This window comes from Chenopodium quinoa, unplaced genomic scaffold, assembly GCF_001683475.1.
Source record: "Chenopodium quinoa cultivar QQ74 unplaced genomic scaffold, ASM168347v1, whole genome shotgun sequence".
Classification (NCBI taxonomy): Eukaryota; Viridiplantae; Streptophyta; class Magnoliopsida; order Caryophyllales; family Amaranthaceae; genus Chenopodium; species Chenopodium quinoa.
Genome location: NW_018744311.1, coordinates 1,216,849 through 1,330,607, shown reverse-complemented (window position 1 = coordinate 1,330,607; position 113,759 = coordinate 1,216,849). Strand labels below are relative to the sequence as shown.

Here is a 113,759-nt window from a genome sequence, read left to right as displayed (position 1 = left end):
CCAAAGGTTGCAAGCTTCGCTTCATGTAATTTATCTATGTTAGCAAAGATGGGGTGATGGAAGTCAGACTGCCAATAGAGAGAATGATGCAGAGCGATGTACATCCATTGCAATGCTTCAGTTATAAACTCATCTCTGCCGGGAGGCTAATTTCTAGAAAATACAGACTGCGAACAACAAACCAAAAAAATTAAGAAATAGCACGGATAAAGTGCAACAAGAAGAACAGGCAAAGCATTCATTCGCGAAGCTATGGACACAGGCCTCAAAAATTACACATAAATAATGCCAGTGATATCAGGTATTAGTAATCTTTGATTGTCAGGAGGGTGTAGAAAGGGTCGTATGACCACCTGACCAGGGGTTGAAGCTTGAGGAAGCACCCCAGCGGTATCTAAATCAAGTACTCAACTTGTTAACTACCCAAATACCCAAGTACTCGGAATTTAAGACACTTAAAACCTCGCCAGTCACTTGATCTACGAATCCAACTATCCATTTTGTACGACATAATGAAACTAACTGAATGTTACAGAGAAGTTTGTGCCATATCACATATGAGGTCACATGTAGATGTCCAATATTACACAGTCACACCCTAAATCTCTCAACGTTAATGAGTGGAAATGAACATACTTTGTGAAACACATACACATGCTTGGTAGGGAGATGTATTGCGGTATTACTTGGGCATTCACCAGTCATGTAAAATGAAGCAATAGAAATTTTTTATCAGCAGTTTGTTATTCTATATCTAAAATCTATCACCTTAGGTTGAATCAATCTAAACTCACAGATCTTAATAAATCCAAGTCTGTCCTCCCCCTAGTTGTCCTCCCTCTTGGTTCTGGGACAGACAGATGGAATCACACAAGAAAAAGGAGCACATATAGGATACAAAGCCTAGACCATTTCTTCTTCTAATTATCAATTGAAATATTTCATATAAACTCACTCACATAAGTCACTTGATATTACTTACCTTGCTGACATAAAAGCCATGCCAAAGAAAACAGCCTTCACAGCTTGTTTCTGGCCAGCATAATCAAATGCTAGAGGCAACATCTCATGTAAGGTGAGGAAAGCCATCACTCCACCAACTGCCAAAAACCAAACATTCATTAGAGAAATGTTGGATAAGCCCAAGCATTTTCAACAACTTTGATGCAAGTACATACCTGATCCCAGAAGGCCATCAAGGATCTCAGGATTTAAACTGGTTGGGAATAGGTATGCTGCATCAAACAAAATCTGAACTATATTATTCAAGTAAGATAAATGAAATAACACAACAGAAAGTAATACCCAGATCGGGATTTGCCTTGAATTTTGTTTAATTCGTTCCATATGACCATACCTACAAGTATAACACCCAAGGGCTCCGCCAAACCAGAGAGTGATGCTATCTTAAATGCTTGCCACTTGCTGCAATGCATCAACAAAGTAAATGAGATAAATAGTATCTTATGACAGCAGAAACATAGTTGTGGCACAGGAACAAGCAATCACTGAGAATGGCATAATCTCCACCAAGCAACAACTCAAAATCTCTAATAAGTTGAATGTTAAGAATGAGCTAGTTATAAATTGAAAAAGGGTACTTTCTTGATTTGTGCAGGATGGCACGTTGGTTCACCTGGTTGACCAAATTACCTTGCACATCTAAATACCTAACGATCAAGCCCAGGCCATTTGACCCCTTTAACTTATAGGCTATAGGGAATCGCATCTTATACATGTGGTTTACCTTACTTGTCTCTGTGTGTGTAGCGAGAGAAAGAGAGTGGAGGGAGGTGCCATCTTTAACAAAAATGTGCTCTTGTTCCAATCAAGTGATGCACACTAATAAAGCCAAAAAGACTTCTATAGGCCACATTCACAACAGCGATATCACCTAAACAACTATCTGGTAAGTGGGAAGCTATTTTAATAATTTCCTACCTTTGCGTTGCAAAGTAAACTGGAAGAGCAACAGCGACACCCTGTTCAAGAAAATAGGACAACTTTAGTTTATGCATGTATCAGATACCCTTACTGTTGCATATGCACAATCAAAATACTCCGTATGTATTAGAAAGGTACTCTCATCATTTGAGAGGATGGGCAACTATACCTCAGGAATGTTGTGCAGAGCAATAGCCAAAGCTAAATTAAGACCCACCCGAAGACCCTGGAAATGAAAAAAAAAAAAAAAAAAGAAAAGATTTAGAAGAATAATTGAAGCATGAAGGTAGGTGTCTCTTCATGCCTGCAGCTCTGCAGCATTCACAAATTTTAGAGCAAAAGGAGCAAGCAGAAAACAGAATAACAAAGGTCATTATAATTAATTTCTGTAAGTGGCAATGATTTAGAGGACCATGCTGTAAAATGAATCTTAATTTTAACAGTTCATCAAGAAAAGAAGCAACCAAATTTGACAAAACGCACTCCTCCTTCCCTGCCTACCACCACACCAATTTTCTAAGAGACAAAAGCCCGCCGGGGGGGGGGGGACGCAAATAGATATACAAGCAGCAATATGGAAGACAGTAAATAGACGCTCTTCCATTCCTATCAACTATGAAAGTCACATTTTCCTATCCTACAGACTGAGACGCAAATAGATTACATATAGCATAACATGAATATAATTGTTAGTTTGTTATGTTATGAAGGTCATAATTCAAAGGTCTTTTACAGATGGAAAAGAAAAGCAACATAATCTTGTCAACCAAAATGAGGTTGAACTACATGTCTAAAATTGAAAGCGGAAGTAAAATCCTAACAAGTCTCAAAAAGATGGAAGCTTCAACTAGCAGTCCCCTCCTTAGAAAAACAAAGTCGAGAAACACAAAAATGGAGTTCAATGATAAATTAAGAGATAAATTAAAATATCTTTCCATGCTAGAAGACTGGGTCAAGTCTCACTTGCACGACAGAACCTTGTTTTGCCAGGATACTCCAGTTGATATTTTTCTACCAATTTCACATTTTTACCTCAAGGGAGACCAGTTTTTTGGATAATACGCTGTGGAAAGGGAGGGAAGGAATAAGATGAGTCCCTTTTTCTTATACAAATGATACAATTCTTCCATAGATGGAAATGAAAGCAAGATCTTCACTTCCCCTCCTCTTCTTTCCCTTTACCTTCCCTTACTTTCCCTTCTCTCCAAAATCAATATCGACAGCAACATATTACTAGGGTCTCGATTGGTTTCAATAATATGAGAAATATTAGGTGTTTAGACTGATTTCAAATTTCAAATAGGTATTAGTACATATTAAGGCCATTTATGTTTGCAACAAAATTAGTCTCTCCATCTGTGAAAATTGATCCCCCCCCCCCCCTTCTTGAGATTCTTGACTCACCAATGGCAAGATTTTAGATGTTTTTGTTTTCCAGGGTGAGGATTTGGAAGATATTAATAGATATTCGTATGATCTAGCTGATTATGTAGATTTTTTCTTATTGACAATTATAGCAATGGTTAGTAAGATTTCCTCCTTGTATAAAGACAACTCATTAATCATAAATTGGTTATTAAAAATTGTTTTCATAGAAAAATTTAAATGTACATTTCCTTTAACAGAAAAACTGAAAAAAAAAATATGATGAAATCAAGTGCTCGCTTATAGGCAAAGCTTATAAGCTGTAAAAGTTAGTCCTAGGATTGGAAAAAGATATAAATATATATGCATGAATCTAATTGTACCTTCATGGATCCAAGAAAAACTGCCATTCCCTCAGGGAAATTGTGCAAGCTGATACCTGAGAAATGAAGATTTGACTTCTCATAAGTTCAAAATTAGAATCAATGTAGGCATATTTCAAGGCCACACATATTACAGGAAAAAAAAAAAAAAAAAAAAAAAAAAAACAACAACAAAAAATAAAAAAAATCAAGGTGCCATCCATCAATTAGAATCTAGATTGAACTTCATACAAAAATGATGCAATGGAGAAGGAAATAGCATCATAGGTATTCATAGCTAGGGGAGCCCTTCCTGGTCCTTACCAAAAGGAAATAGCATCATAGCTAGCATTATGATTAGCTTCTGTAATTATATCTATTATCTAACCTTTCACATTATCTACTCTAGAAAACACAATGAAAAAAGAAATGCAACAAGTCTGTTTAGAGTATACTAATAATCAACAATCTAGAGTTAACTAGCAACTGATCACTAAGAACAGCTGAATTTGACATGCTCCATGAGCACTAGAACAACTAAAAGCCTACAAGTGAGCATACCTATGGCTGTTATTATGCCACTGTACATGACTTGTTGCCGATGCTTCTTCATTAAGTCCTTCCCTTTTTCTTCTCCGTTTGCCCGCTAACCTCCAGAAGAATATCAACAAACCTTTAGGAGGTTGGTCCAGCTTGAAAGTCTCAATGCTTATTACAAAAACAGAAGAAACATTACAGTTTAAAACCAAACTAACCTTTTTGCTTTTAACACTTGGAGTAGGAGTGAGTGTTGGTTCTGGGATGAAGTTAGCAATAATTGCAAAGAAAATGACACCTGCAAAGAACTACAGACAACTGCACAAAGTGACTACTCTCAAACAGTGAATGGGCATATCATCTCTCCAATCTTCCTCAACAAAAGCAAATGAAGGAAGGTAAGTACTTACCCATAAATTCCCTTTCAAGAAGCCAATAGAGTTTATGGCATTGTGAGCCAGATCTAGAAATGATATGCTAAGCATAAGGCCTGCAGCGAAGCCCTACATAATTTAACAAAAACTTTAGGAATTCTTATACTGTTTAACAAAGAAGCAAATTGAACAATATTCTCCTTGACATGCATAATTCCATTACACACATAAGTCTGAGAAGCATGTTCTTCACATATTATTGTACCAAAAGGTTAGGGCCAAGAGCTGCAAAGACTAAAAGTAGCGAAAATTCAATAACCTAGATCTTTAAAGTATGTTGCATTTCAAATAACAAAGTTATGCACCTGCAACAGCCCAAGCATCTTCAAGTTTGGTGCGTCACTTAGGACTACAAAAAGTGCACCTGTTTGACACCCCATATAGCAAAGTAAGCTTTCTCTCGTAAACTACAGTATTCTAGAATCAGGATCATTATCCATCATAAAGATATTGCATGACAAGGTAGAAAATATATAAATCATGATCCCCAGTTCAAAAAAGCGGAGGTGTGATGTAAACAAAGTAGATTTAGTAGATAAAAAGGGGTCGAGGAGGTTTTAAAGCCAGGACCAAATAAAATTAGAATCAAGCTGTAATGCTGCACCACTCATTGCAGCCCTATGGAACCACAAAGTAAACAGTACTTGGAACAGTTTGAATTTCGACAAAATCCAAAACAGCTGAAAGATTGGCATAAATACATTACAGGGGCCAAAATATCTACCCGAAATTAGTATAAAACCATATGCATAAAGCTAACTTTCTCGCATACATAAGGTACTCTGGTTAGCCATGTTTCATGATGAAACACCTCTCCTTTGAGCTCCACAACCCATCTAGTCACAATTTTCAAATTCATCTCCACATTTTAATAGCAGTAGTTTATGTTAAGCTTGCCAATTGTAAGTGCTACACTATAATGATCATATTATCGAAATCATCTCTGTCACGAAATCACTAGGACTAACCATTAACAGCATATATAATCCCTGTATTAACGCCATGACCATTACCATAACAACTTGCTAAGGAATATCATCAATCCTATTATTCCTATACTTCCCGTCTCCTCCCTCCACCCAACAGCCCGCCCCGCCCCCATTCCTTCAGCCCCCCACCCCCCAAATAAAATCCCTTCTTCAACATTAAGCAGCAATCAACAATACTCGTTACACTAACCAATTAATCTTACAAAAATCAATCTTAAAACTAGGGTAACAAGAATAGTCCTAAATTTTTTAACTCCCACGAACCAAAAAGCCTTCATCATTACACTATACTGCCCAAAAATCAGCTACATTATTCATATACCGTAACAAATCAACATTATAATAGCATGAATTTAAGAATAAGAAGTTACAAAAGATAAGAAATTGAGACATAATAACATTATAAAATTAAGTCAAAATTGAAAATTCATACCCAAGGATGTGCTCAACCCCCCAACAAGTGAGAGCGCAAGAGCAACCAAGACTTGAGAATCCATAGCTCAATCAGAAGCAATAGCAACAGCAATGGCAGCAATCCTTAAATCCAACGGTCAAAATCCACAATCCAAAAACACCCAGATACTAAATTCTTGGTTTTTCTGAATCAATTTCAAAAACCCTTGAAAATTACACAGATTTAAGAGAAATTAAGAAGTGGGGTTTCAGCTTTAAGGAGAAATTGGATGTTAAGCTTAAACCCAGAACCCCTTCTCGGTAATATAAGAGAGAAATGAAAAAGGGAAGTATATAAGGGGTGGAATAGTGAATCAGGTAAAGGCAAACCAATTTTTGAGGGAGAATCAGGAGAGATTATGTGGAAGAAAGGAAAGAGATGGTTTGATCAGGTGGTCCAACTCCAACATATTTAAATGAAGTTGTATGAATGAGAAAAGAATTTTCTTGTTAATAAGCTAAGACTTATATTTTTACTTTTTTTTTTTTTATTATTTTTTTTAAGGAGCCATGAGCACATAGTTAAAAAAAAAAAGGAAAAAAAAAAAGGGTGTACATGAGATTTTTGTAAAACTTTTTGTTACAATAATTAGCTTATGTTCAAGCGATGACTTGCACATCTGGGATTCTGGGCTGCTTAAATTTGCGAAAGGTGCCGGTTCAATAGGGTCATTCATCTTACCTTTAAAATGAAAATAAAAAATAGGTTATATTCAATCTAATATATATATATATAAAGGGGAGTTTTTTCCCAAGTTTTTAGAGAGCCACGTAGGATCTAATTTTCTCAGCGCGTCATGTAGGATTATAAATCTTAGTAGTAGCCAATTAAATAAGAGATTATTAATTTCTTTTAGAATTAAATAATTTAAATGCCATGAAAGCAAAATTGGCGAATGAAATTTTTAAGTTTAAATTAATTAAATATTATATATTATCTTTTAATATTAGGAATTTTATCTAAATATATAATAAATTTTAGGCTCATAAATACAAAAAAAAACATCATTTAAAAACAATCAAAGAAACCGTGCATCGCACGGGCTTCATCTAGTTTATCTAATTGTCAAGTATCATACTTTATCTGAATTTTACTAAACTTATTAAACCTAGTCACAACTTATTCAACTCTAAGTCCTTATCAAAACTTATTTATCCTAAACTTATTTTTTCTAAAATAATTGAAAACAAGGTGAACAAAATGAAACTACTTGTTTGATAATTATTTTATAATACTCAAGATGTGTCGCTAGTTTAATATTAGTCGTGCAATAACATATGACTAAAATTTTTATGTAATTGGGCATTCTTCATGCATGGTTTTGATAAGGATTTAGAATATGCAATTGGTCATGTCACATGTCATACAATTAACAATTAAGTACGGAGTAGTAGTTAAGAGTATTTCCATCATCATCTACGAAACCCTGGTGTTTTAGTGCTTGATGCCTTAATCACACCTAACTTACTTTCTCAGCATTACATTACTAGTTTACTACTACTATACAATTCAACAAGCAACCATATGTTTTGCAAAGGTTGTCCCACGACTCCCGCCCCCCACTCTAATATTGGGCCGGAGACCTGGCATGTAGCCCATCAATGTTCCAAGAGTCCAAGACTCCCAACTTTCAAACTCTGGCCGATGGATACACTCCGGTTCAATGTAGTCATGGGACAAGACATGTACTTGTATTTAATAAGGGTCCGTTCTCTTCAGTTCATTTTCAGTTCAGTTCAGCTCCAATAAGTTCAGTTCAATTTATTTCAGCCCAATTCAATCAATCAGAACAGACCCTAAGTCTTTTAGGATTCCTTGAGAAGCATGAAAAGTGTCTTGATACTTAACCTTGTAGGGTCCAAAAATGCTCTTTACAGACAAAATTGAAAGCTATAATGTACAGAATCAGACTAATTTTAGCGATTAATAGGATTTGATGTTGAAAAATTGAGTAACGATGGGAGATGCATTTTAGGGTCATATAGATTGTTTGGAACCCTACACACCCACTTATGTATCACGTAAAGGCTCGGGGTGACTTTAAGTTAACAACGGGATGAAATTCCACGGGTTCACTAAACCTTAGGGCAATGAAGTGAAAATTTTGCTTAAAGTAAGAATCAATTTTTCAGACTAATTAAAATGAAAGTAGCATAGACAATTATTTAAGTTAAAAGAGTTTTTTTTTTTTGGTGTTTAGAGAGCCACAAGGGCAGGGTGAGAATCGATCCTAGGATCTCCTAGAAATCGGGAGGGAAGCTCTAACCACTTGAGCTATCTCTCACTCTCATTTAAGTTAAAAGAGTTACATATACTCTTCTTCTTTATTAATTTCCTATTTATAGGAAGATTTTTCAAAATATTATGTACTCTAAAATAAGGTGAAAATACCAAAAAGAAAGAAAAAAAAGTACTAGTAATTACTTACATGTAGACAAAATTAAATTGTTATCCATTTATATACACTACTACTACTGGTACAGAAGTACCTCTGCTATTTAAGGATGGTCGTAGAAGTAGTTGCTAACAAAAATAATCCTAAAATTAAATCATCCAAATATATGTTGAAGAAATTGAATTGTAAATTAAAAGAAATCAGAAAGTTGGTAAACTTATGCTCGTGCATCAAATGTTGATAATGAATGCACCAGCCAGGCTCCATCACTACCTAACTGTGATACACTTATACACAATTAGCCGTACTTCTATTTTAGGACACCCTTTTACATGATATTATTGTACCCTGGCCTCAAAAATAAATTTTCACTTTCATTTTTAAATTTTCACCCTTTTCCTTGAAAAAATCACTAAAAAAAAATAATTACTATGGACTAGTTAATAGGATTGCATGGTAAATAATATAATGAAATAACTTTTGATATATATCATGCACAAGATATAACTGGTTGTACATAGAAAAATAGGTATAGTTTCTATAGTCATATACTAATTGCTTTCGAGAGGTAAAATTTGTTAAGAGTGAAGAATACATGGTAAAATTTTCATCTTTAGCTACCAATAATATAGTGGTTTAATTTATTTTTTATTTTATTTTTTTTATTATTATTTTTTTTTACAATAGAACGTTTCATCAATCCTATACTAGTAACCTAGAATAATTGAGACTTTACTGAAATAATAATTTTCACTCTAGTAGTTGTACACCGTTCTGAGCTCTCATAACTAAGGTGATCATAGATTAAAATTTCTAAATCTAACTTATTAAGTGAAAAGAACGATTAGTGACAACTTTTTCCAGACATTACGAGTATCATTAGTTACGACCCCCGGGAATTTATATCAACCAAAAAGTCCAATATACATCAAGGTGTGTTCTGTTGAAGGATGATGACACACCAACCACTTGGGGTATAATGATTTATCCCTCCATGTATCTGGGTATGCAAGCAAAGTTTCTCCTCTTTACCTTATTTTAACCTTTTATCACACACCTTTAACATTGTATGCCACACATACACTTCCTTTTTGCTCAAACACACTACTACTACTTTGCTTTTGCTTCAAATCAATCCTCTCTTAATTCCCTTTTCTCTTACAATAATTAATCACTAATTAATTACATTTTTATGCATTTCTTCACATGATTAATGTAATGTAAGTATAATTTCCCCTTCTTTTATTCTCTTAATTTATGAAATTAAATATCTTTTCTTGTTTACTATGTACAACTATTTTATCCAATATTTTTATTCATAATATTTATGTAATATACACTTGCTCATGTTGTTCTCATGAACCAACCTCATAATAAATCCCCTGCTCCACCCCACATATTCATTGTGATTATTTTTATATTTATTTTTGAATAAAAAAAAATTATATTTATATATTATGATTGCAGCAGCCTTATAATATAAGGTATATTTATTTGATGTTACTTTTATTTTTCTGACAAATTGAAGAGTTGTGATCTGAACAATGGAGAATGTGAGTGATGATGTTGAAAGAGTAGTTGTATCAAAGATGGAACAGTATGAAATAATTGAGCAGATTGGTAGAGGAGCTTTTGGTACAGCATATCTTGTTCTTAATAAATTTGATCCTAAGAAAAAGTAAGATTTATTTTATTTCTCTGCATTTTTATATAAGTTTGTCTGAATTATTATGTTACATATGAAAAAACAGAATTTTGATGATTATATATGTATGTTCTTGGATTATTTTCCTAGATATGTGTTGAAAAAGATTAAATTAGCCAAGCAGACTGAGAGATTCAAGCGAACTGCACACCAAGAGGTTCGAATTTTAATCAAATCATGTGTTGTTTGTTACAAAGATGTTGTAATGTATGTTGTTCATGTTGAAATGTTCTGTTTATGTGTTTTTGTAGATGAGTATTATAGCAAAGTTGAACAACCCTTATGTTGTGGAATATAAGGATGCATGGGTTGAAAAGGTATAATGTTTTAACAATTTGGCTTATTTTTGCCTAAAATCTTATGATCAATGTGAATTAATCTTTAAGCATTGTGATGATATAAGCCATTGTAAGATGAATTTTGTGAACTGCATACAGGAGTCTTATGTGTGCATTGTGACAAGCTACTGTGAAGGAGGAGACATGTAAGTTTTTCGGATATTATTGTGTGTGTAACGTATGGAGTATAACATAGAGTGTTTGGTTCGAGCAACAATTTTTATGACTTAAGGAATCGAAAAATAATGTTCAGACTGATCTGATATTTCAGGACTGAGACGATTAAGAAGTCAAGAGGAACATATTTTCCTGAGGAGGTAATTAAAAAAAGAAGTTAACAAGTCTAAGGTGATGAGGAGGAAAAACACAACAGCCTAACCAAAGATTTATTATGCTGTAATTTATGAACAGAAACTCTGCAAATGGCTGGCTCAGCTCTTAATAGCCTTGGATTACCTTCATTCTAACCGAGTGTTACATAGGGATATAAAGGTTGGTTCTATTCGCGCTTGAAGTTCTTGATTGCATTAGAGGACAAAGAGTTTTTTCGATATTTACATGAACCTAACACCCCCATTAGCTAACTAAATTCTGTTACATTTTGCTTTCAGTGTTCCAACATTTTTCTTACCAAGGATCAAGATATCAGGCTAGGTAAGATATGCTAAAACTCTTAAGAAAGTGGAAGTTACTGCTATAGAGCTATTTCAGTGTCTTGACACTTTTTCCGAATATGGTGTGAAACTATTACAGGTGACTTTGGCCTTGCAAAACTGCTAAGCAAAGATGATCTTGCATTTTCGGTATCAGTTTGCGTTGCTTGAGATATGTTTGTTCCACGGAATTGTATTTTAGCAGCAAATTCTAAAAGATTACTTGCAAAACATGCAGATTGTAGGCAGTCCAAACTACATGTGTCCTGAACTTCTTGCTGAATTGCCTTATGGCTACAAGTCTGATATATGGTCCTTAGGTGGGAATAATGAAATACGCAAAACCATAAAATACGTCGTATAATATACGATCTCTATGTTTCTGATTGGTGAATGAATGAGTAAAGTTTATATATCTGCTATATTTTGCAGGTTGCTGCATGTTTGAAATAGCTGCACATCAACCTGCTTTTCGAGCACCAGTAATTTGCTATAAATCTTAATCTGCTTACTATGTATTTTTCACTATGTGCTCTAACTAAGTACAGTTGAACTAAAAAACAGGATATTGCAGGGCTAGTGAACAAAATTAACCGGTCCACTATCTCCCCACTGCCAACTATCTATTCTCCCACACTGTAAGTGTCCTATCATTTAACATGATCTTAATCAAAATGAGCCAAAAAAAAGTCCATGTTTTGCTGCATATTTACTGATGAATGCAGGTTGGACTGATTGCCAATATGCAGGAAACGTTTGATCAAGACCATGCTGAGGAAGAACCCGGAACATAGACCAACAGTAAGGATCCTTATGGACACCTATGTTACTCGGACTCTTCAACTCACCCCCAAGTACTCATGTCAGAGCCTCAACACCCTGACATGGGTATACATTTCATTTTGGACTGAAAATTTGGTATTTTTCATAAAACAGCCAAGTCTGACACTGACCCTTGGCACACAAACACGAGTCTAACATGAGTATCCAGTCCGAGTAACATAGCTTATGATCATACTTGTGATACTAAAATTACATTATCTTATACTTATTGTAAATTTTTCTTGGCTGCTAACAGAATTTCAATTGATGTAAACAGGCTGCAGAGTTGTTAAGGAATCCTCATTTACAACCATACCTCGCTCAATGCCACACATCTCCTATCTACCTGCCAGTGAAATCTGAAGTTCCTGCTAACCAAACTAAACCAAATGTACCTCGCTTCACCAACAAGCCCAGCACTCCCAATGTCAGAAAGATTGTTAAGGCAAAACCACCAATAGATCTTCCTAGAGTTGCTCGAGTAACACCTAGGAAATCATTACTCAAGGCAGCATCCTCTTTAGATTCACTTGAAACTAAGGTTGAGACCAAAAGGGTTGATCCAACAAGTTGTTCAGAACGAATATCCAAAGCCGAGGAAGGGCTTAAAGTCATTTCAAACTACATAGAACAACTCAAGGATGCTGAACTAACAAAAAGTTTCTTCAACATGTTGAGTTCATACCACAAGTTTGATCATCATAGTGAGACAGAAAAACTTGCTGTTGAGTACCTAACTCAGATATTGGAAAAAATCAAGGGAATTCCTGGCAAAACTGTGGACAAAGAATCGATATCAAGAGCTAGTAGTGGTCTAACTACTTTGCCAGAGGAAGAAGGGAAGGTTGAGCTATGTGCACACGTCGAGCATAGAGCAGAAGCACTAGAATCACTCCTAGAGTTATGTGCTCGTTTACTTAAGCAGGATAGATTGGATGAACTTGCAGGGATACTAAAGCCATTTGGTGAAGAACCGGTTTCGTCTAGAGAAACTGCCATTTGGCTCACCAAAGGTTTGATGAATGCTGGAAAACAAGAAATGGGATCTTAGCTATATATCTAGAAATTTTGTTTGTTTTGTTCTTTGTATAATTGACAATCTTGACTGATACATGTGTTTTCTTCCATTTTTCTTTTGATTTTGCAAATTAACCAAATGATGAACTTTTGTTTTGTGTATTTGCATCATTGAATTTCAGGTATATATTATGTACATGAAATATGATTTGTTCATAAAATTTCCTTTAGTCGAAGTGAAATGAAATTAATCGAAGTTGTTGCTCCCATGTAGAAATGGGACAACTAAATTATAAACACCGCACTAAAATTCAAAAATTGAAAATTTTGAAGAGATGAAATTTTAAATGAAAAGTTAATATACCCTTCTCTTAAGATCGTATCCTAAGTTAACGTACATAATAAAAATCTTATGGAAAGGTTTAATGATTAAGAACTTAGGTATCACATCAACTTTTATGAGAAAATTCTTATCATCAATTATCTATCTTTTCTTGCTGGACAATGCTAGAACAAAGCAACAATACACCACAAATGGTCCAATAATAAAGATACCTAGAAAAATATTAACCAATCTTTAGCCCATCACACATAATCTGCTCCATATATTCCATCAAACAACACATTGATTCCCTAATCCCTACACTTTAATGTGCTATTTTAAAAAAATATTTTAGTAGTGCTATATATTTGGTGGATTCGGAATATTAATCAACTAAGTAAGGTAAACTCGCGATTTGAAAAACCAAGTTACCTCATTATCCTTACTTGATTAATTACCCTTGACTTGGTCTTAGATTCATTGAATATGGACAAAAATAACATTTCCTTGAACTAACATACACTCCGTGTTATTTGACCTTTTTGTGTTTTTCCCCCCTTTAAGGACTCTTGTACGGTTATATGTACAACACATACACACGGTTGATGACACTCTTCGTCGTATTGAGTAAGACTTTTTATAATAAGAGTACACACGTATAATCACCACATGGTACCGCAATCATTCAACTAGAATTAACATTGCTCATATGATACATTGATATGAGAATTGAGAAGCTAAGTAGAATAAAATTGTTATGCTACTTTTCAATTCCATATATTTCTTCGTAGTATAAATGACACAATTGGTTAGAGGAGTAGCATGCCTAGAAAGAGAGAAATGATTTTGCGCTGAAAAATAAATAAAGTCAAATGACAATAATTGCATGACATATAAATTATATACATACTCTCATATTGCCTTTATTGGGGGCTTATATTTTATACTTATCTTTCCAAATCTACCATTCTATTATTTATTTTTTTATTAGCTTTAGCGTTGAAATTATAAATATTTGAATTATATTTGTTAGGAATATTTAACTATTAGAATAAACTAATTTCTTATATTCGTACATTATTTTCAAAGGTAAGGGAAAAAACATAATACGAAGTATGCACTTACGTCTACCAACCAAAGTGCAACCAACAAGCTAGATTACAAGAACATTGAAATATAAGATTAAAAATTAAAAATACTAATAATAATAAATTAATATTGTTATACTGTTATATTTATACAATATGGAATGAGTCACCAACTGTTGATTCCTGGAATACAGGTACAAATTACATCACCTTTCACCCCAAGAAAAAGCGAGAGAATATCTTCATGGAATATAAACTTAGTACGATTTTTTTTAGTCTTTGTGATTCCTATCTTATCGTGCTTGTGAAAATTACTACTAGTACTTATTTATTTATTTTAAAAAAAGAAAAAAAAATAAGTTCAAGAGAATGGTAAATTAGACCATTGTATGTAACTCACTAACTTGTCGATTTATAAAGGTTGTGCAAATATTAATGTAAGAAAGTATAATCATACTATGTAGTAAATTAGTGTAAGACAATTGAAATCTGAATATGATTATTAATAATCTAATGGGTTAATGAACTATCAACCTAAATTAATAAAGAATTATTTTATAATCTCAAATCTCAATGCACTTAAAATTGTACAAAATATTATAAGCTATTTGTATGTATGGTATCATAAACTTCTACTACGACCTCCATCTCACAATACAAAGTAATTCAATCCATGTTTCACTTCCTCCATTTTCAATCATTTTATATTTTTATATCAAGGAAAAAAAAAACCTATGAAATACTTTCTACTCCATACTTGAACAAGCACTTTCTAGATGCTAGAAAGTCAAAGTCTCATTCCCTTTGGTTTCTAGAAAGTCAAAGTCTCATTCCCTTTGGTTTTTGTAAGAAGAACTAAAGAATTTACAAGTACTAAACTAGTATTGTCAACTTAGTTACACAGGTCAACGCTTAATGATATATTGAGAAGTACTCCGTAAGAAATTAAAATCCCCAACTCCCAACATATAGGTAGATGGTGAGGTTCGAACTTGTGACCTCGACTCTTCGGTTAACTTGTAACCAAAACAACGAAAGGAAGGCGTGTAAATCAGTTTCCCTAAGGGAGCGTTAACAGAAGAGTCCACGACAACCAAAGGGCAAAAATGGGAAAGAAAAAAAAGAAGGATACTTTAGCAGTCAGTAATTAGGCGTTCGTTGGCGGAGAGAGAACGTCTCTTTATTAGGAAGACACAAGAGAGGGGAGGAGAGAGAAACTCTTTAGAGAGAGAAAAATAGAGAGAGAAGGAGTTCTTCTCTCTTTAATACCCATTTTAAGTCCCCCATTTTCTTCTTCTTTTTTCTCTCTCTTCCGCTTCTTCGCGATCTCTTTGCCTTTCTCCAGGTTTGTTTTTCTTTTGGGGTTAATTACCTTTAATTCTCATTTTTATTTCAATAGTTTTATGCTTTTATTTTGATTTTTTTGAAAATGATTTTTTGAATTTGTGTTTACCTTTTTGTTTGTTTGTTTGATCGTTTGATGGGTATGTTTTAAATGATTTACTGGGTGTTGGATTTTGGAGAATTAAAGGGTCATTTGTTAGGAATTTGATTGAATTTTGTTGGTTAGGGTTTTGAATTTTTTATTTTGTTGATTCATTTCTCCCAAATCAGGGGTTTTACGTGACTAATTTGAGATGGGTTTGATAGATTTAGCTTTAGAAATTTGAATATTGTATGATTTGTTGAATTTATTGGGTGAAAGATTGAAACTTTATTCGTTGAATATTGGTATTAATTTTTAATAATAAGACATGCGTCAATTTTACATTTTTCATTTTGCTTTATAATTAGGTACAAAGTTTGATTGATTAAGCATCTGTAATTTGATACCTTTTGGTTGGTTATGTTTCGTTTTCATTTGGTGTGACCTCTGTTTGATTAGCTAGTTGTTGCTCATGCTTTTGGGAAATTATATCTTGTTGAATTTCATTTTTTATTTATGATTTAGGTAGAAATTGCATTTTGAATTTATGTGTATGAGTTAATTATACGTGATGTGGTGTGTGATTGTTTTGTGAAATTGCGAAATATTTAGGGGAGATCTCTTGTACCTGTAGGGGTTCAGCTTAGCGAAGAATTATATAATAATTCTTGCTTTTTATGCTTGTGTTTTAGCATTGTGAATGGTGTAATGGTTCATATTCTATAAACGACGGTCTGTCTTTCTCTTGCGGTCTGGACTGGACGATTGGAGATGGTAGGGTTGTCTTTGTGGTATTCCCCTGTAGTTGGATGAGGGTTTATTTGTTTGCTTAGCATTTAACATGCATTTTCTGTGTGCTGAAGTTTAACTTGTTATGTTGTTCAGTGGCATCATTCTTATCGAAATTGAAATGGTGGTTGAGATTTGAGAAAGCATATAAAACTTAAGTCTAATATACAACCTTACATTAGTTTGTCAGCATGTGTGCTATGGATGGTTTGTGCTTTTGTGGTCATGTATTGAGTGTTTGGCAAGTGTGCGATAAATGGTCATTTTTGTTGGTTTCTGGTTTGTGTAGATACATGCCAGAGATGCCGGCTTGTGCAACCGGTAATACATCTTGGGGCTCCTAGAAATTCTAGTTTTATAATCTGTCTGCAGCTATCCGCTGCTGCTTGTGCAAAAAAAAGTCATGCATTCGTAAATTGTTTATTAGAGTTATGCAACTCTTAATAGGTTTATTTTTCTTTTTGCCTGTTTGTTTTGCTTCAGAACTTCGGAAATGGACCATGATGAGACTGGATGCCAAGCTCCTCCAGAAGGACCAATCTTGTGCATTAATAATTGTGGATTCTTTGGGAGTGTGGCAACGATGAACATGTGCTCCAAGTGCTACAAAGATGCCGTTCTCAAGCAGGAGCAAGCTAAACTTGCTGCATCATCTATTGAAAATATAGTGAATGGATCATCGAGTAGCAACGGCAAGGAGCCTGTTGTTGTTGGCACGACGGTGGATCTGCAAGTCAAACCTATTGAACTAAAAGTCGTACCTGCACCAGAGTCAAGTGTATCAACAGAATTGGTGGAGGAAAGTGGTGATGCTAAGCCAAAACAAGGGCCTAGCCGTTGTACCACTTGCAAGAAAAGGGTAGGCTTGACAGGATTCAATTGCCGGTGCGGTAATCTTTTCTGTGCCACACATCGCTATTCAGACAAACACGAGTGCCCCTTTGATTACCGCACTGCTGCTCGTGATGCCATAGCTAAAGCCAACCCTGTTATTAAGGCTGAAAAACTCGATAAAATCTAAGGCTGGAGGTGTGAAGTTCGATCATTCAAAAATACAATGCATCCTTTTCTCCAACGAGACTTCTCTTTGAGTTGGCTGCATATTATCAAGAAGGTGTCCTCTACAATGGATATGTTGGCTTGGAGAAACGGCGAGTTAGGACAGCTTTGCAGCTTCAAGTTATTCTCTATTTGTGATTGCCTTAAATGTGTTGTTGGCTCCGATTATCTCTTCTACCTGTGCTGGTTTGATGGACAATCTCTTAAATTAGCTTTGTAATGTGTCCCTTCTGGCCGAAAAAATGGCATTATGAGTAGTTTATGTGAAAATGATTTGTGATATTCAGAAATGTCTTCTTCATTCTGTAACTAACAGTTGTTTTTACTTAAACCTATTTGTTACGCCGTGCACAGGCAATCATATCCTCGCCCCGTGGCCTAAGTAGATCAAAAATTCATATATCATATCCTCGTCCTATGGCCTAAGTAGATCAAAAATTCATTTAAACTATAACTTATTACAAGAAGTTACCCAAAAATTTTGGGACTATACTAGAATGTTTGAAGAATGGGATAAATCTAAGAACATAGATGGAATTTAACACGTTAACTGAAATAATTATTTATTGAATTATTAGTAGTGGTTTAACAAGAATGAATTCAATATTAGAATAATTTTGTTAAAAAAAAATAAATTTGATTATCAGTTTTGCATACCTCAAAGTATTTTAAAGGACAGTGGGTATTGACTATTGCAACCAGAACAATGCACTAAAAATATGGTGGATTGATGTCTAGATGAGCCAAAACATAATCCAATACTCCGTAGGCTTTTAGCCTTATTATACAATGAGTTCATCAAAAGTATTCTCGTTGCAACATTATTAAAGTTTAATTTATTTTTTATTGGATCAGCGTTGGTAAGATTGTGTGTAGCCATGTTAGATATTTCCGATCATAGCAAAGGAGTGGTGGACTGGTGGTAGCAAGTTCGAATGTAACTACCCAAAGTCGAACCATGTTCAATATTTACGATCATAGCAAAGGTGTAGTGGTAACAAGTTTGAATGTATCAACTCAAAGTCGGACGTGTTACTCGTATAACTCGAGTAGATCACAAGGTGGCTAGTTGGTTGCTCTATTTCTATTATCATTTTAACTCACAAGCCCATAGCCCTTAAACAAGTATTTTGAAACACTGATGACCTTTTACATGTAAGATTGTAAAGGACTTATCATATTCACTTGGTATGCAATTAATAGTCTCCTAAAAAGATGTAGCTCTCTGGAAAAAGAGGTAAGAGTAAAGTCTTTTGTACAACTTGGGGCAAGTAATTGAAGCATGTATTTAGAGTATAACATGATACAACTACATTCAAATCCAACACGGATAAACCAGAAACAAACGTAAATATAAACACGAATATGATATAACTTGAACTTTCTATCATACTCCGTATTGTGTAATCTTTTTGAGCCAACCAAACACGAACATGTACAACGAACCCAAATTCAACACTAAATAACTTGTGTTGAGTACAATTTGAAATATCTTGTGTTGAGGACGATTTGAAAGGTTTTGAGCACAATCTGAAATCAGCACGAATAACAAACTTGAAAGCAACCAGTTACCAGAAAGGCAAACCCTACTTGTGGGTTTGTGTGTGTTCAGGAGTTGCCTCTTCATACATCCTACTGGATTATGGGGAAGACAGGTTGTTGCTCACATAATTGTCAGGATGTTGTTGGATTTTTTTTTCTCTTTTATTTTGGATTAATAGTCGGAATATAAGCTTTAATTTTGCTCTCTATAGAACTTTACTGTTGAAAGGTTGACAGCTGCAATTGATATTACAGTCTGCTTCAACATTCCATGTGCAATTCATCAAGTGAATGAATATGGGAAGGCATGATTTCGGCCATACCATGTTGCATGGGCAAGAAGTGTTCTTATTACTCATACAGTCCATTTATTGCCTGGCGAAACTAGCAAGGATAGTCATACGAGTAAACATATAGTCAGTTTAATTACGCAGATAATCATGCAGGACGTATAATATTTGGAATTGTATAAGTTGACAAAGCACAGAGTAAGGGAAGTTGCTTACTGAATCTGGCCTAGGGAAGTCCCGCGTTATGTAGCCAGCCAAACACCTTCCTTAGCTTTCCACAAGAGTTGGAAATTTAAAGTGTACAGAGTAATTTGTAATTCTTAAGTGCAACCAAAAGGCAACTATAGTAATTTCCGACTGTAGAATGGTTGCAGACAGTTTGCTAATTCAATCCTTTTATGTTTTGACATCCAAAGTTATATGTGTAGCAAATTTCACAGCTATTATTCTTATGTCTCTAAGCTTCCAATCCACTATCATATATTTTCTTATTGCAAGGGATACTGAGGCAAGTCCCGAATAGAAAACAGAAATTCTTCGATAAGTCTAGGTAAGAAATTCCTACTTCAAAGATAAACCTCTGGAAGGGGTGCACAAAATATACCATGCAACTAGAATCACAAAATATCGTGCTGCTTGCCAGATGCCACATTACACTTGCAAGCAGCAAGAACAAGCATTCCTAGCACTTAGATGAAGGGTGGCTTACCATAGTCCCTTAATTTCAATCTAGAGGAAACTAACTCTACTCTGAACTACAGTTTGGCTAAGGTCAACATAACATCCGATTTGTTAACTACCTTCATCATTCTCAGCTAGGCGAGTCTATAAACAGTCATTTCAAGTGTCTTAAAAAGAACTATAGAAGTCTCCATTAAACACTCACTGTAATGAGTTCAGTAACACCATTTCCAACTCAATAGTTTTCTCAATTTTCCATCTTTAAAATTTATTTCCTCCATCACCTAATATTGTCCACTGGATAGTTTGAGGATAATTCCTGATGATCTCACTCTCTCCTTCGGTTATTTTATACTCACTCATTTCCACAAGACTTGCATTTTTAGTCTTCTGCATCTCTAGAAAGCAACAAGAGGATATACTGAAAGTAACTTAATAGTCCCAGGAGCACCATGGGCAAACCATCAAAGAAGAAACCAGTCTCCCGGCCAATATATTCAACTCTTAACAGCTTCAATAAATTGCCTGCCAGAAAATTTGCATAATGCAAACTCTTTCCTATAATCTATCACAAAAATTATTCACCTCTTATCAACTACCGAGTATTTGAGCTTAAACATTCTCATTGGTATCATTCAGGGAAATTTACCAAAATTTCTTTTTTTTTTTTCCTATATTTTTCTAATGGGGAAGAGCCACCAAATTTTCACAATATGCTGACTTACGAAAACAAATCCTAATAAAAGAAGGGTTTTAGTCATATAGGCCTAATCCTGTGAAAGTTCACAAATTGTCCATGGTACTAAGAAACAGTAACACCATTTAATATGCATAAGCACAAAGCATTCAAAATAATGTATGCAAGTTAGCCAAAATCTCCAATGATAACAAATAAGGTTCGCCATTTCTGATTCACTAGATCAATTTAACCAACTGCTCACCTTGTATAAGGAAAAGGAATTAACCAGTAAAAATTGTCCCTTATGAGTTATAAACACAGACGGTACCATTGTTTCAATCATATGCTCATAATATAGTCAAATCACTCAAATGCTTACATCATATGTATAACATGAAACCTTCCATTCAATCAATCAACAAGACCCCACATAATTGTGTACTTAAACAAAAGCATGTCTAACATCCATATTTCAAAAAGTATTAACTTGTAAAACAGTTTCGTATCAAAAAATAACAGGAATGCTGACTCATATAATCATGTTAGATTAACTGGGAAAGTATATTGGTTCCAAAATTGAGGCAAGTCCAACAAGACTTCTAGTTTCTAAGCTCTCAAGTTTTTAAGCTCATGCTTATACATTATTCGAATATTCTATCTCTATTTCCTCTTAAAAGGGTCTATAATTCAGAACCTTGTTCTAGCAAATATATAATCAAAAGAGATCAACAGCAGAATCAAATGGACATTCCACTAGATTCAGCTTCAAGATACTTACACATTCTCTCCATAACCTCTCTGCCCTTGACACTGTTCTGCAAGAACTTATCAACACATCGCTGCTCCACCTTCTCTGCCATTGAAGCAAGGGCTGATAATGGCTTTATCCTGATGCTAGTCTCTTGTCTGCAGAGAGTCCATGCAGAGGGATTGTCAGGGTGAGGATCATACCGTATTTTCTCCTCAACCTCAACAAACTTCTGCATACTAACATTCCGAGTAATAAGTTGCATTGAACGTGATTGAGCATCAACAACCGTAGATTCAACACAATGGCAGATATCCTGGCCAACCATCTTGCGAATAAACCATGGTCCAGGAGCATGGATTGTGATTGCTCTAGTGGTGTAAAGCTTCCCAGTATCAGGTTCAAGCTTCCTATTCAAAGTGTCAACTTCAAGGATGTGAGAGAGAGTGCGTTTGTTCTCTGGATCAGAAAATTTGCGCCAAGATGCAGATGTCACTCTTTCCCATGGATGCTGGTAGACATGCTCTTGTTTGTAAGCCTTCACCATCACTCCACTGTGGACAGATTAAACTTAAATAAGAAACAATTCGATACATATTTTTCTGCATTTCACTTATACACATTACACATTCCAAGTGGTTGCAACTAATAAATTATCCATCATAATATAAAAGAAGCACGCAGTACAAGGCTACAATCAGATTGAGAAAGCAGCAAAACTTTGTTACTCCCTAATTTCTTACAATTTGTGGTCGAAACTCACACATGCGGACCAGGAGGAATTCAGCACACGAACAAAACAAAAGAGATTCTAAATCCTACAGCTACAAAAGGAAATGGATGAACAATTATGCCTAACTTGAACTCTAAACTTAAAAAAGAATATCAGGGTTTATCAAATCAAACAAAACAACTCACGGTGACAATATATCAATATGTCGATAATCTTAAGAAAGACTATGGACTCAACCACCCATCCAAAGCCAATTTTCCAAAATCCAAAGATAAAACGCTCAAAAACATATACTTTATTTTTATGTACTACCTCAAAAAATAAGCTAACTTATAGCATTAGATGATTAAATCCACTTATGGGATTAAGGCTTTAATTGATTGATTGATATAGCATTAGATCAAGACACATAACACCAAACATTGATAAAGTTTCCACCTAAATGAGATTTAAGGGATTGAAAGACACTAACATGCTGTTTGCAACTGACATAGATTTTAAACCGATGAGGCAAGCCAACAATCTCAGGAATGCTTTCATCATCTCTCCTCCAACCTTGTCCATTAAGTCAATTATGGGTGTAAGAATAACCAAGTGGCTTGAACCCTAACTTTTTCCGGGTTAAATTCATAAGCTCAAAGGAGGCTTGACTTGAATGCAATGCATAATACATATGCTCAAGGCCGGTTTAAACTCTTACATACAAGCTCAAGATCAGCTAAAGGCCATTTAATTTCTTGTTCTTTCATATCAACTCTAGTCTAAATAGCTTCTGAAATCTCTCGGATGAAGCTAGCCAAAACCCAACAACTACAATCATCAAGATACACAAACCCGAAAAAAAATCGCGCTTATATATTGACTTTCTTCAAAAATCAAGCATGAGTAACACAAAATTGACTAAATTTAAATTGCTAAATTTAATCTAACTATAGTCTTTATAAGATCCTACGAAAAAAACCCTAAATTGGAAAGCTCCGCCGCATCAACCACCAAATCAATGACTAACAATGGCGAAATTTTACCACGATTCCTCACAAATCCAGCTCCCAAATCAACCCAAAAAGCAAGAAATCAACGAATTATGAAATTAAATGATCAATTAATTCAAATAATAGTCAAAATTAACAAATTTAGTCAAAAATTGAAGATTGGCATTGATAAGAAACATACGAGATATTAAATTAAAAGCATTGTTTGCATAAAATAGAAAAAGAACTACCTTGTTAGATTTGGGAAGATTGAAAATGAGAGATCAAAGTAGAGATGAGTTAGTAGTGGATTTCTGCAGAGCTGAATTTCTTTGTGCGTCGCAAACCCAAACTAAAAGAAACCGTTTTTTTTTTTGTTTCTTGAGGAGTAATACTTTTTTTTCATTTGTTTTTTTTATTTATTATTATTATTATTTTATTTTTTATTTTTTTTTTGGTATGGCAGTCAATATCTTGGAAAGACTAGATGGGAAGCCTCGGGAGTTTGGGGTTCAATCTTCGCTAGGTGAGTTTTAACGATGAGATCTCTTATTCTTTCTTTTCAATCTAAATTAGTGAGTAGTCTGGACGTTGTCCTATGTTGTTACTGTGACAGTGTTGTAGACGTGCAATCGATAAATTTTATTAAAGACTTTTTAAAACTGAAATTGTCTTTGTACGTCTTTGAGTAATTTTTTTCTAATTAAACCTTGTAGGCTTGTAGCCTTGTAGTATGTATTTATATAAGTTTTTTTTTTTTTTTTTGACATAGCTAATGATTGGCTAAGCTAGTTAAGTAGTCACCTTTGTTATAAAAGATTGAGGGTAATGGTTTAGATTGTTTGAGTGATGATGTGGCACCATAAAATGTTGGAAAGGTGATGTGGCGCAATTAAAAAAGCAACTACGTGGCACATTACAGTATTAACGAGAACTAGCCTTCTAGCCCGTGCAATGCACGGGTTGTTTATAAAAAGTTGTGTTGAAAGGTAATGATGGAAATACCAATAAATTATTATGGGGTGTAATGTGTAATCTAAAATCAAAATATAATTAAAGAAATTAGATTTTTAGGGCTCTAATTCAAAATGAGCCTTTAAAAAAAGAAGGTGAAGGGACTAAAATTAAAGAGAAAAGGAAAATGTTGAATTGAATAGGGGAGATGAATATGAAGCGTGTATGAGAGAGAAGAAAATATAATTTTAATGAAATAATTAAGATAGTGTAAAAAATATTTTTAAAAAATATAAGAAGACTTGTGGCACATCTAGTGTAAAAGAAGCTAGAAAAGTGTAATAGAATGGAGACATGTGTATTTTCCGGTTAGAATTTTTAAATACTAAGTATAGATATAGATAAGTAAAGGGAGAAGTTGAAATTGGGCACAATTTTGTAATTTTTTTTTATAGGAAAGTCAAGAGACTCAAGTTATTATTTTCTTCCTACTTGCATTTTACTTTTAAAATTGAGTCTAGAAGTAAACTATAATTTCTCAAAACTTTAAGCGACAACTCTATTTACATAGATGCCAATAATTCTTCCTAGCTCTTTAAATCTCAAGCCTATCTCGCTCTTGAGCAGTTGTGAACCTTAAATCGTTTGTCGTATGAAGTGCAACAAAATCAACCCTAATGCGACAAATTAAGACCAACTTGAATTTATTGCAATAAATCTTGAATGATGAATTGATCAAATACCTAAACTTGTAATTTTTAATTAAATTTTCATCTAAATTATTATGTTCACCCGTACTTGTAGTTGTGATTCAAAGAATATGATCAAATGGTGCAAGATATGGATTTGATGAAATAATGGGCATCAAACTTATGGCTTGTCCTGATTTATTGAACTGAACTAAACTCAACTAAATTGTTTACGAGAGAACAAATTTGGGAATTAAACTGAACTGAATTGATTGAAGTTGAACTGAATTGGAAATTAAGCTGAAGAGAACATGACCTTAGTGAACACCACGTTTTTCTTATTGATATTTGATATGGAATTATCATTGTGGCAATGAGAATTATTTTTGTTGTATTTTTATGTTAAGAGTACTTTTTTTTTAGAGGACGGGGATTGACTATGTGTTTATAATATGTACTTCCTATTTAACTACTTTGACCTTGCTGAGTTAATATTATGTAAGTAGAACTGTGAAATTATTTGTGTTGCTTGAAATATGTGTATTTAATAGTGTATTAATATTTTTGTCGATCTGATCCCACCCTCATCACCGATCGAATGTGACTCTATCCTAATTGAGTACAAATGAGATAATGAAGGGAGTAGTTTAGTTGGTGAAAATTTTATATCATAGCCAAATTACATATTTCATATTCTTTCAGAATAATTAACACACTCTTCAACACATCATTTTGAATTTTTTGCCCTACTAAAATGGAAACAACATTTACCTAGTCGATTATTACAAAACGGAGAAAGTACATATTCATCTATCAAGCGGAATTTATTGGCGGGAAACGCAAACGTTGGAAAAAAATGACCAACAATAAGCAAAGCCATGACAAGGTGACTTGAAGAGAGAGAAAGATGGCAGATCAATGGAGCTTTCGTCGTTTGACGAATTCTTCGTGCTTCTTCAATCTCAGGTAAGCTAGATTTCGTCTGATTTTAGTGTTTTTAATGTTTGCTAAGCTTTTGTTTGATTAATTTTCCAAATTCCATTTTTAGGGTTTTCCGTCATTCGATGAATTTGAATGCAATCGGTAGCTTCAAATCTTTAATTCTAGAAATTAGAGTTCGAATTGACTTTAAATTAGGGTTTTCCTTTTGGTAATGAACAATTTTGCTCATTTCTTTGACTTGCTATATATTGTGCATTGAATTTTGCTTTTAACTTATGTATAGCTAAAGTATTTTGTCCTAATACAAGCAATTGGGCATAATTTATCAGAATTGGTGAATTGAAAAGATGATTCGCGATAATTAGGGCTATACTTGATAAAAGTGATTTCTATGGTAGAGTGTATTAATAATTGTAAGTTTACAGGTGTTAGATTGTAATTAAGTTTTTAGGTTGGAAGAAATTCACAAATGCATCCACAATTTAGAATTAATCTCACCGACGAATGTTTTTGGGATGTCTGAATGTATGTATGTATGTATGTATGTATGTATGTATGTATGTATGTATGTATGTATGTATGTATGTATGTATGTATGTATGTATGTATGTATGTATGTATGTATGTAATGATTATTAAAAAGTTTGTTCCGGAAGTTTGGTTGCAAAAGGTGAAGTAGTTTTCAATCTAGTGAAGTTGCTGAGCTGATGAACTTGTTAAATGAAATACGGAGTACATTGTGATTTTCCAGTATACAAGAGATTTTGTGTTGCTTAAGAGTTTCGTAGTCCTCCATTTTATGCAAACTTTGTTTTCCTTCCTCTCTTTTTCAGAACGAAATCGTGTTTTTTTCCTCTTTTAGTGATCAATGAATTAGGAATAGTATTATTGTTAATGTTCAACAGTACTAACTACTCAGTTATATGAACTATGACTTCAAGCTGCCTCATAAACATGAAGGTACAATCATTTTACATCTATCATGACTTGTTGGGGTTTTAATGAGAGTATTGATTTCTGGTTTACGATGTTTGGATTCCAGTGCTATAAACATTTTGCACCAGCAAGACACTCTATCACCTAATGTCTGTATTCTGGTGTCAGGGTAACTGTAATATTGCTCTATAAAGCTGCTTGTCAAGATTTGTAATTTTGTAAATATAGATATAGATGCATCTTCATTCTTGAAAAGGGAATGTCCCTATATGATTTCTGATTCATATTGGTCTCATGATTGATGGATCTTTTCCCTTATTTGAGTTTATGGAATGCAGCTTCCAATGTCATTTGTTACTAGCTTTCATAATTTTATGCCGCACTTAAGGACTTAGAAGTGTCATCTGAAATTCATGCTGTTTCTACAGGCTACAATCAGTGGTATACTGTGCTATATATATTCTATTATTGGCCAATTTTATGCCACACTTAAGGTCTTAGAAGCGTTGTCTGAAAGTCATGTTGTTTCTATAGGCTACAATCACTGGTATACTGTGCTATATATATTCTATTATTGGCCACACATTAATATAGTTATTTAAGTGAACCTAAATTTTAATTCACTGATTGTACATAGCTATTTTCAGTTGTAAGTAAACCGTGTTGTAAAAATAACAAATATGTATCTTCACTAAGTTAATTAATCCGTTCTGAAGTTTATAGTCTCCCTGTCCCTGAGCTCTACTTGACTAAGTAATGAACTACGTATGCATTTTTAGGAGGGTGTGCTAGTACAATCATGGAGACCTTATTAACAGTGTTTGGTGAAGCTGATTATTGTCAAATGGTGCTTTTTGATCCCCAGTTGCTATGGGGAACAATGGACGGAATACAATCGATTTTTCCATTTAAGTGGTATTTATGGATGTTGTGACAACATGCTACATATATTAATCTGTCAACTACATGTTCGGTGAAACTGATTATTGTCAATTTATGGTTATTGCAACAACATGCTACATATATTAATCCATCAGTCAGTTGATTAATTCATGAATCCATTTCTGCATTGTATTATTGTATGTTGCTGGTGGACAAAATTGAAGATGCCAAGTCAAATATAATAAGCCCTTCCTCTTTTGCACGATGTTATCATTGTAGAGATTCAATAAGCATGTTGCAGTGGAAAGAGATATTTTGCTGTTGCATGTCTTGAGACTCTTGACATTCAATGACAGTAAAATCCTTCTTTCCCTGAAGTTTCTTCCTGTTGAGTGGTCAATGTAGAATGTTTAGGGCAATGCACTCAATGAGCCCCTACTTTTTCATGCATTGTATATTAAGAAACATCATGAACTTCAACGATGGATCTCCCAAGTTTACAAATTGCTTATCCGTCTTTCTCTTCTTATTTTTATTTACTTATTTGATATTAGGCTTGCAGGGGAAGGAGAGTTAAAAGCATTACTAACTCCATTATTGCAGTTGACTTGATGACTAATAATCTGTTTTGAGTAGCTCTTAAAGAGCATTAACCGATTAATTATTAGATGCACTTAAAGAAATCCACCCTAGGTAAAGTTATGGAGCTTCCTCGCTTGAGAAGATATATACAAGTTTTAGGGTTGGCTAAGATGATTCTTAATTCTATTTGCTCCACTTTTGTGCAATACCTCACCTACCTGAACTGTGTACATTCCATATTTGTCAGTATGGTTTTATATTTTTTTGACTGTTATCTGTGACCACTGCCTAATTTATCTAGTCTGCCCTAGAAGTTTTCCTTTTGCTTTCCATCTCTTATCTGCAGGGATGTAGCAGGATGATTGTGTCACACTGTCAGGGACTTCTGTGTACATGAAGGAATATAAAGCTGATAATCTACTGAACTGTTATGGTAAGCTGTCTGACTTGTACCTAATAAAATCCTGAAGTTACTTTTGGTGCTTTGCAGTTTGCATTGTTAAAATCTTAGAGCAGAAATAATTTCTACTATTTTTGGTTTCTCCACTGAAGATTCATTAGTCAGATGTTGGTATACTTTTATTTGTACTATTGTTTACTTGCTTGCTTGCCATGCTTGGTTCTTGAGGTGTTCCTAATTTTTCGTCTATATCTTGCTGGGACATTGTGCTATGGGGTTCAGATCTATAGGTTAGATATTTTAAGTTTAGCGGTGCTGGTGGTAAATGGTAATAAAAAGCAGATAATTTGATCTACTAGTGATGATATAACGAACTTTCTGTTCCTGAATAAAATAAATGATCAATAAATTATCAACTTAAAAAGTTGGATGCCGTGCCTTGCAGGATATCAGATAAACCAATTTTATGTCAGTATATTTTAACTTAACCTTGCCTATGCTATTAAGAGTAAGTTAACATTCCATATTTCAGACTAATTGAAGTTATCTGCTGAGAATTGCCACAAACTGTATTTACTTCACGTATGTACAGACTTTCTGCTGATTTTGCATAGGTGGTAGAGCCGAGTGACTTTTACTATTGTTGAATGATCATAAATTTAATTGGATATTGTTTTTTTAGTTGCTTTGGTCTCTGTGTATGCGTATGCGTGGAATATCCAGTATCACTCAATTATGATGTAATGTATAGTTAAATCTGATGAGATGTTTAGAAGTATATGCTCAATTATTGATTGTGACTTGTGAGAGTTAACTGTTTTTTAAAACATCTATAACAAAAAAAACTCCCTCAGTTGGGAAATATTGAAATGCAAGTAAACATAAGCATAAATGTCTATGCATCAACAGATGCATGAAGTCAAATTTGAGGAAGTTCTTTTCTCCTTAACCAAGGTGTATCTATGATATTTTATATGCATTAAGATTATAATTAAATGTGTGGTCTGTGATATATAATTTTGTACATTGCTTGGAACAAGACAATGCCATGCACATGCCCTGCAGATATTCCACTTGTTTAGTAATAAATACTACTAAAGTCTCATTTTCCCATATGTTCTATCGATATTGAGAAGCTCCTACCATTTTCATGGGATTGTCGATGAGGGAAACATTTGTTTAAGCATCATCAACCTGATTGTGGATTAGTAATTACGACTGATGCCCACATTCAAATCTAAACTACCACCATTGCTGTCATTTGCTTGTATGTGTTAATTAAATGACCTATCGTTTTCTCTAAGTTGCTGTGTCTTGAAATCTGTGGATATCTGTACTTCAACCAATGACGTGGCTGCTCTACTAAGCACGAGCAGCTCACGTGCTAGTCGACATTATGCTTGAAAGTAGAGAACCACAATTCTTGACCAGTAATCAAGACGCCAAAATGGTTGCTTCACCTTATGCTAATAGTATTTGATATAGCTTCATGCACATGGCCATTGTTGCTGAATACAGATCTTTTTTAACCCGGAATTTTGCAGAAATCTATAGGTTAGTCATAGAGAACTGCTTTAATTTCTCCCAGTTTGATCAAATAATGATTGCAACACTTACTCCCAGTTGAATTAATCTCCTGATTGTCCTTATGTATTCATTCTAGTTGTGCACTGAATTTATAACCTTCCTGTTTCTCGTATCTTGTAGAGAGTTCTTTACATCTTGTATACTGTATTAAATATGATTATACCTCTTATCTTCAGTTTTTATTTTCATATACAGCTACGTTTATCTTTTCTAATCCTTTTTGTTTCGAACTTTTCCAGCTTGAATTCGACATTTAATTTGATTCTGATTTTTTTTTTATTGATGTATTCGACCTGTTCTTTTGGTGGTGGCTTCCAACAAACCTGGCTAACGTATACGGAGTACTTACAAGGCAATACATGGTGCTATACATGTATGTCTCTTGAAACTAAGCAACAACTAGAAGTTATGTTATGTTATGTTATATTTTAGGAGAGAACCAAGAATGTGGTGTCTTTTGCATAGTGATTAATGTACGGGAAATATTGTAACATATAATTACAGGATTTCGAAATTATCAAGTTTTAATCAGTACCTTGTAGCATGAATAAAGTATGAGCCTCGTTATCTTAGATACACTGTTGCAGAATTGCACTGAGTTTAATTACTGAGTTAACCTATCATACTTGGAAAGATAAAAGAGTGCCCTTATTATGCATATCTCATGTCCCTGATTTTTATGTTGCTTGTATTATCAAGGTTCTCTGCAAAATGGCAATTCCTTCGTTTTTTTTCAAGTTGTACCATATTGACTTCTGATAGACATTACATACACTTTGACCATCAAACAGAGAAGAGAAAGTACTTGTTTTTTCATCTAAGAAAGTGATTAAAGTATTGTGAAGTGTGAATACACCAAAAATCAGGGTTAGCAAATTATAAAGAACATGAACACTTTCAAATTTTCAATTAAGTGAAGTTGCTCTTTGCAAATTCTACCACATATTTAAGGTGGATGCACTCGGCTAACATTATACACATACGATATAAATGCTGGTAAATAAAGCGTTAACAATCTAGACGTATGATATATATGTTGGTATACATAGTAAAGTGTTAACATTGTAGATGCATATACACATGATATGTAAAGCACATGTAGGACACACACCACCAATTATTGATACATACACAAAACAATGTGCATCTGATATAGTATGTGGAGTAACATACATACATACATATATGCAATTAAGAAACTCATCTTGAGATAAACTTAGGGGAAACAAACCTAGTTAGCTTAGCTTAACCCTAACCTTAAAAATAGGGGCATAGGTAATTAGGCATAGGTATGACAGCAGTTGATCTTGTGAGAGGTTAAACAACAGTACAACTACAAGATCCACTTCTTTCAAGTCTTAACCAGACAAACTTTCTTCTTAAACTTGCACACCTTTTTGCCTCTTTTTATTTAAAAACTAAATTTGTTTTAAAAAATTGTTAACTTTTAATTAATTAAATTAGTTTGATGGGTGGATGATATTTCGAGGCGACACGAGCAATTCCTCGGCGTTTCCTCCCACCAATTAATTTTTGTTTACTTAATTCCCATGATGCCCTCCCTCATTTGTTGAGCACATTTTCAAACTTTGTCCAATCTATTGCACCAAGTTCCAATATTTTTTCAGGCTAATATTAACATTATTGTGTTTATTATAATTAGAATATCATAATATTTCACATTAAAAAACAAAAAGATTTAGGAGTATTATTATTGATGTATGATGTATTGCGTTTATTAGTATTTCAAGTTTGTAGAGTTTGTGCCAAAGCTTAAGTTTGTTTTTGAGCACCCCAAATTACAATTTGTGAAATTTAGATTGTAGTTTTTCATTCCAAGTGACTTATAAAATCGAGAATTAAACCTTTCGTCAATCATGATGACATCTCAAAATCTTCAAAGAAAAACTAAATACTTAAAAGATGCTTCATGTTAGTAGGATTATGTTAGTCATATCTAGCTAAATATTTGCTAACCTCAAATAGTCGAACAATGACATCTCAATTTAAATTTTGTCAAGATGAGATTTTGAGATAAAATTGTAATTTGATACTAAAAGGAAGCACGTATAAGTTTGTACACTAATAATAGTTAAATACTATTGGTTAATATGTATGTTTTATAGGCTTGAAGTGTAGTTAGAACTTACTTTATTTCGTATAATGTTATATAAAATCGTTAGTTCAAAACCACCATATTACTATAATATGTGTAAATGATTATCAATACAAACATACATTCGTCACATTTGAAATTTGCAGCATCACTTGACTATCAAATGATCAACACCTTATATTATGTACATAACATTAGTGTAAGTGTGAAACAAGTCTGTCTCGCATGAATTACTTTATCATTTTAGTAATTACAATCTCAAATAATGTGGTGATCTCAACAAACTCATGTAAATCAAATTTTTCCTTAGAGATAAGGAACTTGGTACACAATTATAAAAGATATGGTTGTCTTTACTAACTAACTAGATTTGATCATACTAAAAGTAGTGATGCCATTGGAGGTGATTTGCATGAAACTTACAACAGCAATTGGCTCCTAAAGTGGCAGTCAAAGTTTAGTTTCTTGCATTTTTTTGACATTAATGAAAGCAGACACCTCCTCATTGGCTTGATTTGGTTGCTGACCACTAGAACTCTTTCCAGCTTACTAACTGACACGTGTCATTCATTTTCACAACTATTGCAACTTTTTTTTTTTAGAAAAAAGTAAAATTAAAAACATTGATTTTTTTTTTTTTTTGAGAATAAATCGTCAAAAGACTCAGTAAAGTGTATTTAATTTAAGTAGACTGCAATTTTATCTCTTCACACAATTTCCCAAAACCAGAGAAATAGAGTGAGAAATAAAGGAGAATTTGAATAAGTTAAATCAGAATTTCATCACTATTATTTGTATCTAATTTTGAATTTTTAATATATAAATAAATCTAACAATATGAGAGGATTTTATTCAAAATTTTACTCCATAATAAAGAGAGAAAGAAGAGAGAAAAAAAAAATGTTTCCTCCACAATAATAAATTTCTAAATTTGGTCTTGCTAGATTGATCTTGGTGATAATTACTGTGCAATTCAGAGCAGAGAAGCTGCCACCAGGTCATTGTTTTCTTCTTGTAATTTACGTGCGTTCGTTTTTTTGTTATAATTAAATATAATATTACGTATGCGTTAGAATTAAAATTGATTGTTGAAAGAAAGGGATACTAACCTCGTTATATATACAAGTATAATTTTATATCATGTTAGTATGAGGATATGATAGTCTTATTTATAAATTTAGTATTCCGTAATTCTTTTGCTTTAAGGGATGATATTGTAGGCCGGTATAATTATAATATTTGTGCTCAATTATAGCTAACTACATGGAAAACCCTATGTTACATACACCAATATGTAACGCGCAGTGCATTTTTCGTAATTTAATTAGTAGTTCATATTGTGAATGATAGATGTCTCTCAATTTTTGATGATATCCAATTGAATTTATGCTATAATAAAATGCCCTTAGTAAAAAGATAAGACAAAGAGTAATTTAATTATAGCACAAGCATCACATTTAAATATTTAATGATGCAACTTTACTAAACAAGAGTAGAATAACAGCAAAATCATATAATTAGGCATGGAATAGTAAAATAAGGCATTCAATTCTTAGAATTATGTCAGGATTCTGACACGCATTTTGTAGAATCATTTTTATAATTTTGACCCTTAAATTATGGGTTCTTTTATAATTTTGCGGCAGTTTATTTATAAAAAGATTATTGACAGTGTTCATATATACAAGTATATGTGTATAGATTAGAGGTTAATTATTTGTATATACAAGTATATGTATATAAATTAGAGATTAATTATTTAATTTTGCATGCATATCATGTTATGTAATGTTCTGATTAAAAGGGTGATTTAAGAATAATATGAACAAATCTAGCTAGTTCAGTATATATAAAGCTTCCCACGCCAATAGCTAGGGGTTCTGCTACTTGGGGAAATGTTATCAATTTGATCAGTGGAATGAAAAAGATGCATTATTATAAAATTTACGACTCTTATACAATAAAAATATAAAATGGAAATAATTAGTTTCCAACTTTTAAGCCGAAACATTTAAAAGAAAATACATACGTAATATATTTTAATAATCTATATAATATACTTTGCACCAATTATATCACATCTATATGAATCCATTTTATGATATGTATCACGTTCTTTGTAAAAATATACACTCGTACTGTAATAAATATAAAACCATGAGTCGAATCATGCAACTAGATAATAATATTAACAATGAAATACTTTTCCTACTTATAGGTAATTTAAGTTGTTGTTAATGTTATATGTACATGTAGTTACATTTTAGTACATTTTATGATATAGGGTAGTTTTTTAAACAATTGTATCACATATTTATTCTATAATATGAAAGCTATGCAAAACATAAAATTGATAGTATCTACATTAGGGTAGTGAGACAAGCAATAACATAAGATAAATAGTTATGTTATTTTGTCTCTAATTAGGCGTGGTAGGATTTGATGGAGAAGCTTGTAGTTTGTAGGAGACATGCATGCATTGGATTCTTATTAATAATAATAATTAATTAACTATAAATAAATCACTTAAAAATTAATTAATTAAGTACTTGTAAATTAAGTAGATTAAATTAATGAGGGCTTCACCTTTGACGATCGCGGATTTCAATTAGGCAGTCAACAGATTTCCTACTTGGGAAAATCAAAATGAAATCCTTTGAACTTTCTTAAATTCTCTCTTTTTGAATCTAATTTAATTTAATAAAAATCTTACGAGTAACATTTTTTTAGTTTTAATTTGTTACTTTTTCCTAAGAAGGGAACAGTTCATGGTTGTGTTGTTTTGAATAAGAGTAAAAATTACTCCTTTATTTGCAGTTCTTTGAATATTTAATATGTCGGAGTTTATTTAATTTTTAATTTGGTTTTAAAATAATTGACGTCCGTACGCACACATCTTCAACCCATGCAAAGCACTCGGGGATCTACAATTTTGGCCTTTGGTGTGGGTGCCTATTCAAGAGATCTCCTTATGCCCTATTTACTCTTAATTAGACTAGTTACTGCGTTTTTATTTCGTTCTTAAATAAAACTCTCATTTTTACCACCTAGGCATCATGGTATTGTCCATTAATAATACAAATAATTGTATTAGGTTTTCTATTTCGGTCATCATGCCATAGTAATTATTACAAATACGGAGTATTTCGTATTTTTAATACTTACACATATATTCGTTTAAAATATCAATACTAAGTTATTCTAAATGCAATAATAACCAATAAATTTTTTTAAACTTGGACTTAATTTGACTATAATTGAAAGTAGACTTAAATTTGAGCATAATTGAAAATTGTTATATGGTTAATACTCTATAAATAGAATTATATTAATTTATGAAAAGTAAAAAAACATTTTTCCTCTACTAAATAAGAAATATTCAACAGATGATTAAACATTATTAGAAAGAGATATCTCTTCATTTGTTCCTAATTACTCTCTCCATCATCATTTATACTTGTATCTTTTAAATTTTACTCGTAACTTTTTTGTGATACAATAACCATTCAATTAAGAGTATGTGTTGACGAATAAGCTTAGTCACTAAAGGATAAAAATATAGACAGATATTTTGGGAGAGAAAGTCGGTTACTTTGCGTAGACAATAGTTGAGATAGGGCTAAGAATTAAGAGAGAGAGTGAGGATTTGCTGAGAGTGGGGAATGCTGGGGTTTGGGGTGTCATTTATTGCACTCTACGAGGTCGAGAGTTCCAACACTTGATCAACTTGCTTCGACATTTTTTGCAAAATTTATAGCTTTAATTAGAAAATTTAATTAAACTATCATCAACAATTAGTATTATTCTTAATTCATTCCCACCTCTTGCTTTAATTACTTCTGTATTATTCTTATTATAGTAACTTAATTTGTCTCTAGTTACTCTCTCATAGCTTCTTAAAATATACTCATAATAAGAAAAAAAAAATTACAAGAAAATAATATACGAGTATTATTAAACTATATATAGCACTTTAATTTATTAACTACTTAATTATATGTGGATGATCAACTAGTTTACTTGGTAAAAGATTTGAGAAATGATGTTTTAGTAATTAAAGTTAAATTTCATGTACATCATTTAATTTGCACTTCTTATAACTCTGTTTTTTTTTTTTTTTTTTTTTTTTAAAATCACTAATTAAGAGTATATCGTATATGTGACATGAAAAACACGTATATTTGCTATTTAATAATGTAGGGATTTACGTAGATCAATAAATTGCAATATTAATTCAAAAAAATGGAGTAAAATTTATTATGATATCAAAGTGACTAGTATAAGTTTAAGGATAATTTGAACGTCTCACATAATAATAAGATAGTGAGAAATGGTATAGTCCCTTATGACATGCTCGAGTTTAGATAAAAGGGATTGGAATTTTGCAGTTGGACTTGCAGGTTTGTCATAACACAAAATAAGTCTGAGGTGGAACTACCAATTTATCAGCAGCAAGACACGAATGTATCTTCATATTTAATTAATCAGTTTATTTTTTTTAATGTTGGATTAATTATATATAAATACATTAGTATATATTAAGATCATCAAAACCCTTCTCCCTCTTCTTAATAGTTAGATCAGAGCTTTGGAATGTGGAGTATCCAAAACTACTACTTAGACCACCAAAAAAAGTCTTTTTTTTTTTTTTAAAGACTTCAACAACAACTTCAAGCTACAAATATATTGGTATTGCCAAAAATAATATCCACTTTAATTTTGTTCTTGAAATTAATCAAACACTTAGCTTTAATTTCTCAAGCATATTTAGTACCATGCATTTCTTTCACTTTTCTTCTCTTTTTCCTCTCTTTCCTCCCTCTCTCTCTCTCTCTCTCTCCTTAAATCTAGAGAGAGAAAGTGAGTAGTTAAGTAGAGAGGTAGTACTATATATGGTGTAAAACTGTAAACCCTAATCCTTTTTTCTTCTTCTTTTTTTTTTTTTAGGATTTTTTTGGTAATTAATCTTTAAACTTCATCATATACTCTATTATAAATATGCTAGTTTTTGTTATATTAAATTACTTTCATCTTATATTTTTATTTGTTGATTTGTGATGCAGGAAGGTTTAATTTGGTGATGCTTATTAAGCTCAAGTTATTATCATCAAGAAAGTGGTGAATTACAAAGTGATTAAGCTTAATTATTAGTGTAATAGTGGAAGATTATAAGTTTATAACTATTTTATGAGCTCAATGAATTCAAACAATTGGCTATCTTTTCCTCTTTCTCCTACTCATCCTTCACATCTTCAATCCACCAATTCACAACCTCATCAACAATTCTCCTTAGGCCTTGTCTCCGACATTGACAACCCCTTCGGCCAAGCTCAAGGTAAACCTTATATTATTTTACGGATTAATTAAGTATATATATAATGAGTGCGTAATTATTAATATCTTTATCTATATCTATAAAAAAAAATTTCTGATCCTAAATAATTAATTGTTGTCAATTTTATTTTTTTCAATGTCGAATTTTAAATATATACATGTAGCTAGTACATAACTAAATATACAAGGTTCAAATATAATCCAATACCATCAATAAGCTCATTTACTATCACTAAAAGTGTATAATTTGTTGTACAAAATGCTAAAAATGACAATTTTTTGCATTTTCTTTATCTTTTTACTAGACTAGTACTTAAATGACTCTTAACTTTTTTTTTTTTTCTTTTTTTTGTTCATAGAATGGAACTTGCTCAACTCACAAGGCGGTAACGAGGTCCCTAAGATAGCAGATTTCCTAGGAGTAGGAAAATCGGAGAGTCACCATGATTCGCCGGATCTTTCAGCGTTTAGTGACATGGGCCAAGGCAGTGAATCAGATTATCTATTTTCCGGCAATAACGGGTTACTCGCGGTGCAAAACACCGTGGCAGCAGCTAGTAACACTAGCGAATATGATCAATACCAAGATAACTCGAATAACTGCTTGCAATCATTAACGTTATCTATGGGAAGTAGTGGGCAGCAACAGCAACAACAGCAGCTACAACAACCTTCTAGCACTAATAATTGCGAAACGAGTGGTGACAATGTTAGCACCGCAGCCACTGGGGCTGCCTCGACTGCTGCCACTGTCACCACCGCGATTACTCCTGTGGTTGAGGCTACTCCTAGGAGGACACTTGATACTTTTGGTCAAAGAACTTCTATTTATAGAGGTGTTACTAGGTAATTATTATTCTTTTAGCCTATCGGTTAAATATATATAGACCATTAGCAATTATGTACCTTTCAACATCAACAAAATTACAATTATAAAGTAGAGGTATAGACGGTCCATTTTCTTATAAAATCTATGTGAGGTTGTTAGGATAATTTTTTTTTTCTTTCTATAAATTAACTGTTGTCCCTCATATTAATCGAATAATTGGATGGTCTAGTAATTGAAGAGGAATATTGCGCGCTCACAAAAATATGTCAATATGGATTCGTTTTATTTTATGTTTATGTTACACTCGTGTTATTTATGGTACGTAGAGTTAATTAGAAAAATGGTAGCACAGGCATAGGTGGACGGGAAGATATGAAGCTCATCTTTGGGATAATAGTTGTAGAAGGGAAGGACAATCAAGGAAGGGTCGTCAAGGTAATTTTCTTTATCTTTCCTTTTATTATTTTCAACGTTACAATTTTTTCTTTTAATCTGAGGAGTTTTTCCGAAATCTAACAATAATATATATGTATGCTAATGCTAAGGATTATGCATTTTGATCGATCTAATCCCAAATTTATACTTTATTATAGACTAATTATCGAATGTTACTAACTTATTTTTGTTTTCCTGGTTGATAACCATGCATGTTGGACTGTAATTGGTGGTATCAATTTTGACGTACGTACACTTTCCTGCAGTGTATCTTGGTGAGTAGAAATAAGTTACTCTTAAATCAAATAAATTAAATGCCTTATATATTACTCTTTTCTTCACTTCAAAGAACAAAAATCGGATGTACAACAACGTATAACAACGTGTGATATGTAACAGGAGGGTACGATAAGGAAGAGAAGGCCGCAAGGTCTTATGATCTAGCTGCAATCAAGTATTGGGGAACTTCTACCACCACAAATTTTCCAGTTGAGTTTCTTTCAATAATTACTTGCTCGTTATTATTTGCTATCTTATATATTTTTCGATGTATAACTAGTAAAAACTAGAGTTAAAACATATTCCTGGGCCTTAACCATACATATTTAACTATGAGAAGGACAGTTGCACGTAACATAATTAATCCTTATTCACTTATATGGAATGCTTATGCATTTTTTTACTTCTTGTTGGTCAACGACAATGATTGACTGTAGATAAGCAACTATGAGAAAGAAGTAGAGGACATGAAACACATGACTAGACAGGAATTCGTAGCAGCTATTAGAAGGTATGTGAATTTAGATTATAATTCCATGTTAAGTATGTATGGCAATGTTGATTATTTGCAATAATTACTTCAACCTTTTCTCATTAATTATCTGCTTATTTATATAATTATCTTGATGGTATTATAGGAAGAGTAGTGGATTCTCTAGAGGTGCATCAATTTATCGTGGTGTAACGAGGCACCATCAACATGGGAGATGGCAAGCAAGAATCGGAAGAGTAGCGGGGAACAAAGATCTCTATTTGGGAACTTTTAGTAAGTATTCCGTAATTTCGTAAATATTTATTGTCATGTACGAATGTGTTAGACTTTACCAACTAAGCTAACTGATAACCTCTATTCAGGCACAGAAGAGGAGGCCGCGGAAGCTTATGACATTGCGGCCATCAAGTTTAGAGGCCTCAATGCTGTGACAAACTTCGACATGAGCCGGTATGATGTGAAGGCCATCCTAGAGAGCAACACTCTACCCATAGGAGGAGGAGCCGCCAAGCGCCTTAAGGAAGCTCAAGCCATAGAATCTTCTAGAAAGAGGGAGGAAATGCTTGCCCTAAGCAATAGTACTTACCCATATGGAGCTAGTAGCTCAACCTCGAGTCGGTACGGGGCCCACCAACAAGCCACTCATGCTTACCCTTTACTACCTTACCACCAACAAGACACCCAACCACAACCCTTGCTAACCCTACAAAACAACCATGGTCAAGAAAGTAACAACATTTCCCTTTCACATTACTCTCAAGAAGCTCAATTCTTACAATTGTACCAACAATCAAGTTACTCAAACCCTAGTAGCATGTACAATAATTATCTCCAAACTAACCCTAGTTTGCTACATGGGTTTATGAACATGAGCTCAAACTCTGGTGTAATTGATACTAACAACAATGGTAGTTCAAGTGGGAGCTATAGTGGTGGCGCCTACCTTGGAGGCGGGGCCGGGATCAATGGCATGGGGTCCGCCTCCTCGACGAGCAACCCTGTGGGACCCGGTGATACTCATGAGCCTCTTGCATTGGTGAAGGTGGACTATGACATGCCTTCTGATGGTGGTGGTGGAGGAAGCTATGCAGGGTGGTCGACGGAGACGGTCCAAGGATCGAATAATGGAGTCTTTGCAATGTGGAATGAGTGATGACCAAATAACTCAGGGGTGATTTTGCATTGTTAGTTGACAAATTTTTGCATGGAGGAGGGGGAATATGAAGGGATTTAGACTTACATTTTTAGTTGCTTTATTTTTATTTTTCTTGTGTTTTAAACTTGGAATCAAGCCTTATAAAAAAAAAAAAAAAAAGAAAAGAAAAACAAAAGCTAAATGTTAAGCGGATGGATAGGTTCATTTTCAATGGGAAAGCTAAATGAGAGATTATGGTTCACTTATATATTCATTTTGCAACTTTTACTTCATTTTAATGTTTGATAAATGTCCATTTTCTAATAATTTTAGCACCCTGTATATTAATTTCTTCAATTCCAAGATATTTCAAGTGAAATTTTGTAGATGGCCAAAATGGTGTACAAGTATAAGCAATTTAAAAGTAAAAACCATGTTATAAGAAATGATAATAGAAAATTTTGACTTTTATCACCTCCAAAAACAATATATGAGTATTTGTTTTTACCCCCTACATAAAAATAGTCTAATATCTAGCATGTAGAGTGTATATTGTCTACCTAGAACTAATGTTGTTGGAAATAATATTAGAAAACTTTAACTTAGGAGGTGTCGGACCCGGTGTCGGAATTTCACGGAATATTACAAGGTGCATCCCGGGGTCTGATAATATAGTTTCGAGCCAAATATGACCATTATCAGGCTACGTACAGGCCACATGAAAACTTATAGCCAATGCAAGAGGCGTGTACGAAAACGAGTAGATTAACCGTTTTAAGGCATATTGGATGGTTCCACTCACCCAATTGGACTCCTGGAGGGTATTAGGGACCATGGTAAACATCTCGGCAACTTTTATTTCCAGACGAAAAAAGGTTAAAAAAATTTCAAAATTGAAGGCTATTATCCACGCTTTTTGAGGAATTTTTGATGTTATAGGGTCCGGTGGCGAAAAGTCTTGAGACCCTAAGGGATACATTTTAGGGTCATATAATGACTTTTGGAAACATATATGACCACTATATGTTGTCAAAGATGCCCGTGGTAGGCAACATTTCACGAAATCGGTGCAAGTTTCGAACGGGTAAATTGCCGTTTTAAGACATAATGGATGGTTCCACCCACCCAATTGAACTCCCGTAGGGTATTAGGGACCATGGTTAATATCTCGACAATTTTTATTTCCGGGTGAAAAAAGGTCAAATAATTCCAAAATTGAAGGCTATTATCCACGTTTTTTGAGAAATTTTGACGTTATGAGGCCCGGCGACGAAAATTTTGAGACCCTAGGGGACACATTTAGGGTCATATAATGACGTTTGGAACCATATATAACCATTATATGTTGTCAAAGATGTCCGTGGTAGGCTTCAGTTAACGAAATGAGTGCAAGTTTCGAACGGGTAAATTGGTCGTTTTAAGACATATTGGATGGTTCCACCCACCCAATTGCACTCTTCGAAGATATTAGGGACCATGGTAAAAATCTCGACAATTTTTATTTCCAGACGAAAAAAGGTCAAAAAATCCAAAATTAAAAGCTATTATCCACGTTTTTTGAGAAATTTTTGAGGTTACAGGGCCCGGTGGCGAAAAGTCTTGAGACCCTAACTCCCTAAGGGATACATCTTAGGGTCATATAATGACGTTTGGAACGGTATATGACCATTATATGTTGTAAAAGATGTCCGTGGTAAGCTTCGCTTCACGAAATCGGTTCAAGTTTCAAACGGGTAAATTGACCGTTTTAAGACATATTGGATGGTTCTACCCACCCAATTAGACTCCCGCAGGGTACTAGGGACCATGGTAAACATCTCGGAATTTTTATTTCCGGGCGAAAAATAGTTAAAAAATTTCAAAATTGAAAGCTATTATCCACACCTTTTGAGAAATTTTTGATGTTACGGGCCCGGTGGTGAAAATTCTTGAGACCATAGAGGATACATCTTAGGATAATATAATGACGTTTGGAACCATATATTACCATTATAGGTTGTCAAAAATGTCCGTGGTAGACTTCAATTCACGAAATCGGTGCAAGTTTCGAACGGGTAAATTGACCGTTTTAAGACATGTTGTATGGTTACACCCACCCAATTGGACTCCCGAAGGATATAAGGGACCATGGTTAATATTTCGGCAATTCTTATTTTCGGGCGAAAAAAGGGAAAAAAATTTCAAAATTGATCCACGTTTTTTGAGCAATTTTTTAGGTTACAGGGCCTGGTGACGAAAATTCTTGAGACCTTTAGGGGATACATCTTAGAGTCATATAATGGAGTTTGGAACCATGTATGACAATTATATGCTGTCAAAGATGTCCGTGGTAGGCTTCAGTTTACGAAATCGGTGCAATTTTCAAACGGGTAAATTGACCGTATTAAGACATATTAGATGGTTTCACCCACCCAATTAGATCCAGGATGATATTAGGGACCATGATAAACATCTCGACAATTTTTATTTTCGGGCGAAAAAAGGTCAAAAAATTCCAAAATTGAAGGCTATTATTATCCATGCTTTTTGAGGAATTTTTGAGGTTCTAGGGCCTGGTGGCGAAAAGTCTTGAGAACCTAAGAGATACATCTTAGAGCCATATAATGACGTTTGGAACCATGTATGACCACTATATGTTATCAAAAATGTCCGTGGTAGGCTTAAGTTCACGAAATCAGTGCAAGTTTCGAACGGGTAAATTAACCGTTTTAAGACATGTTGGGAGGTTCCACCCACCCAATTGGACTCCCAGATGGAATTAGGGACCATGATAAACATATAGGCAATTTTTATTTCCGGGCGAATAAAAGGTCAAAAAATTCCAAAATTGAAGCCTATTATCCACGTATTTTGAGCAATTTTAGAGGTTACAGGGAGCGGTGGCGAAAGTTTTTAAGACCTTAGGGGATACATCTTATGGTCATATAATGACGTTTGGAACCATATATGACCATTATATGTTGTCAAAGATGTCCGTGGTAGGCTTCATTTCACGAAATCGGTGCAATTTTCGAACGGGTAAATTGACCGTTTTAAGACATATTGGATGGTTCCACCCACCCAATTGGACTCCCGGAGGGTATTAGGGACCATGGTAAATACCTCAGAAATTTTTATTTCCGGGGCAAAAAAGGTCAAAAAATTCCAAAATTGAAGGCTATTATTCACGTTTTTTGAGGAATTTTTGAGGTTATAGGGCTGGTGGCGAAAAGTCTTGAGACCCTAAGAGATACATCTTAGGGTCATATAATGACATTTGAAACCATATATGACCATTATATGTTGTCAAAGATGTCCGTGGAGGCTTCAGTTCACGAAATCGGTGCAAGTTTTGAACGGGTATTGACCGTTTTAAGATATATTGGATGGTTCCACCCACCCAATTGGATTCACGGAGGGTATTAGGGACCATGGTAAACAACTCAACAATTTTTATTTCCGGACGAAAAAAAGGTCAAAAAATTCCAAAATTGAAGGCTATTGTCCATGCTTTTTGAGCAATTTTTGAGATTACAGGTCCTGGTGGCGAAAAAACGTGAGACCCTAGGGGATACATTTTATGGCCATATAATGATGTTTGGAACCATATATTACCATTACAAGTTATCAAAGATGTCCTTGGTAGGCTTTAGTTCACGAAATCGGTGCAAGTTTCGAACGGAATATTGACCGTTTTAAGACATATTGGATGGTTCTACCCACCCAATGGACTCCCGGAGGGTATTAGGGACCATGGTAAATATCTCGAAAATTTTTATTTCCGAGCAAAAAAAGGTCAAATAATTCCAAAATTGAAGGCTATTATCCACGCTTTTTGAGGAATTTTTGATGTTACGGGTGGCGAAAAGTCTTGAGACCCTAGGGGATACATTTTAGGGTCATATAATGACATTTGGAATCATATATGACCATTATATGCTGTCAAAGATGTATGTGGTAGGCTTCAGTTCACGAAATCGGTGCAAGTTTCGATCGAATGGGTAAATTGATCGTTTTAAGATATATTGGATGGTTCCACCTACCCAATTGGACTCTCGCAGGATATTTGGGACCATGGTAAACATCTCGGCAGTTTTTATTTCCGGGCGATAAAGGTCAAAAAATTTTAAAATTGAAAGCTATTATCCACGCTTTTTGAGAAATTTTTGAGGTTATAGGGCTCGGAGGTGAAAAGTCTTAAGAACCTAGGGGATACATTTTAGGGTCATATAATGATGTTTGGAACCATATTTGACCATTATATGTTGTCAAAGATGTCTGTGGTAGGCTTCAGTCACGAAATCGGTGCAAGTTTCGAACGGGTAATTTGACTGTTTTAAGACATATTGGATGGTTCCACCCATCCAATTGGACTCCCAGAGGGTATTAGGGATCATGGTTAACATCTCAACAATTTTTATTTCTGGGCGAAAAAAGGTAAAAAAATTCCAAAATTGAAGGCTATTATCTACGCTTTTTTAGGAATTTTTGAGGTTACAGGGCCCGGTGGCGAAAAGTCTTGACACTTATACTTCGTATGGTTCACTTATATATTCATTTTGCAACTTCAACTTCATTTTAAAGTTTGATAAATGTCCATTTTCTAATAATTTTAGCTCCCTATATATATTTATATTTATATATATATATATATATATATATATATATATATATATATATATATACTTCCTCCGTTTCTTTTTACTTGCAACACAGCCTTGTGGCACGTGTTTTGAGGTCGGGTTTATGTAATGTAAACGGATAAATTATTCATTATAATTTTTACAAATGATACTTAACCCTATTCTAATCTTCGTGTAAAAATTATATTGATAAAATCGCTCGTTTATCCTCACTAATCATCTCCTAAAACTGCGTGCCTAAAAGGTGTGTTGCAAGTAAAAGAAAATGGAGGAAGTATATATTAATTTCTTCAATTCAAAGATATTTAAAGTGAAATTTTGTAGATGTCTAAAATGGTGTACAAGTATATGCAGTTAAAAGTAAAAACTATGTTGTTGGTAATAATATTATGCAAGGAAAGAGTCCTAAAGGCTAACAAATTAAGACCCTCGACCTTCCAATTCCTTAATATTATTCTAGACCTTCCTAAAATACTATTGCCTCCATCCCTAAATGTAGTTCTCGTTTAACTTTTCACGGTCTACAAGACGTGTCGTAAAACGTCTATATCTCTATTTTCATACGCGTAAATATTATAAAACTTGATATTAATAAAATATACTCCCACTGTCTCTAAATGTTTGTCACGTTTGCTATTTTGGATGCCCCTAAATCTTTATCACATTTCAGATTTTCATAATTATTAAGATACATAAAAAGACTTTTATACTCTTATTTATTTTTATTCTCCTTATTAAGTCCTCTTTCTATGTTACCATGACATCTACTATAAAAATGGTACCAACTTTTGACAAATTTAATTCTTTACGCTCTTGAAACTGTCAATTTCTTTTTCCCATGTGTTTTAATTACTTTTTAAATCGAGAATTTCTCTTCCATGCACTTTTATTACTTTATTTATTGGTTGGAAATTCCAGTTTCTCATATACTTTCATTACTCCACATTCTCCACCTTAATTCCCATGAATTTTCAAAAAAAAGTGACAAACGTTTGAAGACAGAGGGAGTACAATATGATGAATCCAACTAAATCCATATGAAAATTATGAACATATAATCACTTATAGAGTATAAATTAATTAATGGTAATTTACCGTTTAAAGTTGGACCCAAATAAGTCAAATGAGAAGTATACTTGGTATTTAGGGAAGGAGGGAGTCTCTCTAAATATTATCTCAAGTGCAAGAGTGGTGTCATTATGTTTGGTTGCGGTGGTGGAACTGTGGAAGATGCCTAAAACTCCAACAGGTATCGTCAACATGTATAGCCAATTAGGATGTGAGTCGTAATTGACATGTATTACACAAAAGCACACCCCAACAAGTAACAAAGTTGGTTGAATGTAGACACAAAAGTTGGGGATTTTTGTTACTTGTCTTCTGCATGCCATAACCAGGGTCTTTTAGTCCTCTAGCTAGAATAGGTATAATCAAAGGAAAGGAAGCATCTTTCATTAAGCATCCTAACAAGCTCAACCAATGCCCTTCCTGCATTCTAGTAGACATACACAAGATAAGTAATTAATGTACATAGTTCTCAAATTGAATTATTTAACTGAGAATAGCATTAAACATTAACAAACCTGTTGCCTTTCATTAGACGGTGATGCAAGTCAAGATATCAAGGTATCCATCAATAAAGGCATAATTTACTTGAGCGTCCTAGGGGTATTTGCTACTATACATGCAAAGTAGCCTATAAAAATAAGAAATCAAACAATTTGTCAAAAGTTCATAAGTGTTTTGAAATTCTAAATAGATATGTACCTGATGCACTGATACAACCGATAAAGGGAATGGGAAAAAAGGTTAATAAAGGCAACTAAAGGGGGTCCGTCCTAAATTCCTAATTATCAACGACCAAAATTTGTAATTCTAATTCCCTTTGATGAATATTCCTAACAACAGCCCCAAACATCCCCTTTGATGGATACGTATATTAATGTAAAAAATTGATTATTAAAACCTTTAATTATCAAGAAAGTAATATTTGTATTCCGTAACAACATTTAATGGCTTATTCACTTCACCTTATTTTTTGCTGAATGGAAATTATTTTTGCTAAACTTAGTTTATTTTTGCTGAATTGAAATTATTTTTTTACTGATTCTCAATTATATTTCTTCTTTAAGGTTACTAATTTTTGCTAAACTTAAATTATTTTTACTAAACTGAAATTAATTTTATTATCTAAACTCATTTTTGCTCAACTGAAATTATTTTTACTAAAGTGAAATTATTTTCACTAAATATTTTTTTTATGGCGAACTGAACAAGGCCTAAATATAAACTGAACCAGAACCTGTTGCAGCAGGTTCTCCATTTTACTATCCGGAATCAAAATCTCGTGTATAGGTTTCAGTTCCAAGTTCCGATACCTATTCAGGGTACCATAACTTTTTGCTCAATTCTAGGTAATAGTAGTAGTGGTAGTAGTAATAATAATTAATAAATACTTAGTATGCATTTTGTAATTTATACTTTGTTCATTTTGTAATAATCTAATTAATCACAACACTAGGCATTGCATAAAATCTTTGGAAAAAAAATTATAGATTGAAAGCTAAATGAGCATTTTTTTTATATATATAATATAAAGTATACGAGTAATATGTGAGAGAGCGAATTTCTTTTTTTTTTACAAAAAAAGTATAAGACAGTACAAAGTTCAAGCTATTAAATAAAAAATTAATTCAAAAGTCAAAATGATAACGTGTTAATTCTACTGGTCTAGGTACTCAAACACAAACTCGAGCATCATAAGCAATTAAGCACCCAAAGCCCAAGAGTACTACTCGTATAATATAAGATATACGAGTAGTATGTAAGATAGCGAAATAATAATACGAGTAATAAAAAATTAGTCTAAGACAGATAAAGTGCAAGATATTTGAAATCAACCCAATTAAACACGAGTAAAATAAAAATCATAATTCAAAATTCGAAATAATAACGTGTCAAGTCGACTAATTAAGATAGCCAAACATGAACCTGAGCACCATAATCAATTAAGCACCCAAAGGCCCTAACGAGTAGAACACTCTGGAATAATATAAGAACCCCGTGGCTAATTGGCAATTGCCAATCCCAATTTTCAAATACGCGCGCTAAGCCTTTCTCTTACCTTTTTTCAAAATAATTACAACAGACTTCGTTACAGTTTGTTACGGGTAGCTACTTCAACTTCTCTCTCCCTTTAACATCTCTCTATACTATTCACTCACTTCTCTTTCTAAAACCAACTTCTCCTCTGAAATCAGCAACTCAGATACACTCAACCTCTTTCTAAATTCAGCTGATCAACAATGGAGGAATTCACCGAAACAGAGGAGAATGTCGCAATTTCCCAAGATCCAGAGAAGAATTCCTCTCAAGAATTAGCTGAAACAGAGGAGATGAAAACAATTGCTGACGAAAAAGCAGATGATCAGAAAACAGAGGTAAACTCTGAAAAAGCAGAGGAGAAGACACTTTCTCCCGAAGATGCTGCTAAAATGGCGAAGAAGAGGAAGATGATCGCTAAAGAAAAAGCTCCAATGAAGGAAAGAAGACCTGATAAAGCCGCTAAAACGGAATAAACAGAGAAAACCGCTGAAATGGAGGTAATATGTGAAGAAGCAGAGGATATGATGATTTCTCCAGAAGAAGCCGCTAAAATTGCGAGGAGGAAGATGATCGCTAAGGGAAAAGATCCAATGGCGGAGGAAGAACAACGTACTATTCCAGGTTAATGTTGAATGTTGTGATGATGATTTCGACGATTTTGAAGATTTATACGAAGAAATCCTTGCTGAACCAAATTCGGAATCTAATAGTGACGAATTCACTACTGCTAGTAAGTTTGATGATTAATTTTATCAAGTTTAATCTAATTGAATAAAGCTAGGGTTAGTAATTGAGGAAAATAACCTTGTTATGATCAATGTATGATTTGATTGAAACCTAGAGTTGGTTTGAAATTGTTTGATTCAAATATTATTATTGATGAAATTGATATATATAATCGCAGTGTTAGTTTGATATAAGCATGCAATAAATGTTTGTTGATATAGTATTACATCGCATGTTACAAGAATTAAATGTTCGTCTTGGCAATTTAAAAATAATGACACGAAATTTTTCTCAACGAAAAGTATTCTGAGTACGAGGAAAAGACCGATTTTGAAACGGTGTGTGACAAAATGTTTGCCGAATACAGTACATTTGATGCTATACAAACCGGAACTCGTAAGTTTCCAGATTCTTTTTGAAAACATTACATAGTGATATTTGCATGAACAGGCCTTATTATAATTCTAACATTATTTAATTTGTACCAGCATATTTTGGTACGGCAAACCTAAATGAGAGCGGGGATTGTGCCGTGGACTTGTTTGGGAAATTTGGCGGCCATTGCATTCTAATGGCATATGAAAACGCCATTGAAACCGGCAAGTCGAAAAACCTTGATAAAGAATAAAGAGATCCTTTCATGGTTCATTGTGAATTCTAACTATTTTGTCCGCCCATTTTTATAAAAATGGTGATTTGACATTTGTGGTTGACATCTTAAGGAACCACGTGGTTAAATCGGAAGATCGATATGATAGTATTTTGGGTTTTAGTAAGAGGCATAAACTTGGAAAGGCTGATCAGGCAACCCTGCAACGGGCAATGATTCACGTGACTTGCGTTTTTATCAAGTAAGATGTACTGGCAGAAAGGGTTGCAAGGATTATAGTGACAGCGTTTGTGTTGGAAATAGAAGTGGAAGTAGTACGTGATGGTTGCAAGGATGAGAGTATTATGCATGGAGTGAATTACATTACATTGCATGGCTACTCCTACTCTTATTTATAGAAGGTGTAAGTTGGTTCTTTCCCCCCACATACTACTATACCTTTACTCTAGATCTTTCTAGGTTACTTAACATTATCTAGGACTTCCCTCTAGACTAGTTTTTTCTAGATATTTTCTTAAGCCTATTCTAGAATATTGTAAAATAGCTTTAACTAGAAATTATAAGATTTTTCTAGATTAGTTATTAGCTTATTTTTAACAGTTTGTTGGTAATCTTTGGGGTGAAGAGGTGATAGAAACATTACACCTTTGCTGCTACCTTGGAGTGGTTGGGATGATAACCACACTTCAGACTTAATAACCACACTTCAGACTAGAGGTGGTTATTGAGTAGGGTAGCCCAATGATAATAGGGTCAGGGTCAAGCTTATAGGGCTTTTAATGGACAGGACCCTTATTGGGCAGGGTCAATATAGGGTCAACATGTTTTTCCAATTTAATTGATAAAGAAAATACATAATGTAAAAATAATTATATAGATAAATTTGTATTCATATGTATATAATAATGGCTTTGTCCAAAATTTATTTTAATTGATATTTTGAAGGCCCGCATATTATCGACCCGCTAATGATCCGCGACCCACATTGACCCACCCTATAAAATGTGACCATCTTTGACCCGACCCGCAACCGACCCTGACCCGACCAATAACCAGGTCTACTTCAGACTTATGCTTATCTTTATTTGTGTTTTCTGTTACTACTAGTTGTATGCAGACTGACTAATGTAGTTAAGGTTCACCATATATACACAGCTTAATTGGACAAATATCGAGGTGATTTCATTTATAGAAAACAATATAATTGTCCAATCTCAAAAGAAAACAATCCTACTTACTATAGAATCACCACATCAATACCTTGTCGAATTTGCTTTGCAAGTATCTCTGCTTGTCTTCTCCAAAAGCTGATACATTCAAGTGCATAATTTGTAAAGTCCACAAGCATGTGTGTATTTCCGCCCATTTGGGGTTGATGAGGATCAAAAACTAACTTGTTAAGCATGGGAGCATGCTCGGCCAAAAAAAGTGCTAGATTCATCTCTGGATCACTTCCTGAAAATCGACCAAACTCTACAACCGAAAGGTGCTTATGCGCACGTATTGTTTCAATTTCAACATCGTTTTGTATCGACATCGCCGGTGATCTTGATGGTTTACTAATGGTATAAAGCTGCAAACCAACATCAAATGATAAATAGATCAACCATGATATCTTGAGCATTTATTAAATTTCTAGGGTTAAACCAAAACTTTTACCTTCAACTTGAAGGTGTGCAACACAGGGCATGCCTTAATGAAAGGGATCAGAGTAAGAAGGTTGTCTTTTCCGTCTTTCGAAAACGTAAAATATATCTCCAATTGCTTAACATTAGGAAAACTCGGAAAATTAGTTGGAAGAGATGTTTCCTACGTACAACATCAGAACAACCCAAATCCAATTAAAGGTTAAAATAATTAAGAGACATTAATTAATACATAAGTAATGGATATCGACACATAATTATAATTAAAATAGTTAAGCGACCAACTAACCTCTAAAGACCAAGAAAGAGAGAGTTGCTCAAGTTGAGTAGAAAATTTTGAAAAGACATTCAATTTGCGATTGTGATACCAATATCGATCCTCAAAGGTTACATTTACAAGTGCCGAAACACTATGATATTGTACCTCTTGTTTGATACCCAAGAATTTAAAGCAAGTAAGATTTGGAGCTGAAATCTGGATTGATTTAATATTGTTGCACCCAGATAACTCAAAATGCTTCAACTTATAGGAGGAAACAACAACTTGTGTTTTAGGAAAAATCCCCACCGATCCACACAAATAAAACTCACAATTCTTGACGGTTAGACGATCAAGATTGAGACAATTCGACAAAACATATTCAACCACATCTCCCTCAACTACCAATGCTTCCAAGTGGATAGTTTTCAACGCATTATTATTGGAGAGAAAATCCTGCCGGATTACGTAACTATTCTTGAGCATAATAGGGTGACCATTTTGAGTTGACAAGTTCAACTCCAAGTTGCTTACATTTTTGCTTAATGCCATAGCTATCCACTTATCAATATTAGTGGTATACGATCCATAAAGAGGAAAATGAATTCTAAAAGTAGTCAGATACGAGGCACGATTTCCAGTCATAACCTGATTAACCCATTTACAATATCTATTAAGTTGATAATTATACGATGGTCTGCAAACCGTTTTAGGGCGGTGAATCAAGTGAAAATCAGGGTGTTCGAAATCAAGATCAAGTAAGTAAGTCCAAACATATCTCCACCTTTTGGAAACAAGGCTAGTTCTTCCTGCTGATTTCATGTCCACAAAAGATAACAAGTGCAACAATACATCATCAGGCAAATCACCAATTCTATCCACATTACTATTATCATTGATTAATAAGAAGTTAACCTCGTTATCGTTATTTCTCCTTCTCTTTGGAATGAGGTTGTTGTATAAGTCTTTTGAGGTAATAACCTTATCAAGACAGTCCTTCAAATTCCTCGAAATACGGTCTGATCTTCCTTCATAATAAGCATTAGGAGAAGTATTGCAATTTATAGCTCCGGCAATGATCGCACGGGCTGAGGTCAAGTCATCCATTCACCGATATAGTCGAATACAACTGTCTCCTTAATGAAAAACATTAAAACTGTCAAGCTTAAAGATTGTAAACACAAATTAAATCTGCAGAATATATAGATTCAAAATAAATGCAACAAAGTGTTAACTAAACCCTAGATCATACATATTCAATAACAAAGTGTTAACTAAACCCTAGATCATACACAAATTTTAAATGCGACATAATATATAGATTCAATATAAAGGTAGTGTGAACTAAACCCTAGATCATACATATTCAATAATTTTATTAAAGAAATAAGAAGAAGCGTACCTCAAAGAAGGGTGTAGCGCCAAATAAATCTGAAATTGCAAGGCAAAAGCTTGAACCTTATATTCTTACTAGTTTTGTACCCGGCGATGCCTGGGTTGTTTATTGAATTTTAAGAATTAAGATAAATTTATAGTTCGAGTTAACTTATGACCACACCTAACAAGTCTATATAGTAATAAAATTTTATTAGATTGTGAAGTATATATGTTATTTTAACTGATTAGTACATATTATAAATGAATGATTTACGCTTTGAACTACTTCATTCGTTCCAAAAAATATTTTGATACAAAAAATTAAATTTATATGATAATTTTTGAGAATTATAATCTAATAATTTTTTTGAATAAAATTATAATTCAATTTGTACATCTGAAATATTGGTATTTTATCGAAAATAAAACTCTAAATCAACAATTTTATCCTAAATTTCTATCTTATAAAGTCTCGTCAAGTGTCGCTGCCTCGTGACCTGGTTAAAAGTTTAGCTTTATATATTAGTTATATGATTGAGCATCCAAAATATAATTCTCTAATAAACTTAGGAAATAGTTGTATCTAAGGAAACAATTCTGAAGGCTAAAAAAAATTATCCAACACCTTTCTAAATACTATCTGTATGTATTATCCCGTATCTTTTACGAGTAAATATTATTATCTCCACTAATAAGGAGTAATAACTTTAGTGTTGTTCCCGTAAAAAAAAAAATATATATATATATATAAAAAATAAAAATAAAAAACTTTAGTGGAAAAGTTATTGAACAAACGGCAAGAATGACAATAAGCCAACATCACAAAAGAATACAGGCCCATTGAAGGTATACTGAGCCGGGCCTAAATTGGGTCTCTTTGTATAATATCGAACTATATAATCAGGCCTTTTATGGGTGTGTTCGACAAAATATAGCTATGAAAGTAAATGTCAGTTATGAATGTGCTTTTAGCTATGAAGATAGAAAATTTAAATATAAGTGTTTGGTAAATTAGCGGTTGACTAGCTGTTACATATACAAAATCAATATTTTATTTTTCAAACTATATATTAAATTTTCAAAAGCTACTTCAAAAGCTAATAAATCTAACGTTTCATAAAAGCTAACTTCCCCACTAAAAGCTACCATAAACACTACTTTGTCAAACATTTATATTTTTTTTGTTAAATAGTGGTTTGACTTGCCCTATATATATAGTTTTATATAATTACCTTTCTTTTCGTCTACTATCTATAACTTTATATTAAAGGCGAAACCAGGATTGACACATGTCATCTCCTGGTTAAAAATTTCCCCTCCAAAAGTTTATAATTTTATTTTTTTTTTTCATTTTTTTAGCCAAAGCTTCTTAGAGAAGTTTTTAATACGTACAAACTATACAATAATATTTCACTTCCTATTTGATAAATATATTCCATTTGTATACATTCAAACAAAGATATATTTTTTTTATACAATACTAAGCAATGTAATAGTTTTCTATCTATAACTTTGTAGTTCATAGTTATTTTTAATAGTCGTGCATATATTATTCTCTCTGTATTCTTTAGTGTGATAATTTTTTTTTAATATTTTTTGTAATCACAAAATTTTCATCCTATTTTGCAATTAAGAATAATTTTTTATAATTAAATAATAGTGTTAAACTAATAATAGGTATTAAGTAATAAAAAATACCGTGAATAGCACGGGACTTAACCTAATTAAGGATTAAAACCCAAATTAAGAACAAATTTTTAAAAAAACAGTGTCACCTTTTGTCTTTATTTTCAAAATCATCATGATTGTCATTAATAATAAGACTATTCAAGCTTATTGTTTAATTTAAATTATTATTATTTATTTTATTTTATTTTATTTTATTTAAAAAAATCTAAGTTTCTCCGCTTTAACTTAGCTTGTTGACATATTTTAACCAATAATACTACTTACAAATTTAACTTGACTATATTTTGTTATAATCTTCTCTCAAGTGTAAGATAATTTTTTTTTTAATAACTAGACATATTAAGGTTAAATTTATGCACGAATAAATATTGTATCGACTATTAATTAAACAGAATAGTATGACTATTAAAAATTATAAAGGTAAAACTTAAAGCAACGTTGATATGGTGTATTAAGCATGCCCGGTCGTAATCCTGGGCACCGTGCCGTGCCGGGCCGCCGCGGGCCGTGCCTGGCGGGCCGCGGGCTGGTTCGTGCCGTGCCGGTCATGCCGGCGGGCCCAGGATTTCGTGCCGTGCCGTGCCGGCCATTTTCACAGGCCAGCCCACGGCACGGCACGGCCCTCGTGCCTGGCGGGCTCGTGCCGTGCCGGCCACGTGCCGGGCTGCGGGCTGGCCCGCGCGGGCTGGTGCAGTTTTCAATTTTTTTTTTTTTTTTTTTTTTTTAATGACAACATTATTAATTAATAAGTTTATAATGTATATAAGTTATAAAATTATAATTATAAGTTTTATAAGGTAACTTATAAGTTTATAACTTATAAGTTATAAGTTATTAAGTTATGAATTTTATAATTATAAGTTGAATATTTATGTTTTATAATTTGTATATTCAATATTTATATTTATATATTTACTTTATACTATTACTTTAAAATTTAATGTTTATGATTTATTAGTAATTGGTATAATTTTATTTTATTTTAATATGAATTTACAAATTGTAACAAAACGGGGAAAAAAGGCAAATTGGACTTTGGATGTGAATAATGCGTACTTTATATTATTATTACTTGAGTTGAGAAAATTGTACAATGATAACAATGATAAAAATCATACAATGATGGTATTAAACAAAAATTGGAAAATGATAAAATTGATATTTTTAAAATCGTACAATATACAATAATTGTCTATTCTTCTTCTCCTTCTTCTTGCTCGTCTTCGTCTTCGTCTTCGTCTTCGTCTTCGTCTTCGCCTTCGCCTTCAAGGTCATCGGCTAGTTGCATAGATTGGGAACTAGCCGAACCCGAACCGGAAGCGGAGGTTCCTTCTTCGTTGTCGTTGTGGTCGTAAGAACGGTCTTGTGAGCGATTTTCCGCATCCAACCAATCTTTGAAACACACGCACATTTCTAGTGTTTCGGGTTTTAGACTTGTTCTTCTATCGTCTAAAACCCTTCCGGATGCGCTGAAAGCTCGTTCGGAGGCGACGGAGGAAACTTGGATAGCAAGAATGTCTCGTGCCATTGCCGCCAAAGTTGGATGCTTCGAGCTTTGTTGTTTCCACCATGCAAGGAGGTCGAGGCTGTTTATCTCATCGTCGTCCATGCCTTTGGTGAAGTCGTAACTCAGGTACATCTGCAACTCCGAGACGTCGCTTTGCGTTCTCCTGATTGATGAATCACCTGAAAACCTTGAAATCAAGTTAGTAGCTTGTGAAAATAAATGTTTGGCCTTCTTACTTACGTTTTTAGATGGTTGGGAAGGCCCTGAGCGAGGAACGGTGCCATATTTGGCTTCATAGACTCTATATAAAGCAAAAAACTGATCCTTCACATTAGTCTTATAGTTTTCTACATCATCGTCAAGAAACATGCATTGAAAGTAAATGTCAACTAACATAAATGTGTTTTCATACTTTTGCCTAGGATCTAATATGGAAGCAAAAATATAAATCAAAGGAATCTGACTATAATATTTACGCCACTTTTTTTCCATTGCTGGAAGATACTGATCATAATCACTTTGATCGCGATGATCAGCGAAAAGTTGGGCGAGTAAGCATGCATTAGAAAGAAAGTTTTGAGCACAAGGATTGTAAACAGTAGAAAAACAATACGTCATGTTATATAATAACTGTAAAAATTGCATATATCTTTCACAGTTATTCCAATCATCATCATACAAAGCATTTTGTGGAAATTTTTGGTTGTAAAATAATGTTAACGGGCCCTTGTACTCAATTGCCTTTGTTAACATGTCATAGGTGGAATTCCACCTAGTTGGGCAATCGGTTCTAATTTTTATTACCCTTATCTTTTGTTGTTTTAGAAAACTCTTCCATTCTTGGTATCTCATGTTAGAGCTATTAATAGACATAATAGCATCTCTGATTTTGCTGTAGTATGGGCCAATTGCCCGAACTCCATCCTGTACACATAAGTTAAGTACATGGCAAACACATCTAGTATGAAGAGCTTCACCGTCTAATAGTACATCGGTTAAGTTTTGTTTGATAAGATTAGCTGTGTATGTCATAGAGGTTGCATTATCAAAAGTCATAGACATCATTTTATCTCGAAGGTTGTATTCGTCTATTGCTTGCATTAAATGGTGAGCAATGTTAATGCCGGTGTGTGGGTATTCCAGCATTTTGAAATGTATTATTCTTTTTTGTAACATCCATTGATCATCTACCCAATGGCAAGTCACACATAAATAGTGATATTTATAACCACTATCCCACGAATCGGCTGTTAAAGATACTCTACAGTTAAGGTTACTCAATTCGGCTTGTAACCGGACTTTGTACTCTAGGAAATTTTTCATTGCTGCGGAACGAACGGTTTTCCTAGAGATTCTTTTATGTTGGGGTTGTAGTGCTTTGTTAATGTAGGTGTTGAATGCGTCACTTTCCGAGAAAAGAAAAGGTTGTTCGGCGTGTACTATCATTTTTCCTAGTTCATCCCTATCCCTCTCATAGTTGTATGTAAAGCCGTATGGATGGAATTGGGAAATTTTGGGCTGGGTTGGATCACTAGCTGGTTTTGCACAAGCTTTCATGTGTCTAGATAAGTGTCCCGTCCCGTTTTTGGTAACTGCCGTGAATACACTATTACATGTTTTACATTTTGCCCATTGTTCACCATCTTTACTTAGGACAAAATAACGCCATACCTCACTCCTTCGGTTTTTCAAAAGTAGCATCTCAGTTTCGGTTAACCATTCATGATGTGTGTATTGGTTAGTAGGGGGACTAGTGGGAGTGGCAGTAGAAGGGGTAGTAGAACCGGAGGGAATTCGGGTACTTTCTTGGCTACCTTGGCTAGAACAATAGTTTTGTTGATTACCGATATAATTAGGTGGAAATTGGTATGGTGGTAGTGGAAATTGGTTTAGTGGTGGTGCTGGAAATCCCGACGTATTATATGGCTCATAGCCCGGGGGGAAGTAAATGGGGTCATTGGTTTGACTCGTAATTTGGGGGCTCGTTGTATTTGGTGGTTCCCTAGAACTACTACTACGGATAAGTCGGCCTTTCCCCCTAGACCTAGATGATGGGTTGTTCGATGCCATAATTAACAATTAATTTTTTAATAAAAAGTGGTTAACTATAATAATAATAATTAATAACAACAATTTTAACAATAAAAATATCAATAATAATAATTAATAACAACAACTATAACAATAACAATAACAACAAAAATAAATAATAACAACAATTGTAACAATAATAATAATTAATAACAACAATTATAACAACAACAATAACAAATTAACAATTAACAACAATAATAATTAAACAAGATTATTCTAATAATAACAATAAAACAATAATAAATTTAAGATTAGTTTAGATCTTACAACCGTGCTTCAACGCTCCACAAATTACGATTACGAACTTTTTAATTTTTTTCCGATATTAGGAAAATAATTAGAGAATTTAAGAGAATAATTAGAGAATTTAAGAAAATAAGTATTATTAGAGATTTAGAGAATATAAGAGATAAGAAGAAGAGATTGTGATTTTGTGATTTGGGAATGAAATGGAGGTGAGTATTTATAGAATTTTTGGCAAAAAACTAGCCGTTTATAGCCGTTTAACTAGCCGTTGGCCCGCGGGCCGTGCTTGCGGGCCGTGCCTTCGGGCCGTGCCTGCGGGCCAGCACGGCGGGCCTTGCTCGTGCTCGTGCCGGGCCGTGCCTGGGAATTCTCCACCGTGTCCGTGGCACGGCCCGTGGCACGGAAGTCGAACTTCGTGCCGTGCCGTGCTTGACTTCGGGCCGTGCCGGGCTGCTCCGAACGGCGGGCCGTGCCGGGCGGCACGCGGGCCAACCCGGCCCGTGCCCAGGTTTACCCGGTCGTATTATTACAAATCATCACTTCATTGTCATTTAGAAATGAAAAATAAACAATCACTTCATCAACATATGGACAACTCTATGACATAATATGACATGTTTAAAATTTTACTAATTCATTTAAAATTTGGCCATGTAATAAAAATCATAAGGTAACGTAACCAAATTTAGTACAATAAAAAAATAAGAACAACTATTTACAACTTGAAAATAGTATAGTGCACCCGGGTGCACCATGCGCATGGTGCACCCGAAAAGAACATTAGACATATTTTAAAGAATATGGGCAAAAAAAAAGAACATGCTAGTCTTTGAAAAAGAACATACCTGTGTTTGACAAAAGAACATGTTTGTGTTTGACAAGAACATGACATTACAAAGAACATAAAGTCTTTACAAAAAGAACAAGTTATTTTTCATGGTTATTTGGGTGGTTAAACGTGTTTGAAAAAGAACATTATATTTGACAAAAAAGAATATGTTCGTGTTTGACAAAGATATAGGTGATCATTGGGCAGACCGGGCCAAGGTTAAAAAATCAGCTCACTTCTCGAGTCGGGCCAAGTTTTGGGCTGAAGTTTTTGTGCCCAAACCTGCCCAAAATGGTCCGGCCGTGCGGGCTTTTCGTGTTGAGTATAAAAAAATCAACTAAAATGCATAATAACGCAATCCCAAACCCGCCCAAAAATTTAAATTTACGGGCCAGGTCCGACCGAATTTGGGGGTGAAATTTTTTTGCCCAAAACCCGTCCAAAATTAAGCCGGGTCGGTCTAACTTTGATCACCTCTAACCAAATAACATAAAGTCTTTACAAAAAGAACATGATAATGCAGTAAAGAACATGTTCTTTTTTCTAGTTACTCGGGTGATTGAATATTTTTTATTTTTTTTTATTATTATTTTTTTTAATGTACATACATTAAAGAACATATTGTATAATATAAAGAACATATAGTTCAAACTCAAAGAACATATTAATCAAATTTAAAGAACATATTATGCTCACGTTCTTTATAAATATCTATAATGTTCTTTTTTTCGCCCATGTTCTTTTAAATATACCTAATGTTCTTTCCGAATGCACCATGCGCATGGTGCATCCGGGTGCACCAACCATACATTATTTACAACTCGCATCAATCAAAAAGAAAAATATCTATCAAATTGAACGTATCATCAACTTGGTAAATTTAGTGGGTGTCAGTTCTCCTAATCTCATATATTGACCGTATATTATGAACCGCTCTAGAAAGGTCCTAGCAATTAGCAAAAAAAACTTTAAATTAATTGAATTTAATCACAACCAATTGCAATTGAATTTCATGCATGTTGTCCAACAACATAACTAGGCCCACTAGTGCTAGACGTAAATAAGTTGTTAATATGGTTGTATTTTTTTACGTGGATCATCCATCTACACTCATATTACAACTAAATATCCTCCCAAGTATACATCAATTAACCCTAAGAGTATAAAGTTTTTTTTTTTTTTTTTTTTTTTTTTTTTTTTTTTTTTTTTTTTTTTTTTTTTTTGGCATGGTAGCCCTTTGGGTAAAATATTCAAGCGTGAAATTTTCTTATTTTAGTTGAGACGTGTATTACCAATTGTATATGTTACGGAATATAATTCTTCATCAATTCATGTTCCAAAAAGGTAACTAATCATTTACATTAGCCGAGCATGACATAAGTTACACGATGTAGCACATGTGGAGCGCTTATCTCAACATACTCAAATACGTGTTATAATTTTTCTTAAATTAGCCACGAACATGACATATGTATAATTACATACAACTTTGACTCTTAAAATTGTATTGTTTTCAAATATTGATTAATATGGTAATAATATATGGTTTCTCTTACTTTTAATTATACTTTTATAAATATCTATAAATTCCTTAAATTTACATGAAGTCGAAATAAAAAAAAAAAAAAAAAAAAAACAAGGTTGAATGCACATTAAGGTTGTATGTACAAGTCGTATTATGATTCCATATGAGGAATAAATAAATATCAAAGATCAATATGAAATGTAACATATAAAAAGATTATTTCCATATTATATTATTCTTTAGCTTTAAGGTGAAGATAACATTTACTTAGAGGTAAAAGGTAATACACTCAATAATGGAAACATAAAAATTATTTTAATGTATTGGGATGTAAAATGGGATCAAATACTCTATGTATGTTGACAAGTTGAAGGTGACTTCATTTCTGTATTTTGGTAGATCATGAAGTGTAACATCGTCATATATATGGATAATTACCAACAAAAAAATTAAAAATATCAAATGGATGGGAAATAATCCATATGTCAAATTGCCACCCAATATATTGTGTTGGATATTGGATTCCAGAGTGCACACCCAAAATAATCCATGTCAAGGAGCTTTTTTTTTTTTTTTCGGTATTTTTTATAAATAAAGAAACAAAATTGGTAGTAATATAATTACATTAAATTAAAATTATAAAATAAATAATTATAAAATATGTTCCTCTATTGTGGTCCTCATCTTTTTAGCTATGTTGCCATCCATCCTTTTCATAAAAAGAAACCATAATTCTACTACTATTACTCTTCTTCCCTACTCAACAATAAATATTATCTTAATATTATTTTATACATCAAATTAAAATGTAGTATTATTATTATTAATAATATAATTCTTATTATTAATAGGAGGCCAATCAAGTAGGTACAATGTGTTGGAAAATCACAACAATACCAAATACAAATTTCCAAAAATACCCTTAACATAAGATACCTATTACTAAAAAGGGAAACCCCCACATGAAGGAAAAGCTTAATTATAATGAAGTCATATGACTATAATCGTCTATATAATGGCATAAAATGTGGTGCTCCGCTTTCCAATGAGCAAAATTATTAACATCAACTAATAATTTTATTTTATATTTTCCTTTTTCCATTATATTTATTAATATTGATTAATAAATTTATTTTATATTTTCCTTTTTTTTTCATTTCCTTTCCCATTTGCCGACCTTTTGATTATTTTACCCCTGACCCTTAAACTCCACCCACAACATCATCCTTTAGAAATTCCATCCTCCATTTCTTCTTCTCTCTATCTTCTTTGCCCAAAAAAAACTCAAAAAAAAAAACAAAAAAACCCACCATTTCTCAATCTTCTCTCTCCAAAACCCAGAATTTTTTTCTGCAAATAAATCATTCAATAAAAAATAAAACCCAGAAAAATTATGGCGCAGAAGAGAGAGAAAGATGAGACTTTGGAGCTGAAAGTATCAGCTGAAACACCCCTTTCTCTCTCTTGCCCAGATAATTGCAAAAAACTCACATCTACATCTTCATCTTCAAACAATACCCGGCCCGATATGACCCGTGTAGATCCGGATCCAGCCCGACCCAGATCCAAACGAGGAGCAGAAAACGAAGAAGAAACCCATCAACCTCTGGTTGAAACGAAGTCGTTTAAGGAAGACCGTCCAGTATCGACCACCACAACGACGACCACAAAAATGACGACGACGACCACCGTGGAGGTGTCGGTAACGACGGTGAAAAAGGCGGTGAATCGGTGTTTGGGTTGCGGTAAACGGGTCGGGTTAACCGGGTTTCGATGTAGATGTGGAGATCTGTTTTGTGCAGAACACAGGTATTCAGATCGACATGATTGCAGTTATGATTATAAAACTGCAGGAAGAGAAACGATTGCACGGGAAAATCCTGTTGTTAGAGCTGCTAAGATCTTAAAAGTTTAGTGGTCAAACTTTGAGTCAAAGGAGAGAGAAAATGGGAAAAAAAATGAAAAATTTTAGATGGTTGAGGCTTTGGTTGATTGGTGATGGTGGATAAGGTGGTGGGTGAGTGGGTGGTTGGGGATGAGGGGTATTATTGTCATTATTGCAAGATGCGTTGTGACTTTTTTTTTTTTTTTTTTTTTGTATTTTTATTATTTGTTTGTTTCTCTTTTTTACGGAGGAAAAAAAAAAGAAAAAAAATAATTTAAAATTTAAGTAATTCTTCTATAGTAGTTATAATATATTTAAGAGATTTAACCATGAACTTAAATGGGTTGAGTAGTACTACTTGTATTATTATTTGTTGTTACGAGTATGTTGTAATTTAAAAAGAAAATTGTTGAGTGGCTAACTTGGTTATTATTATTCAATTATTCATCATTCTTTATTTGATTTGATTATTTTCAAATTTAGTTATTCGATTTCGTAATTATTTATTTATCAATTTCAACTTAAGCCTTACAAATTGATTGTAATTTTCCAAATGTTGTCCATATACTACGTACTCTTTTAGAAATGTTATTGAATGGTTTTGTGTGGATGAAATTGAAAATAGATTGATCGTGTATTCGTGTTGTATGGTAATTGGTTATCTCGAGATCGCAATCGTCTCGAGATAACCTAAATCTTAATTTAAATTCGAAATTGCGACTGGATTCAATCGTGGTAGGCTGGAGAATTATGTCAATGTGAATTTTCAATTGAATGGACAAAACTTTTGCGTGTTTGATGTGTTAGTATTGCACGAGTTTGCGAGAGAAATGACATTGACATTTTCATTTTGAATACTATTGTGGCGACCGTGTAATGAGGTCAATGGAGGGTAGGAAGTAGATTCTCGAGCTAACAATTAGTTTTGCCAATGACATTAGCAACACCACGACACGAATCAAACTGGTCTTACCACTAGAATATGGTATTAGAGGATTTATAGGTTGGATGAACAAAAGACCAAAAGACGAGATTGTGGAGTATGCACCATGACTCCATAAGGTAGAAGGTTGAGATTCGAAGTATGTTGTGAGTTTAAACACGCATAGGGCTTGTTCTAATATACTGAAATTAGCTAAATTGAGCTGAATTGAACTGAATATTTTATAAGAGAAGGAAATTAGGAGCTGAACTGAAAATAAACGTATGAGAACAGACCCGTAGATGAACCAAACAAAGCCATTAAGATGTATCTTGCAAGGGCACATAAACAGAAACACCTGCTTGTTTTCAAATTATTGAATTTGCTGAATTTGATGCGTTAGCTTGATTACAATTCACAAGTGCTAAATTCAAAAATATGAGGATTTGTAAAATGACGCCTTAAATTTGCCTTGGTCGGATGGAAAGTTTATGTGCAGACATATCGAATTTAGCCCGTAAGTAAGAACTCAACATACTTGAGTAAAGATGCAAAAACTTAACCATTTTGCAAGTAGTGAAAACACCATAATTGTAAGGAAGTTGTTGAGCTTTGACATAGTATCAATATCAAAAGCAAGATTAAAAGATGATATGATGTGGTAAGGAGCAAAGGTTTCCATACTTTCCAAAAACGTGACATGGATTTAGTAATAAAAATGACACATCAACATCTATCAAATAGATTATTAATAGACTAACAAAAAGAGATAAACCAATGAAGTTCATATCGTTTGCTATTTACGGAGTACAAAGTATAAAGTTACAAAGCGTCAATGCATTGCAAAGAACAATAAAATCCATAAGCTATGTTAATTTGACATTATTCAAGTTATTATTACTCCGCCCGTTGTTATTTTTTTAAAAAGAATTACAGTAAATTAAAATCTAACATTTAAATCACAACAGATCAAATCAACAATTCTGATTGTATTACGTTCTTATTTCATGAGATGAAAACATAACTCGATTCAGTAGTTTATTTAAGGGTGGCTTGCTGATAATAGGCATATATACATACTGTATTACACTAGTTGTATCCTTGATCATAAAATGAAATCATCTTAACACAAGAGTACCAAGTTTTTGAAGGAAAATGAAACCCATCAAAAGATTATTGAACGAGTTTTATGGAAGAATATGTAACGCAACATAATAGTGGGGTAGTTGGATGTCGAAAGGAACCAAAAAGATGAAGAATAAAAGGAAGAAAAAATAAAATAAAAAATAAAGAAAAAAAAAAAAAAAGCCAAAAAAATTAGAAAAAAGAGGAAAAAGAAAACTGGATACTGCTCATCTAATACTATCACAATGAAGCAAAGGCAAAACCTTCATGCTAACTGTCGCAAAAGCCTCCATTTCCTCTCAAAATGGTCTGTTTAAAGCACTTATTTATTCATTTTTTTGATGTCTCATATCTTTATCATATCTTCTTATGTTTCCCAAATTTTTTTTAAAGTAATTAATTATAAGTTATACATTTTTTTTGGTTAAGTCCGTTTACTTTTTTAACTACAACGTTTTATCAAACAATTCTTTTAGAAAATCGCCGAACAAATATATTAATCGAGTGACAAATAGTTCGAGAGTTATATGTGGGAAAACCTCCATAGGACAATGATCCACCCAAACTTGTTCGACACCACTAGGAACGATCTTAACTAGATGATGGACAACCTTTTTTACCATATCTTTTTACACGAGACCACATAAAAGAAATAAAGTTACAGCTTATAGACAAAAGATCTTCGAGCAAGCACGTGTGCAAAGCAAAGAGGAGAGCTCTTCCTTGAGCTATTTTTGCTGGCCATTGTGACTTGACTCTCCTAGAAGCCGCAAGAAGCACCTTGTTATATCAATTGAACAACCTAGTATGTAGTTAAAATGTGACACTTATATTACCAAGCCAAGTTTGGTCTAGTGGAAAGAAGAGCACCTCCCAGGGGTTCAATCCCCCACTAGTGACAATTTGGAGGACTGGGATTCCCTTATCTTCTCCCACTCTTTACGTGTTGTTGCAACCGATTAATGTTAATTTTTGGTGCTTAGGGAGCCACAACGGCAGGGATAAGAATCGATCCCATGATCTCCTGAAACCGGGAGGGAAGCTCTATCCACTTGAGTTATTCCTCACTCTCTATTAATCATCTATATAATAGTACTTTGTTTACTATAAATGAATGGTTGAATCATGAGGTGGTTTTCTTTACGAGCTGTTTTAATAATTGAAAGAAACTCATCTACTTCACCATTCAAGAGATGATCTTCATTATATTTGTTAGCTCTATTATAATTATACATATTGTAGATAAGCTTGTATGAGATTTAGTACTTTGTCAAAGCAATAGTGGCATATTCAGAATTTCTGATACGTGGGTTCAGAATTGTAAAAAAAAAACAATGAAGTCATACTCTGTCTATTTTAAAACTCCATTTTTTTTAAGAAAATAAGTCGAAATTTTATTAATTTAATACATAAGTTCAATATCCAGAGTACAACGGGTCACTCAAAATTTAATACAATGGACAACTATTGGAAAAACGAAAAAAATAAATTAAAAAAATCCACAATCTACACTAAGCAAAATTCTTATGTTATAATTATTATTTTTGTGATGTAAATTGAACTCTACAATTAATAATTGATACAATTGTGTAAATCAATTTAAATTTAACTCGTTTTTATTAGAACCTTGACTTAGTCAGACCCCTTAAAGTTACTCTAAAGTTGTTGCTAAACAAAATATAAACATATAATTATATACAGCATAAACATGCTCTAACCAGTATGATTATATGTATGGCGCCAGTGGCGGAGCCACATTAGAACAAGGGGGGACAGTTGTCCCCCCATTTTCGGAAAAAAAGTTTTTTTTTAAAAAAAAAAAATCAAGAAAATACAGTAAAAGGCTATAAATAACATATACTTACAGTAGATATCACAATATTGAATATGGTTTGGTGGTTGAGTCCTTAGTAAGGCTGTGTTTTGGTCCTAGGTTCGATTCCCTACTCTACTGTTTTTCAGCTTTTTTGTTTTTTTTTTCCCCTACTTCTTGTTTTTTTTATTACATACTCTAATTTTCAACAACCTTTTTAATTTGATTTTTTATTTCCTATTTCTTGTTTTAGGATTTTTAATGTTATTTCTTATTTCCTACTTCTTGTTTTTAATTATCGCTTAACTAAGTGTGCTTAAACTCAATTTTTTTTTACATTTCTAATAAATAGATTACTATTAATTAATTGTTTGTAACTGTGTTTTAACGAAATACATATTAATAATATGATTGATTTGAAAAAGTTGAGTTTATTTTTTCGAATGTAACTCAAACCCTGGCCCTTCATATCTACCATCAATTTGTTTTAACGATAATTATTTGACTTTATGATAAGGTAATTAATTCGTATTTATCAATTATGTGATTACATAACAGGATTTACAAATATAAATTTATTCATTTTTGTTGGATAATTTTCTTAATATACAATAAAACTTTTTTACCCCTCTTTTTCCATATAGAAATAATTGGCATGTGATTTCAAATAAATATTAAACAATTTAGGTTATCAATTTTTTTCTTGAGATTTTTGCCGAAACTTTAACCTCCAAAATTTGTCCCCCCGAATTATAAATCCTGGCTCCGCCACTGTATGGCGCACGGCCTATATTGACTTCCTCCCCTGTACATTCATAATATAGACATCTTACAAGGTGCAATAATCCCTCAATACCCTTGCCTTGCAAGATCATTTGCTCCACTCCTTTTTTTAGATCAAATGCAAATTGTATGCTGCCTCCCTATGAAGATTACAGTAGCCAAAATCTGGATCTTTTTATAGGATCTTTATGCCACTTGAGAAACTCCGGTAAGGGGCAATCTTCTTGGTATATTGTGAGAACTTTTTCATAATAGTTAGCTGCCAATGAGACAAGTTCGACGTGGTGGGATGCACGAGCTATATTGTACAAGGCTTCCTGAAAGAAATGACGAACAGCTCCATTAGCTCCATAATAAAGCAGATAGCTTTAGAAGACATACAGCAAATGAAAAGTTTCTAAAACTCTGATTAGCATATTAATTTGTAAGGTGACACTGATTAACAACCTTGGTCAAGTAATTACTAGAAAACACTTGGTAGTCATTCATATTTTTGTATGTGTTTGTTTGTTTTTTTTTCTTTTCTAAATTACTTGTTAGAGCATGGCCAGAGAGACTAAGGAGGGATAAAATTCCTTCTATTTGCAACTCAATCAAGAATTGAAGATGCAACTTTATAGACAATGTATGATACTCTTTATCATTTATATAAAATTGAACTGTGTAGATTCTGTCGTACAGGTACATTTTCTAGTAACAATTAATGTGAATACGTGTTTTTCGAGCCAAAACACAAGTAGAATTACAAAGCAAAATCAATATCATCTCCTAGATTTGCAGCCTCTAGCCTGGAATCAGAAATTTGATACTCGTAGTTTTTCAGATTCTCTAATCCTAGAAAGGAAAGTGATCTTTACTTGATTTATTCAAACAAGCATATAAGTCATACACATACATCAACAAAACCATGCTAAAAAAAAAATTCACTTAATCAGATGCTGACCTGGTTGTTTTAACAAAGTTGTAGATTGTTACAGAGGAATACTAAGCTTTGTATAAGATATGCAAGGGTATTAAGTACCTTAAGACTAATCTGTAATAGCAATTCCAGGCAGCAATACTCTGTGGATGCTTCTGAACAGAGTAGCGTACAAAGTCAAACCCCTCCAAGGGGTCAATGCTGCTCAATGCTACTTCTGCAAAGAAAGAAGATGCTTCATCTATGGGAGAAAATAAACAGAAGCATACAAGATGCCTCTTGTTAATGACACAACATAGGCTGCTAAAGCACCTCAGTATCTTAGTAAACCAAACTTGAGCATACTAAGGGTCAACCAAATGACAGTCGACAGGGAAGGTCCATTCAAAGTAAAAAGAGCCACAACAGAATAGGGTGAAAGTAAATATTGTGTTTAATACTTACTTGCACCGAGAGACCAAACAGTTCCTTCTTCCCAGCAGGCAATGTCTTGTAAGCTACTTTCAAAGTGAGCTTTATAAGCTCCATGATTCAAGCAAGAAGTATTAGTATAACATAAGATATGAAGACTGACATCTAAGATCAAAGCTGAATGCTCCTTGTCCTTGAAGAGGTCAGGCAATGGAGGCTGCTTCAGAGGTTGCTGCAGAACACATCCAAAACAAAAGTATATTGATCAATCATAAAGTACACAAATTGAAATCAATCAGATATCTCTTCTTTTGATCTTCCAGTTGCTTTCAACCTAAATCAAGATTTTTAGAAGTTCAACCATTTTCTAAAAAGAATAGGGTTGCGTATCCACATGTAGTAATTAGTATTAGCAAAATACAACTTCAAATAGACAGCAGCTAGCCACCAGCCGGCCAGCAGTATGAAAACAAGAGCTTGACAAGGCAATCCCTAATGCACTATGTCCGTTTGTCGTGGTGGTGGGTGGAGAAGGCGGGGAAGATATTCAGACATAAGTCGAAACAGTTTTATTAGTGAGAAGCTGAGCACCAGCTGATGCCATTATTGGAAGGTTCAGAGGATGAAGATTGATGAATAAATGGAGCAAAACTTCATGGCTTCATGCATGGAAAATTACATGCAAAGGATTCAAATACTCACAGATCAACATTTTCAGGATCTAAAATGTTTCTCTCTGGTGGTTCACAACTTCGGAGCCTTGACATTTGTTTTGCCTGAAAGTATAGGAAATAGAAAGAGGCAGTCAGATTTACAAGACAGGAATGCAACCCCATCACTCACATGAAAAACAGACACCGAAGTATCATAAAAAATGCTAGATGTAACATATGAGCAAGCCTGAGTTGATGTAAATTGAAACCAGTCATACCCTATTGAAGTTAATTGATTTTACTGAGCCTTGTAATGCCATAGCTTAGGTTTTGTGATTCCCTCCAAAGCAACACCCTTAACTCAAAGGGGCAGTTGAGCTACTTGTGTAACAATAGCCTAGGTTTTTGGGTAACCTATGTTTACGACTCAATGATGTGTTACCTTTCCTTTGCTATGTGACTGTATTATTGGTAGTCACATTTCGAAAACAGAAACTAATTAAATTAACCATCAGCATATAATGCTTAAAGTTGTATGATAACATTCAAACACCATACCATTGCTTTCTCTACTTTCCCAAGATGAGCATGACAAACACCTTCACTTAATTTTCAAACATTAACGGGAACTCTTTTCCAGAACGACAACAGACCACCTTGACATTCTCAATGTGGTGAAGAGCTCTCATAAACTCATTCCTTTCCATGCATAACAAAGCCAACATATCAACGACAGTAAGATCAGCTTCCGAAGATTGTTTGAGGTAGTCCTCCAACATGCTGATTGATTGAATCTGGCCACATTGCTTGTGCAACTGCAAGAAAAGCAAGCAAGATAATTACTTATTCATTGTATCACAAAATTTTACTTGGATTACAAACATGAATAGTACTAGTATGATGATTCCACAAAAGTATTATTACTATCAATAGTCTATCAATCAACACATCAATCAACACACATGTGAATAGTAGTATGATTATCCATAGTTACATCATATATAACATGTGTTTTTTTTCCGATTCCAAACCATAGTGTGAAGTCACATCACATCACTATTGTCAAATCCCATCATATTATGACATCACATGATTATAAATATAATTACATAATATGACATCATTATACTGCTATGACATCATTAGATTCATATGACATCATTATTGTCAAGTCACATCATTTCAATATACTTATATGACATCATTATTGTCAAGTAGTATCACTTCCATCATTATTGTCAACTCACATCATTTCAATATACTTTTATGACATCATTATATTCATATGACATAATTATATTTATATGACATCATTATTGTCAAGTAATATAACTTCAATATACTTTTGTGACACCATTACATTCTAAAATATCAAAATAGAAACATAAATCATTCTTGGTACTTTATAGACATCTTTATAGGTGTGTTATGGTTTCAAACCAACTTATATGACCTCGGGAGTCACCCCATGTATTCAGTTCAGTTTTCGAAAAAATGTCAAAAATGACCCGAAATCGTATATTATAGCCTTTAATTTTGGACAAATTTTCACTTTTTTAGACCCGGAAATAAATATTGCCGAGATGCTTCCCATGGACCCTAATACACCCGGGGAGTCCATTTGGGAGGGTAAAACCATCCAATATACCTTCAAACTGTCAAATTACCCGTTTACAACTTGCACCGATTTTATAAACTCGAGGCTACCACGAACATTTATGGCAACATATAATGATCACATTTGGTTCCAAACGACATTATATGTCCCTGGGATGTATCCCCCTAGTATCTCGAGACTTTTCGACAACGGGTCCCGAAACCTCTGAAATTGGCCAAAAAAGCGTGTATTATATAGCCTTCAATTTTGCCAATTTTTGACTTTTTTTTTTTACCCGGAAACAAAAATTGCCGAGAAGCTAACTATAGACCCTAATACCCTCCGGGAGTCCAATTGGGTGGGTGAAACCATCCAATTTGCCTTTAAGCATCCAATTTACCAATTTCCGTACACGCCACTTGTATTGGCAATAAGCTTCCACGGGGCCTTTATGTAGCCGACTTATGGTTGTATATGGGTCCAAAAACATCATATAACCCCGGGACGCATCCCGTAAAATTCCGTGAATTTCTGACACCGGTTCCGGACACCTACTAAATTGCTCCGATTTCATGTATAGCCTTCAAATTTGGTTTCCGTACATCATTTTTTCACCCGCCAAGATTATGCATCCAAGTACTTCCACGGGTTCGCAAAGGGCCTTGGGAGTCATGGATGATGCCCAGAACCATCTCATTCATCCTTAATCACCATGTCTTAAGGCAAAGATGACATACCCTCAAATGACAAAACTAGTTGTTTGTATGCCTTGTCCTTGGGTGCACATGTCTTGTGCACATGCCACACGCCCCCTTGCACCATCCCACACCCCAACACTTTGGCTTTATCAGTTGTTACTTTATAGAAAACATAAATCATTCTTGTTACTTTATAGACATCTTTAAAGTCGGGTTATGATTTCAAACCAAATTATATGACCTCGGGAGTCACCCCATGTATTCAGTTCAGTTTTCGAAAAAATGTCAAAAATGATCCGAAATCGTGTATTTATAGCCTTTAATTTTGGACAATTTTCACTTTTTTAGACCCGAACTAAAAATTGCCGAGATGCTTTCCATGGACCCTAATACACCCCGGAAGTCCAATTGGGTGGGTAAAACCATTCAATACACCTTCAACCTATCAATTTACCCGTTTACAACTTGCACCAATTTCATTAATTCGAGGCTACCACGGACATTTATGGCAACATATAATGATCATATATGGTTTTAAACGACATTATATGACCATGGGATATATCCCCTTGTATCTTTAGATTTTTCGACAACGAGTCCCGAAACCTCTGAAATTGACCAAAAAGCGTATATTATAGCCTTCTATTTTGCCAATTTTTTACTTTTTTTTTACCCGAAAACAAAAATTGCCGAGAAGCTACCTATAGACCCTAATACTCTCCGAGAGTCCAATTGGGTGGGTGAAACCATCCAATTTTCCTTTAAACATCCAATTTACCAGTTCCATACACGCTAATTGTATTGGCTATAAGCTTTCAAGGGGCCTTTATATAGCCGAATTATGGTTGTATGTGGGTCCAAACAACATCATATGACCTCGGGATGCATCCCGTAAAATTCCGTGAATTTCTAACACCAGGTCCGGACACCTACTAAAGTGCTCCAATTTCGTATACTATAGCCTTCAATTTAGGACAATTTTTCACTTTTTTAGACTCGGAAATAAAAATAGCCGAAAGGCTTCCCATGGACACTAATATACCCCGGGAGTCCATTTAGGTGGGTAAAACCATCCAATATACCTTCAAACTGTCAATTTACCCATTTACAACTTGCACAGATTTCATAAACTCGAGGCAACCACAAACATTTATGGCAACATTTAATGATCATATATGGTTTCAAACAACATTTAATGATCCTGGAATTTAACCCATGGTATCTCGAGACTTTTCGACATCGGGTCCCGAAACCTCTGAAATTGGCCAAAAAGCGTGGATGCCTTCAAATTTTCCAATTTTTGACTTTTTTGACTCAAAAACCAAAAATTGCCGAGAATCTACCTATAGACCCTAATACCCTCCGGGAGTCCAATTGGGTGGGTGAATCCATCTAATTTGTCTTCAAGCATCCAATTTACCAGTTTCCGTACACGCCAATTGTATTGGCTGTAATCTTTCACGAGGCCTTAATGTAGCCGACATATGGTTGTATATGGGCTCAAATAACATCATATGAGCTCGAGATGCATCCCGTAAATTTCCGTAAATTTCCGTAAATTTCGAACATCGGGTTCACACCTACTAAATTGCTCCGATTTCGTGTATTATAGCCTACAATTTTGGACAATTTTTTACTTTTTTAGACCCGGAAATTAAAATTGCCGAGATATTTCCCGTGGACCCTAATACACACCGGGAGTCCATTTGGGTGGGTAAAACCATCAAATATACCTTCAAACTGTCAATTTACCCATTTACAACTTGCACCGATTTAATAAGCTTAGGGCTACCACGGACACTTATGGCAACATATAATGATCATATATGGTTTCAAACGACATTATATGACCTTGGGATGGAATCTCTAGTATCTCGAGACTTTTCGACACTGGGTCTTGAAACCTCTGAAATTCACCAAAAAAACATGTATCATAGCCTTTAATTTTGCCAATTTTTGACTTTTTTGGACTCGAAAACAAAAATTGCCGAGAAGATCTATAGACCCTAACACCCTCCGGGAGTCCAATTGTGTGGGAGAAACTATCCAATTTACCATGTTCCGTACACCCCACTTATATTGGCTAAAAGCTTTCACGGGGGCCTTTTTATAGCCGACTTATAGTTGTATATGTGTCCAAACAACATCATACGACCTCGGGATCAATGCATCCCTAAAAATTCGGTGAATTTTTTACACTGGGTTCGGACACCTACTAAATTGCTCTAATTTCGTTTATTATAGCCTTCAATTTTGGACAATTTTTCACTTTTTTAGACCCGGAAATAAAAATTACAAAGATACTTCCCACGGACCCTATTATACCCTGGAGTCCATTTGGGAGGGAAAAACCATCCAATATACATTTAAACTGTCAATTTACCCGTTTACAACTTGCATCGATTTCATAAACTCGAGGAAACCCACAAACATTTATGGCAACATATAATGATCATATATGGTTTCAAACGACATTAAATAACTCTGTGATGTATCCCCTTGTATCTCAGGGGGCCTTTATGTAGCCGACTTATTGTGTTATATGAGTCCAAACAACATCATAATTACTCAGGATGCATCCCGTAAAATTTCGAGAATTTTTTACACCTGGTCCGGACACCTACAAAATTGCTCTGATTTCGTGTATTATGACCTTTAATTTTAGACAATTTTTCACTTTTTTAGACCCGGAAATAAAAATTGCCGAGATACTTCCCACGGACCCTAATATACCCTAGGAGTCCATTTGGGTGGGTAAAATCATCCAATATACCTTCAAAATGTCAATTTATCCATTTACAACTCGCATCGATTTCATAAACTCGAGGCAACCACAAACATTTATGGCAACATATAATGATCATATATGGTTTCAAACGACATTAAATGACCCTAGGATGTATCTCGAGACTTTCGACACCGGGTCCCGAAATTTGCAAAAAAGTGTGTATTATATAGACTTTAATTTTTCCAATTTTTGACTTTTTTTTACCCGGAAACAAAAATTACCGAGAAGCTACCTATAGACCCTAATAACCTCCGAGAGTCTAATTGGGTGGGTGAAACCATCCAATTAGCCTTTAAGCATCCAATTTATCATGTTCCTTACAAGGTTCGCGGTACGTAGCCTCGAATCGCGAACTGAGTCGCGCGTATCGGAACGCGGAACAAACGCGACTTGGGTCGCTGGGGTTCGCGATTTGGATCGCTGAAGGAGGCGACTTTGGTAGCAGCTAAGCGGTTATTCTTCTTGTGCAACATTCAATGGTTTCTTCCCGATATTTCCAATGCATTTTCTCTCTCTTCTGATTTTATTTCTTAGGAGTAGTTTTTTTTCTCTCCTCTCTTCTGTTTTACACAATAGTACATAGGGTGGCGGCTAGGGTTCTGTTCCAAATGGGCTTAAGTCTTTGGGCTTTTTATTATACAAGTATATATTATGTACTCCATTTTTCTTAAGCAATTCACTAACCCACATAAATTCAAGCTAGGACTGATACAACTACGTTTTATATTATTTTCCAAATCAAAATTTTATTAATAAAAATCACCCATATATTTTATTAATTTATTTATTTCGTACCCAATCGTACCGGATTCATCATGGGTAACGTACCGCGTATCCGTTTCCGTACCACGTTTCGTATCGAACCACGTACCTTGTAACATTGGTATTGGCTATAATCTTTCACGGGGTCTTTATGTAGCCGAATTATGGTTGTATATGTACCAAACACCATTATATGACCTCGAGATATATCCCGTAAAATTCCGTGAATTTCTGACATCAGGTCCAAACACCTACTAAATTGCTCCGATTTCGTGTATAATAACCTTCAATTTTGGACAATTTTTCACTTTTTTAGACCCGAAAATAAAAATTGTCGTTATAATTCCCGTGGACCCTAATACACCCCGGGAGTCCATTTGGGTGGGTAAAACCATCCAATATACCTTCAAACTGTCAATTTACCCATTTACAACTTGCACTGATTTAATAACCTTCAGGCTACCACGGACATTTATGGCAACCTATACTGATCGTATATGGTTTCAAACGACATTATATGATCGTGGGATGTATCCCCTTGTATCTCGAGAATTTTCGACACCGAGTCTCAAAACCTTTGAACATGACCAAAAAGCCTTTTATTTTGCCAATTTTTGACTTTTTTGGACACGGAAACAAAAATTGCCGAGAAGCTACCTACAGACACAAATACCCTCAGAGAGTCTAATTGGGTGGGTGAAGCCATCCAATTTGCCTTTAAACATCCAATTTACCTTGTTTTGTACACGCCACTTGTATTGGTTATAAGCTTTCACCAGGCTTTATGAAGCCGACTTAATGTTGTATATTGGTCCAAACATCATATAACCTCGAAATGCATCCCGTAAAATTCCGTGAATTTTTTACACCAGGTCAGACATCAACTAAATTGCTCCGATTTCGTGTATTAGCCTTCACATTTGGAAAAAATTTCACTTTTTTAGACCCGGAATAAAAATTACAGAGATGCTTCCCACGGACCCTAATATACCCTAGGAGTCCATTTGGGTGGGTAAAACCATCCAATATACCTTCAAACTGTCAATTTACCCGTTCACAACTTACACCGATTTCGTAAACTCAAGGAACCCATAAACATATATGGCAACATATAATGATCATATATGGTTTCAAACGACATTAAATGACCCTGGGATGTATCCCCTGGTATCTCGAGACTTTTCGACATCGGGTCCCAAAACCTATGAAATTTTCCAAAAAGCGTGTATTATAGCCTTTAATTTTGCCAATTTTTGAATTTTTTTTTCCTAGAAACAAAAATTGCCGAGAAGTTACCAATAGACCCTAATACCCTCCGAGAGTCCAATCGGGTGGGTGAAACCATCCAATTAGCCTTTAAACATCCAATTTATCATGTTCCGTACACGCCAATTGTATTGGCTATAATCTTTCACGGGGCCTTTATGTAGCAGACTTATGGTTGTATATGTACCAAACACCGTCATATGACCACGGGATGCATCCCGTAAAATTCCGTGAATTTCTGACACTAGGTCCGGACACCTAATAAATTGCTCCGATTTCGTGTATAATAACCTTCAATTTTGGACAATTTTTCACTTTTTTAGACCTGAAAATAAAAATTGTCGTGATAATTCCCGTGGACCCTAATACACCCCGGGAGTCCATTTGGGTGGGTAAAACCATCCAATATACCTTCAAACTTTCAATTAAACCATTTACAACTTGCAGTGATTTAATTAATAAACTTGAGGCTACCACCGAAATTTATGGCAACATATACTGATTATATATGGTTTCAAACGACATTACATGACCGTGGGGTGTATCCCCTTGTATCTCGAGACTTTTCGACAACGGGTCTCGAAACCTTTAAACTTAACCAAAAAGCGTGTATTATAGCCGTTAATTTTGCCAACTTTTTACTTCTTTAACACGGAAACAAAAACTCCAAAAAGCTACCTATAGACCCAAATACCCACAGGGGGTCTAATTGGATGGGTGAAATTATCCAATTTGCCTTTAAGCATCAAATTTACCATGTTCCGTACACGCCACTTGTATTGGCTATAAGCTTCACTGGGCCTTTATGTAGCCGACATATTGTTGTATATTGGTCCAAACAACATCATATGACCTTGGAATGCATCCTGTAAAATTCCGTGAATTTTTGACACCAGGTGTGGACATCTACTAAATTGCTCCGATTTCGTGTATTATATAGTCTTCAATTTTGGAAAAAATTTCACTTTTTTAGACCCGGAAATAAAAATTACCGAGATGCTTCCCACGGACTCTAATATACCCTGGGAGTCCATTTGGGTGGATAAAACCATCCAATATACCTTCAAACTGTCAATTTACCCGTTCACAACATACACCGATTTCATAAACTCAAGGCAACCACAAACATTTATTAACATATAATGATCATATATGGTTTCAAACGACATTAAATGACCCTGGGATGTATCCCTGGTATCTCGAGACTTTTCGACATCGGGTCCCGAAACCTCAGAAATTTGCCAAAAAACGTGTATTATAGACTTCAATTTTGCCAATTTTTGACTTTTTTTTTTTTACCTGGAAACAAAATTTGCCAAGAAGCTACCTATAGACCCTAATACCATCCGGGAGTCCAATTGGGTGGGTGTAACCATCTAATTAGCCTTTAAGCATCCAATTTAGCATGTCCCGTACACGCCACTTATATTGGCTATAATCTTTCACGGGACCTTTATGTAGCCGACTTATGGTTGTATGTGTGTCCAAACAACATCATATCACCTCAGGATGCATCCCATTAAATTCCGTGAATTTCTGACACCGAGTTCGGACACTAACAAAATTGCTCCGATTTCTCAATTTTGGACAATTTTTCACTTTTTTAGACCCAAAAATAAAAAATGTCGTGATAATTCCCCTGTACCCTAATACACCCCGGGAGTCCATTTGGGTGGGTAAACCATCTAATATACCTTCAAACTGTCAATTTACCAATTTAAAACTTGCACTGATTTAATAAACCTGAGTCTACCGCGGACATTTATAGCAACATATACTGATCATATATGGTTTGAAACGACATAATATGACCCAGGGATGTATCATCTGGTATCTCGAGACTTTTCGACACCAGGTCTTGAAACCTCTGAAATTGACCAAAAAGCATGTATTATAGCCTTCAATTTTGCCAATGTTTGACTATTTTTTGACACGGAAACAAAAATTGCAGAGAAACTACCTATAAACTCTAATACTTTCGGGGAGTCCAATTGGTGGGGTGAAACCATCCAATTTACCTTTAAGCATCTAATTTACCATGTTCCGTACAAGCCACTTGTATTGGTTATAACCTTTCACCATGCCTTTATGTAGCCAACTTATTGTTGTATATTGGTCCAAACAACATCATATGACCTCGGAATGCATCCTGTAAAATTCTGTTAATTTATTACAGCAAGTTCAAACATCTACTAAATTGCTCCGATTTCGTGTATTTTAGCCTTCAATTTTGGACAATTTTTCACTTTTTTAGACCCGAAAATTAAAATTGCCGATATGCTTCCACGGACCCTAATATACCATGGGAATCCATTTGGGAGGGTAAAACCATCCCATATACCTTCAAACTGTCAATTTACCCGTTTACAACTTGCACCGATTTCATAAACTCAAGGCTTCCAAGGAAATTTATGGCAACATGCAATGATCATATATGGTTTCAAACGACATTATATGACCCTTGTATCCTCTAATATCTCGAGACTTTTCGATACCGGGTCTCAAAACCACTGAAATTTGCCCAAAAGCGCTTCAATTTTGCCAATTATTTACTTTTTTTTACCTCAAAACAAAAATTTCCAATAAGCTATCTATTAACCCTAATACGCACCGGGAATCCAATTGGGTGGGTAAAACCATATAATTGGCCTTTAAGCATTCAATTTACCAGTATCCATACACGCCAATTGTATTGGTTGTAAGCTTTCACGGGGCCTTTATGTAGCCGACTTATGGTTGAATATGGGTCCAAACAACATCATATGAGCTTGGGATGCTTCCCCTAAAGTTCAGTGAATTTCTGGCATTGGATCCGGACACCTACTAAATAGCTCCGATTTCGTGAATTATATCCTTCAATTTTGGACAATTTTTCACTTTTTTAGACCCAAAAATAAAAATTGTCGTGATACTTCCAGTGGACCCTAATACACCCCGGGACTCCATTTCGGTGGGTAAAACCATCCAATATACCTTCAAATTGTAAATTTACCCATTTACAACTTGCAACGATTTAGTAAACTCAAGGCAACCACAAACATTTATAGCAACATATAATAATCATATATGGTTTTAAATGACATTAAATGACCCTAGGATATATCAGCTGGTATCTCGTGACTTTTCGACAACGGGTCCCGAAACCTCTTAAATTAGCGAAAAAACGTGTATTATAACCTTCAATTTTGCCAAATTTTGACTTTTTTTTTACCCGAAAACAAAAATTGCCGAGAAGCTACCAATAGACCCTAATACCCTCCGGGAGTACAATTGGGTGGGTGAAACCATCCAATTTGCCTTTAAAAATCCAATTTACTGTATACGCCACTTGTATTGGCAATAAGCTTCCACGGGGCCTTTATGTAGCCGGCTTATGGTTGTATATGGGTCCAAACCACATCATTTGGGCTCGGGATGCATCCCGTAAAAGTTCCATGAATTTCTGACTCCGGGTCAGGACACCTATTAAATTGCTCTGATTTCGTGTATTTTAACCTTCAATTTTGGACAATGTTTCACTTTTTAAGATCCAGAAAAAAAAATTGTCTGGATATTTTCCGTGGACCCTAATACACCAAGGGAGTCTATTTGGGTGGGTAAAACCATCCAATATACCTTCAAACCGACAATTTACCCATTTACAACTTACACTGATTTAGTAAACTCGAAGCTACCACAAACATTTATGGCAACATATAATGATCATATATGGTTTCAAACGACATTATATGACCCAGGGATATATCCCTTGGTATCTCGAGACTTTTCGACACCGAGTCTCAAAACCTCTGAAATTGACAAAAAAGCGTGTACCATCAATTTTGCCAATTTTTGACCCGAAAACAAAAATTGTCGAGAACCTACTTAAAGACCCTAATACCCTCTAGGAGTCCAATTGTATGGGTGACTATCCAATTTGTCTTTTAGCATCCAATTTACCATGTTGCGTACACGCCACTTGTATTGGTTATAACTTATAAGCTTTCACAGGACCTTTATGTAGCCGACTTATAGTTGTATATGTCTCCAAACAACATCATATGACCTCGGGATGCAACCTAGAAAATTTCGTGAACCGGGACCGGATATCTTCTAAATTGCTACGATTCCGTGTATATCGCCTTCAATTTTGGACAATTTTTCACTTTTTTAGACCCGGAAATCAAAATTGTCGAGATACTTCCCACGGACCCTAATATGCCCCGGGAGTACATTTGGGTAGGTAAAACCATCCAATATTCCTTCAAACTGTCAATTTACCCGTTTACAACTTGCACCTATTTTATAAACTCGTGGCAACCACAAACATTTATGGCAACATTAGATGATCATATATGGTTTCAAACGACATTAAATGATCCTGGGATTTATCCCTTGGTACCTCGAGACTTTTCGACACCGGGTCCCGAAACCTCTGAAATTGGCCAAAATGCGTGTATTATAGCCTTCAATTTTACCAATTTTTGAATTTTTTTTTACACGGAAAAAAAAATTGTCGAGAAGATACATATAGACCCTAATACCCTCCGGGAGTCCAATTGGGAGGGTGAAACCATCCAATTAGCCTTTAAGCATCCAATTCATCATGTTCTGTACACGCCACTTGTATTGGCTATAATCTTTCACGAGGCCTTTATGTAGCCGATTTATGGTTGTATATATGTCCAAACAACATCATATCACCTTGGGATGCATCCCGTAAAATTCAGTGAATTTCTGACACAAGGTCCGAACACCTACTAAATTGCTCCGATTTCGTGTATTATAGCCTTCAATTTTGGAAAATTTTTCACTTTTTTCGACCCGGAACTAAAAATTGCCGAGATGCTTCCCATGGACCCTAATACACCTCGGGAGTCCATTTGGGCGAGTAAAACCATTTAATATACCTTCGAACTGTCAATTTACCCATTTACATCTTGCACCGATTTTATAACCTCAAGTCTACCAAAGACATTTATGGCAACATATAATAATCATATATGGTTTCAAACGACATTATATGATCCTAGAATGTATCCCCTAATATCTCAAAACTTTTCAACACCGCGTTCCGAAACCTCTGAAATTGGCCAAAAAGCGTGTATTGTAGCCTTTAATTTTGCCAATTTCTGACTTTTTTTTACCCGAAAACAAAAATTGCCGAGAATCTACCTATAGACCTCAAATACCCTCCGGGAAGGTATTTGGGTGGTTGAAACCATCCAATTTGCCTTCAAGCATCCAATTTACCAGTTTCTGTACACGGCAATTGAATTGGCTATAAGCTTTCACCGGGCTTTTATGTAGACGACTTATGGTTGCATATGGGTCCAAACAACATCAAATGACCTCAGGATGCATCCCATAAAATTCCGTGAATTTCTGACCGGGTCTGGACACCTATTAAATTGCTTCGATTTCGTGTATTATAGTCTTCAATTTTGAACAATTTTTCACTTTTTTAGACCCGGAAATAAAAATTGTTGAGATACTTCTCATGGACCCTAATACACCCCGGGAATCCATTAGGATGGGTAATACCATCCAATATACCTTCAAACTGTCAATTTACCCATTTACAACTTGCACCGATTTCATAAACTCGGGGCTTCCAAGGATATTTATGGCAACATATAATGATCTTAAATGGTTTCAAACGACATTATATGACCCTGGGGTGTATCCCCTGGTATCTCGAGACTTTTCGATACCGGGTCTCGAAACCTCTTAAATTGACCAAAAAACGTGTATTGTAGCCTTCAATTTTGCCAATTTTTTACTTTTTTTTTACCCGAAAACAAAAATTGTCGAGAATCTAGCTATAGCCCCCAAATACCCTCCGGGAAGCCATTTGGGTGGGTGAAACCATCCAATTTGCCTTTAAGCATCCAATTTACCGGTTTTTCTCACGGCAATTGTATTGGCTATAAGCTTTCACGTAAACGACTTATGGTTGTATATGGGTCCAAACAACATCATATGACCTCGGGATGCATCCTGTAAAATTCCGTAAATTTCTGACACCGGGTCCGGACACCTACTAAATTACTTTGATTTCGTGTATAATAGCCTTCAATTTTGGACAATTTTTCACTTTTTAATACCTGAGCGCGGGGAAATTAGGTCGTCGACTAACCTCCTCACGGCCAAACAAAATTTATTATAATCCTAAACTAACCCCTAAACAAGTCTAGTGGTAAGTTCGGAGTCGAACCACAAGGAACGGTAATGTTGGATTGTTCTCGATCTAATGCTTAAGCTACGCCGAAATCGGTTTATGGATAGTGGACACTACAACTACACTAACACACATATAAAGATCAAGATATTATAAAGTCTACTAGGGGCAAAGATCCACTTTGAACAATTAACAAGTTAATGGGAATCGATTTGATAATCAATCATGCAAAGAAAGAATTAAAATGAGAATTAATTACACTCAAGAGCAATCTCTCAAATTCCTAGCCTAGATCCCTCATTGACTAGGTGCATAGAAGAAATTTACCCAAAATGCAATCAAATATATAAATTCTAATTCACAATCCCTTGTTAAACTAGAACTAACATGCAATTAAGTTTGCTATCTTGAGAGATCAATCCAATCTAAAACAAACAACATGCCATCATCAATTCAATCAATTTAATCACACAATTATCATCAAATTTATCTCAAGTAACTCAATTAACCATATCAAAGCTTCACTCAACACCTAGTAGAATGAAATCTACTTAAACATGATTAACAAAGCAATTAATAAAGCATAAAGAGAGAAGAGAGTAAGAAATGCTCATTGATATAAAATGGAGATCTTCAAATCATCAAATTCCTCCTTTAATTATCCAAAATCCATGAAATCCATTGTTTCTCTCACTTTCTCTCTCCAAAATTTGAGAGTTTCTCTCTCTAAAAACCTAAAACTAACCTAAAACTACTGAAAATATGAATTCCCTCTAAAATGAGCAAAAAATCTATTTATACCCCTTACTAAATTGCGTAGGAAGCTCCGCAAAAGTCGAGCAGCGTGCAGAGGAGCGGGCGCTCCAATTTCGTGCACGGGCGCTCCTAGCTGCAGCAAAATATGGCAGAATCGTTCCAGAAAGTTTGAAGCGGGCGCTCCTCATAGGATGCGCGCCCGCTCCTATCGGACTGGGCAAACCGCTCAGCTTCAAATGAGCATATCTCCCACGTTTTACAACGGAATTGGGCATATGACCTGTCTTTGGAAAGCTCTCAAGATAAGCTTTCATCTCCAATTGCAATTGCCCCAAAATGTTTTGTAGATCAAAAGATATAGGCGTTTGAAGTTCGATCATTGCAAATCAAGTGCACATTTCTTCATTACTTGTTCTTTTATATTTTATATTTCTTCAATCTTGAGCAATGAACTTATCCAAGTGTTCCTAAACATAAGAATAAACCAATAAAGTTTTAATCTAATTCCATAAGCAACCAAAATATGCAAGAAAAGCCAAAATTGAGCAATAACGACATTTCACACGCAATCATGACAAATGTAATAAAACGTTATTAAAACCAAGTAAAAAGATATAAAAACTATGAAAAAATAACTAGAAAACTCTTAAAAATAGCGACATAAATGACACTTATCAATACCCTGAAATCAAAATTGCCGAGATGCTTCACATGGACCCTAATATACCCCTGGAGTCCATTTGGGTGGGTAAAACCATCAAATATACCTTCAATCTGTCAATTTACCCGTTTACAACTTGCATCGATTTCATAAACTCGAGGCAACCACAAACATTTATGGCAACATATAATGATCATATATGGTTTCAAACGACATTATATGATCCTAGGATGTATCCCCTTGTATCTCGAGACTTTTCGACACTGGGTCCCGAAATCTTGAAATTGGCCAAAAATCGTGTATTATAGCCTTCAATTTTGCCAATTTTAGCCTTTTTTTCACCCGGAATCAAAAATTGCCGAGAAAATACCTATAGACTCTTATACCCTCCGGGATTCCATTTTACCTTTAAGCATCCAATTTACCCTTTTCCGTACACACCACTTGGACTGGCGATAAGCTTTAACGGGGCGTTTATGTAGCTGATTTATTCAGTAATATGGGTCCAAACAAAATCATATGAACTCGTGATGCATCTTGTAAAATGAATTTCTGACATCAGGTCCAGACACCTAATAAATTACTCCAATTTCGTGTATTATAGTCTTTAATTTTGGATAATTTTTTGATTTTTTAGACCCGGAAATAAAAATTGCCAAGATGCTTCCCATGGACCCTAAAACACCCCGGGAGTCCATTTGGGTGGGTAAAACCACACAATATACCTTCAAACTGTCAATTTACCCGTTTACAACTTGCACCGATTTCATAAACTCGAGGCTTCCACGGACATTTATGGCAACATATAATGATCATATATGGTTTCAAATGACATTATATGATCCTGGGATGTATCCCCTGGTATCTAGAGACTTTTCGACACCGGGTCCCGATACCTTCTAAATTGGCCAAAAAAACATGTATTATAGCCTTTAATTTTGCCAATTTTTTAATTTTTTTAACTCGAAAACAAAAATTGCCAAGAAGCTACCTATAAACCCTAATACCCTCCGGGAGTCCAATTGGGTGGGTGAATCCATCTAATTTGCCTTTAAGCATCCAATTTACCAGTTTTCGTACACGCACTTGTATTGGCTATAAGTTTTCACGGGCCTTTATGTAGCCGACTTATGGTTGTGTATGGGTCCAAACAATATCATATGACCTCAGGATGCATCCTGTAAAACTTCGTGAATTTCTGACACCGTCTGGACACCTACTAAATTGCTTTGATTTCGTGTATTTGACTTCCGTATATCATTTTTTTACCCGCCAAGATTATGCATCCAAGTACTTCCATAGGTTTTCAAAGGGCCTTGGGAGTCATGGATGATGCCCTGAACCATCTCATTCATCCTTACTCACCATGTCTTAAAACAACGATGGCATACCCTCAAACGACAAAACTAGTTGTTTGTATGTCTTGTCATTGGGTGCACATGTCTTGTGCACATGCCACACGCCCCCTTGCACCATCCCACACCCCAACACTTTGGCTTCGTCACTTGTCTCAATCTACTACTTAGCATTTTAGCATAAAAGAAGCAACGCTAACCTCGTTTTCCAAAATATAGGTGTGTTTAGGGAATAGGATGGGGAGGAGGGACGAATCGAAGCCACATAAGGCTGAATCTCAGTGGATCATGGCAGCAAGGCCACTCTGCCACTGCAATACCTCGTTGCGTATTTAAGTCGTCTGCAAAGGATTCAATCGCCGCTCGGTAGGAATTGTACTACAAGGCGGCTCTCACGGCACATCCAGCGCGAGAGCTTATCCTACGACACGTGCCCTTGGGGGCCGACACCCCTACTGTAGGACGGCAACCGGCTGCGGGCGCATGAGTCGCTTCTGGCCCGGATTCTGACTTAGAGGCGTTCAGTCATAATCCAGCACACGGTAGCTTTGCGCCACTGGCTTTTCAACCAAGCGCGATGACCAATTGTGTGAATCAACGGTTCCTCTCATACTAGGTTGAATTACCATTGCGACACTATCATCGGTAGAGTAAAACTAACCTGTCTCACGATGGCCTAAACCCAGCTCACGTTCCCTATTGGTGGGTGAACAATTCAACACTTGGTGAATTTTGCTTCACAATGATAGGCAGAACCAACATTGAAGGATCAAAAAGCAACGTCACTATGTTCGCTTGGCTGCCACAAGCCAGTTATCCCTGTGGTAACTTTCTGTCACCTTTAGCTTTAATTTCAAAAGGTCTAAAGGATCGTTAGGCCACACTTTCACAGTTTGTATTCGTACTGAAAATCAAAATCAAACGTGTTTTTACCCTTCGGTTCCACACGAGATTTCTGTTCTCGTTGAGCTTAACTTAGGACACCTGCGTTATCTTTTAACAGTTGTGCCGCCCGAGCCAAACTCCCCCACCTGTCCGCCGGGATCAGCCCGCAAAGCGGACCTAAACATGCAATAAATAAAGCAAGTCCTACACTGGATGCAGCAGCTTATAAGAAAGTTAGACCTTCAACTGGTACATCAGTTGAGCTTAAGTGGCCTTTATAAAAACCTATTTGGAGGTTATGCACCAAAGTGGGTCATGTAGCTAAAGCTGTTGGTCTAGATTTTTCAGACTAACATCCAACTGATCCAAGCTGTTGTTTGGAGGGGCTTAGGGAGCTACTATGCCAAATAAGGGCAGTGGATGATATGTGGAAAACTGGAATTCTAGAAATGATCTATATACCAAATTTCTAGGACAAAGAAAATTGAGAATGCTTACATGGACCAATTCACAAGTTGCGTCCAAACAGATGATTCTTTCGGATTCATTATTGCTGCAATACCATAGAAGTCCATAGCTTTATGTTTGTCACCCATAGAATTATGTACAAGGCCAAGTGTATGATATGTATTAGATATATTTGGTGCTATCTGAACAACTTCAAGCAATATGTTGATTGCCTGCAACATAAAAAACAAGAAAAATATATATGAACGCAGAATACATTAGAGAGCTGAATACTATTTTCGAATAACCTATGGCTTTCTCAGAAAATTTTAAAACAATATAAAAAGATACAGATAGAGAATGTGGAAAAAAGGGAGGTGGTACATTGCTGATGTCAGACAGAATTTAGGTAAGCATGAGTCACAAAATAACAACACATGCTCAGGAAACTACAGGAAAGAAACAGCAACACACATAAATTATAGGAACTGGAAGACAAGAACAAGACATGTCGGAATATTGGAAAATGTTAATGATAACCAAATCAATCTGTAATTGGCGAACTAATTAGTTAAAGGATAATGCCAAATATATACAAAATAGACAAGATACGAACAAAATAAGCTAATTAAAAGGATGAGGGGACATTCTTCACAAGAGATATGTGAAATTTCTCACCAGGACACATTCCGCACCTCACCAATAAAATAATGGAAAAACTTCTCTTCGCATAAATTACTACCCACCAGTTTCCGCCTTTTGCATCAGCACAAAAGATTTCTCAACTTCCTACCATTGACTCACTGAACTTCCCAATTCTTTCTGAGGATACCGAACTCCAAAACCATATAAAAAAAGGATCAGATATTGAACCATCTCCAGTGAAGGTGCCTCATGTGCAGGCGTGCAGCTTTCTCAACAGCTTCTCCTGGTTACTCCATATAGGTAATAATCAACTAATCAAGGGCAGTGCTCCTCCAACAACACGGTGAAAAGTACAGGCTCCGCAATCAACAAGAGATGCTCCACAGTTTGTCACTGTTGGCAGATTAATAATTGTGCGCAACACTATTAACCATAGGCTATGCCGTCAACCCCCCCCCCCCCCCCACCCACCCACCACGCACACATACACAAATCCCAGACAATCTTTGTTATAGAGTTTGAGCAAATTTCAGGCCTACCTCCTCAGATCTTGAGGGTTACGAGGACCACTTTTCTTGGTCCAACAGCTTATCCTCTATGCTAGCTGAGGACTTTGGGGTACACATTATCCTTAAGTGGTTTTGTAGCATGAGTGTATGACAGCCGATATGGGTTAAAACCTGCTGGGTGGCTTGGTGGTACAACATAGACCATGGCAGTACGGCACAACCGCACAAGTGTAGAACACCCTACACATATTTTTTTCAGTAATGTAACCATGATGAATTAAAGCGGACAAGGCACAAACACATACACTGCTCCCGGAAAAAAAGAAAACTTCTTTCTTTAGCAGTAGCTAGCATAAAACCGAGCAAAACATACATCCTGATATATAAACCTCCCTGTCACATTCAAAACACTTTACAAGAACTCCCATGAGATTGGAGGCAATCCAAGGAAGCAGCAGTGGTGAAATAGTGAAACTTTCAGAGTACTGCATATTGGAAGTCATGTGCTTTCTCTAACACTTTAGTATTCATTAGCAAGTATATTCAGGGTAGCACTTCTATGCTCAGTCAAAAAGGCATCACACTGCACAAATAACAAAAAGTGTTTGTCCATTGTCATTCTAGAACAAACTAAGCAAAAATCTAACCATTATTATTAGATTGCCCCTAAAAACACCAACATAAATTTCAAGTAATTAACTTGAAATATAACCCATTAAGTTCCCTATCCTCATTTGTATACATTGCCAGCAAAAAGAACACACACACACACACACACACACAGAAAAATAAAAAATAAAAAATGGTTTATTTCATGTCACAACTTAAGGAAAATAAAGCAGAAAAGGAAAATTCGGTAGAATAGTAAATGATCAATTCATGCTCAATGAAATCAAGATACTGAATTGCACTTAAAATGTAAAAAAGTAAGACATACATCTTTAAAGCGTCCATATGCATAATGAAGAGCAGCATCACCAAGCTTTCTTTCAATTTCAGGACTAAGTTTATTTATTGATCCTTTAAGTCTTCCTCTCTTCTTAGGCTGAATAAAATTGTGTGAAGTAAGGTAAGAAAATACATTCGGAACATGATAAGATAAACACTGTACAAGGGAAATATCACAAAAATGTTCATACATCAAGATTATGAAAGATACACCTTCCTAGATCGTTTCCATCAACCATAACATGTATAAATAACATCCATCTCCTCAAGGGTTGCTCCAATAGATACCCCATTCCCGGGCTTCTTATCACACACTTCCCTGCAAGAAAACATGTAATCTTTTGGGGCGATAACAAGTAAAGTCAAAGATAACACATTTAGGGCTTCTTATATGAATGCTAGTGCTTTGCATATGTAGTGTATAAAAACGAAAATAACTAGTGTGAAAAATCAACACAAGAAGTAGAATAATCGAAATTCCAAAGGTAAGGCCTGACACATTAAACCACCAAAAAGAACTAGTAAAAAGAAACTTAATTCATAATTATTCCCATATATTCCTCCAATTCTATGATGGTTGAACATAGAATTGGAGCATTTCATCGTCCAGTAAATGATCTATATCTTTTGAGAATAAATTAAGCCCTGAAACTGATTGAAATTAGTATCAGACTATCAATTCATTCAATACATTATTGAATCCCATAATTATGCTTCTCAATTTAGCAACCAAATATCAAAGTAGACTAGTATTTATAAACAACAAATCAATAATCCGAACCCTAAATTGAGTATACTGACACTGAACGAAACCCTAGAATGTGAAATTGATATTCAATTACTAAAATTTAAAATTAATTAAATAGTAGCTAACCTCAGAAGCTGCTGCAATGGAGGAGAGAAAACGAAGGTTAAGGTTCAGAACTTCAGACTTCAGAGTATTAAAAACACCGCCGACTATATATACTTTCCGGTTTTCTTTTTTCCTTTTTTTTTTTTTTTTTTTTTTTTGGGAGGGTGATAGACTGATAGTGTATCTTTTAAATTGAACCTAGTATTGAGATTTAAGAAAACAAGTTTGGTTCTCATGATACGGCTCATTAAAGGTCGCAGCAACCTCAAATTATCTAGAACACGAGCCCATGCCAGGCTTTGATTTGATCAAAGTCTACGCTCTTACAGTTTATCTCTACATGTATAAATAATATTTTAAAAAGTTATATTCGATTATATGTTTAGAAAGACTTGACACTAAATCTTGTAAATGGGGACTTTAAGAAGACGAGGATAACATTGTGTTTTTCTTGAGTCACCATTTCCTTCATTAGGACACACTCCTTGATTTGGTGTCTTTCTACAGAGTAACAATTTAAGAGTACGAGGCTTTGACGTTTTGTCATCTTCTTTTGGTCATTTCAATTGCACAATTCTTGTAATAAAATGGTTGTATAGTAAATATTGTTTATTCATTGCAAAGTTGTCTAAGAACATGTGTTTGTAATTTGCATTTTGGATAGGCCTGTTGGGCTGATAATTGGGCCTGCTGGGGATATGGTGGGAAAGAAGCAGCTCAACTTCATATGGGCTGGTCCATACAAATTTTGTTATCTACATTTTTTTGAGGAACTATTTTTTTTTGTGAAGACAATATTGAGGAATATTACTACTATATACGAAATAATATCCCAACAAGGCCTACAATTATTGAAAATAAATCAACATATGTTATTTTTAGTTGACATGTTTTGACTTTTACACTATTCATAAATTATATTTTCATTAGTATCTATGATTAATTAGATTATCAGGGCACCAAAAAAGTACTCCGTATATATTTTCAATTTTTCGACTTTCTGCAATCTTATTATGGTAGTAATGTAGACAAATGAATTTGTTAGAAAAACATGCATGATATATCTCATGAAATACGTATAACCAAAATATATTTTCGGCTTTTTAACACATATATTATTGATAACTATGTTGATGAATTTGTTAGAAAAAACATACATGATATATATATCTCATGAAATCCATTACTACATAGCGTAATTGCATTGTTCATAACAAATGCTACATTTAGAGTACAATGATTAAGACATCCTTAGCTTGCCTATGTTTAGAAACTGATTACATGCAATATAATTTACAACTCAAGTAAAAATAATTGCAACGTCAATATCATATGTGTACTTGGGATAATATATATGACAATTATACTAAACTAAAGGTGACACTTGCTTTTAAGGATAATGGGAAATATCCTTTGCATGTTTGCAATGATACACATACTTGAATTCTCAAATTGAAATGAGTACTTGAAGCCACTTCGTTTCTCTGTAATTATTATCAAAACCTACAAATAAAATGGAAGGGGAAAATAAATAAAAAGAGCACTGAAAAGGTATAAAGCAATTGTGACCCACATACACTATACGGAGTAGTTCCTCTTTCAATCAACATTGTCGATAAATTATTACCAATCAAAGCTTGGTCTAGTAATAAGATTTGCACCTCATAATCTTGTTCGAGGATAATATAATTTGATAAAATATTATATAGATTGTAGTGCACCATCTTAACTTTGTGCTATTTTTGTACGATTGCATCCAACTAATACGAGTAGTTGATTTCTGTGCACTATAGAATTATTTTTTGCATGAAAATCCACTATAAGAATGGTGTAACTAAAAGTGGTATGTTTTGAAGCATGATGCTATAGTTTAATAAGAATTGGATTCCCCAAATTGGAATGCCACAAAATGGCTTATGGCCACTTCATAGAGATATCAACTTTATTTATGTTCTTCCTTTGAAAGATACCAATCACAAGTGTGCAATATTATTATTACGGGTTTTAATTTACAGAAAATTACCATTACACACGAAGAAAAGACGTTTTTTATAATTTGGAAAATTTTGTGGGTAACAAATGAACTATGTAAACCCAACAAATTTGTAAAACAGATGATGACATAGTCTTAATTCTTAAACATGTGAGCTAATTAAAGAAATAATCACACTATTGAGCATGTTGTCTTATACTCCTTATATAAGTTATAACCATTTTTACAAAAAATTAATTCCAAACCCCAAAATCAACGGTATGGTTAGGTTGACTAATTTGCATCCTAGACATAATTTAATATGAATTGACGGCTGATAAATACTTGAATGGCATTCCTAAATCCCCTCCTTAATTAAATTTATTATTCATATTCAAAAATCATTTTCTATTTTCTAATATAAAAGGTGGTGTACTTTCTTTTAACTTGCCGAAATTTTTGAGGAATCTCCGCATAAACCAAAACAAGTCATCCTGAACAAATCAATCATATGAATTAAAAAAATACTCCTTCCAGCACTAATTTCAGTGATATACAAGCAATACAGCTATAATGGCATTTAATATTAGACTATGTTTTTCATTAATAAGTATTTTTTTATCCCGACTGGTTTCCAATACACATATTCAAAAGGACACATTATAGAAAATTATTCAAATTTGATTGATACAATACATTAAAATTAAACAATACTATATTACTATGAGATATACTTAGAGCTGTCAATTCGGGTAAATGGGTCGGGTTTGAGTCGGGTTAGTGTGGGTCAGGTCATCTCGGGTCGGGTCAGTACGGGTTAATGTCGGGACTTATGCGGGTCGGGTTCGGGTTGGGTCATACTTGAGTCGGGTCATACATCTTATCGGGTTTGGGTCGGGTCAATAAAAGGTTGGGTTACATTCGGGTCGGGTGAAAAATAGGTCGGGTTACATTCGGGTTTTTGCGGGTTTAAACAAGTTAGGGTCCTGTTCGGGTTCGAGTCGGGTTCGGTTCAAGTCAATTATTTGCAGGTTATAATCAGGTCGGGTCATTATCGGGTTCGAGTCGGGTTCAATTCAAGTCAATAATTTGCGGGTTATAATTAAGTCGGGTCATTCTCGGGTTCGAATTGAGTTCGGTTCAAGTCAATAATTTTTTTTTTTTTTTTAAAGCTCCAAATCAAATTGTATAATTTAAAACATTTTTAAAAATATTAAAATAAACAAGTGAATACTAAAATTTCAAAAAAAGGATCAATAAAAGGATTATAAGTAGTTATATGGAATTTTAATTTGAAGATAATTTAAATTTAGAAAAAAAAAACATTTGGCTGACTTAATTAGACAAAATCACTATCACCGACACCTCACTCACCTCATATAGCCTCAAATACGTTTAAATTCGGGTTAGTAATAGGTCGAGTTTAAATTCGGGTTAGTAATAGGTCGAGTTTAAATTCGGGTCGGGGCAATAACAAGTCGGGTTGAATTTGGGTCAGATCAATAACAAGTCGGGTTGATTTCGGGTCGGGTTTGTAACATGTCGGGTTTAAATTCGAGTCGGGTTAGGAACGGGTCGGGTTGACCTCGAGCCGGGTTGAATTCGGGTTTTGACGGGTTAAATCGGGTTTGGGTCATTCTCGGGTTCGAGTCGGGTTTGATTCAGGTCAATAATTTACGGGTCACATTCGGGTCGAGTCCTCTCTAGGTCGGGTTATGGTCGGGTTCGGGTCTCAAATACTTAGGTCAACTCGGGTCTAGGGTTGGTTTCAGGTCGGGTTAGGTCGGGTTTGGATCACCATTTTTTACGGGTTCAGACGGGTTAGGGTTAGGATCGGGTTAGGGTCGGTATTTCGAGTCGGGTTAGCTTTTGACAGCTCTAGATATACTTAACAATATCACACGTGACCTATTTGAGATTATAATGGATGAAAGAAGGAAAAAAAAGCTTTGCTATGATTTTGTTTTTAGACTCAGATACCATGGAGAAATGTTTTAGGATGAATCGACTCAAATTGAATTAGAGTTGGTGCTCGTATGTTGTATCATTTAATCAAACTATCAAAGTAAATCATTAATTTAGCCAACATTAGTCAAAAAGTCTATTATCCTATGTTAAATTTACTTTATAATTCGAAAATAATTGTAGTCTTACGTACACTCATTCTAGGAGAATTAAATTTGTGGGCTCGTGAGTAAGCCCACTTAGTCACGCGTGTGGCTTATGAAAGGACAAAGCTACTTTAATTTTATCTTTGTGATCCAGTGCCTTTACAACAGAAAGGATATAGGACTCTTACCTTTGCTATTTGGGAAGGTGACTTGACCTTATATTCATTTGGGGAGCCTAACTTATTAGGGTTATAACCCTTTTATGTCCATGCAAAGAGTCATCTAACCCTTTAATTCATGTATTCTCAACTAATCATTTACTAATAAACCTCACTAATTGTATTAGTTGAAAGTTGAGGATTAGTTAGACTATGTAACAAGTTAATCAAAACAATAGTATACATTATTGTTTGGAAGCTTGATTGTTTATTCAATGTGATCAACAAGTAATAATATTTATTTTAGTCGAGTTTAATTTCATTGATTATAATCATGGATGATTCAAATCTCATCCACAACGTTCCTCTTAAAAGTAAAGTAACATTTAGCGTCAGGTATGAAGAAACTCATGTTCACTTCAAGTTTAAAGGGTTTTTAATCCTGTGAGAGAAACGCGTAATAAAATATAAAACCAGTTTTAATCTTTAAATATTATTAAGAGGTTGAGTTTATCCTTTAATTTGATATATTCCTTGTAATCAATAGTGTGCTTTTATTTCTTTGAAAAATGTTAATAATGGAGTTGATTTGTAGATTCATAGCACCTTGATTGAGGTATCAATATATGGATTGAAATATAATCTAAATGGGTCACTTTTAAGCTAATGACCCCTATATGTTTATTATAGTTTTCCACACTTTGAGTGATTAGATTAGATGGACAAACAACAATTTTGTAATTGAAAAACAAGGGGCTTTTTTTCATAGATGATATATCATGGCCGACAACCGCATCATTAAAGTATACATGGCTTTTTCTCTAAAGTACTTAATGTCTTAAACTTTGATAGTTGGCCCCATTAACAATTTTTTATTCTTTTGTAAATAAAACTTTGACATCTTTATTTTTATCTGATTTATTTATTAAGGGATACACAAAACTAAATGGTGGTTCTACTTAATTGCTCTTCTATATGATTCAATTAAATCTAAATTTGATGTTAGAAAAATAGTAACCTTTACCAAAATTGAAACAAGCTAAGAGATCCCAATAAATAATAATAAAAAAATTATAATAGTAATATGATGAAACGGAGGTAGTGTGTCACTGTTCACATGGTGTGGCCGCTTGTAAAACAACAAACTAATCCCCATAACACTGATCAGTATTCTCTGTAATACTGACCGAGTAACCTTTATCATACTAAATAGTATCCCTATAACACAAACGAAGTAATTCTTGTAATACTGATCGAGAAACCCCTATAATACTAATGAAGTAATCTTCATAATGGTTGGTCACATAATATGGCCAACCACACATATGAAAGTTTGTGTTAATTAATTACCTTTTACTTTATTATAATTACTTAAAACTAAAAATTAATATAATAGTGGATTTATTTTCCACCTTCTATCTTGGCTCCCTCTTTATCTTAATTTTAAGCTTTAACATTAAATAAAATAGGTGGAAGCTTACATTTTCTCCCACCAAATGATGGCCGACAAGAACGCAATTTATGAAAGTTTTGAATTGGGTTAAAAAATAAATTTGTATATAGTGAAGTGAAGGGGACCTTAAGAAAGTGTACCTCGTGGGACTATCATGTCTCCAACTTATACTAAGCTCACTTAAGGAGTTAAGGCCCAAATTCAGTACATAAAATGTCAACAATGACCAAAGGTGTATGTAATCACTTTTTTGTCGTACAATAATGTATAAACTTTTGTATAGCCTAAGAATTGAATATATGTTTTTGCTATATATATCTCTATAGCTTTAATAACGTAAAATTTTAATTATTTTTGTCGTTTGCAGGTTTATTTTTATCATTTTAGAGGTATAAGAAAAATAGACTAAACTTACGTTATTCGCACTGATAAACATAGAAGTCTAATTTTTCTATTTCTCAAATTCAAATTGGCTTATTTTTGAATAATTTAAAAAGTTTTTGAAGCCGAGTTACACCTCACAAAAAGAAATAGAGAATGTGAGAGCATCATATAACGGACATCGATCAATATGTATACACATCTAACACATGAAAAACAACATATAAGCATTGGCAAATTTGGGTTGGCAGATTTAACTTTTTGGCGCTACTTGCATTGTTTGATTAATGTTAATTAATTAGTTCAAAGATAATTATGATAGGGTTTAAATTATTACAATGTTATAAATATTCTCTCATAATTTACACGCACGTAACTAAGAATAATATAAATCATGTAAATAATAAAACGATAAAAAGTTGGTTGCCAGAGTAAAAGTATAGTAGTAGTAGAACGAAAGAAGATCCGAATCGTACTAAAAAATCCATGAAGATGATCCAACACAGAAACATGTGGATCACCCTGTCAAGAATCCGTTAAGCATTGATTTCAACCGATTAAAGTGACAATTATTACAACATTGAATTATATATGACTTTTAATTATTACTACTCCATATAAAAATATTCCACCCGAGAGGTCACAAGGTAGCACAAACTTTAGACTTGAGTTAGGGATAGCTTCCCTTCCGATATTAAAAAAAAAAATTAGTACAAATTTGGGCTTATATTCTCCCCGTTTAATTACGTACCAATATAAAAGTATATCATAGCACAATATCAATAGAGATTGAACATGTACTAGCTGAGCTAGACGGTGTGGTTTCAAATGATGATTTAATTACAATGAACATTAAAGACGATTATCTACTAGATTGACTAGTAATAATATATTGATGTTTATTTGCTCGATCAATGTTTTTTTGGGTGGAGTCAAGAGTCCCTAACCTTCTAACGGTTTCACATTATATCATGTGAAAGTTTGTAGATAGTTAAAATTAGATATAATTAAATTAATTTAATAAATGTCAAGTTAGCTTTTATATATTTACGTGTTATTAGCAATAAGATGTCAACATCTAATATATATGATGGTCCATAACTTTACCCAAAGAATAATGATGATGCTTAACTTGACACTTTAATCCCATTTTATTCTCATGACATCAACTTAAACAAAATTCAACCTTGGCTTGATGGAGTTAAGAAAATTATAGCTAAAATCAACTTTAATATCTTTGGAGCGTACTAAATTACTGATTAATAACAATCTATATATGATCTAACCATGCATGTTAAGGTTAAATTAGCCTTTTAATAATGAAGGATGGCTCTTAACTACTAATGTTAGTTATATATTCAATGTAATTTTAAGCCTTTCTAATAATCAAATTTACCAAAACATCCTTGGCCCACATCCATGAATTTGAAGCTAACCATGTCAAAATGTGTTTATTTCACGTCAAAGTTAGGTCATCTAGTACTGAGGGTTAATTACACGTCTAATTTGTTTTCTTTTTGGTTGGAAAATTAAGACCCTACAATTTAATATATTGTCACAATTTAATACAACTATAAAAGTAATGGTTGAGAACAGTAAATGTTGATTTTAAAGGTAATTTATAAATTAAATTAAATGTAATTAAGTAGCTATATTGTCACGATTTATACCACGTGGATGTAACTTGCTATGTACACGATGCAATGATAGTAACTCAAGGTGGATATATACTTGATGATTATCATTTGATGGCCTTTTAGGCTAAGAAATCTCAGCTTAGCTTTTGGTAGCTATCTACTGATTGAAGTTCTCATCTTAACAACTTAGATACGTACTCATAACTAATTATCAAGAAGTAGTGTAGTCGCAATTAGTTGAAACCTTTTTACTTTTGTATGTACAATAAATTATACTTTGTGTATGGTACAAACAATGTCACTTCTTTACTTATATAATCACACATTGAGCTAGCGCATATAGATTTATATACAGAATAAAACATGCATATATACTATATAAATGTATCTTTCCCATACAACTGGTGATTCTATATAGATTGAAAGCCGTGTTATAATCCACTTCTTATACATTATATAGCAATTTTGAGACTTTAAACGAAGAAGAAAGTATTATACCTTTCATTACCGTGGTCTCTCCTTGTTTTGATGCATGCATGCATGCATGCATGCAACAAGAGTAACGTAAGATATATATGTCATCCGATCCATTATAATATGTATAATTGAGATTATCATTTGTGATAACTCAGATTAAATAGCTTAGGGGACATAAATATACTTACAAAGTACGTATATACTTGTTTGTGGTAGATACTGGTTAGAGTGTATGATTAAAAGTTGAAATTATAATAATACTCCTATTTAATTTCATAATTTCATCTTAATTAATTGAATCCATAAGAAGAGCACGTGACTGCCGCCATGATGGTTTGGTTGAGGTATGCTTAATTGATTAATTGGTGAACATTTTTACCTATAATAAATAATAAAAATGGTTGATGAACATTAAATTAAGGAATCATGTCACAAAAAAATACAGACAACAAAAAAGGAAAGCTATGATAAAACACAACTAAATACTGTGACTAATGACTAGGGGCTGCTTTAGATGAAAGCTAAAAATATAATTAAAGTTTAAAGAACATTCTTAATTATAATTATTTTTTTCTATCTCATTAAGGCTCTTTGCTTTTTTAATCTACCATAATTCTCAAGTAATCATCTTTGTTGAAGTTTACCAGATTTATATAAATTATGATTTTAAAGCTAAGTTGGTAACACTTTAATTAACCTTGTGTTGGACCTCTTTATCATAATTTTCCTGCATTACCTTTAAATCTTATACTTTTGTTTTCAGATCTTTTGATGTTTATTTTCAAAAGTAGAACTAGAGAAGAATAGCGTTAGGCAGGCCTTTATGGCCTAGATTAAAAGCTAATAAGTGGGTACTCACTAAAACCTCTTAATTAATTACGAAACACCTTATACAATTATACATATAGGACGACACACATTAAAGGTGAGACTTTAAAAAATTCATATACTCATACGTGAGTACGAGTAATAGTTTGCTATGTGCATAAATTTTGTCACATTATTATTGTACGATCGATTATATATATATATTATAAGGTTTTTTTCAACAGCTTCACACCCAATTAAAACATAACCCTATATATGTATAGCTAGAAGGATTTTACATGAATAGAATGGTGTAACTATAATACAAAGTAAATAACAAACTTATTGACTTAAGGTCGATACAGAGATGCTGTGTTCGAACCTCACCAACATGCAAAATAATATCAAGTTTTAATATTAATATGACCTAATGTGATTGCTTGGAAATCAAGACTCACTAATTACTATTATATTATATCCGACAGATATTCATAATTCTAACTGTTTTCGTACTCTAAACTAATCCCACTAAAAAAAAAATACGGAGTACAATTATACACTAATACCTAAATAATCCAGCCTAAACCACCGCTTAGATTCTACACTTTTTGGCATGGAGTTATATTTTTGCTATTTTAGGCAGTTGGAAAGGGGCTTCGATCTAATAATCAATTAGGTTTTATGTTTAATTTTTTTCATGCAACTATGTACTGTCCTTATAAATTATAACACTTGATACCGTTTTTTTTCTGAAAAAAATTTAAAGAAACATCGTAAACTCTATTGATTATTACTTCCTTTATTTCCATTTTTTTGCTTCATACTAAATTGTTATTAGTTGATCTACTTTTTTATTTTTGACGTGTGTTTGAATCGAAAGTGATAATTATATTATACGTAATACTCCGTATATCAAAATTACAAAATCTTAACTTACTCGATCCAAGTGAAATACATTCTACTACATATATAGGATTAGAAAAATATACTTCGTATAAACAAATCGCATACTATGTATCTTACTACTAGCTAGCTATAAGCTATTAAGGTACGGTCTAATGTTCTGTGACAACTTCATTCATCAATTAACGTCAACAAAAAATCAGTAAACAAATTAAAGTTTTTGCTGGATTTATACCTTAATTAGTTAAGCTTTCTGTTTTTTTGCTACACTGATTGACACCCCCAAAAGATGCCAATTATCTTCATTATTATTGCAGATCATGCATTATAAAATAAAATACTTTTGCATGGGGAAGAAAATTCAATTTATATTATCCTCTTCAATTATTTATCATCATAAAACCTAGGAATTAATTAAGAATAACAGAAAAAAGTATTTAAATATTAATATGAAGCTTTAAAAAATGAGAAAATAGAGAGATAAGATAAGAGGGAGCAATGACATGGAAACAACATTCCAACCAAGCACTATATACATTTCCAAGGGGCACGTTCGTATACCCCTCGTACTCCCATAATCCCATGTGGTTTAACCGTACATTCGTAATTTTTTAATTATAAAGCTATTATTTCCTTTAATTATTCATCAATTAGATGCTTATTACTAATATAACCTATACTTATAAAAGACACTAGCCTTGTTTCTGCAGGAATCTGATAGTCCAAATCCAAGATCCGAAGCTCGAGTGTATAACCCGTTCTGCTCCTATCGGCCAAATAAGAACCTACACACAGGGAAGAGATTAGCTAGCCCCGAGGTGAATCCGGGGATAACCGCTCCAAAGATTAAGTCAGCAAGTGTTTGTAGAAAAAGATGATTTAGAGAGAGAAAATAATGAGAGAAAGAGTGTAATAAAATGCTACCTTATTTATGAGGTAAAATCAGATTATTTATAGGTTAATTAAGTGCCAGGTGGCAGTTTAACAGGTAATATAATTTCTGCCACGTGTCAAACGTGAGAACGACACGTGTCAGCTACTTACATGCCGATATGTATACTTTATACATAAATGCCGATATTAACAAGAGTTATTGATGGACCGGATTCAAATAGTATATCGGTCTGTCATACAATATCGGCCTATGGTGATAACCGAGGGTCACATGATTTTATATACCAATTCTGATGCCGTTTGGTGTAAAGTATTTCCCACTACTCTGGTTGGAGTAGCAGCCGATTGGTTTAATAACCTTGAAAATGGAGCAATCCACAGTTTCCAACAATTAGCCGAAATGTTCGTGGGGCAGTATGTCAGCAACAGTGTTCGGCAGAGAACCTCTGGAGAGTTAATGGCTGTTACTCAAAAGGCAGATGAATCTCTAAGGGATTATATAAGGAGGTTTAATAATGAAGCCAATACAATTCCAAGATTGCAGCAGGAGATAGCAGTCATGGCACTAATGAACGGTCTGAATGATTCAGAATTTAAAAGATACTTAACCTGAAAAAATCAGCCAACATTAGCTGCAGCTTTTAACAAAGCTCATGATTATATTAAGAGCGAGGAATTGATGAAAACAAGCAGCCGAGTTAGTTCTACCGATAGGATTCACCCGATGTCTGAAGGGGGGTCTTCGGGAGTTGTAAGGCCAAGGAATCCAGCTGCAGCAAGGGGAGGAAGTCGTCAAGAGGTCAGAGGAACCAAGGCACCAATGCGATATAATTCGTATACACCTCTGAATGCACCAAGGGCTGCAATATATTCTATAAATCAAAACCGAGAAGAATGGGTGAGGCCCATGCCGATGAAAGCGAAAGGAAGGGATACCAAGAAGTATTGTATGTTCCACCGAGATGTGGGGCATTACACTGAAGACTGCGTGCAGTTGAAAGATAATATCGAGGAATTAATAAGAAGGGGGCATCTTACTCAATATCGGTTACACTCTGGGGAAAGTCAGCAACAGCAATATCGGCAACCAGAGCGCCAGCAGATAGAGTTTCGGCCAGAAAGACAAGGGCCAGTGAACCGATAAGGTGAAGGCGGGCAACCACCGTCGTCCACTGAAAAAAGAGTTGATGTAATAACCGGTGGACCAATTCACGGAGGGACGATAAGTGGAGCACGGAAGCACCTATCGGAACATCGGCACATTGTTAATGCACTAGATGTTGCTGATCGCCCACAACCGTCTGAAATTCCAAATGTAACCTTTACCAAGGAAGATGAAAAAGGAATAGTTTTTCCTCATGATGATCCCCTCTTGTTAATAACAACAATCAATGGAGCTGATGTGAAAAAAGTTCTAGTTGATGGAGGAAGTTCGGCAAATGTTCTGTTTATGCAAGCCTTTAATGAGTTGATGATAGGCCGACAATATTTAACGCTGGTATCTTATCCGGTGATTAGGTTTAACGGTTTGACGGTAAGGCCAGAAGGGAGTATAGTTCTCCCTATTAGGCTTGGAGATGATATAACAACAAGAGATGCGATGGCTGAATTTTTGGCAGTGGATGTACCATCGGCGTATAATGGAATTGTGGGAAGGCCAATAATTCATGACATACAGGTAGTAGTATCAACTTACCATCTAACTATTGCTTATGTGTCGAATAGAGGGGTTGTAGAAAAGGTACATGGCGGACAGGTGATGGCAAAATCATGCTATGTCACGGCACTGAAAAATCCAGGGCAGAAAGGAGAAGTACCAAGCAACCCAAAACGAGCAAGAGAGCCAACAGTACGAGATTTATCAATGGAGAATTTTGACTCTAGGCCGGAAACTGCGCCGAGGCCGTCACCAGAAGGTGAGATAGTACAGGTGGAGCTCCGACTGGGGAACCCAAATCAGACAGTTAAGGTTGGGGCCGATATGGATGTTGAAATGAGGTGTAATCTGATCAGCTTATTGAGAGAGAATGCATATGTGTTTTCCTTCTCGGCAAGCGATATGCCTGGCATACACCCGGAGGTGATGGAGCATAAGCTCAATGTAGATCGAAAGTTTAGACCGGTAAGGCAGAAAAAGCGCAACTTCTCAAAAGAGAAAATCGAAGCCATTCAAGCAGAAGTCAACAAGCTGTTAACGGCAGGATTTATAGAACCATGTACTTATCCAGAATGGTTAGCAAATGTCGTAATGGTTAGAAAGCTGACTGGAAAATGGCGGATGTGCGTGGACTTTACAGATTTGAATAAAGCTTGCCCAAAGGACTGTTATCCGTTGCCTCGGATAGACAGATTGGTAGATTCGACTTCTGGCCATGAAATGTTAAGCTTCTTAGATGCATTCTCCAGATATCATTAGGTTAGTCTTCATGAAGCTGATAGGCCTAAAACAGCTTTCATAACGGATGCAGGGGTATACTGCTACTAGGCAATGCCGTTTGGGCTAAAGAACGCTGGTGCAACATATCAAAAGCTGGTTGATAAAATTTTTGCTAGTCAGAAGGGCCGTAATGTGGAAGTATATGTAGATGATACAATAGTAAAAAGCAAGATGAAAAAAGATCACATAGAGGATTTGAAAGAAACTTTTGCAACTTTGCGGCAATATCAGATGAAGCTCAATCCAGAAAAATGTGTTTTTGGAGTTCGATCTGGAAAGTTTTTAGGATTTATGGTTAGTGAACGAGGCATTGATGCAAATCCTGATAAGGTTAATGCTCTTCTTGAAATGAAGCAACCTAAGTCAATTCGAGACATCCAGAGATTAACAGGAAGAATGGCAACCTTAACGCGCTTCATTAGCAAATCAGTAGATAAAGCACTCCCGTTTTTTGTGGTTCTGTGACAAAACAAATTGTTTGAATGGGGAAAAGATCAAGCTGATGTTTTAGAGATGGTAAGAAACCATTTGAAGTCTCTCCCGACAGTAGCACGACCGGAGCCGGGAGAATACTTACAATTATACATATCGGCGTCACCAAAAACAGTGGCCTCAGTCCTGCTAGTTGAGAGAGCCAAACAACAAATGCCGATATACTTTGTCAGCCATGTCCTTAATGCTGTTGAGCGATGATATCCAGTGATAGAAAAAATAGCCTTTGCTGTCGTTATTGCCGCTAGAAAATTACGACCTTATTTTGATGCACATCCGATAGAAATCCTTACGAATCATCCATTAGAAAAATCGCTGCAAAAAATGGATACTTCGGGAAGGTTATTGAAGTGGGTTGTTGAGTTGTCAGAATATGAGCTGTATTACAAGCCCAAGATGTCAATAAAAGCACAGGCTTTATCGGATTTTGTTGTGGAAACCTCTTACAATGATGAGGAGGAAGAATTGGGGACGTGGCAGGTATCAGTAGATGGTTCAGCAACTTTGGTAGGATCTGGAGCCGGTATTGTGATAACAGCCCCGAATGGAGAAATTTTTTAGTATGCCTTGAAGTTCAAATTCAAAGCAACAAATAATGAAGCTGAATATGAAGCAGCAATTGCAGGCATTCAGCTTTCTATAGCGGCAGATGCAAAAAGGTTAGTTCTTAAAACTGACTCGCAATTGGTTTCCAGTCAGTTTCGTGGGGAATATGAAGCAAGAGAACTGGCGATGATAAAATATCTACAAAAAATAAATGAGCTTACAGCCCAACTGCAGTATTTTGAAGTTCAATTGGTGCCGAGAGCACAAAATTCGCAGGCTGATGCTCTAGCAAGGCTAGCCAGTTCAAGTTTTAACGACTTGGAGAGAACTGTTATGGTAGAGGTTCTGAAGCATAGACGAGTCGGCAAAAGACGTTCATTGTATTCAGCTAGGGGATCAATGGTATGACAAAATCCTAACATACTTGCTGACAGGGGCTTTGCCGATAGAGAAAGAAGAAGCTCGAAAAATCAGAAAAGATAGCGTATGGTTTATAATATACCAAGGCCAACTTTATAAAATAGGGTTCTCATTCCCATTACAAAGGTGTATAACGGCAGAAGAATCTGCAAGGTTAATAGAAGAGATCCATGAAGGAACTTGCGGAAATCACCTAGGGGCACGAGCTCTTTCAAGGGAAATAAGAAGAAGAGGGTATTATCGGCCAGCAATGAATGAAGATGCTTCCTCTTATGTTAAAAAGTGTGAAAAATGTCAAAAGTTCGCACCTATTCTGAACCGGCCGCCAAATGATTTAACGCCGATATTGAATCCAGTCTCGTTTGCACAATGGGGGATGGATATAGTTGGTCCCTTTCCGTCAGCAACTAGAGATCGAAAATTCCTACTGGTGGGTATAGATTACTTCACCAAATGGATCGAAGCAGAACCAGTAACCACAATATCGGCAGCAGATTTCAGAAAGTTCATTTGGAAGAATATCTTTACAAGATTTGGCCTTCCGAGGGCAATGGTTTTTGACCATGGATCACAGTTTGATTGCAAGCCTGTAAAAACTTTGCTGACAATTTACAAAGTCAAATTTGCATATGCAGCAGTTTGCCATCCACAATCAAACGGCCAAGCAGAAGCAGCTTTTAAGCAAATAGTAATGGCAATAAAGAAAAAGATTGAAGATGCTAAAGGATTATGGGCAGATTTAATTCCAGAGATTTTATGGGCAAATAGAACAACAGTTAAAGAAGCAACAGGAGAATCCCCTTTCCACTTGGTTTTTGGAACAGAAGCCGTTATACCAGCCGAGGTCGGTCTGCCGGCATTCAGAATACAACATTACTGTGAAGAGAAAAATGATCTACTATTGCGACAACAATTAGATTTTTTACCAGAAGTAAGGGAAAAAGCGGCAGTTAAATCGGTCGCATACAAAAACAGAATGTCAAGGGCCTATAATAAGAGAGTTAATCACCGACCACTAGTCATCGGAGATTTAGTGTTAAGAAGAACATCGACAACAGGAAAGGGGAATGAAGATGGAAAGTTAACAGCTACCTGGGAAGGTCCATATCGGATAAGAGACATGGTAATGCAAGGATCATTCTATATGGAATCTGAAGACGGAAAGCCGCTAAAGAATGTCTGGAATACCGCAGTTCTTAAAAAGTACTATGTGTAAAATAAAAGTTGTAGTGTAAAAATATTATGTACGCTTGTAATGATAAATAAAATCAGATGCAGTGATCTACTTTATAACTTGTGTACAAAGGCATCCTCCATTTAACAGACCATCGTTAACTGGGATGGACAGCCGAAAACCACTTCCGTGATGACAACGCACTTGCAACCTGATCAATTGTATTCGTTAATTCACGAGGTTGTTGGTTCAGTATAAAATCCCGACCAAATCATTATATAGTATGCGCCGGCATGAAGTGCAGCTAAAACATGATCGCCGATAAGGGTACTTGCGAAACTATTACATAGTTGCACAAGTGACCAATGAGTTACAGAATATAAACTACTACCGTATACAAAAACCTGTAAGTATATACATCATAAAAATGATGTCTGCACTAAAAGGGGGAAGAGTAAGGGGCCATACCGCACCCGATATTGCAGTCTTAGTAAAGGGCTATATTTTTCATATTACAACAAAGGAAATATAAGCAGAGGTATTATTATGCTTATAAATATGGTGTACGAATTGCGTACCCAAATAAAACGATTTTAAGTTGAATGATTAAAACCGATAAGAGTTAAAACCAAGGCAGTTATAGCATTAAAAAGAACTACACAAGCATAAACATATTAAAGTTATACAGACATAGTGTTATGGAAGAAACGATGTTTTGGCAAAGCTAAAACAAGATCGACAGACATCACCACAAAAGGGTATATGCCGATATAACAGCATTGTCAAAAACACAAGTTTTCTAAAAGTACATAACAAAAACAGAAATTACAATGAGAACTGTTGTTGCTCGAATCCAGAAGGTGTCTTATGAGCATCATTATTAAATGCTGCTTCAATTTTTGCCCAGTCTTCTTGTTTTAAGCCGATAGCGTGAGTATCACATCTTTGAGCAGCAGTCCACCCACCATCAAAGCGATCCTGCAGTTTACTGAAAAACTCTACCGATGACATATAACGGCTAACCGCTCTCTGACGCACTCCAGGTTTTGTCGGCTTCCATTTTTTGCAGCTTACCTTCCAGATTGCTGATTGTTGCCTTAGCATTAGAAAGATCACTCTGCACAATAGAAAGTTGATTCTTAACGGCGTTCTTATCTTCAAGTTGAGATTTCAGATCCTTTATCTCTTCTTCAAGATTTTTCATTTTATCAACTTTCTCGCGCAGAGATAATAATTCAGCATCATCTTTCGCTTTTATCAGCTTAATGCCGTCAAGAGCCTTCTCGGCATTCTGCAAAGCTGTTTCCAGAGATTGTTGGTTGGATATGTTCTGATGATACTTATCCTGATAGAATCTATACATTTCGACCAACTCTGTTCCAAAAGCAACCGCCTGCAGACACGTAAAATATGAAAGATATAAGCCATGTGTACTAACGTTAAAAAAATATATATATAATAAAATAAATAATAATATAAAATAAAAATACAATAAAACAATAACTACATACCCTTATAAGATCATGCATATGCTGGGCAGCAACGGGGTCAATAAGTCCAGACGGCCTATCAACTGGAGTTGAGACATTTCGAAGAAGTCGATATCCCAAATTTCCACCCTGTAAAGGATCGTCAGTAAAAATGGATTCATTACGAAAAACGTCCATTCTAGGCCGCCATTAATCACGAGAACGACCCTCTGGAGCCTTCACCCTATCCAGAACCTCATCTGGAATATTTCCTTCAACGTGTTCAATCCAATGGCCACCCCGATAAGTAATACCGGGAATACTTGTATCGGAATTAACAGGGCCAACCTGTTGAGGTTCAGCAGAAATGGGAACAGTTTCCTAATAGAAAGCAAATCATTAAAAAATAATAAAAATAATAACAATGGTATGATAAAATTTTTTTAGCCGTTATCATTAATAGATTTTTCTATACTAAGTTTATTACCTGTTGAGGAACAGGAGATACAGTAAGATCTTCAAACACTTTATCGGCATTTTCAGTGTCGGTCTTTGACCGCTTTGATGCTGGTTCATCTTCTATTCTTGTTGAAACGGCAGCAACACTACCACCACGTCTATTAGCCAATGAGGTCAGACGCCGATTTCTTCTCACATTCTCATCAGCCATCTCTTCTGCTCTTCTCTTAGGATTACGTATAGGGGCACGTGAGCAAAAAGAAGTGAAAGTCTCTAATGTCGGTCTTGGAGATGGGGGACAACGGGACACCACTCTCTTGCCGTCAGGTGATAGACCGAGGGCTACCTTGTCCAATTTCTGTGGGCCTACATGTCAAAGATTGTTAATAAGTATAAGCTGTTAAAAAGTATATCTATATAATAATACGATAACAAAAGTATCATATTGATGCGAAAGTACTAACAAAGTAAAGGATAACAATAATTTATAAGGTTAGTACCATAAGCATCAGTCCGACATAAACCGATATAAGATAGTGGTGCGTTGTTCAAAATGTACTTTACATTTGGCAACCACACTTTCGGAACAACACGAGTTTTCCCACCGATATTAGCCCTAACGGCGTCAAAATAATCGCAGGCCTTCTGTTCTTGAGGGCCAAGGTCTCTCTCGACAATATGGCCGAAACGAGGATGAGGCCGAAAGAAAGTTCTCCTGATAGGAAAATCTTCCGGAACACTCATGAAAAAGAACTTATCCTGCCAACCTTTGCAGCTTGACAACTTAGGGTTTACAGTGAACTTGTGAGAGGCCGTATATAACGACCACCAACCTTCAGATTGTCCATCACGTTTCAAAGTTATTAACCTCCTAAACAAGTTCAAGGTTAACGGAAAATTTCAAACAACAAAACCCAAACCAGAGCAATAACAGCACGGATAGTAGGAGGAGTAACTTGTACCAGACATACATTCCAGGCCTTAAAGATTTTAGCGATAAAAGGATGAAGAGGAAATCGGAGGCCGAATTCGAAGTGTTTGGCATAAATAGCAATGTGACCGTCAGGACAGTCAAGAACGGTAGCAGAGGGTGGTGGAAGTGTTAACTCATACCCATCCGGCAAACCGTAAAATCTTTTTGCCTTACGACAATATTCCTTTTCTTCAGCCAGTTTCAGCCAAACCTTGCTAACACTAGCCTCAGCAACCTTACTATTAGAGGGTAATATAAGGGGTTGTTGGTAGTCAACCTCATCGGTTTCAGAATCATATTCCTCATCTAAACTTTCCTCATGAGTAACTTCAGCCATGAGGTCAATTATTTCGGCTCTCTCAGGGCTTTCGGCGTAATCACCCTGATCTTCATCACTATCGTCGTCATCATTCAACACAGATTTGATAGCGGAATCGTGGACAGGAGATTTCGAACCTTCTTTAGACTCGGAGCTAGAAGAACTTATAACTTGCGCCTGACCAGGCCTTTTACTAGGCTCAGGCCTAGAGCTCGGTCCAGGCTCAACACTAGGCTGACCAGGCCTTTTACTAGGCTCAGGCCTAGAGCTCGGTCCAGCCTCAACACTAGGCCCCGCGGCACCATCTGCAGTCTGAGATGGGTAATCAGTCGACTTAGATCTCGGCATACTGGGGGTTCTAATATGAATATTTCCGACGTTAGTTCCGTATTGGTCAAAATCAGGTTTGTCGGCAAAACTCCGCAAGTGATATCGGATGCTAACAGGTTCAATTTCAAGAACCTCAACGTCCTCAGGAATATTAGGGTTTGTAGGGCGTCGTGCCTTTTCACAATCTGCTAGTATTTTATGATGATAAAACGCCTCCTTTTGCTCTTTATCTGATAACGGATGAAAAGGGTCGTCAATATTATCAGACAAAGATGAAACCCCACTTTTGTTATGGCCGAGATCTTTTCCCAAAGACTGCCTAATAAGACGCCGCCTAACAGTACTAAGGGTGGGTTGTTCTTCTTCAATATTATTATTGGACATTTAATAAACCAACTAAAAGCTAAAAAATGGGCAAACAGCGAATGTATTCCAAGGCATGCAAATTGAAATTTAAATTGAAATCTTTAAAATACCTTAAACTACTCGATGGCAGCGACGACGCAAAGAAGAATATTTGATGCTTCAACAAAACGATAAGTCCAGCAAAGTCCAATTGCAGTTATCCCAAATAAAGATCGCAGCTTTCTCTGGTAAAATTCGCAAATTTTTGTGAAAGAAATATAAAAATGCGAAAAGTAAAAAAAAAAAAAAGAAAAAAAGGTTAAAAAGGAAGTTGAAAAGGTGACATTTGATACGACACATGGTCAGAAATCTAACGGTTAGAACAAAATGTTAATTTAAAAGATAAATCGTTAGATCGTTAACACGTGTCCTATACTTATACAATTTTCCCGCCTAAAATTTAAAGCCACCTGTACATATACATTAAACTTCCAATCTCATAATTAAAGTAAACCTTGTTTGCTAACGGCAAACAAGGTTACTTGGGGGGAAAAACGAAGTTTTTTGCTCCCAACCTAAATATAATTAAAGTAAACCTTGTTTGCTAACGGCAAACAAGGTTACTTGGGGGGAAAAAACCGTAGTTTTTCGCTCCCAGCCTAAATATAATTAAAGTAAAGTTGCTAACGGCAAACAAGGTTACTTGGGGGGAAAAACGAAGTTTTTCGCTCCCAACCTAATAAATATAATTAAAGTAAACCTTGTTTGCTAACGTCAAACAAGGTTACTTGGGGGGAAAAACCGTAGTTTTTCGCTCCCAGCCTAAATATAATTAAAGTAAACCTTGTTTGCTAACGGCAAACAAGGTTACTTGGGGGGAAAAACGAAGTTTTTCGTTCCCAGCCAAAATATAATTAAAGTAAACCTTATTTGCTAACGGCAAACAAGGTTACTTGGGGGGATAAACAAAGTTTTTCGCTCCCAGCCTAAATATAATTAAAGTAAACCTTGTTTGCTAACGGCAAACAAGGTTACTTGGAGGGAAAAAACTGTAGTTTTTCGCTCCCAGCCTAAATATAATTAAAGTAAACCTTGTTTGCTAACGGCAAATAAGGTTACTTGGGGGGAAAAATTGTAGTTTTTCGTTCCCAGACTAAATATAATGTACATTCTTCCGGAAAACATGGTATATCGAAAATAATTTAAATACCCACAATTTTTACTCCTCAATTATACACATATATACCAGAAGTCATCCTAAATATTCATATACTCTATGAATTACAAAATGCTCAACAGAGAGCAAGAAAACGCTATGTTACTCACATTATAAATCAAATCGAATCAAATGAGAATGCTAATAACAAGTGACAACGTTAGATCATTTGATCAAACGTCCTCACTCGGGGGGCTAGTTGTATGGGGAAATATTTATATAACGGTTATCACCATAGGACGATATTGTATGACAGGCCGATATACTATTTGAATCCGTTCCATCAATAACTCTTGTTAATATCGGCATTTATGTATAAAGTATACATATCGGCATGTAAGTAGCTGACACGTGTCGTTCTCACGTTTGACACGTGGCAGAAATTATATTACTTGTTAAACTGCCACCTGTCACTTAATTAACCTATAAATAATCTGATTTTACCTCATAAATAAGGTAGCATTTTATTACACTCTTTCTCTCATTACTTTCTCTCTCTAAATCATCTTTTTCTACAAACACTTGCTGACTTAATCTTTGGAGCGGTTATCCCCGGATTCACCCCGGGGCTAGCTAATCTCTTCCCTGTGTGTAGGTTCTTATTTGGCCGATAGGAGCAGAACGAGTTATACACTCGAGCTTCGGATCTTGGATTTGGACTATCGGATTCTTGCAAAAACAAGCCTGTTCTCATACATTTATTTTTCAGTTCAGTTCAGCTGATTTCAGTCTATTAGAACAGGCCCTTAGTATTATATATGTGTATGTTAGGCTAAATAATGAAACAATTTGCAATCAAGTTATCACTCTATTCGAAATTCAATAATAATAATAATAATAATAAAGGTTATTCAGGGGAAGATCATGGCTTTCCATGTCAAATTTAGAAAGCTCGGCCAATGATCTATTCGTTGAGATAGTATTTCCTATGTTAGGAGGCTATATATATACAGATTGGAGTACATATATTCTCCGTATATGATTTTACAATAATAGTTGATAAACAAGTAATAATACTTACTTTGTATTAACTTAATTAGAAATGTAAAACATAATTTATTTCATGATAATAAAATGGATTGAAAAAATTTATACCTTTTCTTGTTGGTACTTGGTAGGTCTAAAGGTATATACTTGTATATAGATAATTATGTAAATTTCCACCATTTTGTCTTATACTTTGCATTAATATTTTGGTAGCATTAATAATAGGTGGATAGGCCAATAGGGTATTAATAATAGAATTTAATCTCATAAATGCTTACACGTGTGACTTTATATAATCTTGTCGTTATTCAGCTCAGAACACGAGGACCGTACAAGGGGTATTCATAGAATACTCCCAATCCTACATTATTTGATTGATAATTTGATTATCTCATGTTGCTACATCAAATATTTCATTATCATTTTATTTTGATCAACTTATTACAACATTTTGTATCAGTTTTATTTGTAAATCTAAACTAACGGAGTTATCAGAAGTTTAGGACTATGTAATACTCCCTCCGTTTCAATATGATAGTCGCATATGGAATCTATCACATAAAATAAGAAAAGAAGAATATTTGGAATCTAACATTAAAGTCAAAAACAATTCATAAATAGTTTTGCCTTATTTAAACTTTTTTGTTTTTTAGGAAACCGTCAAGTATAATTGCATAATTTAAGGGAATAATTTCTTTACTTAGACTCAAGTCATCAATGCACAATCATTAATTTAACCAATCATAATTTCATATGTATAAAATAGGAAATAAAAACTAAGTTAAAAGTAGAATACATTCAATATGGGTAGATCTTTTTGAAACGCCCAAAATAGTATATGGTACTAACAAATTGAAACGGAGGGAGTATAGATTTATTAATCCTCGTTACAGATATTAAGACAATAACAAATACCCTGTAATTTCTAATTATAAAGTTAAGGTATTTTAAAATTACTCTTAATACGGCCAAATATTAAATACAAGAAAGGAAACATGCATATTGGTTGTTTGAATTATATTGAGTAAACCTCTATCCATTTTGCCATATTTGGTTCAATGTAAAATAGATGTCACATTAACTTTTATGTTAGACTTTTTAGTTTTTACCTTTTATGTCTCTTAAATGATAAATATTGACAAAATACATATGTAGGTACAATATATATTTATGTTTAAAAAGGTATTTGTGTGATGTAAACTGGTGGTTGCCCCTAGTAAATAAATTAAAGTAGTGATATAATGCCCTGGATCATTGCATATAGTAAAATAAAATTAAAAGGAAAGTTAATTAATGAAATTGTTGAATATATTGTAAGTCATGAGTACCAAGAAAAAAAATGGTATAATGACTTATTAAAGTTACCACGTAGCCTATAAATGAAAAATAATTAGGCAAAAACTAATGAGCGTCCCGGGGGCGTTAGATAAGAGAATTAAAGTGCAAATATTAGAGTAAAATTAACATTAATTACATCGAACGACGCGTGATTTTGTCATGAATTCCTAACTTAATACCATTTCAACCAATATAATTTATCCTTATCTAACGCCCCGGGGCACTCGTTAGCAAGATCGAAATAATTATACAATACATTATATATTATTAGCATGTATACACTATATATCCATTGAATTATGTTATTTTTTCGCCTTACTATATAAATATGTTACTTATTAAATTGTTATAGGCTATTTTTATTATTTAACCAACAAAATTGTATAGGTTAGGGTTATAAGTTCATTAATCTTCATTTTTCAAGTAAGGATTTGAGTTAGAGCATAGAC

General features: G+C 34.6%; 9 protein-coding genes and 1 long non-coding RNA gene across 11 annotated transcripts in view; 6 read left to right on the top strand and 4 right to left on the bottom strand.

Moving 5' to 3' along the window:
- Positions 1–6,695, bottom strand: part of LOC110696004 (zinc transporter ZTP29) — a 6,983-nt gene extending 288 nt beyond the window's left edge. Inside the window, exons 1-12 of the mRNA XM_021873260.1 lie at positions 6,065–6,695; positions 4,948–5,006; positions 4,619–4,711; positions 4,427–4,516; positions 4,233–4,317; positions 3,693–3,748; positions 2,114–2,170; positions 1,942–1,982; positions 1,358–1,425; positions 1,179–1,235; positions 983–1,100; positions 1–167 (exon numbers count right to left, since the gene is read on the bottom strand). The exon at positions 1–167 is cut by the window's left edge and continues 288 nt beyond it. Of these exons, the coding sequence (XP_021728952.1) occupies positions 122–167; positions 983–1,100; positions 1,179–1,235; positions 1,358–1,425; positions 1,942–1,982; positions 2,114–2,170; positions 3,693–3,748; positions 4,233–4,317; positions 4,427–4,516; positions 4,619–4,711; positions 4,948–5,006; positions 6,065–6,128 (834 nt within the window). The 5' untranslated portion in view covers positions 6,129–6,695 and the 3' untranslated portion in view covers positions 1–121. The remainder of the gene's footprint in view (positions 168–982; positions 1,101–1,178; positions 1,236–1,357; positions 1,426–1,941; positions 1,983–2,113; positions 2,171–3,692; positions 3,749–4,232; positions 4,318–4,426; positions 4,517–4,618; positions 4,712–4,947; positions 5,007–6,064) is intronic.
- Positions 6,696–9,484: 2,789 nt separating this feature from the next.
- LOC110696003 (serine/threonine-protein kinase Nek6-like) lies at positions 9,485–13,177 on the top strand. The gene is made up of 14 exons (XM_021873259.1): positions 9,485–9,700; positions 10,009–10,158; positions 10,276–10,342; positions 10,437–10,502; positions 10,623–10,669; positions 10,795–10,840; positions 10,935–11,015; positions 11,135–11,177; positions 11,277–11,326; positions 11,415–11,496; positions 11,609–11,658; positions 11,741–11,814; positions 11,926–11,977; positions 12,276–13,177. Exons 2-14 carry the CDS (start codon positions 10,025–10,027, stop codon positions 13,047–13,049), a joined length of 1,566 nt encoding a protein of 521 aa, XP_021728951.1. The 5' UTR covers positions 9,485–9,700; positions 10,009–10,024; the 3' UTR covers positions 13,050–13,177.
- Positions 13,178–15,584: 2,407 nt separating this feature from the next.
- Positions 15,585–18,060, top strand: LOC110696002 (zinc finger A20 and AN1 domain-containing stress-associated protein 8-like). The gene is made up of 2 exons (XM_021873258.1): positions 15,585–15,770; positions 17,124–18,060. Exon 2 carries the CDS (start codon positions 17,134–17,136, stop codon positions 17,659–17,661), a length of 528 nt encoding a protein of 175 aa, XP_021728950.1. The 5' UTR covers positions 15,585–15,770; positions 17,124–17,133; the 3' UTR covers positions 17,662–18,060.
- Positions 18,061–21,404: 3,344 nt separating this feature from the next.
- LOC110696001 (protein slowmo homolog) lies at positions 21,405–23,762 on the bottom strand. Its single transcript, XM_021873257.1, has 2 exons — positions 23,595–23,762; positions 21,405–22,193 (listed from the first exon to the last, which is right to left on the bottom strand). The coding sequence occupies exon 2, from the start codon at positions 22,184–22,186 to the stop codon at positions 21,629–21,631; it is 558 nt and encodes a 185-aa protein (XP_021728949.1). The 5' UTR covers positions 22,187–22,193; positions 23,595–23,762; the 3' UTR covers positions 21,405–21,628.
- A 1,372-nt stretch (positions 23,763–25,134) lies between these two features.
- On the top strand, positions 25,135–30,887 carry LOC110696000. Its single transcript, XR_002506236.1, has 2 exons — positions 25,135–25,952; positions 28,675–30,887. It is a non-coding gene; the product is annotated as an uncharacterized LOC110696000 (long non-coding RNA).
- Positions 30,888–36,982: 6,095 nt separating this feature from the next.
- Positions 36,983–41,204, top strand: LOC110695999 (AP2-like ethylene-responsive transcription factor PLT2). The gene is made up of 8 exons (XM_021873256.1): positions 36,983–37,766; positions 38,125–38,611; positions 38,947–39,029; positions 39,296–39,304; positions 39,429–39,517; positions 39,746–39,819; positions 39,947–40,074; positions 40,164–41,204. Exons 1-8 carry the CDS (start codon positions 37,619–37,621, stop codon positions 40,952–40,954), a joined length of 1,809 nt encoding a protein of 602 aa, XP_021728948.1. The 5' UTR covers positions 36,983–37,618; the 3' UTR covers positions 40,955–41,204.
- A 10,652-nt stretch (positions 41,205–51,856) lies between these two features.
- LOC110696157 (F-box/LRR-repeat protein At3g26922-like) lies at positions 51,857–53,011 on the bottom strand. The gene has a single exon (XM_021873445.1). It carries the CDS (start codon positions 53,009–53,011, stop codon positions 51,857–51,859), a length of 1,155 nt encoding a protein of 384 aa, XP_021729137.1.
- A 9,294-nt stretch (positions 53,012–62,305) lies between these two features.
- Positions 62,306–63,477, top strand: LOC110695998 (zinc finger A20 and AN1 domain-containing stress-associated protein 5-like). Its single transcript, XM_021873255.1, has one exon. The coding sequence runs from the start codon at positions 62,565–62,567 to the stop codon at positions 63,084–63,086; it is 522 nt and encodes a 173-aa protein (XP_021728947.1). The 5' UTR covers positions 62,306–62,564; the 3' UTR covers positions 63,087–63,477.
- Positions 63,478–66,836: 3,359 nt separating this feature from the next.
- On the bottom strand, positions 66,837–90,873 carry LOC110695996. Of its 2 annotated transcripts, XR_002506235.1 has the most exons (9): positions 90,034–90,873; positions 89,351–89,478; positions 89,149–89,256; positions 87,109–87,290; positions 70,241–70,497; positions 69,732–69,805; positions 69,063–69,261; positions 68,721–68,835; positions 66,837–68,016 (listed from the first exon to the last, which is right to left on the bottom strand). XR_002506235.1 is itself a non-coding variant. In XM_021873253.1 (5 exons), the coding sequence occupies exons 2-5, from the start codon at positions 89,450–89,452 to the stop codon at positions 84,134–84,136; spliced, it is 435 nt and encodes a 144-aa protein (XP_021728945.1). In that variant the 5' UTR covers positions 89,453–89,478; positions 90,034–90,864; the 3' UTR covers positions 83,748–84,133. The 2 variants fall into 2 exon arrangements, 1 of the variants encoding a protein (XP_021728945.1); XM_021873253.1 differs by lacking the exons at positions 66,837–68,016; positions 68,721–68,835; positions 69,063–69,261; positions 69,732–69,805; positions 70,241–70,497 and adding an exon at positions 83,748–84,176 and having other exon boundaries at positions 90,034–90,864.
- Positions 90,874–101,007: 10,134 nt separating this feature from the next.
- Positions 101,008–101,418, top strand: LOC110696156. The gene has a single exon (XM_021873444.1). It carries the CDS (start codon positions 101,008–101,010, stop codon positions 101,416–101,418), a length of 411 nt encoding a protein of 136 aa, XP_021729136.1.
- Positions 101,419–113,759: the final 12,341 nt, after the last annotated feature.

Bases quoted from the DNA above. Each gene is read 5' to 3' on its own strand.
- LOC110696001 (XM_021873257.1), bottom strand. From the start codon at position 22,186: ATGGTGAAGGCTTACAAACAAGAGCATGTCTACCAGCATCCATGGGAA.
- LOC110696002 (XM_021873258.1), top strand. From the start codon at position 17,134: ATGGACCATGATGAGACTGGATGCCAAGCTCCTCCAGAAGGACCAATC.
- LOC110696156 (XM_021873444.1), top strand. From the start codon at position 101,008: ATGGACCGGATTCAAATAGTATATCGGTCTGTCATACAATATCGGCCT.
- LOC110696157 (XM_021873445.1), bottom strand. From the start codon at position 53,011: ATGGATGACTTGACCTCAGCCCGTGCGATCATTGCCGGAGCTATAAAT.
- LOC110695999 (XM_021873256.1), top strand. From the start codon at position 37,619: ATGAGCTCAATGAATTCAAACAATTGGCTATCTTTTCCTCTTTCTCCT. The intron at 38,612-38,946 runs GTAATTATTATT...ATGGTAGCACAG, and splicing joins ATTTATAGAGGTGTTACTAG to GCATAGGTGGACGGGAAGAT. The intron at 39,820-39,946 runs GTATGTGAATTT...ATGGTATTATAG, and splicing joins TTCGTAGCAGCTATTAGAAG to GAAGAGTAGTGGATTCTCTA.
- LOC110695998 (XM_021873255.1), top strand. From the start codon at position 62,565: ATGGCGCAGAAGAGAGAGAAAGATGAGACTTTGGAGCTGAAAGTATCA.
- LOC110696003 (XM_021873259.1), top strand. From the start codon at position 10,025: ATGGAGAATGTGAGTGATGATGTTGAAAGAGTAGTTGTATCAAAGATG. The intron at 11,659-11,740 runs GTAATTTGCTAT...ACTAAAAAACAG, and splicing joins AACCTGCTTTTCGAGCACCA to GATATTGCAGGGCTAGTGAA. The intron at 11,978-12,275 runs GTAAGGATCCTT...TGATGTAAACAG, and splicing joins ACCCGGAACATAGACCAACA to GCTGCAGAGTTGTTAAGGAA.
- LOC110695996 (XM_021873253.1), bottom strand. From the start codon at position 89,452: ATGGGGTATCTATTGGAGCAACCCTTGAGGAGATGGATGTTATTTATA. The intron at 89,257-89,350 runs GTATGAACATTT...AATTTTATTCAG, and splicing joins GTATCTTTCATAATCTTGAT to CCTAAGAAGAGAGGAAGACT. The intron at 84,177-87,108 runs GTAAGCATTCTC...TCTTATGTTTAG, and splicing joins CAACTTGTGAATTGGTCCAT to GAACACTTGGATAAGTTCAT.